At 39.4% G+C, this 134,972-nt stretch overlaps 2 protein-coding genes across 3 annotated transcripts; one reads left to right on the top strand and one right to left on the bottom strand.

Annotated features, from left to right (window-relative positions):
* The first annotated feature begins 3,580 nt into the window (after positions 1-3,580).
* Positions 3,581-12,713, top strand: LOC135481955 (coiled-coil domain-containing protein 83-like). The gene is made up of 12 exons (XM_064761747.1): positions 3,581-3,710; positions 4,512-4,639; positions 4,866-4,950; positions 5,540-5,708; positions 6,484-6,651; positions 7,148-7,239; positions 7,403-7,471; positions 8,278-8,399; positions 8,994-9,118; positions 9,937-10,041; positions 10,656-10,741; positions 11,288-12,713. Exons 2-12 carry the CDS (start codon positions 4,554-4,556, stop codon positions 11,450-11,452), a joined length of 1,272 nt encoding a protein of 423 aa, XP_064617817.1. The 5' UTR covers positions 3,581-3,710; positions 4,512-4,553; the 3' UTR covers positions 11,453-12,713.
* Positions 12,714-22,375: 9,662 nt separating this feature from the next.
* Positions 22,376-81,378, bottom strand: LOC135477566 (beta-1,4-N-acetylgalactosaminyltransferase bre-4-like). 2 transcript variants are annotated; one of them, XM_064757721.1, is made up of 6 exons: positions 79,968-81,378; positions 43,710-43,951; positions 32,516-32,703; positions 28,403-28,525; positions 26,823-26,924; positions 22,376-26,318 (listed from the first exon to the last, which is right to left on the bottom strand). In XM_064757721.1, the coding sequence occupies exons 1-6, from the start codon at positions 80,599-80,601 to the stop codon at positions 26,177-26,179; spliced, it is 1,431 nt and encodes a 476-aa protein (XP_064613791.1). In that variant the 5' UTR covers positions 80,602-81,378; the 3' UTR covers positions 22,376-26,176. The 2 variants fall into 2 exon arrangements, with proteins under 2 accessions (XP_064613791.1, XP_064613784.1); XM_064757714.1 differs by lacking the exon at positions 79,968-81,378 and adding an exon at positions 49,447-50,211.
* Between the last annotated feature and the right edge of the window lie 53,594 nt (positions 81,379-134,972).

Below are 134,972 nucleotides of genomic sequence, written 5' to 3'. Positions count from 1 at the left end.
ACAGATTAATTTCTCAAATGTTTAACACAATAGAGGGGAAATGTTATAACAGTGGAAAATAAAAGAACAAAAAAAGTCATATCTACGGATTCTTTTCAAAATCTTGTATAGCTGAGTCAAAGAGTACATGGCTTAAGCTTGCTTTTTGCTTTAATATAGGGACGAAACAATATCCTCGTCCGTAATGACATGCTTGTTGGTACGACGCACTGCACACAGACGAGTTTGAGTGCATTCTATACCGTTGATTTGTTTATTAGCTGAAAACATAATTGTCCCGAGAACAACCCGTTATTTGACAGGTGTCTTAGTTATTGAAGCTATGTAGCTTGACGGTTAAGTAAGTCCCTGGCTAGGGAAAAGGAACTTGGAGAAAATGGAGGAAATTACCATGGTGATTTGAAAGCTCGAGCCGAGTTTCCTCTTGAGTGGGTAAACATTATGTCGAGCCTGATCAAGCCGACAATTCACAAAGTGCTTTTCTCAAAATGTCCCGGTTTTCTTTCATTGCAGCTCCTTGCCTCTATAGGGCTCTTTATGGCTGGCTGCACTAATGCAAGCACTGCCCTCGCGACAACATGCCTTTATGCGGCAGCTGACATCAGTCTGAGGTGCTCCTCGCGTTCCCACACTACTGACGGTCGCAGAACATTAACTAGAAAGTCCCCCCTCCTCCTCCAACATCCACGAAACCCATCGTCTTATCTTGACGTTTGTCCTTTATCTGAGATTTTTAGCGAAAACTTTTCAATTATGCCGGCGTTCTTCTTTCTTATTTGTTTTCTCTCTCTTTGTTATATTATTATCCATCGACTATCCTTCCCTTGACAGAAGTTCACTGGAACATCATAGCACGCCACGAAGCTTGTAAATCAGTTGCCAACCATTTTTGATCCACTCACAATGGGTTCATATACACATCTTCATTGATTGTCGCTCTATACAGTTTTCTATATATACAAAGCCTTAAGTTGCGTACACAAAGATTCGATTATTTTTCTAATGCCTAGGCCTAAGTATCATGTAGCTATTCAAGGACGTTCAAAAACGGAAAAAGACATTGTAAATCGTTCGAGTGTATTTAAATCCTAAAATATATTGTATTTGTAAATCATATTTGTCAGAATAACCTGACTATAAAATTACTCTTTGTAAGCATTTTTGTATTGTGATGCCTTCGTATTCAAATTTAGCAATCCTTTGCCGCCTGCGTGCAAATAATGACACATAACGATTATCTAATTCAATAGTTGGCATTCTACTGCATGTACTGTATACTTATTCGGATAAATATTTCTGACAGTGATGTATTTTAGATGAACGCTTTATTTAGTGGCTTCATAAAATCATTTTGTAATTGCAATTTGTATTCAAAATAAATATCATTATAGGCCTATAAGAGTCAAAGTTAAGAGTTCTTACAGGCTTACTTTCAAGTAGTTAAACTGTTTTTCCGGTTCATGTGCATGCATGGCACACACCCCCGCGGCCTGTGAAAAAAATGTGTAAAATATGTGTAATACATCGTTGATGTACATCTTTTTTTTCCTCTCAGTTTATTTATGGCGGTTTGTCGCCTAGTTTATTACAAATCGGATGAAATGGATTTGCCGTTTTGACACTGATGGGCTTGTTTTGACGTATTACTCCGCGATCTGACAGCTTTCGGCCTCGCCGGCAGCTTACACGGGAATCCAGAAAGCTTTCACCTATACCAAGGTACGGCCACTCCATTCGGACCTCGGGCCCTTTTATCTTGTTTCACTGACGGAATCAACATCTCGCCAATGCATTGTCAGAGACATTTCATTTTTTCACTGACGTTGTTAAAAGGAGCCACTGACGAAAATTAGCTGAGTATTTGCGTCACATTGAAGCTGCCAAAGACATGTCGAACAATGGCTGTTACGATATGACAAGGACGATGTTCGACGTAGCCTATATAGGTGTCTAAGGGATTGTCACATTACAACAGGTCTATTGACATGATTTAACTGACGAGAAAACTAAAACCATTAACGTCAAAGGAGATAATTACATGTATTTATTATTTTATTTTATTTTTTTTTACATTATTGTGGGGGTGTAGTTATTTTATTTGAATGGAGGTGTGTGTAAACATCATCCGGGCCGTAACTGATGAATGAATGCAAGTAAATTAATTCACCTGCTAAAACTTTTGAACACAAATTGAGTGAAATTCATTGATTTTCTTCACAAAATTCATTACATATACAGCATTATATGGACTGGATGTATATATGACACATTCACTGAAGCATGAATGCATGACTTACGTGTAATTAATAATTGAATAGTGATATAACTGGGCGATTTCCCCCATTGGTGCATGAATGGATGGATGAAGAACTGTAATCAATGTTTATATTACTGTCTGATTCAGAACGAGCTGACGAAAGGTTAAATGTATATTTTCATTGAACCACGGACTGAGTACATGGTAAGATGGTGGGTTATGTCACTGGCTGACTTAATTGAAGGAGATAGTGAAATTGCATGAAATTTTGTGGATCATTGAAGAATCAACTCATTAAATTTTGTTTGTTAAATGGATCTGGATCCGTATCCAGGAGTTTTTTAAACGATCCTTCACTATTGTGAGATGTCAGTCAGCATGCAACTTAGTGAGTGAAAACATGTTATGCATACCGATTTAGATGAAACTTCCTTAAAATGTTGGTGGCGATACGGATCCAGGGATTTTCGTAAATGATTTTTCATCATTGCCAAATGTCGTGAAGAAGTTATATGCAGGTGATTTTGATGGAACTCTGTGCACTGCGCGCTCCTTGGTTGGAACACCTGCCTATTTTAATTCGTCAGCCTTTTTGCATGTGTGCAAGGCGTTTATTCAAGCGTATTCTGCAGCCATTATTATTTACTGACAGACTGATAAAATTACAGCTTTTGTAAAGCCCTGAAACTGACCAATCCAAACAATGTAGTTTTGTCTCCAAAATCAACATAAAAAATGTGCATAAATTGCACTGAAAGTTGCTCTTTCATATGCAAAAAGGTTGTGGAATTAGGGTATAGTAGGCCTATACATTTTGGTAATTATCCGGATGTAATCTAGGATATTTTTAAACGATTCTCCATTGCCATAAAATGACAAATGTCCGTCAGCAGGGGCTACACAAAACTTCAAAAGTCATATTTCTCATAACTTTTACGTTGTCTTTCTTATAGTGCAATAAGGCAACGTCATTTACGAGAAAAGTTACGAAAAATTGATTTACGAAGTTTTCTAAAGTATCAGAGCTTTGGATCAATTTTTTGGCCCGAGGCCAAGGACCAATGCATTAAAGTTTTGCCGTGGTCCTAATCCGGAAATTCATTGGGTTTAATTGATCACAATTCATACTGGCAGATAATTTTATTTTTGGTTGTCACAACAAGGTAGGACTATTTCTTCAAGGTTCAGAAACCCGCGTGAATGTCATAATTCACATATTAGACCTTCAGTAATTAGCCGACACAAACAAATCTCAAAGTCCGTTCTCGTTTATTCTTTGGTTCTCCAGTTAGGTCCTATATTTTAAAACACCCGTGTTGCTAACAGAAACAAAAATGGAGGAGCGCATATGACAGGTGGTGTTCCGATCATAATGTAAAATTAATAACTATACGTGCGATAATAAGGAGACATTTGGCTATCTGCTGTAACGTGGCGAATCTATGGACTACTGGTAAGCGGACCATAATGCCGATTACTCGACATTGTTGTTGCATACAATTAGTTATGAAGTAATGGACTCAGTCCATGACACTATGTGTACTGCTACACTACTATATGACTGTTTTAGACTGCTTTTACTCATTTTACTCAGTGAACAACAACTGAACAAGATGTTATGACTGCTATCCAGTCAAGACTGCATTTCACTTGCACAAAGTTAAATCTATTGACAACTGATATACAAGCTGAAGCCCTAGCAGTTAAAGTTAAAGCTTATTTTCATAGTTGTACTACTATATAAGTATTTCAACATATTCTCCCAAAAAGAAAAAAAATTGTTGAATATATATTCACTGCTGACGCCAAGCAACAGTGCAATAACCCAGAAACTTTATTTCATCTACCGCAATTTATTTTTCCTGTATTATATTAGCCCACATTCAGTGATATATCCATTGTTTTCCCATGAGGCCCAGTTTTTTTTTGGGCTTTATGAAAAGTTTGATTTTATCATTCAACACAGAATAATGCCTTCTGTGAATATACTTGAATATGCTTGAATAAACACCTTGCAAACACACAAAAAGGTTAAAGAATTACATTATAATGTAACAATATCCTAGTTAAAACATGTATAATCTTTTCACAGAGCATTTAAATCATTCCAAAAAAGTGTAATAATTCTACAACTAACACTTTAGCTACCAGCGTATGCTCAGACTTAGATTACTTTTGCCGTGCAGGTACTTTTTTGACAAATGCAATGTGTGATAATGACGTGATGTATGTTAATTTTTCTTTCACTTCCCAGATTTAAGAATAGTAACTCAGGATCTTTAGACCAAAACTAGAAATGGGTAAAAAAGGAAAAAAGGGAGGAAAAGGTGGGAAGAAGAAAGAACCAGAGCTGACATTCCAAGAAGCAATTTTAGCATACAAGTAAGATTTTAATTGAAGTAAGTCATGGTGAAAATGTTTTTGTCTTGTGTGGGGCATTTAATCGAGTTTTCAAATTTTTTAAAAATAAATTTATCAATTATTGTGTGTTTGTATTTGAAGCAACCACAAGGATCATACCTTTTTAAATTTTTGGAATGTTCTTATACCTGTAAGAAATATGTAGTATATACATGTACATGTACATGTAATATGTATATTTCAACAGAGTAAACATTTTAGAGAAAAAGCTTGAGGACCTGAACTATGAAGTGAGAGGATGGGAAGAGAAAAACAAGAGAGCTATTGAGCGGGTAAGACATTAAGCTTAGGTTAATTTTCTTTTCTACATTATGCCTTATTTCATATCAGTTATACATTTATTCATCACGACTGGCCCTGATAGCACAGTTGGTAGAGTGTCTGCTTCAGGAACGGTAGATCCAGGGTCAGTCCTGGGTCGAGTCACACCTAAGACCTTAAAACAGGAAGTTGTAACTTCCTCGATTGGTGTTCAGCATGAAGGGGATAGTGCAATGACTGGTTGGTCCATATCAGTATAATTGCTCAGGCGGGGCAGCTTAATTGCTTTCCGGAAGGTGTCTCAGTGAATGAGCACTAGATAAAAGAGTGGTGACTCCATTGCTGAGATGCTGTGTGCAAAAATTCACAATGATTAGGCAAATATCTTGGTAAATGTCAAACATTGTTTTGGGGGCAACTTACTTTTGATGCACCGTTTAGATCAAGCATTACTTCATAGGCCTTTACTAGACACATGTGGCATCACAGTATGTGATGCAGTGACTACATACTGCATGCATGCAGTAAAACGTATGTACTTATACATACCTGATTATTAAAAACTTTGAACAGTATTCTTATTTTTGCTTTCTTTTTCAGAATGACAGGCTTAAATCAGAACAGGAACTTCTTGTTGAGAACCTACTGAGAACTGCCAAAGACTTTGACAAGCTGGTTGAAGGGGAAGAGATGACGAACAAGAGTGATGTGATTGTAACAATGAAAGGCTTGTGGCAGAGGCGAGGGGAGTTGGAGAAAGAAGTGGCAGGTAAGCCAGCGTAGGATCTATTTCTTCTGAGTCTGTATCTGTTTACTAGTTGTACTTTGATCTCTTTGGCGTTAAGATATATGTAATTATTTCATCTTCCTGTTAACACATATTTTGGTATATGTCTGTTATGCTATAATGTTTTTTTTTTCAATCATCACATTTCATTATGCTACTTTTTTGGACACAGAAGTTGTCTGGTAGTATCTGAAGTTAATCTTTATGTGAGCTTCTGGTTTAAAGGGAGATTACACTAGTCAGCTTGCAGGCTGACTGGAGAACATGACAAAACACAACCGTGGTAGTAAAGCAAAGTAGCTAGAACTTGAAATATACAAGCAGTTTATTTAGAGAGTTGGGAAGGGTTTGGCTTTGTTTCAAAGTTAACTGGTCAATTCTCATGATCATGTCATATTCAATGCAAATAAATTTTGTTCATTCATTTTTTTTCTTCAAAATCAATAACTATCAAATTCTGTGTCTGTTTTGACACAAGTGGGGTCATAGGAAACTAATCGTGTCTTTATTTCAAATTATGTTGCCGCATTTGCTGACTCAGATTTAGGCAACCAATTTTATTTTGAGTTTTATGGGTGTGCCAACACGAAAACGTACAAAAATAAAAATTGAAAATCCACCTTTTTATTTTTCTTATTTTAATGTTTTAGATAATTTTGCTGTTTTTCAGCCGACATTGAAAAAAGATCAATTCTGCCTGTAATGCAAAAATTTAAATTGATGTGTCCCTAGCAAATAGAACGGTTTGTATTTGTAGAGATAGAGGCTGAAATCCAGCTGAAGGAGAAGGAGATAGATGCTGTGGAGAAGCAGGTAGAATATTGGTCAGACTACAGGGACAGAGGTCAGAATGACCAACAGAAGCACATCACACTGTTACAACAGGAGCTGGCCGACCTACAGTCCAGCTTTGAACTCATGGCATGTAAGTTGTTGTGATGAAATAGGTACAGATTGTGTCAGGTGTGAGCGATGTACAGGTTGACAGATATGAAAAATTCGTACACAAAAAAATTGCTTTTGTCGAAAATTTGGTGAAGCGTCAAATATCCTGTAATAAGGTACAATGTAGTCATTGTACCTTATTAAGGTCATCATAAGCTGATAGACTATTGTAAAATTTAATTACCAGAAAACACTCTGTACCATAGTTTCATGTTTTTTGTCGCTGATCAAGTGCGTGAAATGTCTGTGCTGGAAAGTGGATAAATATAGTGAGCCGAGGCCTATCACAAAACTGTTTCATCTATTAGACCATCTGGAGAAGATTACAGAAGTTCATAACTTTCTGTGCTGTAAAAAGAGGAGTGTGGCCAGATCAAATGAATTTAATTCTTCAGAGGGTTTTGTCCCTTTAGTCCTGATTGTTAAAGAGTTATCTTCCCTGTTTGTAATGAAATATGTGTTACTCATTTTTCCAGCACACTTAGAGTTATCACTGGACACCACAAAATCAGACATAAAGAAAAAAACAGATAATGCCTTGGACCAGCAAAAATATTTGGCAGCTGAGGTGAGAATCTGGACAGATTATGGACTAGTTTTTTGTAAAGCAAAGTTGCTTGGTAATTGTAGTAGCTAAGAGTTATTATTGAGAAAACTCAACTATTTATTTCAAGTAAAATGTTGTTAAATCATTTACATTGATATTAAATTTGTGCAATTGTTGTTTGCAGAAAGCTATGGCAAAGTTGGACAAACAAAGCCGGCAAGAGGTGCTGGACAATGATTGGTTAAAAAGAGAGGTCAGTTTTATCCTATATTTGGTTGAAAGAATTTTCGAGGACAATTTTACGAGGATCAGTTTAAGTGGTTATTATTTTATAAATGCCTTATGGTAATATCACATCTGGTATTGTAAGTCTTTTCACATGTTTGCAAAATGTTTGTTTAAGCATATTCAGAGAACATTATTCTGTGTAGAATAATAACGTTGCACTTTTTGTGAAGCCCTGTAATTGGCCAACCCAATCAGTGTAGTTTTGTCTCCACAATCCCCCAGAAAGGTGCATGTGCATAAATGGGTGCTGAAGGTTGCTCTTTCATATGCGAAAAGGTTGAGGAAATATTACTTACATGTTTTACTATTATTCTCTGTTTATTTTAAACTTGCTGTAAATAAACTGAGGTGAGGTATTGTAATGATGCGAGAATGGTGGTTTGGGCAAGGTTTTTTTGTGTGGGTGTCTTGTCATGTTAGACTTTATGTGTCTTGTACCTTATGTGTTACTGCTGTAATCTGTGATCAGCTGCAGGCTTCTCATAATGTTCAGTTTGTAGTGCTGGAACATGTTAAGGACGGAAACATGGATATGACAGTCAGTACTGGAGTTACTGCCCCTTCCTTTATGTGCTTTGAATGAATATATGTATGTTAATGTCTCACCCACTGCTGAATCTATTTGTCAGCATTACAGTCATTGCTTGAGTAAAATATGTCATAAACAGAATTTAAAATGAAGTGTGTAATTTTATGTTGTAGAATAAACGAAACTAAAGGGTACTGGTGTATGACTGTAAACTGTTCTGTTTTGTTGTGATGATTTTACAGGTGGAAATCCACAAAAGGGAATGTGATGAGCTGTATCAGTCTGTTTCTAGTCTAGAACAGGAAAACCTGAAGATTATGAGTGAGCTGTTTGACTGTCGGGTAGAAGATCTGAAAATATCAAGGTAAACAAAATATAAGATGTTCTTTGATATCATTGTGAATTTTTACATACTTGCAATTTTGAAATTCCATCAGATGTTACATTTGAAATGCTAAGATTGTCCAACATTCCCTCTGTTACATTGAATTCAAAAGCATCATTACACAAACTCTTACTTCTTCTACATGAATGCATGTTCATAAATTCTTTATACTGTTCAGTCACATTTGTAGATGTATTTTGAAGTACATGATTGAAATGAAAAGAAACTTTTGTTTAATGAAGCCTGCTTCATCAAAGGGAAATTCTTTCTCCTCCATAATAATTTGGGAATGCATGAAATTCAGCATTATGTGCATTTTCATTATGAAAATGTAAAGACGTCAGTAATACATCATTATAATGTGGTACAATGATTAGCTATTGCCAGCAAAGCGCAAATTCAAAGACCTCGCCAGCAAAGCAGAAACTCAAAGACCTCAAGGTCAAAACTGCTATTGAAATATATTATCTTGTAGAAAGGAGAGAAGGCATTTCATTTCAGATATATTACATTCTTCAGGGTGATAATGACTCTGCGCGAAACCATGCATATATCTCCATGTTTTCTCTTCAGGAACTTGTTTCTGACTCAGTTTGAAGAAGGAGAGAATCTAGAAGAGACGGGCATCCTTGAGATGGACCTGACAGGACTCTCATTGGAGGGCAGACTGACCTCTCCTGAGCTACAGAAGAGGGCAGGTGTGTGAAAAATCTTGTTTATTCACCTACACAAACTAGGCCACACAAATTATATATTGTGTTCTAGGAGTGAACCTACACTAAAAATTGAAAGAAAATGGCTTTCAGATCAGTTAAATATGCGTTCAACAAGAAAAATGACTATAATAATCTTTATTTTCTACAACTGCAAGTTTAATTATATTTTTATACCCTCCAACATTGAAAAAAAAATTAGCCTGTCCATAAAACAAGTTAAATTGGTTTCAATTTTAAAAGGAAAAGATGGAGTAAAAAAGTCATCCTCATCAGTTACAACTGCAAAAATGTTTTCTTGTACAGAAGTTAATGCATTCATTTATTTGATTTCTAAAGTGAGATAGAAGTGTTATATAGCCGCGAATACAAACTGCATGGTGCACGCAATGATTAAAGATATAAAGCAGAGAGAGTAAAACCAGAGCAGGAACAACAAATGATATCTGGCCACACATAACTGGTGAAGGACAGCTTTTTTTTCAATTTACCTCAGTTTTTTCTAACTATCCATGTAAACAATTAAATAGTAGCAAATTTACCTAACTCATACTGAAGGTCAAAAGAAATCCTTATGACAATGCCCAACAATATAAAAGTGGTACATAAATCCCAAATGTTAAGAGACATTAAATTCTATGTTTGTATTAAATAAAGTTTTTTAAACACACCTAAGGATATTTTCAGATACACACTATATTGTAGACAGAAATTAAGATTGATTTTTCATTGATGGATTAAACTTAAATTGAGTGGTTAATTTATGTTTAATATTAGTAATTATTGTGCCTTTTTTCTTGCAGAATCTAAGGACAATGCTGTAGCTGTGCGACCAAAGAGTGCCACATTAAAAGCAATAGAGGATAAGATCTTACCTCTGCTGATAAAGGAACAGGAAGAACAAGATGGTAGGATTTGTGTTTACATTGTATTTTATTTATTTATTTGATTGGTGTTTTATGCCAAAACTCAAGAATATTCACTTGTACAACGGCAGCCAATATTATGTTGGGAGTAAACTGAGCGAAGTTTGAAGTAAACCTACGTTCATCTGCAGGTTGCTGGCAGACCTTCCCACATACAGCCGAAGAGGAAGCCAGCGGGTATGAACTGGACTATGTAGAATATTGTGTTGTATATTCACTTTGTAGGCATTTTACAAATACTTGTGAGTGGTAATGATTATTACTTGTGATTGTCGTCGTGTACAGGAAGTATATTGCGTACTAGTTTTGCGCACCAGCTGCATGGCCACTTCCTAGTATTGGGTCCAGGCTCTGACGCCACAACATTGTGTTCAACTTCAAATTTCCCCTCAACCATAGTTTGACATTTGATTTTTGGAAAGTTAGGCAATGGATATGATTCTGTATGTTGTATTTGTATGGGTGATCTGCAATTTCTGGAAAAATTAAATTATTTTTTCTCTCTCACGTATTTCCTGCCTTCTTGTGTAAACAAGGGGAGAAACTTTTCTGTGACTTTTCCTGATCTTTTCTGGCCGCTTATCTCCCTTGACTAGAAGAAGAAGAGACCGATGATGAGGATGAGACAGACTCTGTAGACATGGATGTTCTTAGCGACGATTTCTTTGTGGAAGACATAAACGTGAGTTCACTTTTCTTTTGTTGTTTTCTCGCTCATAAGCATGTATTAGTTTGCTGTGTGCAGTGTGGACACATATTTGATGCATTTCTCTTTATTTTGGTGTGGTGGGTTCTTTTATTTATCATTTATTTCATGAGGTGTGTTAAACTTACTACATTTTACCAGTCCTTCCAGTTCCATTCTTTATTCCGGCCTGACCTGTTTGTTTCACATCTTAAACTGACACATGTTTTGTGGATAACTTTCATTATTGTATATACCAGCCCCATCAATCTGTCGGTAAAGCAGCAGACATCCCACAGGTGGATGTCATCAAGATGCCATAACATCACAACTCAAAACTCCCGTATTGTCATGTCCTGTTGAAGACACATTTGCATGATCAGAAAGCCTTCAAAAACAGGAAAAAAAAACTATCAAGATCGGACGAAGTAAAAACGTGGATATTTGTTCCATTTTTTTTTTTGTGTTGACTTCCCCAGTAAAACACAAAACAAAATTTGGCGTCGCCTTAGTGATTTCATTTTATGTTCATTTTATTTGCAGGACTATCTCAAACTGGGACCATTGGAGTTAAAGTTGTTGAACATAGAAGGGAAAGCCATGAAGCTGCATGAGCCAACCCCTTTGAGTGAGGCAGAAATTCAGGCTAAGGACTGCCAGCCAGATGTCTGGCCTGTCACAAAACCTATGTTAAAAGAGCTTCTCTGACAGATGACGTGCAAGTGCACACAACTGTTCCATACCAAATTTGACGAGAAAATGCAAAACTCTTCCTCCCATCCATCCGGATGTTGGTTTTCAGCCAAATTTGTTGACCTTCGTAGTCACACTGTTTCAGTTTGGTTGGATTTAGCTGCAGATATTGTTTAGATGCAGTCATACTATATCTCATCTTCTGTATTCCAGACCAGGTCATTGGTGTAGTAGTGTTTGGTGTTAAGTGGACTGATGACTGTGTCGCTGCAGCTTTAAACAGTAGTATATAGGTGTACAGAAGTGAAACTCAAGACATTGTTCCCCTCATAAAAACTCGAAGTAACTTTTGATCAAATGCTACGAACAACCTCATTGGCATTGTATATAAACCATATATTAGTTTATGCTGATCACAAATGTGAATACATACCTCTCACCCCTTGAAAAAAAAGGGAAAAATAAAAATAAAAAGCATGCGCCTGCACAAGATTGAACTTTTGCACCATTAATGTATTTATTTATTTCGTTGTTATGTAATACGATATTCAAAAAGTTTTCACTTATGCGGTGGTGGCCAGTGTTATGCATGAGATGTTCATGGTTAAAAAAACATTGATCTCTGACCTGTTCTGATCACTTGTTTTCTGGAATTACTGTTACTGTACAGATTTTGTATACAACTGTAATTCTTCAACCTTTTCACATGTTTGCAAGCTGTTTATTCAAGCATATTCTGGAGGCATTATTCTGTTCAGACTAATAATATTATACTTTATATGAAGCCCTGAAATTAGGCAGTCCAACCAACATCTCCAAAATCTAATTATCAATGTCCATAAATTGAACTTAAAGTTGTTCTTTCGTATACGAAATTGTTGAGGAACCAGGGTAGGTTAGATTCATATATGATGTGATAAACCATTTCAGAGTGCCAGAGTATGAAATTTACAGAGGTTGAGCCAAAAATATAGTAGTCTTAATTCAGTCTTATATCCTAATACAGTTTTATCTTCATACAATAGGATTTAAGTCAGAAGTATCCGCACCAAACAACCAGTTTAATTTAATGCTGACAAAATTTCCATGAAATTGAAAGAACACAGCGGTTCCTGTCTGCAGCTTTTGCTAACTATGAAGTTTGAAGATGTAGAGTTATTTACATACAAGCATTCTTATGCATTTCTGTGATCTAAATATTTTGCTCTATGTGTTTGTCACTGTGCTGATGGCCCATGGATTCCAAACCAAACTCCTGAGTTGGTGAATAAAATGTTGAGACATCATATATATATCATACAAAATTTTTTCATTTTATTGCAGTGTAACTAAAAGCAGTTGGGATACAGAAGCCAGTAGCGTGTGCTCGTCATCTTGACTGTATCGCGTTCATGCATGCTTGTGAACCACAGGCCTGAGGTCCATAGGCCTGTAAAATGGCTCGAGTGTGCCAGCATGGGATTCTGATATGATAAAGATGGCGAGTTGGCTTCCTTATAAGGGAATATGCATCCTTACACTAGGCTCATATCTGGGCCCAGAAAGCGGCATGCAACATTTTTTTTTTTTTTATCATACATTTGTCGCATGATGTTGTGTGCATCACTATTACAGTACCATTGTGTTATATGTGCTATTATCGTACATGTACGAATCTCTGTGAAACTGGGTTCTGGACTGGAGACATTCTAATTCGGAGAGGGTTTCAGGTGCAGCTTGGTACAGTTAACAAAGCAGTCCAAGACATTTATATATGACATATTTTGCACAGTTTTGTCTTGATTTGCATGGGGGTGTCTGATTTTTGGCAAGCAAAACTTCTGAAATCTGTAGGGGTCATGCAAGACTCTAATGACATAACAGTCAATACTTCTAATGCCATATAGGTGTAAATCAAAACAAATTTATCTCAAAGAATTGTTTCTATGTATTTCAATCTAAATGTAAAAATGATCCATTTTGTGTGATTTTTTTTTATATCCTTTCCATTTTGTATAGATGAGCCAAAAACCTCCTCCTAAAAATTTCCTAAAATGAAATAATGGAAATAATGAAAGGGTGTGTCCAAAATGACCGTTTTGTTGTTAAAAATGGCACCATCGGTTAACAGCCTTTCTATCAGGGTAAAAACGTTTCCCCTTTGGGGTGGAAATGTTTGCTCATTACATTTTATCAGAGCGGGTTCCCGTTAACTGCTTAGGAAACACTTCGTGCATGTGGTACAAAGGTTTCTCCGTGAGGATGGAAGTGTTTCTCCAGCAGGGCTAAAATGTTTCTCCATCAATTGTAGAGGTTTCTCCGACAAGATTTCTAGATCCATCAGGGTGTAAAGGATTCTAGCTCCATCAGAATGCAAAGGTTTCAGGCTTCATCAGGGTGTAAAGGTTTCTAGCTCCATCAGGGTGTAAAGGTTTCTAGCTCCATCAGGGTGTAAAGGTTTCTAGCTCTATCAGGGTGTAAAGGTTTCTAGCAGGGTGTACGTATTTCTAGCTCCAGGGTGTAAAGGTTTCTATCTCCATCAGGGTGTAAATATTTCAAGCTCCATCAGGGTGTAAAGTTTTTTCAGCCCCATCAGGGTGTAAATATCTCTATTTTCATCAGGGTGTAAAGGTTCCAGCTCCATCAGGGTGTAAATATTTCTAGCTCCATCAGGGTGTAAAGGTTCCAGCTCTATCAGGTTGTTAAGGTTTCTAGCTCCATCAGGATTAAAGATTTTAGCTCCATCAAGGTGTAAAGGTTTTTAGCACTATCAAGGTGTAAAGCTTTCTAGTTTCATCAGTGTAAAGGTTTCTAGCTTCCTCAGGGTGTAAACGTTTCTTTCCCAGGGTGTAAATTAAGGTTCCTCTACAGGGGTGTAAAGATTCTTCCACCATAATGTAAAGATTGCATCATTTTGCATGGAGCTGTACAGATTTGCATTGGCACACAAACACTGCATGCGAGATCACGTAACCTCTGTTGACTTTTTTTGACTATTGTATTTTTATGTTTTTCCAAGTGTTTTTTTTTTTTGTGCTCGCTTATGGAAAGCGCTACCACATACAAAAAGTGTTTCCTAAGTAGTTAATGGGAAACTGCTCTGATAAAATGTAGTTTTGTGCAATGTCAACACCATTTCTTCAAGGATTTTCAGGAAGGTGAAAGGTTTCACCCTTTAATAACAGATTTCCCATGAACTATAGCGGTAAGTGGCGCGTGTTAATAGCAGGTGTGCAGTAAAATCAACAGAAAATGTGCAACATGGGGAGCACGGCCTTAACGATCCACCGATCATATCATGACTGGTCACGTATTGACCCGTGAGTAATTGCTGAAAGTTATGCAACATTCATACAATTGAGGTAAAAATTAGACGGATAATTTCCAACAGCGAGACTTAGGTGTCCATAGACCTATTATTATAAACCCCAAATCAATAAATCAATGAATATATTCGCCATCCATTGCACTGAAAAACTTACAAATTTACCAGTTTTGAGATCGCGCAAACGGTGTCATCAATTTTGCGTCCCTTTTGATCAATGTATCGAAGATGATTCCTTCTCTGATCATGCACATAAGAAACGTATCAAGTGTGACAAAGAGACCTGTCTTAACCGAAAATATTTCAATTAACGTGACCACGAACTGACCCTACTGTGTTGGTCACAGAGACCTGTCCATGTCTTGCGTAACCTGATATACGCCTCACAGGATATTTGGACTTTCTATTGAATACCGAAGAATAATTATTTATAGGTCTAAAAGTAGGATTTTTCTGATGTGGAGAAATGATAGAAGTAAAAAAATTACAAATGAGCCTTTTCAACATTCTACATCTTTGTGTTCCGACTGCAGTTTCGAAGGTCTTGTCCTTATCAAGGAATGGTATGTGCAGGGGTCAACAAAACTATAGATACAACATTATAGCGTTAGTACTATACCCGTCCCAGTAAGTCATCCAAGTCTTCCAAATGTTTATTACAACTGGCATTGTGGTGTGTGTGGCATATAGCCGATGAACCGGAACTCTGTAACGGTCAACGCAAGTAAATCGAATGATTTCAGTCTCATTAACGCAAACCAGGAAATAACCGACTCAAGATATCGTGCGTAGGATCAAAACTTCAGCCAATATTACTGACAAATAAGGCGGAATATCGGGACCTATTACTTAGGAAAAATGCCTGTGTCTTTATTATGCTGATGGTATTTTTTAAAGACAAATGTCGTACAAAAAATTGTTTTCGAACAGTACATCAGAGAAATTCTTTAGTTGTCTGTTCCTTTATGGGCAAAAATCTCCAGGTGTGCTCCAATAGCCAATCAAACGATCAAGCCTAATTGGTAACGACCAAGATCAATAATATAATTGAAGACGTACATCACAGAACCACAACAGCCATGATTGTGTGATAGCTGGCAAATGGCCACACGTAAACGGTGAAATACGGTGTCAATTTACCTCAGTCACGGTTTTATTCTGACTGTTAATGTAAATACATAAATAGAAGCAATTTACTGGCCCCTTAACACCATGCTTAGTCCACCAGCAGTCTCTCTGGATAGAAATCTGGGGTTCCAACAACAGCCGCACTCTCTCGCGCGGGTATCAGCATACAAACCCTTACAGACGTATAAATTTGTCTCCATAGCTCTGTTTTGCGGCAAAGGTTTATATTAATTCTATTTTAAACGGTTTCATGTCAAAAACGGCTGGGCTGATGGGAAATGAAAGGTTAGGAATATGATGGACAACGGCTAACCATGGCCAGCCACGGACCGTTCCCTCACGTCATTTATTACTGCTTGTGAGTATATATGAATGTGCCTTAGCTCACGTCGTCTATTTACCAGCACGTGCAAATATGGGACATGCATATGAGGTCACCACAAGAGAAAAGCTTGTCAGCCATATTGGAGACAGATACTATCATGATCGTATATTATCACGAAAATAAATATTGTGTGGCAATAACTCTTTCTGTAGTGCCAGCTGGTCATTTTTGACATACAGGTGCATGGTCGGCATCAAAACAATGGAAATTTAGTGAGTGCTTGGGGTTTAACATCGTACTTAACAATTTTTCAGTCATGACGACAAAGGAATCCTTAGAGTCCATGTAATGTGCCTCCTTGTTGCGGGGCGGATTTCCACCGCACTTTTATCTAGTGCTGCTAGACTGAGACGCCTTAGCTAAGGCAAGGAAGGCGCCCAGCCAGAGCCATTATTCTGATACGGGTCAACCAGTCGTTGCACTATCCCCTTCATGCTGAACGCCAAAGAAGAACCTTACAACTTCCTGTTTTAAGGCCTTCGTTGTGACCCGACCCAGGATTGACCGTGAATCTACCCGTCTCGAAGCGAACGCTCTTTCATCTATGCTATCGGGACAGGTCAGTTTTACTGATGAAAGTGTAATTGATGAAAGTTTGAAGTCTTGGCAAAACGGTATAAGATGTCTGGAGCTGATGGGGCTCAGAGTGACATTCCCACTACACCAGCTACCACAAATTGTGAGGGTCAGGTTGTTTTATGCATTTTATGGCCTCGATCTCAAAGTTTGGACATGGTATTGCTGCTCATCGTCGACAGACACTGTCTACAACACGGTATTGTCTAAGAAACAAATATCATCCACAAAATGTCAACGACACATGGCAGGTGGGTTGAACGACCAACCTTTAGCGGCCATACTAGAGTAGACTTTACTCAAGTGCTGTACTAACCCATGTTGACAGGACTCCAGTATCGCAGATTGGCTATTGTTCTCTATTAATCTCAGAATGGTTAAGTCACAGGCAACGTCCAATAGTCTAAGAGAACATAGCGCTCAAAGAATGTTTATAGCACAGCATAATAGTATAGACCTTATATAGTCTTAGAGACAATATCGTGCACAGACGATCCACAGCACAATATAACCCTAGAGAATATCGTGCACAGACGATCCACAGCACAATATAACCCTAGAGACAATATCGTGCACAGACGATCCACAGCACAATATAACCCTAGAGACAATATCGTGCACAGGCTATCCATAGCACAATCCAGTCTTAGACACAATATCGTGCACAGGCCATCCACATCACAATATAGTCTTAGAGACAATATCGTGCACAGATGATTCACTGCACAATATAGTCTTAGAGACAATATCGTGCACAGACGATCCACAGCACAATATAACCCTAGAGACAATATCGTGCACAGACGATCCACAGCACAATATAACCCTAGAGACAATATCGCGCACAGGCTATCCACAGAACAATATAGTCTTAGAGACAATATCGTGCGCAGACGATCCACAGTATTTTTCTACACCATAGTATTTCCTTAGAGACGATACTGTCCACCGACTACTTGGGTCCACATATCTCTTCGACAGATTGTCCAGCACTGTTAACCATCACTGATCATGGGAAATGCACTTGAAATATCATGTGTTCTTTCTGACATGTATCTTCATGACACAAAGGATTTCAGGAAGTTTGATTGCCGTTACGGCGGCCAGCATTATGGTGGGAGGAAACCGGGTACAACCCGGAAGAAGCCTACAACCATCCACAGGTTGCCGATAGACCTTCACACTTAGGACCGGACAGCCAGCAGAAAACTAACTTGTTGCATAGAAATTCACGATGAAAGCCTGCACTGGACCTATGTTAACCCATGGAACTGACTGACACCACTGAAAACCGTGTATGGGGTCTAAGTGCCTTTACTTATTAGTAAAACAAAATCTTCAACAGTATGCATCATTATATGTTATTAGTGCTTATACCATTAGTGGGGAACTCCGTGGCCTAGCAGTTAGCGTGCTAACTCAACGCAATGACCCAGAATCCTCTCATTAATGCGGCCGCTATGAGCTCAATTACAGCTCATGCTCGCTACCTCTCCAGTACGTGGAAAGATCTGACAGCAGCCTGCGGATAGTTGTGGGTTCCCCTCAGGCGCTGCCCGGTTTCCTCCCACCACAATGCTTGCAACTGTTGTATAGGGCCGCCGAAAAAACCCCAATCAAATAAATCAATACATATCCAACGTATTGAACTTTACAGGAATTTTGTTACATATTAAATGCCCCTGTGACGTCATTTATTCTGCTTGATCGGGGTATACGGATGTAGGGATTAGAAAATTTAACACAAGATTTACAACCATTGGCCGATGAAGTAATAGACAAAACTTGAGTTTAATATTATTCCAAGGCGCGGAATTTTCAAGATTTCCCTCGTTCTTCAACAGTCATGGTACCTTGGTGGCGATGAGGAAGCGGCGGTGCTCGTTCGTGTAGGCTTACATGAATATTTATCTTCCACCCACCTATATTTCACACACGCTTAAAAGATCTTCAGCATGACTGTTAAACGGCCGGTGGTGTACCAAGGACATTTCACTTTTCTTCATCTAAAATATTTAAGCTGCCATTGTACAGTTGCAAAAATCCTTTAGTAAACAACAATAACACTCCCCTTCCCCACCACCGAAAAAAAAAAACAACACACACACCAGCCGAATCATTGATATACTCCCCCTCCCCTCAATTAAAAAACATGTATTAAAGCAATATAAAGAGTTTAAACAATTCACCCGAATGTTTCGTCAACGCAACTATTTGCATATGCAAAATACACATGCAATCTGACAGTAACGTTATAAATAGGTGATTAATGGCTTGTTAATGAACTTACTTTAAACTGGAATAGAATCGTTTACCGCTGTGTTTATATATATGTAACAAAATGTGCATCAGAATGATCAGAAACTGAAACAACAAGGTGTTTTTTTGCTTTTTATTGAGCGTGATCCATTGATTTGTCGCGGCTGTCATGGAGTTTCGTGCATAAATTGTGGTGGAGACAGCCATGCCCAACATGTTGTGGTCTGTGGACGTCAGGTGTGCTTCGATGTTATGGTCTTTGGACGTGTCGTCTTTGGACGTCAGGTATGCTTCGATGTTATGGTTTTTGGATGTGTGACCTGTGGCCTTTATGGCCAGTGGACGTCAGGTGTTTTTCGACGTTGTGGTCTTTGGACGTGTAGTCTTTAAACGTCAGGTGTGCTTCGATGTATTGGTTTTTGGACGTGTAACCTGTGGACGTTATGGTCTGTGGACGTCAGGCCTGTTTGGACGTTGTGGTCTTTAGACATATAGTCTTTGAACGTCGGGTGTGTTTAGATGTTATGGCTTTTGAACGTGTGACCTGTGGACGTTATGGTCTGCGGACGTCAGGTCTGTTTCGACGCTATGGTCTTTGGACGTGTAGTCTGTGGACGTTATGGTCTGAGGATATCACGGTCTGTGGACGTCAGGCCTGTTTGAACGTTGTGGTCTTTGGACGTGTAGTCTTTGGACGTTAGGTGTGTTTCGATGTTATGGCTTTTGGATGTGTGACCTGTGGACGTTATGGCCTGTGGACGTCAGGCCTGTTTGAACGTTGTGGTCTTTGGACGTGTAGTCTTTGGACGTTAGGTGTGTTTCGATGTTATGGCTTTTGGATGTGTGACCTGTGGACGTTATGGTCTATGGACGTCAGACCTGTTTGAACGTTGTGGACTTTGGACGTGTAGTCAGTGTACGAAATGATCTGTGTACGACATGGCCTGTTGACATAAAGTAAAATTCTACCGGTGGACTATTCGTCCCCGAGGCTCAGTCCCTTTATATTGTTTTCATGTCAATATTCAATAGAAGTGATGACAGCACAGCATTTTGATGTCTTCTAGACATGTGGTGCCAAATAAATTGCTACCAAATTGCTCCTTCTTAAGCATTTATATACAAAATGTATACCCTGATTGACGTAAACTGACAGATCATATTTCACCGGTTACGTGTGACCATTTGCCAACTATCACACTGTCGTCTCTGCTCTCTTTTTACTCTCCAGTCTGATGTCTTTTGTATTGTCTATGTCATGATGTGAGGACGTTATGGTCTGTGGACGTCATGGTCGATGGACGTGTAGTCTGTTTTTAAATGCATGTCGCCGGTTTATTCAGTAATTGTCATATTGTCGTAATGTATATTTAATAGACAGTACATCTTCGCAGACATTTTCTTAACTGGATGCATTGCTCAACGTGAAACGGATGCATGTATGGTATGCTAAGGGTGTGGCCGTGATCGATGTCATGAGGCACCCAGTGAAGTCTTCATCAGTAATACTATCGTGGCATCCTGCGCCAATTGTCTGAATACATTCTAACTTAGTTTCATGATGGTAGGCATCCCGGGTGGTGTGTAGCCAAGATCAAAGGCGCGAAACAAGACACCGTTCGAGAAGCTCCCTTGGCGATACAAAGGCGTCTGAAGTCATGCGAAGTGTGCTATACATGAACAATAAAAACATTTGAGGGAGATTCTTGTGCGGAAAACAATCGGAGAGACATAGACATAGAGACAACACGGCAATAATCAATACGACATTCCAACCACATCACCAGTTTGATATCTTCCACGCGCGCGCGTATCGCTAATGACAACGAACAGTTGCTTAGCAACAGAAGCATTTTCAAAGACACGAAAGCCTTGACCCTACTTATAGGTCGCACTTAACGACATTGTTTACTTACTTCACTTTGATGGCCTGTGGTTCGTAGATAAATCTCACATGCATTCGCAATTAATGGAGAGGGCGGCGAAAGCTCAGGCCTTTGTCGGTTAACTAGCGAGGCCATCTTGCTCGGTCATTAAACCTTCTGTACCCGTACAAAGCTTTGTGCTGACTGTCGCATATGTAGGTCTTTTCTAATATCAGATTGATCTAGTCCGCCATTTGGCTTCTTGTGTTTCTCTTTTCATGATTTCGCCCTTGTTACTTGGTATGCTTTTTACAGTTCTTCGGTGGTTTGTGTTAAACCTCCTTTTGGGAACTGGCCATTCGATTATCGAGCCGGTAGGACCGTTTTGGTTGACGGCTTGTGTACGAATGTTTCGACGCATAGATTTTTGCTGAACACGTCAACGGCTTTGCGACTGCAAACGCGTGGAATGTGTGGCCCAGGAACCGAGATGATGTGTATGATGGGCGGTCATTTTTGTGAAAGGGAACAAGCCATGACTATGCGAGCGCCAGTCCAACATAAAAACGCAAACCCAATCATACTGGGCCGGTAAAGATTCCCCCTGCTGTCGTTTTTTCCGTAGGGCGCTCGGGAGACCATTTGCACAGTTCTCCTTGGTTTAATCCGGGCATTCATATTTCCTCATTTTACAGCAAGTGAAACATTCCTGATCATGGCGTTCAACAACAATCATACAAATAAATAAACAACAGATATGACCTATTTAATGCAAACCTTCCCAGAAGTATCATTCGACTATAAACACTAGCTTACAAATGATTACAGTATAATTTTGAAATCAGGAACAGAAGTTTAAACACTTTATCTCCTCATGGAAAGAACCAATGAGAAACTTCTGGCTGGAGTTTAACAGCAAGTTGCTTGTGGCTCGATTATAATCGTAACCATGCTTTGAGTTGGTATGAGACTACGATCTCTGATGCCATGCCATTGGTGTATATCGAACATACGAATAATTGGTAAATTCAAATTTAAAAAATGCTAATTTAAAAAAAAAACAAAAAAAACCCTTGCTTCTTGACCGTACTAGGGCCATATATCCTAGCTAATTTACTATGTTTTAGTGGGTGACTTTAACTCTTTAAGATTTATGAGAGTTTTAAAATGACATGGTTATGTGTCAGAGGAATGAGCGATATGGCGACTCCGGCGAATGAATTTGATTTCACTGGTGATATGTTCATGAGAAGGTTCTATGTGATAACAAAACCATATTGTATATTAACACCAAGAAAAAGCTCATCCAGGCATAGCAGAAGTAAACCACCAAACAGAGGTTTAGCTGATGATTAATACTCAAGTACGTGTTATACAATTTTACATATTCAATGGAGGCAAATGACAACAAAACACCGGTGTAAATATCATCGGTCATTTCTTTATTAATTTACCAATAATTATCGTGATAATAAACATGATTTTATTATTCCATAATTATTAACCCATAACAATCCTTCCCAGACACAACAAAAACGTTCACGATAAGAATGATTACATATCCTGTTATTCGGATTATCATTTTCTCTGTCACTTAGCAAGCAATGCAGGCAACAGCGTCCATCTTCGGACTTCCAGCCAGGGACTTCGCAGGGAACTATGAGATCGGGCCGTTAACACTGTTTGTAGTCAGCTTGCTGAAGAACTATTAATACCTCTCCAAATATTATAAGGCGTCTTTTTACAAATGTCAAATTCTAACAATCTGCTGACCAAAACATTTCGCTTCTAAGAATGACAGTCTATTATGCTAGCAGAGCACGCGACACGAAAGTTTGACTTAACACAGGCCGGAAGCTCGGGGGGAAAAGGACAACAGATACATGCGCACTATCCATATCACATTTACCCAACACATCTACGCATGCGAGTCTCCTGTGAGTTTATTAATACGATGGTTTACATCTTTCATGGAATTGTCCTGGTATGAAATCGATAATGGTCATTATGACTCCACTCTGTGCTCACTTTTTGTAGGAATCCATGGCTATGTAACAAGAAACCTTTAACAGACTAGATTTGAAATTGTGTACAAATGAAAGAAATAAAATCTACGCTCGCCAATTCCAACGGAAAATCAAATGGAGACAAAATGAGGGCATCCCATGCAGCTCAATGACGCCGGCGACTGGGGTTCCAAGGTGTAGTGTACTCATGGTGCATGGCACAGCCATACAAGCGTACTACTTAAGCGTTTGACCCCCCACTTCGTCATCAAAGACATCAATAACACAGGAATAAACGACACAATACACTGATACAAACCAAATTTGTTTTAAGCAGAGGATTTCCCATTAATCCAATTCCATTAAGTCCGCACAGAATCGTTCAAAACAGATAAGCCTCATTTGACTTTAGCAAAAATGTGGAATACAATTTAACCGCATGAGACCGTATGAGCTAAAAGTAGGAAGTTCTTTGTTAAGATAAATGTATCAGAATTTGAACTCTTGTGGCCAAGAAATGCGTATCGTATCCAAGTTTTAAGTTTTGATTCAAGTAAAAAATCGCGTTGTGGATTCGGCCCCGGTTTTAAGTCGTTAAATGTATACCAGTGAGGTTCATAATTTCAGATCTGATCCTTTGTTTATTTAAAATATTGCTGTGACAAAGCCAAGTTGGCATTGCACATTGACGGATAACAGACATTGCACATCGATGGAGAATTTCCATTAATGAGGAGATTCATTAATGAATAACTCGTTTCCGGTACAAATTTATAGGTATTCATCGTCACAAGAGGTAACTTAGCCGTTGCATCAGAACACTTTACATGTCGTGGCGTGTGCATGCACTAAGTATGATCATGAAGGTATTCTGTCACGTATTGTCTGTCTTGACTAGATTTGATCCACACGTTGAAACGACCCTTCTCTTGAGCCTATACACAGCCAATAACATAACCGTACGTACTTTCAAGATCTATTTCTCAAAATACAAAAAAAAAAAAATGGAATAACTAAATGAAAGCAAATATATAATCTATGCACTTGCGGAGTTGAAAAAACCTCACATATAACCTTTTTTTTATCCATGATTTAAACAATATGAACAATAACGTAACCATGACAGAGAAGCCAAGCGCATCCAAATACAGCCTCTACTGACTGATCTTTAAAGTAGACGAACCAATTAGAAATACAGACCGAGCATAAACAGTCAGAACAGGCAAATCGGACTGAAATAATATTGATAGAAAAATCAATCTTGAATAACGAATTTTGAAGGAAGCCTGAAACCTCAGAAAACTATTGTCTCTAATCACTTCCGTTTGTTGGATATTTCCTGGTCAAGGCTATATGTGACCTCTAAATAATCAGTTCTATTGATGTAGGCTGGTATACTTTCAAAGTAATGAAATGTCTTTGTCATCTGCCTGTGTTCCATCCCCACATCTTGAATGCAGATTCAAAATCCATCATCTCCATTTAATACTTGATCAAAATGTCTCGGTATTCTCAAAAATGTAATATGTTTGCTCATGCATGAGTACCATGCATAGGGCTTACAACCGAACACTTTTTTAACATTTGTCAATGATCCAGCCTTCTTATTCTACTGTTTCAATATTACAGAACGCCATTTACAACAGAGACCATTTTACCAGTGGACACATCTCTCGGCATCAGCATGGGCTCGCTGGGCAGTAGCTAAAAGCGACAGCAGGTGAGGTGTAACGAGATTGTCCATATACAATCTTCAGTTGCGGTCATCGGGTATTAGGTCCATGTAAATAAAGGTGTATTATGTATACATCAAGTACAGACTGAAAGCTTCCTGCGATAATTCCCGATGTCATAACAATAAAACGCCAAAACAGCACATGTAATAAATAAGCGAATCACAATATAGCAACATCAGCGTTGTTTCATAGACCAGCTAAATGGACATTTATATAGCCAATGATGCATTCGTGTGGCTACAGAAACGGTAAATGATACCTCTGCGATTCTGCGCCTTCCAGTAAATGGACACAGTAAAACATCCAAAGCACCAATATTCTGTGATGGGGAACAAAATATATAAAGATCATTTAAACAGAGAATGATTTCATAAAACATTTCATGGTCCAAAACTCATTTCTAAACCTGAGTTGCGGACCACGACTCGGACTAAGATACTTTTAAGGTGGGGGGCAATTTCGCATAACAGTTTTAGCATAAGGTCTAAAACTCATGCCTCATAGGCTTAAACGTCTTGCTTAATGGCACCGCGAATAAATAAATCCTTCAGTAGATAAACGGTACAATATTAGTGGTCCTATTTCATACGGTTCGGACAAACGGATACGTCTGAACACTTTAAACGAGAATGAAACCCATCCGTGAAAAAAGACTAGAGTGTAATAAAGGGCAAGTACTAAAGTTTTTTTTGAGCCTCCTTGATTGCTACCCGTTCAACAGATTGAATCTAGGTTGTAAATGCCGTTGACAAAGTACCCTTTTCCTTGGGTGACATGAATAAACACATAAAAAAAGAAAAAAGAATACCTAAAAACTAAAATGACTTAATGAACATGTTTCTTTCGAAGCAGAAAGGATAAGGTTGAATACTAATTCACCTTTGGACAACCATGCTACTTGTATACGTGATGCTTAAAACCGTAGCCCAGGGCAGTCACATGTTGAAAATAATATATTTAAAAAAGTGAACAGTCAACAGTTCGGTAAGTCACATTGTACAGAGACAAACAAAACACAAATCCACATGTTTTATCACCCTGATTGAAACAGCCAGGTTATATGGTCCACGCATTATAGCTGACGAGATTTTCAACGATCAGCCCGAATACGTTTACGTCCTTCCACGTAACCTCCCTGGATAATTCAATTCTGCAAATCACTGTCCGACATGAGGTCGATTCCAGTCAATGACAAAATCTGTTCATAAATAAACAACGAAGATTCCTGGAACGCCACGTACGAATGCCGTATAAGTCGTGTTATAGACACCCATCGGAGAAAACATAGCAGTAGTTTTGAAGGCACATTCCCTGTGTTAACTCCCTTGACTCAGTTGCGTTCGTCGTCTCATCCAGGTGGCTCGTGACGTCACCATCACGTGTGTCGCCATCCACGGTCAAAAAGTCCAGCCAAGATGGCCTGCAGCGCCTAGCAGTATTCTTCAAACTCCAAATACCACACTCACACAGACACATGTCGTTATGATAATGACGGGGGCTTTCCTATATCAACTAGTATATGTGTAAATAAAGGTGTCTTTTTAATTGATATCAAATTATAGTTCACACTGTTTAAACCATCAAAGTTGAACCGCCTCACTCCAGTTCTTAATAACCGGCTCCTGCGAAAAACAAAAGCAAAAAACATAATTATTGTTGTCATACTGGATGAATAATATTTTTTCGATAGTGATTGAGAAAACATAAATTTATTTATTTATTTATTTGATTGTGACCTCCAGTGAGTTCACGTGAAACCAGCAAGACTACGTTATCCACCATAAACAGGGATCATAAAACCAAGGCCGTAAGGAGCCAGCCTGTGCATTATACCTTAGTCCTATACACACACTCGCACCTCCTCACCCACAAATGTTAGTCACAGCACTAAAAATATATTTCCACTCTTCAATATGAAATGCTCCCAGCTACGAGAATACTTCTTCGAGAAGTTAAATTCAAAGCAAGGTTGTCATTTTTTCACCGTGCCTAAAGGCAATATTATGTTTAATCTTAGACAAACCTGAAAATGTCAACAAACTTCCTGTAATTATGAAAACGATTTTTCTCAACATTTTCAGATTAAAATATGTTTGGCAATACTTTAACGGGTTTTTATTTTTCACCTTTTCCTCCAATCTGTTGGCGTTCTCTTTTCGTGTTTTATCATCTTGTATCTGGCAACTTTTGATGGCGGACGGGTAATCTTCAGTCCAACGTGAAGAATTCTGAAAACAAAAAGAATAGTCAACAATGATATCATAGTTACCATAGACAAATTTACATATTCACATATTTTAAAAAAACATGGTCACTGGGATAGATATATAGAAAATCTAATATGAAATACAAAATTTAAAATACTTAAAATTTGGAATATTGACTCAGGTCACTAACTACTGATACAATGAACTACTGTTATTTTCATCTCATTCGTCTCACTTTTAACATTTCTACTGGCCGTCGACTTCGTGCGTCAGATAGGCCTGTACGATTAGCTCTGGTAACGGACATAATAACAGATCGACATAATTTGACAGGACAAACGCTGTTATAAAGCAAAGCGTCCTTAACATACCCACTCGGCCAGAAACTGATATCTCTCAAAGTAATAAAAACAATGTCCTATATACAAGACATCACTGATGTGATGTACGACACTTCACAGTCAAAGTAATGGTCTCTATGCTTAATAACCCACTGTGGACAATTAGCTTTTTCATATGTTTTTTAGGTCGCACAATGCATAATGTTATCTGAATAGGTCACTGTGGTGTAGAAAGAAATCAACAACACAAGATACCAAAATATATGACTACAAGTGAGCCCATTGTACTAAAGTTTTCTTCCGAACTTCTATAATGGTTTAACTATGTGGTATTTATTTATTCATCTATATGACTGGTGTTTTACACCGTACTCAAGAATATTTCACTTATACGACAGCATTATGGTGGGAGGAAACCCAGTAGACCCCGGGGGAAAGCTTGTTTCTTCCTGGAATTACCGTTTACCTGTAGATATATCATCACCTTACAGATATACTGTGTAATCTGTTACACAGTCCATTTCACACGGTTTACACTGGTAAACTGACTGTACTTAATACGTTTTAGGCTGGACTCACAATATTCAGACAATATACTTCTGACATATATATTTCTTTCTCTGATTAGTGTTTATTTATTTATTTATTTATTTATTTATATGTCGGTGTTTTACGCCGTGCTCTAAAATATTTCACCTATACGACGGCGGCTAGTATTGCGGTGGGAAGAAACCGGGCAGAGCCCAGGGAGAAACCAACGACTATCCGCACGTTTTCATTGGTGGTTAACACCGTACTTATGAACCGTCCCTTTAGACGACGTCAGCCAGATGTATGTGTGGAGGAAAATATTGTAAGGTAGAATGAAAATGTACACAGACATTTGGAAGTGATACTGGTATACCATACATACTGAAACACTTTGAAATATAAAATAGATAACAAAGTATAGTACAATGGTGTTTATTGTGACAGTAAAACAACACTTTACTCACAAACCTTATCTTTGTCAATATGATTTTTGGCCTGGATTGAATACAAATTTCACTATCTTCCATGTTTTGTGTTTTCAAAGTGTGTTGGTATATATATAAATGTCTAATTATAGCTTGACACTACTTTGGCAGCAGTGGAAATAAAGCTCTGGATGAGTCTTACCTAAAAGCCAAGTCGTCATCCTCTGCTCCCCAACCCCAGTATAGGTTGGAATATCCATTCACCATCTGGAAGTGCTCCGTACGCATGCTCAGCACGCCACCCACGAGGTAATCGTACGGTACTCTGTAAGGAGAGACAAACGTAAAACGTATGTAATTAGCGGGGTTTATGACTTCAGAATGCTTTACCACATGACAGGGAGGACCTTATGGTGACAGGGAGGACCTTAAGGTGACATGGTTTAAACAGGAGTTCTTTCAACAGATACCGATTTCAATTTAGCAACCAACAGTACTCAGTGCCAATAATATCGAGCATCCTCAACAGATTCACTCCATTCAAAATAATGGAACGGTTCTGTTTTCAACAGGGTTTCGAATTACCTAAAAAACTGTGATTACAAAAAGCGCTTAATTTGCTGACTATAAACAACTGTTTTAAGACCTCTCTGTGAAAGAAAAACAGGCAAGAACTATTGCCGAAAAGGCAGCACGGTAAGGCATGAATATTCGACAATCTTAATTATCTGCTTTATTTGGGCTCGCGTTCCAAAAAAGCGAACTAATGAAATAAGTTCAATTTAAAACAAGTGCTTTTTGTTCTTTTGACACATCTGTCTAAAAAAAAAAAAAAAAGAGAAGCAGGGAATGTGTAAAACTTTGGACCAAAAGACAAGCCCACAGGAATTTCTTTGACTACAAGGTTGTTTCAATGCTGATTAATCGGGCTTTTAGTTTGTTTTCGAGGTGTTTTATAGATGATAAAGACTCGGCACTGAATCAGGGTCTTTTGTCTACTTGTAAGGAAGAACAGTTTGATACATTTTTAAGTGTGAATTGTGAAAAAAAAAAACCCGCTGAAACGACCAAAACAGAAAATGGCTCCAGCTGGGGCAGGTAGTCTTAAAACACACAAATTCCCGCGGTACACTCTAAAATGGGAAGCCGTCAATTTAACGCAATATTATGTGACTAAAACAGATAATGTTAAACTTTTCCGCTGAATAACAGAAAAAGTCATATATGTGTATGTATCCTTGAGGTTAAACGTCGTACCAAGGCATATATATATATATATATATATATATATATATATATATATATATATATATATATATATATATATATATATATATATATATATAGATCAACATAATAGTTTGTAGCTATATAACAAGCTATCCTGCCATCTCTTACAAAACATAGTACTCTGTCAATTAAACAGATTTGTTTCCACAGTCAGTTTGTCATAAGTGGTATGTGGGAATCCACTAATATGTACACTATATACATATATTAGTTTATATATACGTGAGTTTGAGAGTCAAGGTCAAAACCTACACGGCTTAAAATCTCTGGCCACAAGGCAATCAGCCCGATAATGTATGAGTCAAACAACATAGTTCAATCACTCAGCCCCCACATTTCCTCAACAACAGGCTGGTGTGAGGAAATCGAAAACGTGTTGGCAACAAAACCAAAAACCCTGTCGAATTTCCGAAATGTCTGAGTAAGGAGAGACAAGGCTTGTGGGAAAAGTCGAGGCAAAAACCATGGCCATACGATACCACTCCACGGCTCTGTGTATCCTGATACGTGACAGGTGGACTGTTGTTATTCTGCCAGTTTGTCTTCAGCGACTTTCAACACAATGTCGATATTTACGTTTCACGCAGGGTGAAGGTGTATGATTCAGGAAAAGTCAGCTTGGGTCAAGCATAAGTCATGCACCGAGATGCCTGTATATATATGATATACATGCACGCAATGAGCGTAAAAAATAATGTAGTTAAAAAAATGGGACTTTTTATATGACAAACAGAAGCCGGTAATTTGTAAAATTTCAAAGATGTGGCGAGCGGTCATACAGGACATAAAATAGAAGAGGTTTGTTTTCTTTCCATTTCAATGGCAATGTCAGCAATTAAGGACATCTTGGTTTCGCAACCAGTTCCCTATACGGTGGCGATTTATTAATTCAACCACTGAATGTGAAAATATCGACAATATGATCTTAGCTCCGTTTTGGTGTTTGCTTTCAGGAATACATGTGAGCCAAATCAGTGATTAAATTTGATTTTAAGCACGAAGGATGAACATCACGTTGCTATTCTCGAGTCTAAAATGCAATGAGCACGATCATGGTTAAACGTAACATCATCTGTTGTACGCGTATGGACGAAAAATTGTTATTACCAAGTGTCCATTCACTTTACTGGATGCATGCAACATATAAATTTCTGGTCCGCGATTGCTCTGACGTTATGTAATAAAGTTCACGAAACACACTATAGGGACAAAGAAAATATCACTGAAAAATACAACCAAAACTTTGGCAGAAAGCCGCAAACACACCCCTGTATAGTGTTAAAGGTCAGATGTGAATATCTGAGAATGAAAGTGTCCTATGGATTAAATTCAATCAAAATGTGGCGTTTACAATAATAGACATGTGTCATAAACACAGTAGGAATTTACGCGACCATTATAGTCAGACTCAGACGTATTATGTTAAGTATTCAGCCGTCTAATTTTCACATCATCATTAGCAGGCAGCTATTTTTATACCAGGAAGGTCAAACACGAACAATGCGAAGGAGATATGAGGAATTCATATCAAATGTTACATAAATTATGTTTGTGTCGTACGGTTGTTTGGTTGTACAAACTCCAATACAATTTTCTAATCACACAACGCAAAACGTATCCATATATATATTTATACTAGATACAGGTATTACAAATAATATTACTGGATATTGAGACACAAGTTGGTCTGAATAAACGAACACGGGCGTATATACTGAGACAATACGATATCTTGCTTAAACGACTACATATACTTATATATATATATATATATATATAAGCATAAAATATCCTATCGCATATGGGTAAGTCAAAATTGTTCATTTCAATTTGTTACGGAATGCCTAACATAGCTCCAAAAACATTTTCCACAACATATATTGATTTGGGTTGATAGTTGGTTCCGACGCAACTACTGTTGATGATAGAGAAGACAAATGGTAGATTGCCAAGAAAGAAACACAAAGAACAAAATCAGAACAAATACCAGGTAAACAATCAATAAAAGTTAGAAAAAAAAATAAGCAAAAGTAATACAACTAATGAAACAAATTCGTCAACAGAAAGGTAAATGATGAACGTTTTAACTTAACCGCATACCACTTTACAATTCATTACGTGTGCCAGGGTTTCTAACCGTTGTTTCTGTGGCTTCCATTCAGTTCCTATTCACTCACAAATACACACAATCCTGGATAACAGAGGATAATAAAACTTTTTCCTAAAGAGAACAGCCACAAAAGCGAGGTATACTGCAGCTTGAGGAAACACTAAAAGGTGGTGTTAATCGATTTTAACATATATTAAAGTACTGAAATTATGTTTCATTGTGTGATCAATTTCGTCTTAATGATGGCTAAAATGAAGTGTTACTGTAGTCAAATGATGGCACAAAGCAGAAGAACGTGTAAAGGCTAATCCGTACCTTGCCTCTAGTGATTCACACTGCGCTGTTTTACTGGTGTCACCTTGACACAAATCGTGAGTGCTCTGGCTTAGCTAGTAGTGCCCTATATTATGTTTATGCGTTTGTGGGGTACTCACTAACCGCCCGTTAGCTCTATAGGTTTACTCTTGGTGCCCTGTAGCAAACTGTGGATACTTGTTCTATTTGTAGCATCCAGCACCAAGTCATCAGCTCTGATTTTACTCCTGGTTCCCTGTAGCAAACTGTTAACCGTGGTTTTACTTGTGGTACTACGTGTCAAACAGCTGGCTTTAATATTACTCATTGTACTCGGTGTCAAGTCCAGATACACTGTATGTCATGGAAAATGCGCCAGACACAGTTTGCTTTGTAGAATGAGCCCCTTATTTAGCTTCTTACACTCTGTACAGAACATATTACAGCTCTGTTTAATTCCTGGAAGCGATGTAGTGCCACATTTAGAGCTCTAATTTAGCTTGTGGCAACCAGCGCAAAATCGTTATAGTTCTCTGGCACTGGTGGTACCTCTGATTCAGCTTGTTGTACCCAATAACAAAACCGTAAGAAAAATTTTGGAGACACTGAGAAAACTCTTACCTGTACCCCATCTCGTCGATAGCTACTGACATGTGACGTGGTTGGACAGGGCAAGAATACATATTGCGGTCGTCTTCTGGAATGAGATCTACGTCGTGAAAGACAAAACACTGAAAGTCATACATCTTGATGGCTTCTTTAAAAGCGGCGTTCATGATCCGAGCCTTGTTGAACGTATCGTTTCCCGTCTGAAAACAATCAGAGAAATGGGATTCGTATAAATTCGTTTTTTAAAGAGGAACAACATAAACGTGGAAAGAATGCGAACTAGTAAATGGTATTTCCAAAACGAAAGGACGTAAAAAACAAAACATGTGTCCAATCGAAATTCATGATTCTTGCAGAGCACTGACTATTGATACCGACTTTTACTAAAATTATGCAACACCACCTTATCTTTTCATTTTATTACGCAAGTTCTTATTCAAAACATTTATTACCAGTACAGAAGATAGTAATTAAGTACACACAAAAAACGGTTGTGTTGAAATCTAACACAACAACTGGTGTTGTTTTCATTCAACCCCAGCACAAACAGTCGTTAAATAAGTGTGAAGTACACATGTTCGTGTTATAAAATAGTTCAAGACAAACTTGTGCTGAACCACAATGAGGTAATTTATGTAATACAACAAAAGCTTGTGTATTCCGCAACAGGTATTGTGTACGGTGTTGTGTACATCCAACGAATCTTGTGTTCAACTGTTTCAACACGACCTCGTGTTGATTCAACACAAGATAGAGCTGTTCAACTATGACAAGACTTTTGTTGAAAAGAACGCAAGTTTGTGTTCATACAACACAGGTGTTTACAACACACATTATCATATGCATAATGTATTGATTGCTTTTATTTGCTTGTTCGATGAGTGCTTTTATGTGAAACAACAATGTTTCACTCATACCTGACCTATGTAATTTTGGGAGAAATCCTAGCGGAAAGCCATATGGAGTGTCAAACACGGAAACATGGGACTGGAAAACGTTATTCAGGGGCAGGTGCGACTGGAACACGTTATTACACCGCACATGGGACTAGAACACGTCATTCAAGGGCAGATGTGACTGGAACACGTTATTACACCGCAGATGGAACTAGAACGCGTCATTCAGGGGAAGATGGGACTAGAACACGTCATTCAGCGGCAGATGCGACTGCAACACGTTATTTCACCGCAGGTGCGACTGCAACACGTTATTTCACCGCAGGTGCGACTGGAGCACATTATCACACCGCAGATGGCACTAGAACACGTTATATTCAGCGGCAAATACGACTGGAACACGTTATTATACCGCAGATAGGGCTAGAACACGTTATTCAGGGGCAGATGCGACTGTAACATGCTATTATGGCGAAAAATGCGAACACAAATAGCTTTTCAGTATTGTACATAAAAGTATTTGAATCATAAACTCTGAAGCCTTGAAGAAACTATCCAACCGACTGCATGAAGACCTAATTACTGCGCAAATTCTACAAATGAAAAAGCACTACAAGTCCGTTATTTAGTCAGTAATAAGAATCGGACCCATAGTTCGGAGTATGACTGTTGTTCTACGAGGACAAAGTGTTAGTCAAGATTTCCTCTTAACACACAGGATGTGAACACATCAGGGAAACAATCAAAGCTGTTTTTCGTCCAGAAACGCAAGGGCGTTGTCCTTTTGTCAATGTGTGCATATACCTTGACGGTGTAGCTCGCTGTTCTTCCAGAGAGCAATTCCGGACGTCAACGAGTGACTACTCCACCCAGTTAACAACACGGTATACTTGTTTCACACAACCAATAATGACAAAATGTTGCACGCGTGAGAAAGCTTATTCTACAAATGATCTATATATAGTTCCGATTTCAAGAGAAATAATTACAAGACGAGCTAATAAGTCTCATCCGAATTTCTTTTGTCGGTATTTTTATCTTTTTTTTTTTGTTGTTGTTCTCATACAATTCTCATATTTATACAGAAGGACTCCCTTACATACAACCTACATCGATAAACTGATAGGGATAGGGCCCATGGACCTTGTTGCACGTTTCTGTAAACACGCTGTCGTCAGCATACAGCAACAATAACATTTTAAAGCCGTAGTTCACCTATGCCTACTAATTTTTTATATGGAAAATCTTTATGTTACATTAGACCTTCTGTTAAATGAGCAAAAACATGCAATAAGTCTTGCGACGACAGCTGTACATTTGGAGATAGTATTCTATCAAGAACATTCCATCTAATGACCGTAACTGACAGGTCTTTAACTACTTTTTACACGCTTTACATATTTTCTCAAATCTTCCATTGTGAAGTCCACCGCTGAAAATTCATCGAAATATATGTCTGGCGACACATTTCTGTCGACGTTTAAGATTTCACAGGATGAGAGCCTCACAAATCCGCGGCTCTTTGTTTACAGGCTTGCATTCCTTAACGTGAATTGAGCACTAATTTGGATATCAAAATATTCTCGATGACAAACAAAACGTCAACTCCCTAAATAGCGGCCGATAGCGTTGGTAATTGAGGCGGGATCACAGTGAGTGAGGGTCGGGGGGTCTCGTGAGTGCAGGGGTTATCGCTCCAGTCACCCTGCCTATTCTGAAAGATTCACTGGGTCAACCACAATAAATGCCAGTGCTGTATGTCTGGCATGTGGCAGACATGTGCTCCCCGGGTTTTCATACTAAACTCAATCTAACAATAACAGAAATAAATGTCAGAATGTCTACCGAAAAAATGTCCGTATCAGAGCCTCACTCAAATAAGAAGCAACGTCTGACTGCATACTATGTAACCGTGCTCATTTATTTAATTATTTAATTGAAGAGCTTACAGCTGTACTCAATAACACACATATAGCTATCGCAAACATAACACTAATGCACAGGAGCAGACAACATACTGCTGTCTAAAAACATATCTGATCACAAAGAGAAACCACTCAGAGGATAATATGTGTTTCAACGGAGCGAACAATTTTCCGAGAAACTTAACCTTTTTTAGCCATTACCATATTAAAGGCCTACGCAATACGGAGGTTCTCAAGTGATGGCTAAACAAATATGGACTAGAATGATATAACGCTAAGGAAAGCAGCAGCCGTTTCTACGGCTGGAAGGACAACACCTGGATTATGGCGAGGAGACTATAGGAGAGAGTGTAGAGAGATCATGGGACAATAATATGACAAACAATACCCTTGAGCAAAATAATCTCCTTCAATTAACGTAGCCATATCTCATGGAATTGGGTGACGATTTCGAATGAAAATTGCATTTGCTTCAGATAAAGCAAATCATTTATAGTCATTTATACTATATTATTCCTTCTTTACCTGAAATGGTGTTCTTGAGCGTTTTTCTGGCAGATGTTTTCTTAAGATAGACTGTGTTGTCTTCACTCAAGTAACTGAACTCCATGTCCCATGGCAAATAATTTCTCAGAATGTATAACCGACTCAAATGTGTCAATGGAAACATAGCAGGCACCGGTAAAATGGCGAGAATGGGTATAGTATATTTAAGCATTGACAGCAATATTTTTTAGGTTTAATGGGGAATAAACGAAAAACCCGCTGTTTTGTTATTGTTTACAACACTTCACGCTGAGTAATTTTAGACTAGTGAATTGCATAAATTGCAATTAACATAACCATATTTCACCGGTTACGTCTGACCATTTGCCAGCTATATCACACTGTATTCGCGGCTCTGGCTTTACTCTCTACTTTGTAGTCCATACTTTTATATAGTATAGGACTGGGTTTATATCTGGATTGGCAGGATTAGGAAATCCGACCAACTGACCACACACCAATACGGGCAACCAAGCCACACATCGCCTTTGTTAGTATTCCTCATTAAACCAACGTCAACTCTGGTAAAACGCCGGCGCGGACGGATATAACACGGGTAATCACGTTGAGAAAGCGGGTACAAATTACAGCCGGCAACGTCCGCGTTGAGAGTAAGATAACAGGGTTTCATCAGACGGTGGTTCGGGAGTGAACAGACGATCTTTATTGTGGTATCAGACTGTTTATTTAAGCACCAGTATAGACATCCGAGACAGGTTGGATACGATCTTACAGCGGCTACAAGAACAGAGCTTGGCTTGTTAGAGATAATGGATATTTGTCATTACTAATTCCAAGTAAGATCGACAAGGTCGTCCGGATCAAGGTCACACTCTGGCTGATGCGACCTTTTAGTAAGAAACATAATCGTCTCCCGCACTGAAGACGTCTTCACGTTTTAAGGAACAGACTTCGAATTCTTTCCAAAATGTACCATATTCAGCGGCCACAGGTAGAATATCTCCGATTTATCCAAAAACTTGCCATTAAGAACTGGCTTTAGGCTTCTTCACGTTGGCCGGTGCTGAAGCAAATCGCATTCCAATGCCAAAATGGCGTCCCCCCCCCACCCACCACACGTACACAATACGATTACAGACATAAAGCAAGACCTATAGCCCTGTGTAAAATTACAAAACGAAAACATGTCTTTGGCAAGAGATAAGAAGCATCATGGACTGTATACATTACCAAAAATTTAGATCGTCGACACAGATGTATTTTTTTGGGAGCCAGCTGTAATTTCATCTATACAATACGAATGTTTTGTATATAGCCTTATCAGAAGCATAGATTTGCTTTGTGTTCAGACAGTGGTAACGATACCCACCGAAGATGCGTTATCCTAAATCTTTTTGGTTCGGACGGATATATCTCCCTGGACACATGAACTCACAGCGCCCAATAACCAACTCTCACGTAGAAAATTTTTGTCAGCATTGATTAAAGGGTGGAGAATGAATGAGGTAAGTGGGGTTGATGTTGCACAAACAAAGTCTGGAGCGATCAAATACAGTTATTCCCAATTACGTCACAGAGCTGTGCAAACTTTACTTATCAATAAAAGTCCCTCCCAAGGGCCGTCGATTCTAAATAACTATTCCTAGCGCCGTCGCACATTCCGTCTTATCTGTCCCGTCAGCTGATGAAAATGCTCTCGGACATAATAACAATGGAATGTGAGACCTTGGGCGCTTTTATTACGTTAGCGAAAGAAAAGCGTGATGCCAGACTAACCTTCTCGCGTCACAACCTATTGCCATCTATAAGGTTAACCGATGGTAAAAGTCGCTCTATGCCAGCCGTTTCACGTTCGTTTTGGCTTTTGCAAAGGCCTGGAACACAACGTGGCGGGATTATACTTGCATCGAAGGATCAATGGTGCGATTCGTCTTCCATAAAATGGCCGGGCAACCAGTCTGGGTTCTCGTGGTTGTGACGGTAATCGAGGTTCGAGAAAACACCTCTGGGCAATTACGAAATAGCCAGCCAGCCTGGGATAATTCGCCACTGGGAGAAGGGCTGGTTGACAAAATAGAGTCTGGATGTCCACGATTGGTTGGTATCTCGGACGAGACTCTTAATTCAAAAGCTTTCATGAAGAGATAGGCGCTCTTCAAGCTGCCCCACGGTCTGAAATAACCGGTTCTCCAGTCCCCGCAAAACCGCTTGAAAATACGGCTTGTGGAAACTGATGATGCATTTCCTCGATTGCCTTTTTCCTAGGAGCGGCTGTTGTAATCGAATGGTTCAAAGTTATCAGAGAACTGGGCGTCGAACTTCCCATACCAATAACCATTAGGCGGTCCTCTTTCGCCTCATTTCCAGACGGAATGTCGTGCTGGCGATTAAACCTTGGCTTGAAGGAGACGAAACTCGCACGCAAAAACTTGTATATTTAGATAATGGCATCCATCAAGGACATGTTTTTCCTTTGATAGTTCAAGAAAGCACGACGAAAAACAAGAAATAAAGTGCTATGGCTATCGATTTCCAGCCACTGACAGTCGACTTAAAGATTCGTTAGTTATCTGAGTTATAACCAGTGATTGCAGCCTCTCAAACTGCTGGTAGCCATATACAGCCTTTCGTATAAGCATTTCAGGGTCACAGGTAATCCATTCGTATAATCAATTTTACAGCTTTACTTCACCTCAATACAGCCAAATTGCATGCAGCTTTCCAATATATTATCATTATTCCCTCGTTTAATCGATGCTGTTAAGATATTAATTTCAAGAATTTACGCAAATGTGTCGTGAGAACATTTGGGATCAGTGAACATAGCTTTTAAGCCATTTTTACCGGGGGCAAAAAATTTCAATCTGATAATTCATTGGTCAATGGATGATGCAGTTCTGGTCAAAGCCATTAGTTTGCACAATCAGCAAGAGGTCATTCGCTGCCTATCTGTAATAGATCACAATGTCATAAGGCTTTTGTTTCATAAAGTTCTGGAAACTTTTGCCAAGTGATGTGTGAACAGGAATACCGAAAATGAAATTCACGTGAGTTTCATAACTGTTATCTAAGGACGCTGAACTACAATCTACAGAACACAAAGTCACCCGCTTTGAAATAAAACTATATGACGTCTCGTTGAAATTCGTAACTAATTTCATAAAACAAGCAAATATTAACATCATCAGGATGTATGCTTGGGATTTAACGTCGTACTTAACAATTTTTCAGTGATATGACGACGAGGAGTCATTACGTGTGTGTACATATATATTGTGTCTTCTTGTAGTACGGCGAGTCCATTCCGACAAAGTGCCGCCGCCGCTGACTTATCATGACACCCTACCCAAGCACGTTATACTGATACCTGGTCAACCAGTCCTGCTTTCTTGCTTCTTCTCAGTTCTGAGCGCCAAGCAAGCAGCAACAAGTACCATTTTTAAAGTCTTTGGTATGACCTGACCTGACCTGGGCATGATCTTCAACATCAGGAAGTATGTAACTGCTTATTTCTCTTCTTGATCCTTATCTTGAGGTTCACAACATCTGGATCCTTCAGAACTCTAATTCCAAATGCACGGTTATCGCTTACCTGGCATGCGGAAACATAACATATATGTGCAGATAAATCATAATTTTGTAGTGTTCCGTATTTATAATTACGCCTATGCAAGTTTCAGTAGTGTGTAAATGTACCTTGGACGGTTATTTTTTGCTGCCGAAAGCAAAACATAATCTCCAAACGGGAATCTCTGCGTAAAAATAACTGTATCTGCTGCGAAAAATCACCACATCAGGCGCATTAATTAAAAATACAAGGCGACTTGTGCTAAATATAATTATTTCTAGACCCGGCATCTGAACACTTCACACGTCGGGTGAGGGGGGGCGGGGGAGGGGAGCTTACATAAGCTGACCGATGCAAACAGGAAGTACTCCATTACAAGGAAATGACTTATCAGCGGCATGACCTCATTGTGTGCCCCCGGCGACTCTGATTGCCATGTTTACAAAACTAACTGCCGCAACCCCGGAATGGTATGATAATCACATGGCTGCGAGATCACAAGCCTTGTTGCGAGATCTGACGTGAAGAGTACTATAGGCGCTGACATGATAATTACTTACTTCGGATATCTTACCACTACAATGCTGGCCGTATAAGTAAAACATTCTCGTAGCGTAAAGCCCCCAACCAAAACAAGAAAAACTTCGGTGATAAAAACATGGTGTATGCTGTATACATTATATTAAACCATCGCAGAAATGACAATGTACAACTGAAATCGTGAGGTCTGCATGGGTCCTCTGTGTGTGACGCATAAAAAGTACTACAAACAAAACAAGTGAATGCTCGGTGGTTCCTAATGCTACATTTATGACCAGCTCACGTGAAACACCCATAGAAATATAACATGAAACGATCATGTGGTGGCCTCATTACAACGGAATAACTAACAATATATATATATATATATATATATATATATATATATATATATATATATATATGTGTGTGTGTGTGTGTGTGTGTGTGTGTGTGTGTGGCAAAAATATTACTTACATAAAAGTATGCATGGTGTTGTGTTCGAAAACGTCTACATGTGATACGTTTATTGCCATAATAGCTTCGTTTTCCATTAGGACAGGTTGTAATAGGCCTTTACATATATAAGATATACCCAAGCCGTAAGTAATGTCTCTTGGAAGTAATATGAATACTCGTGTTGCATGGAGGGAAGCACGATAAAATGTGCTCTCGCGACCTCTTAACAAAATCATTTTACCCAACATTGAACCTTTGATTAATTTCATATCCTATCAATAAGCACACAACCCGCGTTTTCAACTTCCTGTAAATACATGCAACCAACAAAACACAGACTATATTAGGGTGTATGTCAGTGTAAAACTGTAGCGTAAATAGTATGATAGAAGCTTTTCTGAGAGAGAGAATGTTTAAATATGGTTGGACAGTATCCTATTATACAGGCGTTCGGTCGACAGTTTAAGATCGAATAATAGGGGTTGAGTCAACATTTCGCGAGCGAATAATAGGCGTTAGCTCGACATTTTGAGATCGAATAATAGGCGTTAGGTCTACATATTGGGATCGAATAATAGGTGTTAGGTTTAGATTTTGAGATCGAATAATAGGCGTTAGTTCGACATTTAGCGAGCGAATAATAGGCGTTAGTTCGACATTTAGCGAGCGAATAATAGACGTTAAGTCGACATTTTGAGATTGATTTATGGGCGTAAGGTCAACATTTCGTCAGTGACTAATAGGTGTTCAGTCGAAAGTTTGCGAGAGAATATTAGTCGTGAGGTCGACAGTTCGTGTGAGAATAACAGGCTGAAATCTTGATTCAGCGGAATGTCGACAGCCAAGCGTGTGAATTTTATCAAACTAAGATCGATTTATCAGGACTTTTAATAAACGGTATGGCACGATTGGGGACTGATTCTACAGAAAACAACAACCCCTTCGACGATATCAACTGATTGTTAATCCTCAACTACAGTGTTCGAATAAAAAAAACGCTGTTGTGAGCCAGGTCTGTAGATGCGTCCAACAGTACCCATCAGTGCACCTCCACCCTGGGACTGCTGCACGCTGGGACTGCTCCACGTTGGGACTGGTTATCGCCAATATCAAACCAAAATACACTAAACGTTGCCTTTATGCATTACATTTTGTGTAAACAAATAAACAATCGTTTATAAGTCATTAATTATTTATTAAATTTTGGAGTTGCTTTTGTGATGTATGCAATATATACCGATAGAAAACAAATCTCTGAAACTTTACTGGGTCAAGTCTCTACAAATAGTTACAAGTTCGGATTGGTCATTCTTAAAGACTATATACACCGCTGAGATATCTCTCTACAATGGGGCTGGTCGTTCTTTAAGCCTATATAGATGCTACAGAATCACCTCCACGTTGGGAATAATTATTCTACTTTCTTACGTAAGTACTACTGAATCGCCCACGCTGGGGCTGGTCGTTTTTATTGGCTATATAGACAGTACAGAACCACCTTCGCATGAGGACTGGTCATTCTGCTCTCTCATGTAAATACTACAGCATCGTCTCCACACTGGGGCTGGTCATTCTTCTAGCCCATTCACATACTACAGAACCACCTCCACGCCCGAACTGGTCATTCAAATATTTTATGTAAATAACACAGAATAACCTCTGTGCTGGGGCTGGTCATACTTATGGCACATATACACATTACAGGGCCACACCCACGTGGGGACTGGACATTGTCATTTCCCCTGTAAATACCACAGAATCACCTCCATCTGAGGACTGGTCATCCTAATGTCGTATGAAAATACTACAGAATCACCGCCACGTGAGGACTGGTCATTTTAAGTTCTCGTGAAAATACTACGTGATAATATTCCTCTTGCGGAAGAGCTGAAATAATTACTTTATCACCTCCACCAGGGGGCTGGTTATTTTTATAACCTATACTGCAGAACCACCTCCACGTCACGACTAGTCATTCTAATTTCTTATGCAAATAATACCTGGTCATATTTATAGCCCATATAGATACTGTAGAATCACCTTCACGTAGAGAACGTCATTCTCATTTCTCATGTAAATACCACAGAATCACCTCCACGCTGGGGCTGGTCATTTTTATACCCTATATCATATAGGTACTGTAGAATCCCCTCCATGTTAGGACTGGTCACTTAATAGACCTCTGACCCTATATTAGGAAGGAATCTTTGGGATGGTCACTAAAGAACCACCATATGACTGTCTCAAAAACAGAAAGGGAGAAACTAAACAAAATATCAACGAACCTCATGCATGTGTGACAAACTGCATAAATGATTTGTTTGCCACTTTGTTGTCAAACAGGTATTGTCCAGTCTCCTGTCAAACTGTGAATAGGTTAATATACCGTAATTGTGTAAAATTTTGAAACAAAATATAAGGCTCCATGACAGCGTATATTGGTGTTTTATCTTTAAAGTTCTGAGCAATGGTACCCTGGTGGGTGATTAAGGCTGCTGTTTTAGGCAACATATGTATACACTGTATACTAGTACATGGTCTACACTGTACAGGTCTTCACAAACAGTTGTGTACAGTTTATAGAAAAATGTTAACAGGAGACATCCTCCTAACCAGTGGGAACTACAAAAACACTACAACCTTGATTGACAACTAGCTATACATTTTGTCAAATTAAAGATATTTATTTAACTTGAATTTGGTTTCCATTTTTAGTTGAGAAGAATTATAAGAAAATTGAGAATCAAAACGTAAAATAAAAACATGTCCAAATTTTTCCCCTCAGAGGATCGGGCATTCTTAAGGGCACAGAAAATTGTACAGAGCCCTTTATGGAAACCACCGTGAGATTTCCGAGGTGAAGCCAAGGTCAAACAATCCGGAGTGGGAGCAAAGGATAAAGAGCGTCCGATGGAAGCTATTGCCAGCATGTGTACAAATTTCGCGCGTCAAGCCTACACCACTCGTACACAGTTAGGAGAGATGGGTTAGCTTCAGTGCAGAAGACTTGTACCTAGTTAAGGCATCGACTTCCGCGATCAGTCGACCCTTAGTATGCATAAAAAATGAAACAAGCTTTATATACACCAGACATTGCATAGCACACTTCACAATATAAACACTTATTATAAAAAAAAAATAGTAAAAGCGCGATTCAAGGGTATTTTGGTTTGATGTTGGCGACAACCAGTCCCAGCGTGGAGGTACACTGATGGACCATACTCTTTGGTTTTCACTGAACGTCATGGTACTCGCCAAAGGATGAATCATTTCGAAACAGTAATTATTAGAAGACGCAAAAGCCTATTAAATCCACGAACATACAAACTCACCTGCTCTGTGACGAATACGTGAAAATTGAGCTCTTGTCTTTTGAGAATTGGCAGTAAATGTGAGAGGAGAGTGACGAGATGCTGTTCACGGTCTCTGTAGGGTATGATGATAGCCACGCGGTGCCTGGCCACGCAGTTCGGGGGTTGCCACATGCCGCCAAACTCTAAGTCCGGATGCTGCTTGATCACGTCTTTTCTCGTCATATTATGAGTATGATTGAAGTTTACGAACACACGACCCACTGTAACGAGAACAAACAAATGTCTTGATGAGTACAACGGGAAAAATAAAGGGGGTAGGAGCTTATGGTCATTGTAGCGAGAGAATAAAAAATCATTTTGGTCATTGCAGAGAGTGGAGAATTCTATTAGTTAGCAATGAAAAACGTTTTACTCAATGGAAGGATCAATGTGAGAAATTAAAGAGTCATTTTGGTCATTGCAGCGACAGTGAAGAATCCTATTAGCTGGCAATGAAAACATCTTACTCGATGGGAGGATGAACGCAAGCAGTTTGATTCACAGGATACGAATGTACATGTACATCACCACAGTTCCCTTCCACATACACAAAGGTCTTGTATTCATTTCATTGCATTTATAAAAGCTATTTGTAAATCAGTCCCATTAGAACTGAAGGAAGTCCTATTCAATTGTCTACATTTAACGGTATGCATAAAAGCCTTGTGTAAGCAAATAAATTACCGGACTATTTATAAAAATAACAGTTATCTAAAGAGAAAGACAGAGAAGGATACAGTCTCATTTATATATAAACATTGAATAATTTACAGAAAAAAATACACTGGTTTGTCGTGGGGTTAACTGTAGATAACTCTGGATAATTAAGAATATATATATATATATATATATATATATATATATATATATATATACCCCTGCATTATTAACTGTTCCCTTTCATCCAAATTGAAATGTCAGCCACCTACCCTACATGTGGTAATTTACTAGTACATATTTCATGCATGATATTGAAGCTAGTCTATACAACACTAAGGAAAGAAAGTTATCTTGTTTCAGAATGAATAACAGTTTAAGGTTCGTCACCCGTGCAAAATTGAAGCATCGCACGCACATAGAGAATTTTGCCGTGATGTACCTGGAGATTTGACCTCGGTAGCATGTTTCTCTATATGCAATAGTATAATATTTTTCAGTGCATAGTAGGTTGATTTTCAAGATCAGCATTAAATCTCATTTGTGCTTGAAAATATATTACATACATTATGCGTGCTAACAATCTTCATTTATATGCGTGGGCTGTCAGGATTTGTACTGGGGAACTAAGTCGTATAATATATATATATATATATATATATATATATATATATATATATATATATATATATATATATATATATAATCTGACCCTAATGGATACGAAATAGAAGGCATGTAGGATAGGTGGCTGACATTTTAATGTGGATGAAAGCGAACAGTTAATAATGCGCGTGTGCGTGCGTGTGTGTTTGTGTGTGTGTTCACGCAGGCATGGACCATCAGAACTATTATCACGAAACTCTCATTTGCACACGGTCACATTCGAAACGTGGTATGGATAATTTCCGACAAATACATGTCTAACAGGCCACTTAAAACTACATGTAACAACTATACATGTATGTGCATAGACTGCTGGCTCTAGCATAATCCCATAGACAGGGCAGTTACAGAAAAAAACCCCACCAGGTTAAAAACAGAACAAAACAAAAACACTGACTCGCCAACGCAGCTCACGTATTAAAGGGTTGGAACAGCAACCTTACAGACATGAGGTCTACACCTCAGTATGCGGTATAGAGGAGGTGTATATGGGGTGTACGCTTCATATACACCTTAGTGTGAGGTATAGATTAGATGTACACCAAATATATGTTATCTGAGGTGTATTGCACCTCAAGTACACCCCAGCCAAATACCTGTACTCCAGAAGTACCTCAAGAACTTAGAAAAAATCAACACTTAGAAGATCTACCTCAAGTACGCCTTAGAAACTTTGAAAGTTAAAAAAAGTAAATGATGAACCTCAGATACACCTTAGAAGCTTTGATAGTTTTTGAGCGTATTTTGAACAGAAGATAATGTACATCACTGTTGTTGTTGTAAGTCAGCAGGGATTTAAAGATACTGTAAACAATGTACAGCATGCACATACAAACTTACTTAAATTTATCTATAATTTACACAGCCAATATTTCAGTGATTTGAGATTGTTTTCTATCAAATAAAAGTGAAAACAGCATACATCCACCTGGCCTATAAGCACGTTCCTCAGCTATACCTCAGTTGAACCTCAGATACACCTCAGACATCATATGTTTACCTACTATCTACAGGTTACACTTTCACTGAGGTGTACTCTAGGTGTACTTGAGCTACAAATTTGCATAATTGGCAGTACCTCAGATACACCTCACTTACACCTCAAGTATACCTTAGGCACACCTCAGTCAGATATGCTACACCCCAATGGTACATCTCTGATGTGCCTCAAGTATACCTCTAGTACACCTTATAAGGGTAAGGGTCTATAAGCAGATTTCTCCGCACTCTTTACAAGATGACGGTTTTTGTGGTTTTTTTGATTTGCCGCACTTAATCTTGTCCTGTCGTCTGCAAGTCAGCAAAGGCAGACATATAAGCATGCTAAACCCGTGCACTTAAAGGACATATATGATTGTCAGTCAGACGTTAGTGTGGTGCTATATATAACCCACTATGTTACCCCCCGTTTAGAAGAAATCTCGTGTACTTCTTAACGACTTCGTGTCAAGTCCGCAATTTCAGACAACGCGCATTCTCAAGCAGCACGTGCCTACTTAGAACTTTTGATGTTGGCCATTTTAAATGCAAAACAAATCATCGAGCCTACATTACAGTCATATAATCACTACTTAAAAGGAAGATTAGATTATAATGTGGTTTTAAAGAGTATCTCAGACTTTAAACCCATGGCCTTGAAACTGATTACGTACAAAAGACGGAACTGAGTCATATGGTGGTTTGTATCTTTGGAAGAATTATACCCCAGCCATGTGAACTGATGAAAATCACACAAACCGATCGTGTCAGGATGACTGTTCTACATTTTACAATTTACACCAAAACAAAAATGTTTTTCACCTAGATATCTCAGGCGGTGTATTCATTACTGCTCGGCCAACTGTGATAATTCGTCTTCAAGGTCTTCGTCTGTTTATATAACCAGTTAATACAAAAGCTTCATTTCACCCATTTCGGCACGGAGGGAAAAAACCCAACAACACCAACTTCAATCTGGTCAATCTTACGCCAAATGATATTTTAAAACTTACTGTTTTTTGTTAATTATTTTTATAATATCCAGAGATTTAGGGAAAGACGTCATAAAAACACTGATGTTGAAAACGAACACCTCAGACATTTTCGCAAATCATGAGGACCATACGAATTGTCACGAAGTTTGTCGGAGCACTCTGTCACCCGAACTTAGAAAACAAACGGCCAGGGAATTAATATTCCAAACATGTCGAACAGAAGTAGTTCCAGTAAAAACGTCAGAATTAATTACGAGCTTACGAACAGATACCTTCATACATTACTACAGATAAAGCCTATAGGTGTTTCGAAGAAAATTCATACAGTCGGCTTGTTTTGTAGTTCACCATGAATGAGAAGTAAAATGAAAGATGAAAACGGAAAAAATGCATATGCATGAAAATCACATTCTGGACAAGCATTTGCATAAATACAATATATCTACAGAAATTAGCGTGCAATTTGGCTTCAATCCACACAAAGGGAATGAATTACTGGCGGTATATTTAAACGGTGATATAAATGGGATAGCTTGTATATACTTTAGCCCATGAGGTATTTTTAACTGTGATAAAATTAGCTCTGCGGTCGACTCGGCTTGTCCACGTGGATTTTGTATACATAAAGCTCTTAACACAATCCCCGGGTAGATATTTATGCATTAATGCGTGAATTAAAAAAGCTTATAAAATATATATATCATCAGCATAACGCCAAAATGAAAGCAAACCTGATATTTACAGGTTTCGGCTGTTTGTTTGTTGTTTTTTTTTTTTTGTTTGTTTTTTTGTTTGTTCTCTTTATTCTCGAAGAAAAGTTTTTAAGTTTAAAGGAGTTCAATACATCACTCGTGACACGGGAGCATCTCACTGTCCACTATACAATGTACAAACATACAGCCTATAATTGTATAGTTAAGCAATGCACGAGGATATTCCCATTGAGGAATGAGTTAACCGAGCACTATATGAAGATATATATTATAGAGACTTTGAACATACACTATACCCATTGTGATGGTTGGTTGAGTGCATCCTTGTAAAAAGGGGGGAACATTCCCATGTAGGTGTCCTCTGCATGACGTTTCAGTGAAGCAGCATTATAGCTATTTCGGTGCAATACAGCGACGCTCACGCCTAAGCAAGCAAACAACAACCACACACCATCACTGTTGATAAGTCTTTCTCCTATCAACGAGGCTATATTCCACCTGGTGCCAAAATATGAACATGATTATTTTTAAACACAAATTGATGGACGTACACCGCATTTCGCGTGTATGAGAACCGATGTTATGACTATACAGTATACACATGTATAGCGATAACCATGCGCTGAATACAAACAACTGTCTTAAACAGTCACTGCTGAATTCGCTGTATTCCAATTGTGGACAATGCTACAAGAACGAACACCATGCGGGATGCAAGAAAAGATAAGCATGTGAGTTCCATGTCAAAGCTGGGAACAGATACAAAATTATGAGTTCATGCAATTCTCCTTACAGGTGACATGGTATTACGCTATTATGATAACTTCACGCTGTTCACAAAGCGAGTGAAATCATGTCACGGTTATAAAGTCTATTATGTAAATGCCGAACACTATATAAATACTGAATCAGACACGCATACCCTGTGTGTTAATTACAATATTTGCATATATATGTACGAGTGTGTGTGTGAGAGAGAGGGTCCTTATGTATTTTACGGGAATCTTCTGAGATAATAACAGCTTTAGCCTCGGACTGTACACAAGACGTATTAGTTCACATAGAGTACAGCAGATACGACAAAATAACAAACTAAAACAAATACTGCACATTGCTTGTTCACAAATTAAGCAGCCATTGGCAAACAAATATATAAGCTGCAGAGAGGGCAGTTTGGTACCATGGGAAAATACCCAATGAAACAAACGAGTACCAATTCACGGACCGTTCATTTACTGCAAGTGAAACCTGCACTATGAGAAACAATCTGGAAAAATGAGTAACAACTCCATAGTTTCCCAAACTGAACGAAAAATCGGGCCTGTCGGAAAATTTCTAATTTGAGAAACCTATATTCCAGAGACTCCCTTACGAAGAGAAAGGGCACCATCTTGAAAGACTACAGGCATTTCGAACAAATGATAACTTTAGGAAGCTATTCGAGAGACTATATAAGTATTTCGAAAATCTTACATTTCCGATCTATGGCGAAGAATTATTTGTGATAACACCAAAGGGCCATTCGCTTCAAATTTTCTCCAGAGCCTTGTCTTCGTAAACATATGTTGTCTATGCTGTATCTTCATAAGGTGAAGATATTTACATAGAGGAAAATTTCCTTGCATAAGAGTTTTTGTGAAATTGGCCCCTGAAGTATAAATACACAGGGTATGATTTGCACGGTTTTAAAGCCTCGATGTGACTTACGTAGGACTGGCGGAGTCGATTCACACAGAGTGTAGTTAATTCTCCTGGTGTCTGTTAGATTCCTATTGACTGGAACTGTGGTCATCTGTTCGGTTATCTGTGCGTTGGACACAAACTTAACAGGTTTGCTTTCATCCGTCAAAGACGTTGAAACATTGGCAGATGAGGCTTCGAGAATTATTTTGGCTATTCTCGAACCATAGATTTCATTGGTGAAATTTTTGGTGAAGTTCTCTATCGAAGGAATATTTTGTTTTTTCAACTCCTCCACAATCTTGTCCAACACTGAGAGTTCATTGGAAGTCTTTTTCTGTTTCTCTAACATCATTTTACGAAAGCTTCGTCGATGTTTTCGTTTAAGGGCCAGAATCGACCTTCCCACATCGCTGAACTGACGACTGGTCATTCCAGGATCGGTGTCCTGAGACATTCTCTTCACCTGCCTCATCAAGTTTAGCTTCTCTTTGTTCAGCCGTGATATGATGGCTTGGTATTTTTCAAGTTCAGCAGCCTCACCGACCACTGCGTGTAGCTCACCTGTCCACTGCTGTTGATAGCGAATCGTCATCATCAGGTGCCATATTCCGAACACAGCCAACAACGGGAGGTAACGCGTCAACACCGCACGGACACTGAATAACCGGGGGATGTACCCACTGGTCGCTTTAGCACAACAGCTGAACTGCCGTTGTTTGTCTCCTCCAACCTTCTTACGTGCATTGCTGAGGCTCCGACTTAAACAAACTTCCATTTCTGGGTGGTATCGCTGGTTGCTCCCGAGCCAACGCCCGAAACTCGCGCTCCCTCAAATATCAATCCCAGATTTGTCTTCTCCTGTTCACCCCACAAAGTAAAGCGTCAAATGATTTGTGCGTATGATCACCATAGCTCCGTTAGCAAGGCCTTCTCTACTCGCTTTATGGCCGCAGACAAGGTTGCCACTTGCATCCCATCTTTTATAACCAATTGTGGTTAAAAACTCTGATGTCGCACAGTACAGGGGGCTGTAACATTAGGTGATTATCCCGGCTTGCTCACCCTTGTTCACATGTATTATCAAGACAATCTGAACTGGCTGAATGACAGCGCACTGACTGACTACGCCTGTCATCCCTATATAGGAAGTCCCCAGTACTATAATTGGCCCATGACTTCGTGGCTGCCAAGCGCAGCGGCCAATCAAACGAGCATTTATCCCCTCACTCCATTGGACGCTTTTGTCATATCCCTGTGCCAGCAGTAGCTAAATCGACGATCAGAGTAAATCGATGAGATGCATGTTTGTCTGTGCAGCACATAACAGGCTTACGCAGACAGAGCTGAATTAACGGGACACTTTCAATAAACCTGTCAACAACAGTCACCATGCATGGTCGCCAAAATTCATCTCATCCCCCAGACATGCCAAGTTCGAAATATCAAAGGCTGCAGCATTCCATTCTACAAGGGACACCTTCAAGCAGCAATATAATTTCAGTGCCTCCTTCGAGATTTATTCCGTAACAATGCAGAGAGGATATTCACGTGAAAACAAATCTCCTGTACTGCTGAGAAGGAGGTTTCATGTGGTGGTCAGAAGAGGGTTTCCCGTACTGCTGAGAAAAAGGTTTCAAGTACTGCTGAGAAAAAGGTTTCCTGTACTCTGGACAATGACGAGAAAACAACAGTTTCTCGCATAATCAAGAAAAATTGGTGAGCTTTACACATCTGAAGTCTGTCCATACTTTTAACCGAAATATATTACGATAAAAGAATAATTACTGGCCAATGCATCCACAAACATCTGTAAACAGACTTGTCATTGAGTATCAACGTATACTACATTATACTACATTATACCAAATGTAGCAGATCCATATAAAACATATGCTGTTCATCTCGGGACATCTGCTACAAGGTATAGTCAATATGGGAAGATCATTAGAACATGAGTGCATGTAGCTCTGCCATCAGCTATGAATAACTGAATAAGATTTACTAATATACATATACTTATTCATTTCCCGCCAATGAGAGGAACGTAAAATAATACTAAAACTGTAAATATATGATACGTTAGGTTTCACGTTATTTGCTTGGTGCAATACTTTTTTTTATCTGTTATTTATTTATCTGTGATCTTTATTTATCTCATGGGTGCTCGAAGCCATGCGGGTAACATGGGGATATGGATGCGGGTAACATGGAGATATGGATAACGTTTGCAAACGAGGCAACACTACTCAACTTGCATTTGTGAACCAGATGTCACCACCGAGACAAATATCAGCTTCGCGGGAGGGTGATAAAGTTTTATTCGACTTTGTTTTATAGACGTAGCGCAGGAACAGGTGCGACCAATATAGTTGCTACTGGATGTATGTATACAAACACAAACACAAACATGTGTATACGCCTACATACTGTATAACATAGTTTCGACAGCAGATCTGCCATGTGCCCATAAAAAACCCCAGATGTTTCCAAAGTCTTATATTACGTCAAATGTCATCATTCATCCTGATTAACCTTAAGTTTTGTAGTTTCACTATCTGAACACAGTTAATTCAGTGTTTTCATCTTTCTCATACAAAAAGACCCCAACACACACTGTAGGCAAAAATAATAGACTAGTACGAGATATCAAACGGTCACTTCGGCATGAGCAAAATAGCAACATTTAGGCAAAAAAAAAACGGAAACGAATTTCAAATATTGAAGCATACATGTTTGTAAACATCTCATTTCATTATAGCAAACCATATAAACAAACAAATGAGTACGAATACATAATCTCGTTGCTCTTTTGATCTAAACAACATTACCACATAATTTACCCATGATCCATCTGGACAGTTGACGCTTCTAAGTGGCACGAAAGACTACTGCGCAAGTTCCTCCCAAGTACTGTTCATACGCGTGTATTTGAGACGTGTGTATTTGAAACGTGTGTATTCACAGCGAGGTTTTAATTTACCACCAAACAAATTTTCTTAAAACAAATTTTAAAAGCAGACATTCTACATTTTTACATGTACTATCTAGTTTAACTGCTTTTAAACACAACAATTTTCTATTTCTTGCTTTAAGTCGCTTTCAACGGTTATTTCGGCCACCTTGCTAGGCGAGGCCTGTCCCACAATCACGCAGATGACACCAAACATGACACTCCACCTTGGGGCATGCATGTACCTAGCCTATCCTCTTATCGCGAATTAAGTATCAGCCTTGACTTCGATCGGGAATGAACCTGGGAAGTCCAGCTTACGACGAGCTTAATTAGACGAACAAATTAATAACCTTTATCACGCATAGAGGTAACACAGCAAAACTCTTGACCGCATAGAAGTTGACAAGGTCTCTATTAATCTCTACAGCCCTGGAATGAATAATAAACAACTTAACGTCCCTTCGGCATTACTGCATCCCTATAGTGGCGACAAACCAAACCACAACAAATTAAGTAAAAAGAAACACAAAATACCAACAAGTAATTTACTCAAATATAAAAGTAAACGATCATGCGCAATTAATCGGACCGTGATTGCACAGGTGCATATCCCTATACAGCTGATGTGAATAAAGCTTACTTTAGGAGATTAAGATTACTATGTGCAGAGGGATAGGTTACACGAGACACGATATTCTCACATGACAATGCTTTTTTTAAATATATTTTTGGCCCTGTTATATACATATGTTTTTTTCCACTCTTTAATAAGTATTCTGACGGTATACCTTTATGATACCTTTATACCTTTAGCGTGACTTGTGACGATAGTCGTATCTGAAAAAAAAACATATCCACGCTAAATTTTCCATTTTAATTCCTCTCTCATCTTTAGAGATGGATACACATACACCGTCTGTGAATATTAATTCAACCAGTGAAAAAATTTAATCAAAGACGTGAACTTAATTCATAAAAGAGTGTGGTGTTTTTTGTGCCCCCATATGCACGTATACTTCAGGGCACAGGAATGTAGATAGGCCGTAAAAAAAAGCGCTAGATTATGCATTGATTATGTTTTAAGTGATAACGGTTGCATGCTAACACCGCTTGAGATTGTAAAAGAGAGTAGTTTGCAAACAGTTAATACCAGGCATATCTGTACATGAGTTTTGGAAATCGTCCGAGCGCTGGGGTCGTCACTGACATAAACGTTACATTCTAGAAATTATTTGGTACTGCATTTTCTAGGCTAATTATTTGGTACTGCATTTTCTAGGATATAACACACATCGTCTATCTGGAATTCGTCCGGGTGCAGGAGTCGTCAGAGACACAAACGTTATACTGCGTTGTTCAGGACAGGATATAATACAGACCGTCTTACTGAACGTCGTCCGAGTGCTGGAGCCGTCACTGATATAAAAGTTACATTCTAGGAATTATTTGGTACTCCATTTTCTAGGATATAATACACATCGCTTAACTGGAAGTCGTCCGAGTGCAGGAGTCGTCAGAGACACAAACGTTATATTTTAGGAGTTATTTGGTACTGCATTGTTCAGGACAGGATATAATACACATCGTCTAATTGGAAGTCGTCCGAGTGCAGGAGTCGTCACTGACATAAACCTTACATTCTATGAGTTATTTGGTACTACATTGTTTAGGATATAATACACACTGTGTAACTGGAAGTCGACCGACTACAGGAGTCGTCGGCAAAATAAACGTTACACACTACTATAGTCTATTCCTTTTAGAGAGTCGCCTATATTCAGCGATCTGTAATGTCAGCCATACTGGATACCAAAATTGCCTTTAGTCGGTGACACGTAACAACATAAACTCCACACACGGTGTAACTGGAAGTCGTCCGAGTGCAGGAGTCGCCAGCAACACAAGCGTTATATTCCAGGAGTTTTTTGGTATAAGAAATACACTAAGAAATGCGCTAAAGGAGTTATTTGATACTGCATTTTTCCAGATATATTACAGACCGTCTTATTGGAAGTTGCCCAAGTTCAGGAGTCTTCAGCGACATAAACATTACACTCCCGGCGTTACTTAGTACTGCATATTCAGGATATAATGTGATTATTGGCACTAAAACCACTATCTAAATCAAAAAATGTCACTATACAAAAACAATTAACGATAGGCTTTACGGCACACGATCTAAATCTAGTGAATCAAATGTATGAATCAAATGATAAGAAAATAAGAAAAAAAAAACTCAATACGTGAAACTGTTCTATAGTTATTATATGCACAAAAGACTATTAATACAGCTCAGGCTATATATATATATATATATATATATATATATATATATCCATACAGACGCTCGTTCATGCTGGACAGCACCGCACTGTCAGTGTTAATGGGTTCGCGGGCTATATTAGGACTAGAGTACCCCGGTATGACGTGCTACCGGACTACTCTTTAACAACAAACGAGACTTTCTTACCATTATAGTTGATCCATCTGACATACATTAATAAATTAATTCATGAAAAATATTACCCTATATGCATTAAGACTTTTGTCATTTCTAAAAGAAAAAAACACACACAAGAGTATACTCTTCACGGACTTCACCCATCACATTTATCAGATATGTGTCAGGTCTCAGTCACTGGTATGAGGTGATGATTATAAGACTGGCGCAATGCGACTATCGTGCATGTTTCACATACTACGTAATTAAGCTTTTTACAGTTAAGTCCACTGAAAATAAATCTCCTGTCACATACGGCTGAAATAGTACGGTCAGAAATATCAGTGCACAATGGGATACCCTTTCCAAAGCAATGGCGACTCGGTTTCATGCTGATTTGACCACTGTTCTCTTGCAATGAATGGGTACTACGTCATCAGTTTGCCAAAGCCATCGGTTTGTCTACGTCATCAGTTTGCCTACGTCATCATAATGGTAGGAATGAACAACAGAACACACAGCCTGAAAGGTTTTCTTATGGTGCATGGTGAAATATGGCTAGCACACTTTGCTTCCATCCCGATTTACATTCTCGTTCCAAATGGTCGGTTTCTTCATTCGAGTAATGTTAACAAGTTGTTCAACACCAAATACTTCAGCTCACTGCATGGCCAATTTAGTTTGTCTTCGTTAACAGTCTGAATTTGGCCCTCTTTATGCCTGAAAGAATTACTGACAAAACCTACATAGATGACCATTCAGAATGAAAGCATAGAAAACGGTTTTTTCTTTTACAAGCGTTATCCCAGTTTGAATTTCGTGAATGCATGTACACGTATCGTGATCTAGGAAACTTTTCCATGAACAGCACCTACATTCAGTCAATATGGTGTGCATATCTGTACGTCACATACATGTGGAAAAATTTTCAGTAAATCGACACTGTTCCGTCGTTTACGCCCAGCACTCCGGTTTCGTCCTCCCATAAAACCGACCGTCATTAAATAAGAAGAAAATGTTTGAATACCGCGTTAAACAATCAACTAAAGAAAGAAAGAAAGAAATTAACAACACATAATTAGTGTCAAATCCCAAAACCCCATTTGATCAGTTTACTTTAGGTTCAACACGCAGACTGTTCAAATGACTTTACGAAATAGTTTAAATATTTTTACAGCATACTGTGACTAGTTTTTTCCAGTTTAAACAGAATGATGGCTTGGTGCAGCTGAATTTAACCAGTGTTCGAGCTTTTAACGAGTTCGATCAAAACAATTACCTAAAAGCTTATTTTGGCGCAAACTTCACATGTTGGCATATTTACAGTTCAACAGCTGGGAGGAGTTAATCGAACATAATGGGGCATTAGTGTAACAGAGGCAAAACCTTTATGTTTGTTCGTACATCAACGAAAACAACTATTGGGAGTCGCTTACCTCTTTTTTCTTTTGTTTGAACACATAAACGGGGGCAAAACGATAAAGACGTACTAGTTATGTGCATATATACGGGAGAATGAATTGCTAGCTAAAGCCAGTGAAGTGTACAATGGACGAAAATTTGGATGACTAATTACTTCATTTCTTTCCTTATATATATAGCTGCCTCTTGGTTTTCCATCATGAAAATATCGTATACAATCATACTCTCAAGAAGCAAATGTGTCTACCGTTTTGTACACAGGTGTCTGTGTAGGTGGCGATGTAAACAAGATGTACATCACAGGTACACATTTAAAATATAAGTACATAAAAACCGCGAATGCAAAACACATATTATTGTATTCGTCTTTTTCCGTATGGATGGTTTAATCAAGCTTGAAAACTCAAGAGGAATTGTGATATGACATAAGCAAACACAGCGGGCTCTGATATGCTATGGATTTATTCAAAACATAATGCTCAATGCATAAGCTGCAGCTTGATGAATGCAATGGTGATCAATACTGAGAATTCTGAACAAACAACATTTCTCTAAGAAGGGTCACAGGACATCCTCATAGCGACTTATTATTCTACCCCCGGGAAATGACTGGCACAGGCAGAATGGGGACTGACGCAGGCAAGAGTAGTTATGATTACCTCTTTATTATAGTGTGTTAGCCCACGCACCAGAACGATGCACATCATTTATTTATTTACTTGATTGGTGCTTAAAACATAGGTTTGAAATTGGTGATACGGGTTCAGGAAAACGAAGTACCCAAAGTAAGACATTGCTCTTCACCCGATGCTGGAGTTACCTTTGGACATAAACCACAGCCGAATAAAATATACGGCGAAAGCTGGATTCGAGCCCATGACCCCAGGCATTGCTCACGGGGCCAATCAGCTTTTTTAAAGACAAGTGAATATTTGCTAGGCACGGCACTAAGGTAAAGTTAATCTATCGGCAGCTCTAAGCCAGTGAAGTCTGATAAATTGCATCACATTTTTTACCTGATTCTGCTTAAGCCATGGTGACAGGGGGATCTGTAATTTGATACTTAAGAAATCACACGGACAGTTAGAATAAAACTTTAACTAAAGTAAACTGACAAGAGGCTGTACTTCAAAGGTTACATATTTTGCGAGTTATCACAATGTCGTCATTTGAGTTCAAGCATAACATTTTGCTTTGCATTTGCCTATGGGCTAAGAGCATATTATTCAAGTATGATTCTGGTGAAGCAAATCCCTGTAATTCAGTATGGGACATGAACTCACTCTTATTTGTGCAATGCACATTTATTTAGAAAAAAGAATGGTCTCTTGAAAATGAGCGTCAATGTGTCTTTCTAGCGTCTTTTGTTACGGCTCCTTAGCCACTTGAAAGCTCATGGAGCTGTTTACTGGGATTCAACATGTACTTCTCATCGTCAGCTGTAGCCTAGTATTTTTGAATCACAGAGATCCTCAATAAAATCAAAAAATCACAAATTGCACACCGGTACAAATGGAAAAATTTGCGACATTCGACAAAATGGTATTTGTAGGACGAATGACTAGTATAACTTATGCGATGGATTTGATAGACACTTCGCGTGACTTGTGTTAATATCCAGTCACAGCGAGCTTTTATTATAATCAGAACGCTACTGTTTATAAATTGCCCACCTGTACAATTACCGAAAATGTTCGCTATCATTTAAAGTCTCTAATTGTAAATCCTTTCTGGTTGTAGCGACGGTTACTATTTGCCTTTTTATATATAATGCCCACACTTGTTTATATTGACGAGAATCAAGCTTTCAACACTACTAACACCGACTCCTACTTAATCCTACAGCTTATATGCGCATATTCTGAGGGGAAGTTCATGCTGGCTTCCTCTCTGTCGTACGTGGTCTTCTAGCAAACAGCGGATGGTCGTGGGTTTCTCCCCAGACACCTAAGAGATCTCAGGAATAAAAACTGTAAAGATCAACCTGCAATACATTCACTCTAAATGGATAGTTATATTATACTCTCTTTTTTAAAAATCAACAAAATTTAATATAACCTGTCCAAAGTCAGGATTGAACCCACACCTTATTTGTGCTGGCGACTGAAAGACGACAATTAAGAGATAATTTCCGTCAAAAATAACGTTCATTTGCCGACAAATCATAGCCTCATCTATCACAGAATCTAATAATACATCAACATATCTGTCGTATAATGGAGAAGGGGAGGTAAGTCGCGGCGTAAGCTCATTGACAAATTTATGTGATGATACGACAAACGAGGTAATCATACACTATGTGATTTTGTTACATACGTCAGTCAGACGAAAGGCTCAAACACCTGTGTTTCGAGTAAATCAACATATACACAAATCATTCTAAGATGTACTTCATTTATGCATTTACTGTTCTATGTCGTTTTCAACATTTTCCCATGTGACACATCCACCAAACTAAAGAACAAGCTCCAGGCAAGGTAAGCAGAGTGCCAAGTGAGCAGGACACCAAGCACAAGTAGTACACTAAGAAAGCAGTAGGCAAAGTCAGCAGAAGGCTAATTAAGCAGTATGCCAAGTGAAGGGATCGTAAGGAACCTGATGATGACCCTGTGTTTCCTGCATGGCTCTGCCCGGTTCACTCCCGCCGTAATACTGGCCGCCCCGTCGCATAAGTGAAATATTTTTCAGTACAGCGAAAAAAGGTAATCAAATAAATAGCTGAATATTTCCAGACACTCTGACCAGCAAAATTCAGCAAAAAATATCAATGAATGCATTCAGAGTTATCACATGCATCTGACAAATGTAGCCTCATACTCACCAAAATATTAAAACAACACCCACGCACGCCACTGTCACGGCGTTTTTATAGTTGACTTCTCAGTTTAGTGTATTTTTAATATATGGCATGGGCCTTATGTATAGATGCACTCTATACCTTGAAGGTTACTATCTCTCGATGGCAATCCCGTTACCTGGCGACGATCCCCAGCGAGCTGGACTGATTGATCGCTTTTATAACGGCAGCATGCAGCTTTCCAGCAAATACGACCGTACTCAGATCTAGCCTGTGATCGGGCAAAAGGGCCCCTGAATACAAATGGTCGAGACCGTTATGAATGCACGCATGACCGAACTCTAAGAGATATACCATATATGATCAACCGAGTATCAAAGTGACATGTATGTACAGGAGGCCGGCTTTTTCCGTGTGCTTATCTAAAGGAATGCAGGAACTGACTATCAGGGTCGCGTTGAGCCCCCAATTCCATCAGGACTTGTTTCACAAACAGACTGTACGGTAATGGCCTTGGGTAAGGAATACATGAATGTCTGGGTCTGGCAGAACTTGTTGACGCAATGTTAAGACTGTTTTGGGAAAGTGGCGTTCTGGGTTCGGCTATATACATTAGTGGTAGTTAGGTTTTGTGAATAAAAGGAAGACCACAGCCTACAAAAGCATAATAAAACCGCCATACTATAAACATATGTGCAAACATGCAAAAAGCGGATATATACATACAGCGGATACAGTTATAAGTCCTTCATGTGCAGCCGTGCATGTGGTGAACTGTGTAAAGGATTCAAGAAAAAGGGAACTGGGAACTGGGCTTTGACAATGGTCCCCGTTTCAAGAAGTGATAACGATTTTGACAATGGTCTTCGTATACTGGTTTCTGTTTCAAGAACAGATAATGGTCTTAAGTGTTAACTTCGGATTTGGTCTTACCAGTTAACAAATTAAGGTGACCAAGTTTGGAAACATGGAGTCAACCCCACACAATCCAGTCACAACAACGAAGTGCTATCATAGCCTATCCAGTCAGTCGTGGCCGAAGATGGGTAAACAAAAAACCGGTGATAGCGTTACCCAGCGCTTCTAACAAAGCCACTAAGACGTAAAGCGATCGATAAGATACGGTTAAGGCATTTACAAGCACGCACTGATTTTCGTTCACACCAACCTCTCCCATGTATGGCTCGGTGGTGCGTATACATCCTTAAACATTACTCGGTGGTACGTATACATCCTTAAACAATACTCGGTGGTATGTATACATACTTAAACAATACTCGGTGGTATGTATAAATACTTAAACAATACTCGGTGGTATGTGTACATCCTTAAATAATTCTCGGTGGGATGTATACATCTTTGAACAATACTTAATATAGGTGCATTCTGAACAATATATATGCAAAAGTCGGCTGAATATACACTTAAATGTTTGCTGCATCTCTTACTTGGCGTAGCTAGATATTATTCCTGAATATGAACAAGACCAAGCGAATTACCTCAACGTCAAATCCAGATGTTTTCACAATGTAAAAACAATTTTAGGCGTCGTATTATCAAACATTCGAAAACCAGTCATCAACAATAATATACGTTCCAGGTAAATAATCGCAAAATCAATATCCAAAACAACGTTTAACTCAAACCATCAAAGAACTAAGAAATTAATAAAAAATCAGGACATATAATGTCACGTAAAGCTGAATAGGTACCGATTTCGTCCACGACCATCACCTACCATAGGGAGCAAACCTTTGGCTACGCTTCTGTAGGAATGCTCAGCTTACGTAACTACATAGACGGAATATGACCACTCCAAAAATGTGGGAACCGTTTTTTTTTATGCCGTAGCCATCTTAATTATCATAAACGTACTCCAATATTGATTTACGTTGATATTTACCTGTCTGATTAAGAAATCGTGCAGATATATCAACATGATCTCACGAGGTCACACACAATACTGGTTTGCATAAGTTTCGAATACATTCAGGTGTTCTATACTTCAGTACTGTCGATCTTTCGAGGAACGCCGTACCGTAACAGTACACAGCTATCGACTTTTATTGTACGCAGCGCTTGTGTCGTCTTTTTCTGATAAACTGGTATGCAACACCTCGTTAATGTAACAGCCGTTAGCGCATGACCTACACACGTATGATACGCGTGACTTGCAGGGTAAAGGTAGGTAAATCCAAAGTACAATCAACTACCCACAGATTCTTTTGAAGTCGTTAGTTTGAGGTCCGTCATAGAAGTAGATTACTGAACTTACAGTAGTGGAATAAAATCCTGACCAAGGCCAAATAACATAGTGGGAAAAGACAGAAAAAAAAACGTACGTGAGTAGTTTTCCACCGCACTGATCAATATGAACAATATGTTGCCCTCATAACGATGTCAACATTAGTATGTACCTGCATGGCGATGTTACGCTGAGTACCACATTCAACACCAATCAAATAAATACATAAATAAAAATGACACATTTACAGCAACTCACAGAAGCTTAAAACGTGAAAATCTGGACGGGTAAAAGGGTTTTATCAAACATTTCTTTTTTATCAAATTTTTTAATCACGTACATCAAACAATCGGTTGCTACAATGCACTCGTCATAACACGTAATACGGTTAATTGCATATTCCAGTTATTCTGCTTATTGCATACAAGTTATTACATATTCTTACTGCCACCATTAGACAAGCTTAATCTTCGGAGCCTGTGCAATGCACGTAAGGTTATTTAGGCTTAGCCTCACCATTTATGTCCTCACGCGGAACTATTTAATCAGCATCCATCAATAAAATCGGTTAACAGAGAATGCGTCTGTATCCTTTACCCCAAAGGCCTAGGCGTTAACTGTTCAAGATTTCTGTCCAAGATCTCGGTACAAAATTTATTAGTGGTGGCAGTGATGTTAGCCGAACGTAGAAAGCAGCGCATGCGCTCTAACAAGTATGGGTTTTAAGATGTTCGTATTCTACAGCTTTACATATATTTGTCCTGGTGCAAGGTACTTTCACAGAAATGATCCGTAAATCTAGGAGTTATTACATTCTTTACTTGAACTACTGAAAACCGAATCACTCGTATGAATTATACAAATCAAAGGTCATCGAAGCTTTACAGTGGATATATTAAATCTAATGAACTTTTTTTAAAAAAATCTTTAACTTTCTGCGGAGCAACGAAAGCATTTGACAACACTAGTTCCTGTATTTTATACAAACTGTATTCAAATTCTAATTCTGCTTACGCATGACCTTGGCAATCAAGGACGCTGCTACTCTCTCGCCTGGTTCATGCACATCACACGCTGTCTCAGCATAAATGCAGGAAACAGGAAACTGACAACACAACAGCTTTTGTTGGAATGCGGGTGAAACGCAATGAAATGTATCCCACAAACAGAGACGGATCGCTTGGAAAACAGACGGCCTTGGAAAAACTACATTCATAACTAGAGAGTCCGAAAAAAATGATTTGCGACGACACAACCTCCTGCATTTCGCTCAACCTGAAATATTAGCATGCAGGGATATAAAATTGTTTGGATGAACACTTTTGTAACTTTTGAATATTTCTGTTTAATGGTTTAATGGTACTGTGAAAATTGCACTGAAAGAGATTTTTTCTTTCCTTCTTTTTTTTATAATAAATAAAAATTCGTTATGAGCACGGGGGTTATTTCGACAGACTGGCGCCCTGTTTATGGTCGTTAATAAATTTCGCGTCGGTGAACAAAACAGTGAGTTCTCCAGGGTAATCATGTGGGGACAACCTGGAACTTTGCCACAACAGACCCTATAAAGAAAATGTCACTATGCACGAGCGTAAAGGGATCACCTTTACCTTCGGACACTCAAACGTTTCCACACGGTATGCTCCTCTTAAGGCTCACATATAAACATGGCCAATATAAAAGACTACAGCGGAGTGAAACGAGAGTAAGGCCAGAGCAGCGATATCAGTGTGATAGTTGCCATATGGTCACACCTAACCCATCTTCTGTCAATTTACCTCATTTCCCTTACAGATTTTGTTTTATTTGTCCATGTCCGTACGTAGGAAGGTCTGCAGCAGCCTGTGGATGGTCGTGGGTTTCCTACGGGCTCTGCCCTGTTTCTTCCCACCATAATGCTGGCCGCCGTCGTATAAGTGAAATATTCTTGAGTACGGCGTAAAACACCAATCAAATAAATAAAGAAAATAAATCTGTCCCTGTTAATGCTTCAAAAGTAGCAACTTATACTTCCACTAGAACCATGGTTTAAGCAGAATCAGGGTTAAAAACAGGGATGTTAATTACAATTTATTAAACGTCATTAGTCTCGACTTACTCAGTGCTGTGTTGTCATCTCAATATAACTCAAAGATCCTACACGGTCAGCATGTCATACCGATTAAAGCTAAATACACACATTTCCACGAGGCTACAATCAGATCTAGTTATAAAATAAACGTTGTTTAAGACTCGTCGATAATTTAGCATTTCCTGGGAATGGCAGTGCAGTCGACCCAACGGCAACGTGATCCAACAATAACCCAAGCTCATCTTACACAAACGCAATCAAGCCATCTTTAACAAAGACGGATGGGGCAATTAAAGACCCCGATCACATCGCCAATGAGCCTCTGGTTTGAGCACGACTGCGTTCGGTAATGGACGGCCATCGAGGCCAGCAACCTCCTTGTTGGCAAGGAGACAACAGCGCCGTCTACAGTCGTTGTGAGTGATGCAATGCCTCCTCAGTGCAGAGCGAACTCAAAACCGCAGCTTGCCCATCCAAGACTTACAGCTTCGTACCCCAGATAACCTTTGTAGAATACACGAATTGGCCAGGACTTCAGAAGCTAACCTATCTGGTTAAATGTTGGTCTCACGTGCCTCTACATAGGTTCATCTCTTGGCGGGATGACAACAGCTCTTGGAATTTGCCAGTGTTGAGGGCAAACATAAACATCTTGGCCATATACGTGAGAGCTACATTTCTAGCGTGTTGAATTAAAACGTACAGGAATAGGAACGAAGACAGTCGATAACGTGTGACCAAGAAAGGAGAGGATTAAATGTGTGTACAGAACTCCAGACCTAACTTCGTATGATATGAAGGCCTGTCTAGCCCTAGAACTGATTTAGGGAATCACTGCATCCATGCTGCAACCCCTGAATACACAAGTTTTTTCTTTTGCCAATTTACACTGCTTCAAAAGGGAGGGGGGTGAGCACAGTATATTCCAACCAACAGCTGAAAGTTCGTTCAAGACAGGCAAAAGTACATTTTGGCCATACATGATATCCTGGCTTAACAGTAAGATAACCCACCTTCAGCCTTTTGTCTGACTACCAAGTTAACTTGATGCCTGCGAAACATCATGCGTTCCCTAAAAATAAGATTTATCTCAGATTACCCTAATCCACATGGTAACGACTCCGCAAAATGGCTACTCTCCTACGTGCTATGATGGTTTTTCCCGCAGGAAACTTTTGAACTTTTAACCAAGTATCAGAGTGAATGCATTACAGCCAAGTTATATATACGCCTACAGACCAAGCAGTCACCGAAGGGGATAGGTAACTTGATAGCCTTAGAATTAGCGTGTGCATAGGTCAATAATGAGTCTTAATCGACTTCGAAGTCACCGTATCGAACAATCCTGTTCTATTTTCGTCCTCTTTTCCCCAAAACACAAAGTGCTTTCTTCAAGTCTGAGGCAAAGTGTGTAGACGGTAGAAGGATACCGTCTTGCTCTGCTCGTCTGACATTTCCTATCACCATATACTGATACTCTTAAACACTTACTAATCGGTTTTCGTCTCAAACCACTACGTCATAAACAGCCATTATTGGTTGTATACGCACTTCCCTCAACCGTGACCTTCTACAACGTGAGGGATAAACCTGCGACAAGGGTGGTATGGGGGTTGATTGATGATAGGGTCAGGTATGTCTAGTCGCTTTACCGTAGGGAAGGGTTTGATATTTTGGAAAACTTGTGCCATGGTACAGACATGACGCCCCAGCTAGTTAAGGCATACCTCTGGGTAAAGGGTATAGAATTCTGACTTCCCCTTTTTGTAGGCCTATCATCCCAAAGGTTATCTTCAGTCATATAAAAACGTTTTTATCAGATATACAGAAGCGTATTTACAATCATAAATCCTTGTCAAAATCTGCATGTGCAAATACTGGCTATATTATAACATCTGGTTAGCCACAACTAGAACAAACACAAACTATGTTTATAATAAAGGCCCTTGGACAATTGTTACAATTTATTCAGTCACATGAGATTGAATTATTCTCAACTCTAACGCCTCTTTGAATCAAGGCAAGGAAGAGAAAATTTTTGGTTTGAAAATTATGTTTTAAGCGTGCCCCTAAACTAAGGACTACTTTTATTGTAACTCAGGATTTCTCAACATAACTTAATGATTTAAACTGACACTGGCAAATAAAGAGGACTATGTACCGTGTGTGGTACACAAGGATAGAGAGTATGTTTGGTCGCAGTGATACTTGGAGACGAGTAACCCTATATTCTGAAATGCCCTTTCATTAGCTTACAAAAAAACAACAACAACAACCTTTTAGGGGTAAACCCTTAACCGGTATGAATTCACAGAAGTAACTATAAACCAACATATACTTGAGTGAGCGAGTGAGTGATTGGGGTTTAACGTCGTACTCAACAATTTTTCAGTCATATGACGACGAAGGAATCCTTAGGGTGCATGTACGTGAAATGTGCCTCCTTGTTGCAGGACGGATTTCCACCGCTCTTTTATTTAGTGCTGCATCACTGAGACGACTTACCGAAGGCAAGTAAGCCGCCCCGCCCGAGCCATTATACTGATACGGGTCAACCAGTCGTTGCACTATCCCCTTCATGCCGAACACCAAGTGAGGAAGTTACAACTTCCTCTTTTAAAGTCTTAGGTGTGACTCGATCAAGGATTGATCCTGGATCTACCGGTCCCGAAGCGGACGCTCTTCCAACTGTGCTATCCGGGGCGGCAACATATACTTGAAACCACACAAATAATGATTTGTATGTATATGTATGCTGGGGGTTTAACGTCCTACTTAACAATTTTTCAGTCATATGACAACGAAGAGTCAATAGATGTGTGTATCTTTATTCTGTCTTCCTGTGGCATGGCGAGTCCCTGCCGCCAAAGTGTCGCCGCCACAGAAGCATCATGCCGAAGACATAAGACAAGACACCAGACATGACACCCCATCCAGTCACACCGGGCCAGTCATGTTTCCGTGCTCAAACCTCTCAAAGCTAAGCGCCAAGCGAGGCAGCAGCAAGTGCCATTTTTTAATGGGTCTTTGGAATGCACCGACTCGGGAACCCTCTCGCGGTCTACTGACTAGAATATGATTTGTCATTATAAAATCCATGAAAAGTATAAAAGGATATTGTGCCGTTAGTCATTAATTGCATGTTATAATGAATATTACAACATTCAGTGTGTGATTAACGTGGTCTGAGACTAATGTTGTATCGTACTAGAGGGTATGGAAGGTTTACATAAAGGCTGCTTCCTTACACCACAGTCTCCGCCATATCGATAATAAGTAACCCTTACGCCAACAAACTACGTACTATACACCAATGCCCAGCGTACCGTGCCTTTTATCATATTCTGGCTATTCGATGACATCGATGCCAATAATCAATGTTTTTTATTATGTCCACAGACTTCATATGCTCACGCTGATTTATACAACAAGTTAGTCAGTTCGCGACGATATCGGAATTTCCCAGCAGAGTATACAGCTCCATTTTCCTGGTCGCTCATTTGGATGCTTATACCGCCATTATTCCAGAATTATTCGCTGCATTAGTGGAAAAATTTCAATCCATACCCGATAATGCCTCTGACCCGCGGTTGACGTTTCGCGTCAATATCACGTTCATACATTCACACAATACGCAGCTGTGTCACATTGCACAATGTGGCATAATGTGACATAATTTACATGCGTGGCATCAAATTTAGTGCAATTTTCCGGGCTATTCACCCAAGTGTATTTATACAGTTTGGATTCGTCGTATATTTAATTCTAATGAAGTGGGCACTAACAATTTTATATTTGTCTGTCTATCTCTCTGTTGCTGGTGTATACAGAATGATATTAGACTTTTATGCATTGTAAGCATTCAGTGTCTTCAAAATCGACATATTCAATGTGATTTAATTTTTGCATTCCTTCAACTTCAAGGCGACTCCTGTCAACAATACCATCATTTTGTTATAAAGTAGTTCATGACGTAACCGACAGCTTTATTGAATGTTAAATGTGTTAAAGCTAACGTCATAGTATGTTACAAATGTTAATGCTAATGTTATTGTATATTAATTGTGATATCTCAGCACTGTGAGTAATTCAAGACCAGTGACATCTAATAATTTGTAATTAACGTCACCGGACTATATCCATATGCTACTACTTAATCATTTACAAGAACAGCTAGAAAAAAAAAACCCTGAGATAAATTGACCGTAAATTGGCCGTATTTCACCGGTTACGTGTGACCATCTGTCATTTATCACACTGTGGTTGCTCCTTTAGTTTTACTCTCTATATGCAGTAAGGCTTTTATTATATTAAGCACCGGTTTAAATTTGTCTTTTTTTCTCTCAACTCTTTCGTGTGCATTAAACACTGTGATGTATAAAATTAACATGGCAAATAATCACTCAACTCACCTCTGTAACACTCGGAGCCTCTACAATATGCAAATATTCATTGGATCCCAAGTATTCATTGGACCTCAATTATCAGCCACAAACAATTATGCAAAAAACATTGCATGTCTTCCAGGTCTATACCCATTCTGGATAAACTCATAGTTCCCGGCGCTGAATTCGCCGCAGTTATTTTGTTGGCTGGTTTTTTTCCCCTCCATGTCTGTTATATGGGCTGTCGAGGACGGCTTAATATTCCAACACAGTGATCGCTCAAGCTTTATCTCTTCGGAGAATCCCACATAATGACGAACCAGCCCCAATGTTTCCATTAAAGATGAACGTCGTCGAAAAAGCCATTAGTGACAAGCGAAATAAGCTGAGTATCGATCAGGCAATCGTAACTCCTCGATAAATCGGTAGACTGATTTTTACACCACTTGCATAATTGAGCGATGGACTGATTAAGACTGCGCGTCGTATTAATTTGCCGGCGCATGTCAAAGGACTTTCACCGCCATCGCCAGGACACTGCTTGGATAGCATACAGAATGAAACCAAAGACAGACCTTATATTCAGGACTACAGCAGCTCAATCTATCTGGGCAACGACTTTAAACAATCGCAGGCTCTACAGTACCCAGTGGAATGGTCCATTTTTGTACTATCACAGAGAACATTCTACTAGCAGACTCCCTCAAACGCTGCACTTGTACATCCACTTACGTACAATACGAGAAAGTCGATCACAACATAGAGACATCAAAAAGAGTACATGCAGACAGGAGAAAGAAGAATCAGTCAGGTCTGTTTGATGCAGATCAAATATCGCACTTTTAACCTTTACACTATTATAAAAACAAAACTTGAACATAAAGTCTGTTGTGTGAGTAATGCTAGAATGTATTACGTTATTATAAGTTACTAATGTTTCGTATTAATTATAATGTCATCTTAGTCTAACACAATATTTATGTTGAATTACTAGAATATCTGTGCTATATTTAATAGAATAATCCGCTGCGATGGCCGAATATAATCTGTTGGGATGGCCGAATATATAATCTGCTGCGATGACCAAATATGTATAATCCGTTGCGATGAACGAACATATAATCAGTTGCGATGGCCGAATATAATCTGTTGCGATGACCGAATATAATCTGTTGCGATGGCCGAATATATAATCTGCTGCGATGGCCGAAAATGTATAATCCGTTGCGATGACCGAACATATAATCTGTTGCGATGACCGAACATATAATCTGTTGCGATGGCCGAATATATAATCTTTTGCGATGACCGAATATATAATGTGTTGCGATGACCGAATATATAATGTGTTGCGATGACCGAATATATAATCTGCTGAAATATCACAATTCACATTCTAGCACTCAGGCAACATACTTTCGGTTAAATTCAAGTGATAATTTTGAGAGTACAAACGGCGAGAGTAAAATATAGTTCTGTATGGATGCTGGTTCGATATAGCACTATTAATCTACAGAAGAAGCGAGCAGTTCTTTTTGGTGCAGATTAAATTTTGCATTTCTACTCACTATACAAAAAGCAAGACTCTGATAGTTCTTCATGTATGCACAAAGGTGAATAAATCACACTATTAATCATTTTAAAGTAGTTCATTATACACAGGTTACAGATCGCATATTTGATACACTTTCTTGCGTATAGATGGTCAACATCAGCGCGGACGTTCGCTAAGGTGACACAGCCAACCTCGTTTCTAGTCTTGTGGTTGGGAACAATCATCTGCTCCAAGCAATCCACGTAACGTCGGACTGTCCAGCGGGTTGGCGGACTCGTACATCGATACTTAGTCGGCGTGATTACCCGCGCCGCTGAAAGCTGTCCTTTCAGGAAGACCACTGAAAACCGCAGCCTAATGTCCTTTACTCGAGTAAATTGGCCCTTGATCCTAGAGCTCTAATATTGAGAAAGCATCTGACAGAAGACGTCTTCATACAAATTAACTGAATGCTGTCACATCTCGACGCAGGTCCACCCTTAGATACCCACGCATCGCCGTCTGTATATAGAGAAAACCGAGACAATCAAGCACAACTCTTCATTTTTGTTCCAAGTCCCTGGTGCTTTTGTGCTTTCCGTGCATCCACAGGCTTTTCTGTACTATATTCCATATATATATATATATATATATATATATATATATATATATATATATATATATATATATATGACAATACAAGCTGGTGGCGAGAGCAGACGTGTCGGTTTGAGCTCCGCTACTCTCACTGAGATGGGTTAGTCGTTCTGTTAGGTGTTCTGTTGCAAGGCTGTGACTTTGTGGGGATTTTGAAAAGATGACTAAGATAAAAAAAAACTATCAAGCAGATACTACCGTTGTTTGTTGAAATCCATTCGAGTTTTCAGACAAGACATGCAGGTCGAGCCCTAATCTTCAGGGCGTTGTGGGAAGTATACTTTAAAAATGGCGTCCACGAGAACTGACATGGACAACTCGGACAAACATTCCGGGACTAACAAGAGAAAGGCAAGCAAGCTTTTACAAAATCCCATCTTGAAGAAAGTAAACTCACTTTGACACACCATCAATTAGCAGTGAGTCTATCTATCAATCAAACCCTATGCATGCAGGCCTTGTAAATTTAGAAGGTCTTATTGAAAACCGGATTCAAAAGCATCTTGATATCTGTATTCAACAAGCTGTAAAGTCAGCAATGAATCAAGACATGGAAGTGATGAAAGAAAGTGACTCAAAAATGTCCTCTCTCGATGTTGATTTAAAGACTACCGTTGAGAAATACTGTCAAAGGGATAAGCTTATAGAAAAATACCACGACCAAATAGAGAAGTTATCTGCGGAAGTGTCCTGTTTGAAAACTGCTCTTGATAAAACCACATCGGAACTAATTGTACTCAAAGAAGAAAATGCTTTATATTTTGACCGTGCTGAACAGTACAGCAGAAGAGAATGTTTGAGAATAAATAGTCTTACGCTACTGGAAAATGAAACTACAGATGATGCCATTTGTAGACTGGCCAGAGCCGTAAATATAGCCATCTCCAAAAGTGACATTTTAAGGCCACACTTTATTAGAGAACAGAAAACGCAAATCATTTACATCATATCGCAAACGAACAGTTATTACAACCACGAAAATCTCCCCATATGACGCCTTCCAGATCAAACGTGTATGTAAATGAGGATCTAACGAAGTTTAGCTTTTCTTTATTTAAATCTTTGCTAAGCCTGAAAAAGGCAAGATTCACAGCGCTTGGACCCATGATGGCAATGTATTCTTTCCTGCGACAGAAAGCGCAGACAAGCAACCCGCCCGCACTGAACGGGATACAAAAGACTTTGTCAGCTTGTAAGACAACATTATGGTTGATGCCAGCACGCTTGTATGGAGCTACCTGGTGCAGTATTGCCCGCACACTTGCATTGTACGAACCCTGTCCTACTCAACAAGTTTCAAATCCGCAAGAGTTTCTTGGTTTACACAGAGCCTTTAGTCTTTGACTCGTGTGGTAATCTATATATATATGTATATACATTGGGTGTTTCACGTACATTCCAGATAGCTTCGGAAACCGTCCAATCCAAGGCTTAGATTAAATACAGCACTGACCATGTCAATTGACTTTAAACATGTAATCCTGAACACCTCACGGAAAAATCCGAAACGTGACCATGTAAATTGGACTATCATTATTGCAAAATGGATCCCGTATTTGATTACAAACTAAACGCCACCGCATGCTCGCTCTTAAATATTGGTTATATATTGTCTACAGTATAAGCGGACATTTTAAGTAAACACTTTCTATGTTGTTCTACCTCCCGCTTGCTACTTCCTCCTGCGTGCCGCAATCTGTAGTTTACGTAGTAAAAAAACATCTATTTTCATCTTCGCGTTAAATATCTTCTGAAATTTGTAACTCACCAATACCTTACATATACTGCTAACGTCCTGCTTTTAGACTAGACCCAATAAAGCAAGACAATCAAAGTTCCACAGCCAAAACATAGTTCGCAGACCCATTTCGCAAAAAAAAAAAAAATACCAGCAAGCTTTGCCCATGTAAAAACACAGGATATAAACGTGAAATAAAAGAGTTAATCTGCCATCAAAGAACATCAAATTGTATACGCTGTTTCTAAAATATGCATGATTCATTCACCATACATAATGCATCAAGAAATATATCCTGTTAGCTACGCCTGAATAATTTAACTCACATAATAAGTAAGAAACCCATCGTCAGTTACGCTCTAGTTTCACAGCTCGCTAACTCTTGGTGATGAAAGCTATGGACACTGCCTCTGATCCTGCTAGGTCTAGAGATGAGTGCGAACTTCAGTGTTCAAAAGAACCGTTACTTAACGGAATTCATACGGTACTTTTTAGACTTATGAACTGTTTGGTGTACGTACACATCAGGAAAAAAGGCAACAAGTCGCAGCACTCAATTCCATAGCTTGGACGGACTTTGAAGTAAGCCTGTGCAAATAATGGGTCAATATCAGCTCAATTCGGAAATCAATAACTACAATCATAAATCTGTAGTTTAACATATATAGTCCCAAGTGGATGTAGTGTAACTGACTGCATTAGGTGTCTTTAACAATAAATATAACCAATGTGCGAGTTGGCAGCCGATATTATAGTGCCGCATGTGGCTCGTACATTTATTCCTCCCATTACATGCAAACAAAACGTTATCTCGCTACAGAAAGTGAATTAAACTGCTAAAGCTTGTTGAGCAATGCAAACAAAAACCCACGTATATATTTCGGAATGACGCATAGGGTCAATCCTTCACGGATATGACATTTCGACATCCATGATAAAAATACGAGGAAGTATACTGATAAAAACGCACCTTTACTCAATGAAACGGATATAGTCAAGAAGCCAGTCCTGTAGTTAGAACAAACTTACGAGTAATTAATGTCTCTCGCATACATATGATTAAAACATAGGGCTAAAAGTTGTACAAACATATAAGAACAGAATTTCTAAATACACACGAGCATTATTTGGTTCAATTACTACTTGACATGTATGGCAAAGAAAATAATTATTTACTTATTTGATTGGTTTTTTACGCCTTATGTTCAACAACATTTCACTTATACCGCGGCCAGCATTATAGTGAGAGGAGACCGGGAAGCGCACGGGGAAACCCACGACCATCAACAGGTTGTTGAAAGATCTTCGAACGTGCGACCAGAGAGAAAGCCAGCATGAAGGGAGGTGTAACATATATTACTTCCACCAAACGAATTATCGAATTCTTTCTTATTGTCCCCTATATAGCAACAACGATAACAAAATATCTCGAATTTACTTTCTTTTCTGAAATATACATCAGGAAGAAATTCCATTCATTTTACTGATCCATTATTTAAATCGATAAAATAATCTACGAAATAAAGCCGTTGTGGACATTAGTGCTCGTCACTTATCCAAGTCGTCGCCTTACTGGTTTGGTGTTGGACATAAATATATACATATTTCACTTTTGGGATCCTAAGATTATAATGTACGACAGGGTTTGACAATGCATGTTTCATATACTTTTATCGCAAGGTGTATGGTGTAATAAACTTCATTTCACAACTTCCCACGCAAAATCAGGCAGACTATATTTATGTAACAAGCGTATGTTATGTTTAGCGTAAATATCTCAACATATTATACGCATAAAACCATCTCGGAATGAGTGAGTGAGTGAGTGCTTGGTTTTAACGTCGTACTTAACAATTTTTCAGTCATATGACAATGAAGGAATCCTTAGAGTGCATGTAATGTGCCTACTTGTTGCAGGAGGGATTTCCACCGCTTTTTTTATCTAGTGCTGCTTTACTGAGACGCCTTACTGAAGGCAAGTAAGACGCCCCGCCCGAGCCATTATACTGATACGGGTCAACCCAGTCGTTACACTATCCCCTTCCTGCTAAACGCCAAGCGAGGAAGTTACAACTTCCTTTTTTAAGCTAACTCGACACAGAATTGACCCTGGATCCACCGCGCCCGAAGCGGACGCTCGACCAACTGTGCTATAAAGGCCGGTAAACCATCTCGGGCGACGCAATTTATATACATTATCATCAAATGCAACGGTGGCTGCTTAGCATTAGACTCTCGCGAGACAGTGTTCATATACAGTATGTCGTAGGTGTAGAAATATAACAACTGGATGCTACAACTTAAAAGGCTACAAATAAAAATAACAAAACCTGAGGCAAAACACATGTACATCGTCAAACAGCACTGCTATTTAAGATGAAAAGCCTCTCGCAATCAATCTTTGTTGTAAATTTTATAAAAAAACATGTTTCCCATCTATGAAATAACATGTTCTCCAAGCCTTTTCTAGAACCTATTACCGTATGTTTTCCAGTATTTCCTAGCACTTTCCAGGGCCTAATATTATATGTTTTCTACAACTTTCAAGCACTTTCCAGGACCTAATATCATATAATTTCCAGTAGTTTCAGGTACTTTACAAGACATAATACCGTATATTTTCCAGTAATTTCAAGCACTTCACTGGACCTAATCCCGTATGTTTTCCTGTATTTCCAAGTACTTTCCAGAACCCAATATCACATGTTTTCCACGTCCGCCTTGAAGTCGGGAGACTTGGGATCAAGCCCGGGTCGGGCCATATGAAAGGATTGTTGCTGTCTCGCTCAGCAATGAGAGGTCAGAGCTAGGAAACAGGACTGGTTGGCACGCTATTGGTATAATATGACTGGGTGGGATGTCAAGTCTGGTGTCTTCGACATGATAATTCAGTGGCGGCAGCACTTTGGCGGCATGGATTCGCCCTGCCACAAGAAGACGTTCCTCGTCGCCACATGACTGAAAAACTTTTTTTTTTGATTGGTGTTTTACGCCGTACTCAAGAATATTTCACTTATACGACGGCGGCCAGCATTATGGTGGGTGGAAACCGGGCAGAGCCCGGGGGAAACCTACGACCATCCACAGGCTGCTGACAGACCTTCCCACGTACGGCCGGAGAGGAAGCCAGCATGAGCTGGGACTTGAACTCACAGCGACCGCATTTGTGAGAAACTCCTGGGTCATTACGCTGTGCTAGCGCGCTAACCAACTGAGCTGACTGAAAAACTGTTAAGTACGACTTAAAACCCAGCGCATACATACATACGTTTTCCAGTACTTCCAAGAACAATTCAGTATGGGTACCAACCAGAAGAGAAGATTAATGAACAATTATTACCCATCTTACTTATAGGGCATAACACAACATAACTGACCATTCCCAGAAATCATACAGTCTTATCTCAAAATAAACTCTTCTTCAAGACGTCTGAAAGTCCAGTGGGAAGCCTGCATGGATGTTACGCCAATAGTCCTGACAGATCAGTGGTGCTGACATCAGATATGGGTATAATGCCTACTAAAAGCTTTTAGTAGGCATTATCTGGACACTGCTCATTAGCTCGGTAAACATCGTTTTACAAAGGATAAGATGTTACCATCACTGACCAGAAGCAAGTATTGACCAAGGCTATCTGATGGGTTAATACTGTCCTTCTATCAGCAATGGCGTATTCATCTTGCTCAAAAAAGTTCTACCGACAGGGTCAATCCTAGGTCGGGTCACACCTAAAACCTTAAAAGAGGAAATTGTTACTCGCTCGCTTGGCGTCCAGCATGAAGAGAATAGTGCAACGACTGGTATAATGGCTCGGGCGGGGCCGCTTACTTGTCTTCGGTAAGTCGTCTCAGTCAAGCAGCACTTGATAAATGACCTGCAACAAGGAGGCCACATTGCATGCACTCTAAGGACTCCTTCGTCGTCATATGACTGAAAAATTGTTAAGTAGGACGTTAAATCCCAAGCACTCACTCGCTTATTCAAAAAAGGCCATTACTATGTCTTAAGTAATGTTCGGGCGCTTAAAATATAATTGCTTCAGTGCATTGCACGGGTTTCATGGCTTTCATTGCCCCTTCTGATCCATTCTGGTTACATAGTATATTACCACAGTAAAACCCAACGGTACACTCTGACGCCATTCCCGTCGACCTGAACGTGTCCTATCCCAAATTCCCAATATCCAGAGCGCTTCTAGCACGCAGTATCTAGATTACCGATCTCAAGATATTAATGACTCCGACTCGTGCCGGAATCCCGATCTTAAGGTCTTTGCTACGACACGACTCGTGCATGAACCCAGTCTTGAGATCTTTGCCATGACCCGACTTTTGCATTAACTCTGATCTTTAAATCCTTGGAATGACCCGACTCATGCATGAACCCCTATCACAAGAGCTTTGCTATCACCCTACTTATCCAAGATCCCCGGTCTTGAGATCTTGAGAATGATCCAACTCGTGCATGAGTCCCGATCATGAGATCTTTGGAATGACCCTACTCGTACATGAACCCCTATCATAAGAGCTTTGCGATGACCCAACTCGTGTATGAGCCCCGGTCATGAGAGCTTTGCTATGACCTTACTCGTGCATGAGCCCCACGTCTTCTGGTCACGGACCGTCGCAATATTATCTGAATGCTTTAAGTAAAGCAATCATTATTAAAGTTCCAGTTCAAGGCGCGTTTCGTAATGTACCATTTCAGTCTGAACAGCGAAAGTAACGTGTTTTGTAGCGGGAGCGTTTAGCAGAGGTCATTGTTTATTATACGAATCGCGGGAATATGGCCGAAGGGAGGTACGGTTACAGGGCAAATAGGCGTTCCGGTTGTAACGTATCCCCCCTGTTTTTCACTACACACTTCGACTATCAGGTCACAATAGGCCTGTGATTAACAGTTTGCGGCCGACATGGCAATACATGCACAAAAATACATGTTCACGAGGCTTACCTATTAAGAGGTAACCTTCGGTAACCCACGACCGATCACAGGTTGTCCCGATAGTATGAGTTTATATATTTGTTTTATGGTTGTTTAAGGCCATACTATAGAATTTTCCCCTTTTTACATAGCGGTTAGATTAATATGAGTTGAGAAAACCCGGAGTGCCAGGAACAAATCACCTACCTTTGGTAAGTTACTGACGGATTTTCCCACATGTGACACACATATGTGCACACCACAAACTTATGTCCTCGCCTGGTTATTATCACCAAAACCCAAAAGCTGTGGTTGAGGCGGGGGAACAGTAGTATAAGTTAAAGTACCACTGGGTGCTTAATGAATACCGAACGGTGGTATATTGCGTGATGTGGTCCGAAAGTTTTCCTTATCCCATAGGCAACTATGAAACAGGCCTAATCCTCACCACAGGAAAATACATGTGCATTCTCACTGTCAACAACTTAACCCCAATCAATTACACCTTTTCAAAGGAAATGTTCCGCATAGCGTTGACTAAACACTTATTTGTAGGGTTTCTAATCACAATTATTCATTGTGATAAATACATACATTCATTCGGCTCTTCTGAGCCGTGCTTACCCAGAAACTTCCAATATCACAACGGAACTTTCCATATCACAACGGAACAATTCATTCATGAATTTCAGGCTGTAGAAATACTAGTCTCTCTCGAAACCAGGCACTATTCAAAATGGCTGTGACATAAAGGTAGTATATATATATGTCTGCTCAGTCAAATATATTCGCCGTCAAAAACAGCAACCTCATTATCAAAAAGTAGGTTGAGAACTGAGGTCAGCTGAAAATCTTACGCGGTCAGTAAATAGAAACAACGGACAGGTTCCTGTTTGTTTTTTCTTCATTACTGCGTTGTCTGTAGGTGGCCACCAAGAAAATTAATTGGCTAGCAAAAAAAGAGAGAAAACAGAGAGGGGGGGGGGGAGAAAACATTTAATAATTCGCATAACCATATACGCCCTAAATTCCCTTCAACGTACCTTACTTACACAACGTACACTCTGTAGCGATATATTTAAAACAGGATACAGATTAACACACAGTGAAACAATAAATCACCATTGCTCATCATGACATGACATGCGTATGTCACATGAAAGTATTGTCATATATAATTATACGAGAATGAAGGTATTCACTCATCTAGGTAAAAACACATATTCCACAACAAGGCTCTATCTTTTGAGCTGTATTTTATCTATTTATTTGATTTAGGCGGTACTCAAGAATATTTTACTTATATTACGCCGGTCAGCGTTATGGTGGGAGGAAACCGGGTCGTGCTTTTCAGCTATAGATTTGTATATTAGAATGAACCAATGTTACGGTATAAACCAAATGCCTTCGTCAAAGTCGAACTTGTCACATATACTGTCTTATCAGGTCCAGAGGCGTTATACACTCCAAGAATTAATCTGTAAAGTTTAACAGAAAGTCTGTTGTTTGAGTGATGTTAAAATGTATTCTGTCATCATAACACAATATTGTGTGATATTTAACATAATATCCCGTTAGTCTAATGGAATCTTTGAATTAACAGAATATGTATGTTATATTTAACAGCATACATGTAACATGATGCAATAACAGAATACAATCTCTCAGACAACAGACTTTCTGTTAACATCAACAGATTAATTTTTTCAGTATACACACCCCCGCGTGCTCCGTCTTGATTTCTACTTAGGGGTGTGCAAATACACATCACATTCGCATCGATATACATTGCCTCCCCCTGGATTTTCTATACACCCCCAGCCCAGTGTGTAAATGTCTCTGACCGTCACATAAATTTTTACTCGACACAGTACAAAAGACTCCGACTTGTCAGAGGTAACAAAATTCAGTGCGCGTCAACCCAATCATTTAAGTAAACACAAGATAAATACATGGAGTTGTACGCCATTAAGACAAAGTCCTTGGCCCATTTTCGTAAATCAATTTTTCGTCGGTTTTTCCGTACATAACGTAGCCTTATGGTACTATAACCTAGACAACGTCATTTACGAAAAAAGTTACGAGAAATATGACCTACGAAGTTTTGTGAAAGTGGCCCCTTGTTAGTAGAAATTCCTGAATTCCTGATATCTTACATGCACTCTATGTTCCTTCTTGCACTAAACAGCAATTTCCGCCGGTATGCTCTTTAACAATGTTTTCTTTCTTTTTTTTTACAATAAATATCATATCGTATAAGGACGACATTGATTAAAAACTCTATAAAAATATCCTTAAGAGTTAACGGTTTTGGCACTATATTCAAAACCTTCTCTCGCAAGGTGTTTAATATATATACGTCCTGCACTGGTTGATACACCATAGAAGGCGTTCAATTCCTTAACGATTATTCGAGCCATGTTTATTACAGAGGACGCTGGATATTTTGATACTTAAATTTCCCGGTCCTAACGGTATGATGGTTGCAATGTTGACGACCCGTTCGTCAATCATTCGTTCAACATGTATTTAACATACTGCATGAGAGACACAAGTCTCAGGCGATTTATGTTCAGTTATAGAGGGAACACACATATAGGTGTTAACAGTCCAGATGTTGTTATCTCCACGTTCTCCGCTGACGTATGGACACAGCTGTTGGAGACGGATGTCTATGGGTGGGTGCATGTGTGTGGTGGAGGGGGTGGGGGAGTGACGAAACAGGTTAGCGACAAGAGATAGTGAAAAAATGCGCATACCCACATTCTAAATCGTCGCGTATTATTTTCGAGACGAATTACACTCAACGAAACGGGATGTAATTGAACAATGCATAGGCCTAACCTCATACCATTGAACGGAAAACTGGTTTACCCGCAAAACGATCGAGCACGTGGGGCTAACATACAACTGTAAAATTTGATCGTACAGTATGTTTCCCCGTGCTGTTAAACAATTTGTAAATGTACTAGTTTTAGGGCACAGTGTTTATATGAACACAAAATTCGATGTATCTGACATGCAGTAGTAGCAATAACAATGTCTAAAACATTAAACACAAGGGTTCAATACGAAACCTTAACTTAATGGCTCAGTGAGAAGGCCGGGCCAAAAATTATATGCTTTCTATAACCAATATAATCACTTCTATTGATCCCCTCACACATCGTTTATTCTATTATCCATTGTCTATTGCACCACCGTTATGTGTAGTGTTGAAGGACGTCCAAGGACAGGAATTGTGTATATTGGTGGGGGGGGGGGGATGGTGTCTTGTATACTTCAGCTATAAGCATATAATATTCCATGTTGACAAAAAAAAAAAACCCCAAAAAAACCCCAAAAACCCCAAAAAACACATAATCACGCTGATACTTACGGAGTACTTTTGGCACCGGATCACACATATCCAGGTTAGAATATTGCCCATTAATACTAGATTGTTCTCCCTCAAGGTGGGGATTCCGCCACGTATCCCTGGCGCCTGGCAGTGACGTATTATCGAGGGATCCCCCGGTCAAGTTCTGACTGCGGCTTGGGACCATAGTCGAATTCTTTCTATCCACTCGGTAATTGAGATTGTTCAAAAAATCGAGCGATTCTTTATTTTTGATTAACTCAGGAGTTCTGTTTGGATCGGTCATCGCCTTCCTAGGCCGAATTTCCGCCCTGGCTCCATTTTCACCGCCAGAATCGCCCTGGTTGCCTTGGTTACGGCTACCGTTGCTACTGGCTTCCCTGATTATGGAGACAATACGATTAGCGTATATATCGTTTTGTAATAATTTTCTAAAGACGTCGATAGGGGGCACTTGTGACCGGCGCAGCGCTTCGATACTCCGGTCTAAGGCGATCAACTCTTTTTTGCTCAACTGCACATTCCTCGTCGTCGTCTTAATATTCTTACCATAGCGACCGCTGTGGTGGACCATGAGAATCTGAGACAGGGTGATCATGGTTAAGACGAAAAGAAACAAAAAGAGGAGAACTTGTGCCGCGTCTCTTTGCTTCATACTACCCCCCTTCCTCTTCCTCCAGTCCTCACGCCTCGAAATTTTTCGGCTGCGGCCCTCCGTCGTGCTGAATTTAACCAGTAATCACACAGCACAACACATGTATATGTACGCAGATTCACACGAAGAAACAACACACAGGTTCATCACATACTATATAGGTAAAACTCTGAAGTCTTGCCTCCTACGGTCGAATCATCTCGCCACGGTAAAATCCCGTCTGTTCACTGATGAGTAAGAAGAACTAACCCCTCCTCCTAGTCGACTACCGGTACCGTAACTTCTCGGAGCCTGCCTGTGTCTTTGAGAGGCTGAACGCCTGCACGATTTTCCTGGTCGGTTCAAACCAAAGGCATCAAAACCCATCGATCCAATATCGAGGTAGCTCACAATAAATCGCTCCATATTTCCACCAAAGCGTACACGGCAGCCATATCCAGTGAGAAGAGAACTGATTTCTACACGTACTGAGTAGATCTAACCGGTCAGGTTAGACACAAAGATCCAGGAAATCCGTCGATTTTTCAGAGAGTGTCGCTCCGTCTACGCATCCTGCCATTACACTACACACACTCTACCAAGCTCTGCCATACTGTGTAACACACCAAGAGCCTACACATCTCGAATTTCCTATGACGTCGAGCGGGCATCAGCCTCGCTTTGGCGAAGGACGACTAACATCTGGTGGGAACCTCTGTACGCGTATACCCCCAGTGTACTGGCTTCAGTCCTTACACACTATACGGCTGCCGTCGATATACGAGCTATGCGGCTATATCATCTTTTAGAGGCGGAGACAGCAGTTAATTCTCAGCTGCTGTGATGTTGAAGCGTGGCCTCAGGGGTGATCTACGAACGTACACACCCGTGCCCCTATGAAGATATCAGAATAGTGTACACACACATCACCACGTGACTGCGCGTTACCCCGCTCCTGCTGTAGCGTGCATACTCTGGGGCAACTCATTCACTTAAACTGATGCACACAAAGGCCTTTTCACTCAGACTCGCTACTGTCATAGGATTAGTAGTGTCTGGCTGAATAACAATTAAATTCCCGTGCTCAGCGATACCCCCAGCGTTATCATCTCTCCCACCAGTCTCATGATTAAACGATATAGGTATTTCATACACACATGGCCTTCACCTTTTGTCCTGAATCGTGCAATATGTATGCGTAATACACCACAGACCGCCAGACCGAACCAGACCTTCCACCTCTAAAACAAATACATGTACACATCTACAACAGTACATTTATCTCACAAGATGTCAGTTCGTGAGGACGACCTATAAATCTACCCTATCTACCGCACGGTGTATGAAAAAGAGTCTGCAGTGACAGCAGTGTTCTGACAGAACATTACTATTCTATAGGCGAGCCTGTCTTCATAGATCATTGCCTATCAAAACATAAAGACAGCAGGCCTGTGTAACAGTCAAGTAGCATCAGAGTTGGATTACACACCTCTATTTTCTAGAAATGATAACAAATATACCGTGTATAGTGTGTACATCTACACAGCGTGTAAAACAGCGGAACCTCGCTTTGACATAGTCATCATTTTACATGTGTCAGCAGGTCTGAAGTTGTCCGCTTCAACAGCAAGCGTGTAAAACATAATTCACCTTTTATAGTATTGGTCTAAAATTCAGTTGGTCACGCAATAAAACAAGGCTGGCATATAGGCGAGTTTGAAGATGAGAATCCACCCATCTTCTGATATACAGCTTTTTGTACAACTTTTGCTGCCGCATTATATCAATGTTTCTCCTTTTCCATCTCGATATAAATTTGTTTATTTCTTCGGCAATCACTTGTGTATGGCGCCAGGGGGCGTGTATGTCGCTTATATTTAAGCATTTACATGAACAGTTAGAACAAAACCCTAACTCAAGTAAATTTCACTTGCTATACTTGTGATCGTTTGCCAACTATCACACTGTCGTCGCTGATCTGGTTTTGCTCACTATGCTGCAGTCTTATGATATCCTATATTTCAATCTGACGTCACAATCTGACGTCACAACTCAGTGTACCAATGCAGGTAAAGCTTATGTGTATCTATCCATATTTCATCAATCATATACCTACACAATATGTACACCTAAATACACATTTACCTTAATTAGCCAACTAAAGTAATTTCATATACACATGTTCTACGTCTAACCAACTGGAAGAGACAGCCGGAAGGGGCATCCTCTAGCACAGTCCAAGCCTGCATGGGGACCAACGGGGACTACCCTATCATTATAAAGTGAGACTTGACTATTTAACTAAAGACCTGTAGGTTTAGCTTAAGAAGTAAAGAAATACCAGTGAAGTTAATACAGGGCTTACTCTCACATCCAGTCAGCGGCAGCGAAGCGGATATATTTTTTAATGGAAATCAGTCTACCATGAAAACAAAATTATAACTGTAAGTTAATGGTCAGGTATGACACAGCTGCGTCAGCAGTTCCACAGTAACAACGGGTATGGAGCAAGAGCTCCGCTTTATTATTATCTATTTACTTATTTGACTGGTGTTTCACCCGGGAATAACCCACAACCATCTGCACGATGATGAAAGACCTTCCCACCTGTGATGCGAAAAGAAGTCAGCATGAGCTGACGATCGCGAGAGGCTCATGAGTCATTGTGCCTCGCTGGCACGCTACCCACTCGGCCACTGGTCCCATCCCTTTTTTCCTTGTGTTACCTAAATATGTATGTGTACACCGCAATACTGTGAGAGTACTTAATTTGTCATTGCGCTCCCTATAGCTAAAACCAGACAAAATGAAAAAAACAGACTATACAAATATAGGTAAATATTTCTGTATCACTCTTCAAAAAAAGACAAATTTAGCCGAACTACAGTCTTGAACCGTCAAAAATACCACGAGACTTACAGAAAAACAACCAGTCACAACGTTAACTTCATCGCTTGTCTTCAGCGAGCATTGCAAACATTTTTAACACATTTCATACACATTTTAGTATCGTTATGCCACGAGAAGTTTAGTTGGTGTAAGTTAAAACGATGTTAATGAGGACGACAATGCGGGAAAGTGACATACATAAGAGGAAGTACTTTTGGGTAGAGACTTTTCAGTTGATTTGCTAATAGGATATCCCTGGTGTATATGAAAGGCGGCGGTTTCGCCTGAGAAACTCAAGGCACAATTATTGTGATGATTCGCATTAAGCGTTAATAAATGATGCCCCATATCTTTATTTTAAATAGTACACTTGTTTCTTTAACGAGGGAACAAAAAAGAAAAAGGATCTTTGCAACTAAGCAGAACGACTTGGTCAGAAACTGCGAATAATTTGTCTTACGCACTGAGTATATGTGCAGACTTCCTGCAGCATATCTAAGCATGCACGTTACAGGGTTGTGTGTTCGAAACAAGGCCATAGTGAAAATCAGACCGAAGGGTGTATGAAAAAGAGACTGCAGTGACATGTTATGTACATGTACATAAAACACAGACCGAAGTGAATGTGCATGAAAACCGGCCGTAGTATATACGAAAACATATCGAAGTGGATGTACATAAACACCGGTCCTAATGTATATGACAAACAGACCCAAGTGAATGTGTACGACAACCAGCCGTAGTGTATATGACAAACAGACAGAAGTGAATGTGCATGAAAACCGGCCGTAGTGTATAAGAAAACATAACGAAGTGGATGGGTATAAACCCCGGTCCTAATGTATATGACAAACAGACCCAAGAGAGTGTGTATGACAACCGGCCGTAGTGTATATGACAAACAGACCAGAGCGAGTGTGTATGAAATCCGGCCGTAGTATATACGAAAACATATCGAAGTGGATGTACATAAACACCGGTCCTAATGTATATGACAAACAGACCCAAGTGAATGTGTACGACAACCAGCCGTAGTGTATATGACAAACAGACAGAAGTGAATGTGCATGAAAACCGGCCGTAGTGTATACGAAAACATAACGAAGTGGATGTGTATACACACCAGTCCTAATGTATATGACAAACAGACCCAAGAGAGTCTGTATGACAACCGGCCGTAGTGTATATGACAAACAGACAGAAGTGAATGTGCATGAAAACCGGCCGTATTGTATATGACAAACAGACAGAACTGAATGTGCATGAAAACCGGCCGTAGTGTATACGAAAACATAACGAAGTGGATGTGTATAAACCCCGGTCCTAATGTATATGACAAACAGATCCAAGAGAGTGTGTATGACAACCGGCCGTAGTGTATATGACAAACAGACCGAAGTGAATGCGCATGAAAACCGGCCGTAGTGTATGACAAACAGACAGAAGTGAATGTGCATGAAAACCGACCGTAGTGTACACGAAACATAACGAAGTGGATGTGTATAAACACTGGTCCTAATGTATATGACAAACAGATCCAAGTGAGTGCGTATGAAAACCAGCCGTAGTGTACATGAAAAATATACCGAAGTGAGTGTACATGAAAACGAGTTGAATATTATACATGAAAACATACCGAAGTGGATGTGCATGGAAACCGGTCCTATTGTATATCGAAACCATTCCGAAGTAGATGTGCATGAAAACTGGTCCTTATGTATATGAAAACAGACCGAAGTGGATGTGCATGAAAACCGGTCCTACTGTATATGAAAACCATTCCGAAGTACATGTGCATGAAAACCTGTCCTTATGTATATGAAAAACAGACCGAAGTGGATGTGCATGAAAACCGGTCCTACTGTATATGAAAACCAGACCAAAGTAGATGTGCATGAAAACCGGAAATAACGTATATGGAAAACAGACTGAAGTGGATGTGCATGAAAACTGGTAGGGTGTATAAAAACATCACGCAGTTTGTATGACAACATACAGCCCTGTTTGTGAAAATCGCCACGCAGTGTGTAGGACAAACGTGACAGTATGTATCAAAAGAGACGGTAATGTTTGTCAAACACAAACCTCAGTGTGTATGATAAACATGACAGTATGTACCAAAAGAGTCTTAATGTCTGTCAAAAATAGACCGCAGCTAGTGTGATGAAAAACACGACGCAATACATATAAAAACAGATCGTAATGTGTATGAAAAACATACAATTATTTGTATGAAAAGCATTCCACTCTTTCCTGTACAGTACCATACCAAAACGCACTGCAGTCTAAAAAAATAAAAGCAAAAAATTTAAATAAAAAAACCCTCAGTCAATTCAGCCAAACGATAAATATACAAAATGGGTTAAATTATCCATCAGGCAAGCGGAGAAGAATACTCCCTACAGGCAAGTGCCGCTCTATACGCTCGCTTCACATCTGTCACCATTAGACATGCTTGGCCTTTTGGAGCCTGTGCTTAGCCTCCCTACTCATATCCCTGCGCGGAATTATAATCAGAATTCATGAATAAAACTGTTTCTGGTGTTAGTTAGAATCATGTTGTGCGTACATTAGATATAGAGAATGCATCCACATCAAGTATTATCAGAAACAAATACAGAAACAGATCGTTTGTTTTGCTCGAAAGGACTTCCTACCTCTTCATCGTCACCCCTGTGACCTCGGGGTTGTTCAAGATTTTTATACAAAATTTGCTTGTGGTCTCGCGCGCTCTAAGGAGTATAGTGAAGTTAGTGTCTAGAACACAGCAGCGTCTCTATGTCCAGATAAAGCCTCGGTTCCCTAACGTAATGTCCCATATACGAATTAATTTATAACCAAAGGCACCACCAAAAAAATGAATACACATACATCAAGTGGGGAAAGGTATAGAAGGATGTGTATTTGTCCCAGTGGAGCAGCCACCCATGTTTATATCTGAAAATACATTCTGTATCTCCCAGAGACGCCAGCAAGCTACGTCTTAATCACTTTTACATTTCTGCTTGCAGCATAAAATATTGAGGTGCTGATAATAACTTTAACGCAATACAGCGTCTATTTTATTAAAAGCTCTGTTAACCCAGGCGGTTGGCTGTGGCGTTCTCAAATATGTCTGTTCAACGAGCACAAATGCATATTAATGCTTAAAGCCCGACTGATGTCCACTGCCATAAGGGTCATTCTCCTAGGTCAAAGGTTAACCATGCAGATCCTAATCAGGAAATGAGGAAACAATATCATGTAATGTTTATGACGTTATACTCCCTCTATAAGCCCGATGTGTGACAAGTGCTTCATTAACAAGTTCGGTAATGAGCAGTATTAAAATGTCATATGTCCCGTACATTTTTCTGTTTATTTACTTGAAAAGTCACTCAGAATTGGAAATAGAATAAAGCTCCCCAGAATCTAATTTTACAACGCTCCTTATCATTCCCAGATGACCTATGAGTAACGCGCTATTTGTCTACTGACTCGATCGGATGCATATTGCCAAAGAGTCATATAAACATGGCACAGAAGTGAAATATAAACAGAATCAAAACGCACATTCATGCATGGTTATAGCTTAATGTAAAACCTTGTCAAGCTTCTACTAGTCGTGCCAACTGACGCCAAATATCTATGCACTTCAGCGAAATTTGTCAATATTATAATATATAGGAGCCTAACCGCTGTACAAGATAGGAGCAATCATTATACAGCCTACTATTACAGAGAATATCTCAAATTCTGCAAGTGCTATTTTTGGTCTTAATTCTAACAAAGGCCCCCGCGACCCCCCGCCCCCCGAACCCAACCTTAAGCGACAATAACTACGCGCCGCTAAGCGGCAAAAATTACGCAAAGCGCTCATAACTATATATGCAAAGAGGCAATAACTACTCAAAGTGGCAACAACGAATAAATAGGGCCTACACATAACACGTTTAGATACTGTGCGCGATATAGGAGTTACCTGCTTTGCCAGCTAACATAAAGCTAACGCAAGATTACGCTACGTGCCACCTGCTATCCTGTTTCCGGTGAACCCAGACGGCTTCCGTCACTACAATTCCCGTGCGTTCACGCACCGACGCGAATGCGGAGAGGCTTGAGCATAAAAAGTGCCATGCAGGGTGTACAGGGTGATCCGAAAAGATTGATCTTATATACTGTATTGATTTCCATGGTATACCCTTTCAGACAGTCCCGCGTACATAGTCAATAAATATGACTGTAATGATGAAGGATTCATTCATCACTCACAGGTGTCCTCGTCGACTTTAACAAAAAGCCTCCTTTTTTACGACGCCAATGCACTCCGATGAGGTAGTTAGAGAGACAAGGCGGGCAGCAGAGCTCCATTCACGTGTACATGTACCGATGACATGTACTTCTGTAAATTATAAAATCATGAGCTGTCCAAGAGCCGCTGGAAGTAATAGCTTAAAAGATCTCGTCCCGGGATCACGAAGCGATCTTAAACTTAAGTCAAAATTTCAAATCACTTTAATATTGAGAAGTATTACGTAACAAACTCAAAATATTGCTCGACAGCGTAAAGTCTAAGTAAGTTATTGTAAAAAGCATTTCAGATAAAAAGGAAAGAAACATATCAAGTTTAATGACTGAAATTCTGACTTTAGTCTAAGATCACTTCGTGACCCCGGAGGCTTCGGTAAATAAACAGCCCTGGAGAGGAAGTATACCACACTTCCGCGAGTAATGGGCAATTTACAGTAAAGTCGAAGTCTAAAGACGCCTCTCAAACGGTCACTGGTAAAGCGTCACAAGGTCAGAGTGCGAACAAACTCGGGTTCCCAGGGATACCAATGACATTAAAGCCAAATCGAATTTGTAGACAGACGTTTAGCAAATAATTATATTGCGAGAAAGTAGGTTTCTGGTGTAACTAGCTCAAAAAGTCACATGGGAAATTAGAATCACGTTGACAAATAAAAACGGGACCGTGCCGTGGAGAAACAGAAATCAGATCATCTCCAAAGGAGTTCCGTAAATCATAATTTCAGGAAAGCAACATAAATGCAATATGGAAGGAAATATGCATGCCAGTCAACAGTAAAACAATCTAACTAAACGAAATAAGGCAAGATTATGAATATGACACCGAAATCTTGGGGAATTGTCTCCGCGAAAGGAACTATTTGTGAAATTCTATGAATGATGTGCACCAGTCAAACTCTGGATGACAATAACAACCAACCCTGTACGACAACGACAAACAATCCAGTATGACAATGACCAACAACCTTGACCAACAACCAAATTCTATGAATGATGTGCACCAGTCAAACTCTGGATGACAATAACAACCAACCCTGTACGACAACGACAAACAATCCAGTATGACAATGACCAACAACCTTGACCAACAACCAAATTCTATGAATGATGTGTACCAGTCAAACTCTGGATGACAATAACAAACAACCCTGTATGACAACGACAAACAATCCAGTATGACAATGACCAACAACCTTGACCAACAACCAAATTCTATGAATGATGTGTACCAGTCAAACTCTGGATGACAATAACAAACAACCCTGTATGACAACGACAAACAATCCAGTATGACAATGACCAACAACCTTGACCAACAACCAAATTCTATGAATGATGTGCACCAATCAAACTCTGGATGACAATAACAAACAACCCTGTATGACAACGACAAACAACCCTATACGACAATGACCAACGACCCGGTATGACAATATACCAACAGCCCTATACGACAATGACCAACAACCCGGTATGACAATATACCAACAGCCCTGTATGACAACGACCAACAAGCCTGTATGACAATGATTAACAACCCGGTATGACAATGACCAACACCCCTGTATGGCAATGACCAACAACCCTATGTGACAATAACCTACAACCCTGTATGACAATGACCAACAACCCTATGTGACAATAACCAACAACCCTGTATGGCAATGACCAACAACCCTATGTGACAATAACCAACAACCCTGTATGGCAATGACCAACAACCCTATGTGACAATGACCAACAATCCGGTATTACAATGACCAACAACCCTGTATGACAATGACCAACAACCCGGTATGACAATGACCAACAAGCATGTATGACAATGACCAACAAGCATGTATGACAATGACCAACAGCCCTGTATGACAATGGCCATCAACCCTGTGTGACAATGGCCAACAACCCTGTGTGACAATGACCAACAACCCTGTATGACAATGACCAACAACCCTGTATGACAATGACCAACAAGCATGTACGACAATGAGGAACAACCCGGTATGAAATAAGTGCTTATTGTGTCACTAATCCACTACTACCGTCTCTGGTAATGGGCAACTTCGTGTATTTGGCAAAAGCCATTGCCATGGGGTAATCAAAACCGCTGTTAGGAATTGCCCAATTCTGTATTGCATAGACAAAGCACTCCAGCTTGAGATGTGTCAGGAGAAAAGAACCCCTTATAGATGGTTTCATAAATTAATAACTAACACTGCCACATCCACAAAGTACAAGCAAAAAAAAAAAAAGAAAAAGAAAAAAACCTGCATCTGAAAAAGTAAAAGGCATTCACCTGTACCTGCTGTTCATATACCTAATTTGAGCCCAAAGTAATTATCTACACATTACACGGTTCCTAGCCACCTATCTTCCACATACAAAAACATTTCTCCCCCTCCCCCGACCAGTCAACAACTGATTTCTACGCACACTGCGTCTATCAAAGGCTATATACACATCCTGCGGTTCTGAATTACACAATCAAAGTCAAGTTGTAAAGTTTTTTAAAGCTACATAAACCTGTTATAATACCGTAGTTGACGAAATTATCTCTGTTGGCGTTCAATAATAAACCCAGAAGAACCAAGAGTCCGATTTGTATTTTCTCTACGTTTAATGTAATATAATCTCATGCAGTCATTACGTCAGTAAATCAGACAATAGTATGTTGACGCTACCAGTTTATGTGTGACATTGGCGCGCTTGGCTTTCACTTTACAATGTGAAACGTTGAGGTTACGGTTTAAAGCCGTACTTATGTTTGTTCTCAAAATAAGTCAATGGTTTTCCGTTTCCCCTCAAACTTATTTGAATGCTGTATTCTTTGTAACTTTTATTTGCATTGCTGGCTTTTTGAGTCGTTGGAGATTTTTCCAATACGTACTGTATTAGATACATGTAACAACGCCGTATATAGAGGATCGTGTGTCTCTCTAAACCACAATCATTCTTTCATTTCCTGCTTTCAAATTACCTTTCATCCGGCAATTCTACACGAAGATCTCCTTTACCCCTATGTGGCCCCTCACAACCTAACACTATTCTAGGACCAATCCGTCAGCATGGTGGAAAGAGCCTTCTTGTTGAAGCGCTTGCATCGCCCCGTTTAAATATATATTAGGATTTGTCTATCATAAATTTGTACCACAGAGGTATACATGGACATATACCTCCATGTCTGTACTAACCATTTCATGGGCTCAGTTGGTTAGCGTGCTAGAGCAGCGTAATGACTCAGGAGCCTCTCACCAATGCGGTCGCTGTGAGTTCAAGTCCAGCTCATGCTAGCTTCCTCTCCGGCCGTACGTGGGAAGGTCCGCCAGCAGCCTGTGGATGCTCGTGGGTTTCCTCCGGGCTGTGCCCGGTTTCCACCCACCATAATGCTGGCCGCCGTCGTATAAGTGAAATATTCTTAAGTAAGGCGTAAAACATCAAATAAATAAATAAATAACCATTTCATGATCGTTTACTCCTCGTGCAAAACCGCAATTCGCAATTAAACATTGCACTAGCTTTGGTTCGAATTATTCCTCCGCCGTTTTCGGCCTCCTGTTCAAATTATACCCAAGACACGATTTTTTCACATAAGCTGTCAGGTAATCTGTACTTCAGATAAGGACATTTGTTCTGTAAGGACATTTGTTCTGTAAGGACATTTGTTCTGTAAGGACATACTTTGAGCAGAATACCCAACATGGTGGAGAAAAATCGAAATTAAACTAGCAATGTTTTGCGACCAAATACGACAGTGCACGATATGTCTTTTTTACAAGGCATAAATGTAAGAAATCTCAAAAACTCATTTTCATTGGAGCTGTTCAAGTGATTAAAAGGGAACTGGCTTTCCGCCACACTGAAGGATAAGCAGACATTGGGTTGGCTCAAGTATTGTGTTAGTTTCTAATATATACCAATACGTGTACGCGCATGTTTTTAAGTTCTTACAAAATATTCCTTTTTTCTTTTCATGTTACAGTTATGTAAAACACCAATCAAATACATAAATAAATAAAGGGAATATAATGATTGTACCAGTCAAGTTAACTAGAGTCTAGACACACAGACATGCGCGGAAAGACTTGGAAATTTGACAATGATTGGGTCAGTAGATTCAAAAAAATCAACTTTCACAAGAATTTTAACAAGAATGACAATGAATGTGCCCGTGGATTGGCATAACAATTGAACTTCATAATGGAAGGGTTAACTGGATTAACGTCGAATGGGCGTAAAACTTTGACAATGGTCAGGTAATTAGGTGGGCAAAGAATGGTCCTTAGGAAAAGGGTCAACCGAGTACACGAGCAAGGTACCATAACCCAGCAAACAAACTACACTGGACAGGGGGCAAACAAAGGCAATGGCAGATGTGACATGACTCTAGGTAATAGGATACCATGGCATCAGCCAATTTGTCGGGGCTCATCCCCGTTAGATAGGTACTAGCTCATAATGAAGTAAAATCAAATTAATTCGATGCACACACTGAAGATAGGAAACGCCAGAACTTTCCAGTGGAAGTGCAAAACATCGGAAGTTTGAATAACTGCACTTCCGGTTGATGAACTGAGCCGGTTACGTGTGACTATTTGCCAGCTTTCACAATGCCGTCGTTGCAAATGGTTTTTCTCTATATGCTGTAGTCTTTTATATTGAATGTATGATTTAGACACTTCAATGTACGATTCAGACACTTGAATGAGCGATTTATCCTCCTTCGTTAGGAACAAAGTGTGTTCATGTCACGGCTACACTCATAAAAAAAACTGGGATCAATCACAAAAGTGGCTATGTCAACAGATAGAGGCGGTTTTGCAGGTTCAGCGTCGGACCACTCATTCCCAGAATACCAATATTTTCCATTCGATTCTCGGCAAAAGTGAAGTGTAGAGCCCGAGGCACAACGGCCAACCTCAGGTTGCTGACAGACCGACGGAGATGAAACACAGGCAAGGAATTAGAATAGGTACAGAAAAAGAGTAGGTACATAAAGATGATGTATACAAGGTTACACATTAAAGCATCCGTGCAAATTTGTTACAAACAATGTGAGTATGTGGAACTCATCTTGTGTATTTTCTGTATACAGCTCCTTATAGAATGAGGAGATTAGTATTTATGCTTCAAAATCAGGCATAAATAATGAACAGATTCTTGCATTCGCTTCATCCCTTTGTTGCTCCCGGTATAATGCTCATGGCAAGGAATTGCCCAATTCTGTATTGCATAGACAAAGCACTCCAGCTTGAGATGTGTCAGGAGAAAAGAACCCCTTATAGATGGTTTCATAAATTAATAACTAACACTGCCACATCCACAAAGTACAAGCAAAAAAAAAAAAAAAGAAAAAGAAAAAAACCTGCATCTGAAAAAGTAAAAGGCATTCACCTGTACCTGCTGTTCATATACCTAATTTGAGCCCAAAGTAATTATCTACACATTACACGGTTCCTAGCCACCTATCTTCCACATACAAAAACATTTCTCCCCTCCCCCGACCAGTCAACAACTGATTTCTACGCACACTGCGTCTATCAAAGGCTATATACACATCCTGCGGTTCTGAATTACACAATCAAAGTCAAGTTGTAAAGTTTTTTAAAGCTACATAAACCTGTTATAATACCGTAGTTGACGAAATTATCTCTGTTGGCGTTCAATAATAAACCCAGAAGAACCAAGAGTCCGATTTGTATTTTCTCTACGTTTAATAGTAATATAATCTCATGCAGTCATTACGTCAGTAAATCAGACAATAGTATGTTGACGCTACCAGTTTATGTGTGACATTGGCGCGCTTGGCTTTCACTTTACAATGTGAAACGTTGAGGTTACGGTTTAAAGCCGTACTTATGTTTGTTCTCAAAATAAGTCAATGGTTTTCCGTTTCCCCTCAAACTTATTTGAATGCTGTATTCTTTGTAACTTTTATTTGCATTGCTGCTTTTTGAGTCGTTGGAGATTTTTCCAATACGTACTGTATTAGATACATGTAACAACGCCGTATATAGAGGATCGTGTGTCTCTCTAAACCACAATCATTCTTTCATTTCCTGCTTTCAAATTACCTTTCATCCGGCAATTCTACACGAAGATCTCCTTTACCCCTATGTGGCCCCTCACAACCTAACACTATTCTAGGACCAATCCGTCAGCATGGTGGAAAGAGCCTTCTTGTTGAAGCGCTTGCATCGCCCCGTTTAAATATATATTAGGATTTGTCTATCATAAATTTGTACCACAGAGGTATACATGGACATATACCTCCATGTCTGTACTAACCATTTCATGGGCTCAGTTGGTTAGCGTGCTAGAGCAGCGTAATGACTCAGGAGCCTCTCACCAATGCGGTCGCTGTGAGTTCAAGTCCAGCTCATGCTAGCTTCCTCTCCGGCCGTACGTGGGAAGGTCCGCCAGCAGCCTGTGGATGCTCGTGGGTTTCCTCCGGGCTGTGCCCGGTTTCCACCCACCATAATGCTGGCCGCCGTCGTATAAGTGAAATATTCTTAAGTAAGGCGTAAAACATCAAATAAATAAATAAATAACCATTTCATGATCGTTTACTCCTCGTGCAAAACCGCAATTCGCAATTAAACATTGCACTAGCTTTGGTTCGAATTATTCCTCCGCCGTTTTCGGCCTCCTGTTCAAATTATACCCAAGACACGATTTTTTCACATAAGCTGTCAGGTAATCTGTACTTCAGATAAGGACATTTGTTCTGTAAGGACATTTGTTCTGTAAGGACATTTGTTCTGTAAGGACATACTTTGAGCAGAATACCCAACATGGTGGAGAAAAATCGAAATTAAACTAGCAATGTTTTGCGACCAAATACGACAGTGCACGATATGTCTTTTTTACAAGGCATAAATGTAAGAAATCTCAAAAACTCATTTTCATTGGAGCTGTTCAAGTGATTAAAAGGGAACTGGCTTTCCGCCACACTGAAGGATAAGCAGACATTGGGTTGGCTCAAGTATTGTGTTAGTTTCTAATATATACCAATACGTGTACGCGCATGTTTTTAAGTTCTTACAAAATATTCCTTTTTTCTTTTCATGTTACAGTTATGTAAAACACCAATCAAATACATAAATAAATAAAGGGAATATAATGATTGTACCAGTCAAGTTAACTAGAGTCTAGACACACAGACATGCGCGGAAAGACTTGGAAATTTGACAATGATTGGGTCAGTAGATTCAAAAAAATCAACTTTCACAAGAATTTTAACAAGAATGACAATGAATGTGCCCGTGGATTGGCATAACAATTGAACTTCATAATGGAAGGGTTAACTGGATTAACGTCGAATGGGCGTAAAACTTTGACAATGATCAGGTAATTAGGTGGGCAAAGAATGGTCCCTTAGGAAAAGGGTCAACCGAGTACACGAGCAAGGTACCATAACCCAGCAAACAAACTACACTGGACAGGGGGCAAACAAAGGCAATGGCAGATGTGACATGACTCTAGGTAATAGGATACCATGGCATCAGCCAATTTGTCGGGGCTCATCCCCGTTAGATAGGTACTAGCTCATAATGAAGTAAAATCAAATTAATTCGATGCACACACTGAAGATAGGAAACGCCAGAACTTTCCAGTGGAAGTGCAAAACATCGGAAGTTTGAATAACTGCACTTCCGGTTGATGAACTGAGCCGGTTACGTGTGACTATTTGCCAGCTTTCACAATGCCGTCGTTGCAAATGGTTTTTCTCTATATGCTGTAGTCTTTTATATTGAATGTATGATTTAGACACTTCAATGTACGATTCAGACACTTGAATGAGCGATTTATCCTCCTTCGTTAGGAACAAAGTGTGTTCATGTCACGGCTACACTCATAAAAAAAACTGGGATCAATCACAAAAGTGGCTATGTCAACAGATAGAGGCGGTTTTGCAGGTTCAGCGTCGGACCACTCATTCCCAGAATACCAATATTTTCCATTCGATTCTCGGCAAAAGTGGTTGTAAAGCCACAATGTCACAGAAAATCTTAACATGTATGTGGCTAAAAGGTGTGACTTTCCCACAGTGCATTAGATTGCTAATGAATGGTCAAATGGATGTTTTTGATGGACAGGCCGGAAGGGCGCATCGACTGAATCTACACCACGCAGCCTGGGACGGTTTCAGCTCTGACAAGCCACATCTTACCACTCCATTCTCGACACATACATGTATGTAAGTATATATATATATATATATATATATATATATATATATATATATATATATATATATATAGGTGCGTGTCGTCTCGCATTTGTAGCAATTCAGCAGTTACAAAATTGGGTAGCCCACGGGATGAAGTTAACCTTTAGCATATAGTTTCATGCCAATACATAACTATCGCTGATATCATTCTAGTAGTCGATACGGAACAGCCTGGGGACTTTGACAGGGCAAGTAGTGCCGTCACGCACACTGTATCCTGCCACAGCAAAGCTTTAGGTTGTACAAATCAACAGATCGAAGCATAAACCGCCATCTACTGTATAAGCCCTAAATAAATGTATTTTATACGCAAATCAAGGTCACTTTTGGTGCTGAAATGTAGGACTATTCCAGCAGGATATTGTTTTACATTCACTTGCGAAACCTTTTTCTACTCTCAAAAAGCACATGAGCACAGTCTCGTACACATGTGTTCATTATTCATTTACTTACTTAATTGATTGTGCCTAACGCCGTACTCGAGTATATTTCACTTATACGACGGCGGCCAGCATTATTGTGGAAGGAAACCGTGTAGAGCCCGAGGCACAACGGCCAACCTCAGGTTGCTGACAGACCGACGGAGATGAAACACAGGCAAGGAATTAGAATAGGTACAGAAAAAGAGTAGGTACATAAAGATGATGTATACAAGGTTACACATTAAAGCATCCGTGCAAATTTGTTACAAACAATGTGAGTATGTGGAACTCATCTTGTGTATTTTCTGTATACAGCTCCTTATAGAATGAGGAGATTAGTATTTATGCTTCAAAATCAGGCATAAATAATGAACAGATTCTTGCATTCGCTTCATCCCTTTGTTGCTCCCGGTATAATGCTCATGGCAAGGAATTGCCCAATTCTGTATTGCATAGACAAAGCACTCCAGCTTGAGATGTGTCAGGAGAAAAGAACCCCTTATAGATGGTTTCATAAATTAATAACTAACACTGCCACATCCACAAAGTACAAGCAAAAAAAAAAAAAAGAAAAAGAAAAAAACCTGCATCTGAAAAAGTAAAAGGCATTCACCTGTACCTGCTGTTCATATACCTAATTTGAGCCCAAAGTAATTATCTACACATTACACGGTTCCTAGCCACCTATCTTCCACATACAAAAACATTTCTCCCCCTCCCCCGACCAGTCAACAACTGATTTCTACGCACACTGCGTCTATCAAAGGCTATATACACATCCTGCGGTTCTGAATTACACAATCAAAGTCAAGTTGTAAAGTTTTTTAAAGCTACATAAACCTGTTATAATACCGTAGTTGACGAAATTATCTCTGTTGGCGTTCAATAATAAACCCAGAAGAACCAAGAGTCCGATTTGTATTTTCTCTACGTTTAATAGTAATATAATCTCATGCAGTCATTACGTCAGTAAATCAGACAATAGTATGTTGACGCTACCAGTTTATGTGTGACATTGGCGCGCTTGGCTTTCACTTTACAATGTGAAACGTTGAGGTTACGGTTTAAAGCCGTACTTATGTTTGTTCTCAAAATAAGTCAATGGTTTTCCGTTTCCCCTCAAACTTATTTGAATGCTGTATTCTTTGTAACTTTTATTTGCATTGCTGCTTTTTGAGTCGTTGGAGATTTTTCCAATACGTACTGTATTAGATACATGTAACAACGCCGTATATAGAGGATCGTGTGTCTCTCTAAACCACAATCATTCTTTCATTTCCTGCTTTCAAATTACCTTTCATCCGGCAATTCTACACGAAGATCTCCTTTACCCCTATGTGGCCCCTCACAACCTAACACTATTCTAGGACCAATCCGTCAGCATGGTGGAAAGAGCCTTCTTGTTGAAGCGCTTGCATCGCCCCGTTTAAATATATATTAGGATTTGTCTATCATAAATTTGTACCACAGAGGTATACATGGACATATACCTCCATGTCTGTACTAACCATTTCATGGGCTCAGTTGGTTAGCGTGCTAGAGCAGCGTAATGACTCAGGAGCCTCTCACCAATGCGGTCGCTGTGAGTTCAAGTCCAGCTCATGCTAGCTTCCTCTCCGGCCGTACGTGGGAAGGTCCGCCAGCAGCCTGTGGATGCTCGTGGGTTTCCTCCGGGCTGTGCCCGGTTTCCACCCACCATAATGCTGGCCGCCGTCGTATAAGTGAAATATTCTTAAGTAAGGCGTAAAACATCAAATAAATAAATAAATAACCATTTCATGATCGTTTACTCCTCGTGCAAAACCGCAATTCGCAATTAAACATTGCACTAGCTTTGGTTCGAATTATTCCTCCGCCGTTTTCGGCCTCCTGTTCAAATTATACCCAAGACACGATTTTTTCACATAAGCTGTCAGGTAATCTGTACTTCAGATAAGGACATTTGTTCTGTAAGGACATTTGTTCTGTAAGGACATACTTTGAGCAGAATACCCAACATGGTGGAGAAAAATCGAAATTAAACTAGCAATGTTTTGCGACCAAATACGACAGTGCACGATATGTCTTTTTTACAAGGCATAAATGTAAGAAATCTCAAAAACTCATTTTCATTGGAGCTGTTCAAGTGATTAAAAGGGAACTGGCTTTCCGCCACACTGAAGGATAAGCAGACATTGGGTTGGCTCAAGCATTGTGTTAGTTTCTAATATATACCAATACGTGTACGCGCATGTTTTTAAGTTCTTACAAAATATTCCTTTTTTCTTTTCATGTTACAGTTATGTAAAACACCAATCAAATACATAAATAAATAAAGGGAATATAATGATTGTACCAGTCAAGTTAACTAGAGTCTAGACACACAGACATGCTTGGAAAGACTTGGAAATTTGACAATGATTGGGTTAGTAGATTCAAAAAAATCAACTTTCACAAGAATTTTAACAAGAATGACAATGAATGTGCCCGTGGATTGGCATAACAATTGAACTTCATAATGGAAGGGTTAACTGGATTAACGTCGAATGGGCGTAAAACTTTGACAATGATCAGGTAATTAGGTGGGCAAAGAATGGTCCTTAGGAAAAGGGTTAACCGAGTACACGAGCAAGGTACCATAACCCAGCAAACAAACTACACTGGACAGGGGGCAAACAAAGGCAATGGCAGATGTGACATGACTCTAGGTAATAGGATACCATGGCATCAGCCAATTTGTCGGGGCTCATCCCCGTTAGATAGGTACTAGCTCATAATGAAGTAAAATCAAATTAATTCGATGCACACACTGAAGATAGGAAACGCCAGAACTTTCCAGTGGAAGTGCAAAACATCGGAAGTTTGAATAACTGCACTTCCGGTTGATGAACTGAGCCGGTTACGTGTGACTATTTGCCAGCTTTCACAATGCCGTCGTTGCAAATGGTTTTTCTCTGTATGCTGTAGTCTTTTATATTGAATGTATGATTTAGACACTTCAATGTACGATTCAGACACTTGAATGAGCGATTTATCCTCCTTCGTTAGGAACAAAGTGTGTTCATGTCACGGCTACACTCATAAAAAAAACTGGGATCGATCACAAAAGTGGCTAATGTCAACAGATAGAGGCGGTTTTGCAGGTTCAGCGTCGGACCACTCATTCCCAGAATACCAATATTTTCCATTCGATTCTCGGCAAAAGTGGTTGTAAAGCCACAATGTCACAGAAAATCTTAACATGTATGTGGCTAAAAGGTGTGACTTCCCCACAGTGCATTAGATTGCTAATGAATGGTCAAATGGATGTTTTTGATGGACAGGCCGGAAGGGCGCATCGACTGAATCTACACCACGCAGCCTGGGACGGTTTCAGCTCTGACAAGCCACATCTTACCACTCCATTCTCGACACATACATGTATGTAAGTATATATATATATATATATATATATATATATATATATATATATATATATATATATATATATATAGGTGCGTGTCGTCTCGCATTTGTAGCAATTCAGCAGTTACAAAATTGGGTAGCCCACGGGATGAAGTTAACCTTTAGCATATAGTTTCATGCCAATACATAACTATCGCTGATATCATTCTAGTAGTCGATACGGAACAGCCTGGGGACTTTGACAGGGCAAGTAGTGCCGTCACGCACACTGTATCCTGCCACAGCAAAGCTTTAGGTTGTACAAATCAACAGATCGAAGCATAAACCGCCATCTACTGTATAAGCCCTAAATAAATGTATTTTATACGCAAATCAAGGTCACTTTTGGTGCTGAAATGTAGGACTATTCCAGCAGGATATTGTTTTACATTCACTTGCGAAACCTTTTTCTACTCTCAAAAAACACATGAGCACAGTCTCGTACACATGTGTTCATTATTCATTTACTTACTTAATTTATTGTGCCTAACGCCGTACTCGAGTATATTTCACTTATACGACGGCGGCCAGCATTATTGTGGAAGGAAACCGTGTAGAGCCCGAGGCACAACGGCCAACCTCAGGTTGCTGACAGACCGACGGAGATGAAACACAGGCAAGGAATTGGAATAGGTACAGAAAAAAGAGTAGGTACATAAAGATGATGTATACAAGGTTACACATTAAAGCATCCGTGCAAATTTGTTACAAACAATGTGAGTGTGTGGAACTCATCTTGTGTATTTTCTGTATACAGCTCCTTATAGAATGAGGAGATTAGTAGATTCCTCAAAATCAGGCATAAATAATGAACAGATTCTTGCATTCGCTTCATCCCTTTGTTGCTCCCGGTATAATGCTCATGGCACAAAACACATACTTTCAGATACATCCAACCCTCACCACCCCACCAATTCCATGCTCATGAAGCCAGTTTAATCACGTGTTTCAAAGAAAAAAAGCAAATATAACATTCCGACAATTAAATATAGGAGAGGCCAAAGTCAACACTGTATACTCGTACATGCATACCATTTCTGAATTCGGAAATTTTTTATGAAAGGTGATGACAAGCACATCGTGTGAATCGTCCAGCTTTGTGAACACATACGAGGACACTGTATGTTTTACCGAATGTTTTACAAATACTTGGGCGTTATAGTGCGGCAAAGGTGATGGTGGGAATGAAAGGCAGACTTGTATTACTGTATCACCATTCAGCTGCTACAGATTAGCAAACATGCTGCGGTCGCACAAGTTATCTCCTTACTAAACTAATTATGTAAACCGCACAAAGATCTGTATGTACAGAAGTTGATGTCTTTCGAAAAGCTGGCACTCAGTAAATGACTTCAAAGCCAAAATCGAATCCAGTCCATTTTAGATGGCATTGGTGCGAGTTTATTGAGGCACGCGCTGTGCAAGTGGAGGCATAGAGATTACTTGCGGTCATCAAACTCTCTTAAATCATGGGATTTCCTTGGCACCAATCGAGGAGACAGCTCGCAAATAAATCGCGCTAGCCATATTACCATGGAGATTAACCCCTCAGGCAAATCGTCGGCGTTGAAGATTTTCTGGTTTCCCGCCAAAGTCCAGGCAAGCTTTCCCGGGCTGGGACTGTGGGTCGTCTGGGGACTTGCGGACAGCTCGCTCACATGATTGGAACGACTGTCACGGTTCTAAGAGGACTTCAGCACTTGTGATAAGATATGACAGAAACGTTGATAAGAAACGCTTGATTTGACACCACTGAGAGGGGAATTAACATGCAGGAGAATAGAGCCAGTTTTGTAGACAACTTTGGTGTCTCGCTGGCAAAAACGGTCGGCCCAGAATTTAGATTCTTCGACCATCCCGGTCACGTTCACTTCTAGATCCCATAAACCATGTTTTCCACCGGACAATTCGTGTCTAGAAGATTCGCCCAACATAGGGGACGACAGAAATGTTGAATAATGTACTGTGTGCTGACCAGACAAAACAATAGGACAGAATTCATCTGGGAGTAATTTGTCGACGACCAAAAAACAGATGCAACAATCCATGCCACATGATTGGCTAGGAGCCCTTTGGCCAAGCTTCACGTGACAGCCCCTCGTAATCGATGGACTAGTCGAGACTATACGATGGATGTATACCATACGTGCTGAAATCAGAGAACTTTCATTCACTTACACAAAACTGTCTGCCTCATAGATCAATGGCTTCCCCTGCAACACACAGCCAACCTGTACTATCAATTGGCGGAAGGAAAGGCTGATGCGAAATATCGCCATTTATTATTGATATCAATGCGAAATATCTATATTTCATTCCAGCCTTTAAGTGCTTTTTGACAATTATTGAATACCTTTGCTTATCAGACGACTGGGAATAGTGGACATTATGAATGTGTCAATTCATACTATGCAGACGAAATTGTCAATGTAAAAAATAAAAACAATATCGCACACAGAGATCAAGTGCAACAGAAATATTGTTTTCATTCAACGGGGAGTGAAAAAAATGCCTTCCGGTCTCGTTATTACTCCTGAAATTCTGATTCTAACAAAGTTAAGAAATTAAACTTCATTGTGCCATGTACTAGATTTCTATCCATCTACAGAGAGAAGGAAAAATATAACACGTACACTCTATCAAGTCACTGGTTTTAAAGAAAAACATTAAGCGCAGTGTCCACATTTTCCACTGTGACCGTATCCACAATTACACATGTGGCTTGGTGTACAATTACCATGGTAACGCATGACGTTACGATCTGTCACCATGCGCAACTATGAACCACAATTACTAGGCACGTTCTAACCACAAATAAAGCTTCGCTCTGCTGCAACATGTGGTGACGTCTCAGAGTCCACTTTTCTTGAAAAGAAGGAGACGTCCTCACACGGCCTTTGGAACTCACAAGGTAACAGTGTCGTTTGACATCCTGAGAGAAATTGGTCTTGCGATTATTGGCCAAGAACGTCCATTTTGGTTGACCGCTGGTATACGATTGTCTGTTCCGGAGCCTAGCTTCAAGCATCTGACAAACTAAAGGGACGAAATAATTTATCTTCCATAACTGTTGTCTCCCAGTGTACTTGTTATGCCTCAATATCATTGTGCTGCCTCGATATCAGAGTTTTGGAAATGGTTATAACTGATTTTAATTATTTCCATAAAGATATATACCACGATATATACAGGTTTTCGACCTTTTCTGTGAAATAATCACCGGAAGAAATATCTATACCAGTGTCCATTTTATGGATGAATGATTAAATCGTAACTCCACGTCTGCAACATCTCAGCCATATCATGTTGATATATATTAAACTCATAGTATATATACCAGAAAACGAAAGGAAGCAAAACGCATGCATGGAAGACAAATGTTTTATCTCTACATGGCCTACCCTCCAACGCTGGGAATTAAGGAATAAACGACTGCTCTAACCATAACACCGTGCCACACATCTGAAGAGGGAGACACAATATATCACGGCAATGACTGATGTCACCTCAATGCGCGATTTATACAGACATTTAATATTCCACTTGTACGTAATTATTATCAAAGGCTCCTCCTGAGTACACAAACCTTTGTCCACACGCTGAGGTCCCCAACAGCAAATAATAAATAATGGGCAATTGCTTTTCTATTTGAGTGTACGAGTGAGTGAGTGAGTGCTTGGGGTTTAACGTCGTACTCAACAATTTTTCAGTCATATCACCAAGAAGGAATCCTTAGGGTGCATGTAAGTGTAATGTGACTCCTTGTTGCAGGACGGATTTCCACCGCTCTTTTATTCAGTGCTGCTTCACTGAGACGACCTACCGAAGGCAAGTAAGCCGCCCCGCCCCGCCCGAGCCATTATACTGATACGGGTCAACCAGTCGTTGCACTATCCCCTTCATGCTGAACGCCAAGTGAGGAAGTTACAACTTCCTCTTTTAAAGTCTTAGCTGTGACTCGATCAAGGATTGATCCTGGATCTACCGGTCCAGGGCGGACGCTCTACCATTGAGTGTACGAAAGCCCACTTGAATGCGATGGGGACTTTTACACACCCACACACATATACATACACAAATCAGTAGTTCACCTCATTTGTCAAGTGGAAGTAGATCTGTAAATCAAACCTTGCCGTGGATTCAGCAGTTGTCAGACTTCGCATGTAGAGACCCTCACCCCACTTGATCACAGCCCTTGTGAAAATGTCAATTATCTGTGTTTACCAACCACATTAAATCAGGCGACCAGTGCAGTGACGGAAGTGCTCTGTTTCTCGATTTCATGACGCCCGAGATATAGTAGGTACGCAATATCACCAAGGCTTCTCCTATAAAAATGCCCAATCCCATTTTGTCACCGGTTGGAACCAACTCTTTATTACCAAAGGCCCTCGTACATCCTTCCTAATCCTGAGTTAATTGATGTCTGTATAAAGATCCGCTTGGCCTTTTAATATGTTGAATGGTTTCCAGTAAAGCAAGACTGGAGACATTACCCGCTTTATTCGCCCAATCAACAGCCTTTCATCTTGGTAGCCTCAACCAAGGTGATATGATATAAATCATTAAATTTAATGCTTGCTGACTGGTTCAAAGATTTTTTATTAACACGTTAATCTGAGTGTCACTCGAAGCAAAAGGCGATTTCTTTAGTAGGTCTATGTGGTTGCAGTAATGACGTATCGTTTACATCAACAGTTAGAATAAAACTCTAACAGGTAAACTGACAAGAGGCCGTCTTTTACCGATTGCGTGTGACTACTTTCCAACTACCACACTATCGCAGCTGTTCTCATTTTACACTAAATGCATTTTACACCGCATTCCTATGTAACCTCTGCGAAGTCAATGTGCCGATTGCCCCCTACCTGAACAACATACTTTAGTCGTCAAAATGTTAAGAATTAGGCCTATTATTCAAACTGCATCTATACCTATACCTTCAAATTGTTGAGAGTTTACGGTAACTGCTTTGATCAGTGCGCAGTATCTCAGTAAAACAGCAGCACATGTATTCTACGACAAGAAGACGAGCGAAATATAGCAAAGACATCAGGAAATGCTGCTAAACCATTTCAACAGCGGTCTTCAACGTTCGGAGTTCTTTGATTCCTTTCAACAAGGTATAGTCTTGACTTCCACTGATGCTTTGCCGATGACCACGCATGCTAAATATCACATCAATGTCTTCCGAACGCTCGAATCACAAAGATGGTGCTGTTTGACCTCACTACTTGCAGAGTCACGGACACAGCGTCAGGCACAAACGTGAAAACCTGCATGGATGAAAGGTCTAATGCATGGGGTCAAGATTCTTTGTCTTGTATAGTGGGAGGCTTGTGGCAATATTATGTGGGGTTTAATGTCTGTGCTTTCAATAGTCTTCGCTTGTTTGGTCTTGAACAAACATGTCTTTTGTAAGAAGCGGGTTCCTCCAATGGCTTGAGACAACAGACTTCGCATCTTTTAGAAATACCATTTTCTCGAACAGCGTGGAGAGTTTTATCTTTTCCTAAAATCTGGCACCGGTTTGTGTAGTTTCTCCAATATCTATTGTAGACAAAGTCAACCCTCTGTTCAAATCAAACTTCCTGGTGAGAAACCATTCAGAATTGTTGCTTCAATACACTCAATAGTCTACTTTGCTCCATTTCCAAAAAATCCTATTGGACCAACATCGGACAAACTGAAAGACTGTGCTTTTCCTGATCTTGTGAGCAAAAAGTCAGGGGTAAACATTAAAACGGAACATAGTGCATTGATTACTATCATGTATGCCCATAAACGGGTTGTCCAGCCCATCTGGTGAAAATCTGAAAACAGGGTGCTTCCACTAAACTATTTAAAGGTTCTGGAAGGCATGTATGCCACTTGTTCCTTATTACCACGCTTATAGAAGACTGCCAGGCAAACAGCTACCATTCTAACAGCCCACTACAAGTAAACAACTACCAAACCAATGGGATATTACTAGGCATGTTAACAATATTTTGCCTAACTTGTAGCCCTACAGCAATTATGTGCCTCACCATGGTTGCATGGTTGCCATACAAGATACACATGTACGAAAGTTCTATCTTTATTTGACTGATAATTTTACATCAGCCATACAAAATTTGTTGCCGCCATGATGAAGATCATCAGGAAACCATTGCACTGTGAGAGGAAAACTTCCTGTTAGCTACAGTCAGTTCTGCATAAGCTGGACAATAGCATGCAGAAACTTTTCAGAAGAGCTAAAATGAAACTATTCTTCCTTGTTCAAGGATCAGTATCACTCTAAATAAGAGACATTTAGGTGTAGACTGCGATAATTCTTGCAAAATATATCAAGACAGTTCACTGGCAGTGCAATGAAAAGAGTTTACCTGTGCAGCCATTTTTGTAAATCTGGGTTTGCTCATGAACCCAAAAAGTCTTTTTTCCAATTAAACCCCTGCAGTAAATGTGGAGATTTAAGGGAGACACAACATCAAATGTTCACATAAAATACAACAAGTTCTTGGTACTCACAAACAGGGGGAACATCTGGGCACAAAGGTAGACTTTTCCTCGCAGCATCACTTCTAGACTTCTCTAAGTCCGCAAATTTGAACCAGGACAAATTGCGATTCTGGCTGAACTCCCTCTCCAGAATTGAACGAATTCGCCTGGCAGCTATGTCATTCTTCAGAAGCACATGTCCATGATCAATGAGAGGCTCTTCAGGCTTAACAAATGGCCTGCTCCAGGATGTTCTCACAAACAAATTCTTGTTTATAACCCAATAAGTTAAAAAACTGAGAAAAAATATAATTAAAATTATCCCCCTTTTTTGCAAAAGTCGAATTCTAGGCATTTTTGTCAGCTGTCTTGTAAATCAAGCAAAGTTATGTCGCTGTATATATGTATAAGCTAAAGAAACATTAAATTTAATATCTATATGTACCCTACTTATCTATGCATGTCACAAAATCCTGTGCATGTCCCTCTGTGTAGAAGGAATGGAGTTATTAAAATCTACATGTAGTAAAAATTGAGAATTTGTCTTAAAGCATCTAATTCTCTGTGTTAAGCCAGTGGTCTTCCCTCTTCATTCCACAGGACCTGAAACACAGAACATAAACAAATTCCTCAGTTACATCAGCTTTTGTCCTTTCTTTCAACTGTTTGCAAGAGGGACCTTAAAGCAATTGTTCGCTCTGAAGGTCAGACCTTTGACCAGTAAGTTTGCGTAGTTTTACTGCAGTGAGTGGGACATTATTGCCTTATCAGGTACCTGACCAAGCTGGGTAGTTTACTCAGGGTGCTGCAGTTTCCTCCACCCATAAACCATAAACCACCATCACATCAGTTAAAAAGTTCTTGAGTGCAGTCTTCAACATCAATCAGGACTATGATTTGGGGTTTCTTTGAAACTGCCTTAATATGGGGAATACTTTTTAAAAAATACTTGTAGCTCATCAAGCAAATGGCTCACACAATTAATATACATATGAATACAAATTTACATCAAAATGTAAGACAAAGGGAGATAATCACAATACAGTAGTAATCCGTTTCAAAATGTTCCGGTCACACGGGTTGTGTCCCTTGATATCCATTATGCCAAACGACTCTAGACGGTTGCAGCTACAAGTATTGCTTCATGAGAATCTAAGCAAATAAATCTTGTTAACTAACTGGAAAGAAACCTTTTATGTGGTCAATAACAAAGTCTGCTCAATGCCATTTTAGATCGCAAAATTAACACGTACATCAGGCAGGATCACAATAGCACAAAAAAAAATCTACCATAAGACAATTTTATCTCTTAAACATATTATTGATGGGATTATCTTTGAATGTCCTTCCATTTGTGCTTTTATCTGTTCATTTTTAAACCAATACATTTTCAGCGATACGCAGCCCATACCACATGAGACAAAAATCTCAAACTTGATAAAATATATATATATATATATATATATATATATATATATATATATATATATATATATATAAATAAGTAAATAAAAAAAATATGATTAATAAGAGGTCAAGTGCACTGCTCCTTATTCTACATGGAGTGATAAAAACAACTGTCTTGGTTTCCATGAGAACACTAACATTATGTGCTGGATTTAGCATATTTACTGCAGCTTAGCTGTGCAGGTGAAGTTTTGGTATTTTACCCACTTCAAATGGAACTATGACAGTCTAGCACTGATCTGAGATCAGATAGTAGGCCTATTCCTTAATCCCAGCACTGATACAATACATCACTCGTCATTAAAGTTACATGTCTTTCTAAATCATGTGCAAGGCTTTGCAATCTAAGGTGGGCTGACGACAGACTACATGTTTAAAATCCTGGACTACTAAAGCGCTTACGACGTCATTTAAATGTTTCTTGACCCTACGGTCGTTTAGCCATAAATTAGTATAACTGCAAAATTTCGTTTCCGTATTAATTTACTTTGAAAGACAAGTTATGCCTGCTACGATAGGCCTACTGGCGACATGACTGACTCACGCACACAAACTCGTAGTACATGCAGGTTGTGACGCTGTGACTCGGTATTATTTACATACATGTATCTTGGTGTATCTGACTCCTACCTGCCAGCCATCGCGGTAGGCCTACTCGTCGTCCATCTAGATGGACTGAGTGTGCAATTTTAAAATAGCACAGTGAATCCATCCCGATGGACTAGCTTAATCGGTGCTACTGACACACACCGCAAGCTCAGGAGCTTGCTTGCCGATTTCCTTGTGAGCTTATTCCCTTGTAAAACAGGCTAACGGGTGGTCCACTCTCACAGGACACATACACCGCTATTCTAGTTACAACCTTACCTCATATCGTAGCGAATTTCCCCGCTGAACAGCTGAAAGACCAAGTCTGTCTTACTTTCTTTTATTTATTGCTTTTTTTTTTTTTCGATAGCTTCTCGTCACGACACAGTGTGTGCACATGCAAATACCGGATCGACGGGTATTACGAACGCGGACTTATGCCGTACCTCAAAATTTTAAATGTTATAGCAGAAGCCACCCATTGATGTATATGACCGTGTTAATGCATATAAGTGCCAGTTTTGTTTTCATTCTGGAATGTTGATTTTAAATCGTCACAAGGACCTGGAAATTCCAGTGGAACAAGCAGCGAGTGAAGGTCTATACAGTAATATATGATTGTATTTAGTAAATATAGTCTTATTAAATAAATATGGTACGGGGTATCAAAATCCTCTTGTTACCTTCATATATTTCATAAAATAGCCCATTTCTCACAGTTTCATATGATTCATAAGTCGTGACGGCCAAATAATAGACTGCAAACAAACTGCATGTAGGCTACAAGTATAGGCTGGTGAATCAGAAGACGGGGGAAGTACCAAGTCACTACATAGCCCAGTTAAATAACCGTGATTGGCGGTACAGCTCTCTAGCTATAAAATAAATCTAGCCTTATAGACATGAGGTCTGTACACTAGTTATATAATAACCCGAAATAATCTGTTCATAACTCAGTAGTTAATCCATTCTGGCTCTCAGTCAATGCCAATTACTCTACCGGTACTTATGTAAATTCAGATGGCTTATCCAATCCAATCTAATGTGGCTTTGAATAAATCCCAATTAATATTTTCACAGCCCTGTGGTCACCTCAAACAATGAATTTCAATTAACCCCATAACACACAAAAAACACTTGTACTGTGTTGTGTGAACACAAACCTGTGTTCTTTCCAATAAGGATTGTGTCATATTTGAACAACCTTATCTTGTGTTCTTTCCACTAAGGATTGTGTCACATTTGAACAATCTTATCTTGTGTTCTTTCCAGTAAGGATTGTGTCATATTTGAACAATCTTATCTTGTGTTCTTTCCAATAAGGCTTGTGTCATATTTGAACAACCTTATCTTGTGTTGAATTAGCACAAAGTCTTGTATTGAAAGAATTAAACAAAAGATGTGTTGGATGCTATACACAATAAGTGTTGCAAAATATACAAGTCTTTGTTGCATTGCATAAATGAACTCATTTTGGTTCAACACAGGCTTGTGTTCTATTATTTTATAACATGTGTAGCCGTCACATTATTTGACACGTTTGTGTTGGGGTAACACAATTCTGTGTTGAATGAAAACAACACAAGATGTTGTGTTAGATGTCAACACATCTCAACACAAGTTTTTTTTTGTGACGCTGTGACAAGAATACTTGAAAGTAATCAGTTGATAATTTAGTAGCTATACAGAAAGCCCAGTCTCAAAGCGGCTTTGTTCAATGAGTGTCAATAAATATAACCACAAATAAATAAATAAATTCGAAATCATGCCTGGAAATTTAACACGTCAATTTTGAACATCAACAACACACGAACAACGCGGGAAGCTTTGTGGTTTGTATAGAACTGCGCTCAACGATCTGTTGTGTCTAGGTGGGATGTCTAGGTATAGCGGTATGTCTAACGAGTCATAAGTGGGACACAATATAATACCGCACAGATCCTGACAATTGACGCACGATACTGTATTTGTCCTAAAAATTCATCTCCCAAAATACAGATTTACAGGCAAAAAAAGGCCATAAAATATTACTTTCGTGGCTGAAGTTTACATTTTCCCCGGGTAGATATCATTTTACTTCCTGTATATAAACAAAACCTTAAAGCACGAAATGTAACTCCCACAACTCGGCAAAAGTTAGACAAAGGCAAAATTTTAGCTTATGTACAGTAATTGTTCAGTGGCTCTGTATATAGCACAGGTACATAAATGTATGGGCCAACCACAATTTGGATAAAGGATTAAAATCCGGTGCTGCTTGGTTTTAAAGCCTGCTGTTCCACTTAGCCGTTTTAACACTACAAGATAGAATTACGAAGATCACAAACCATATATACTTGGTGTAGGCTATCTCATCACTTTAAGATTATTCCAGGGAAAATTGACCACCTGGACTTAGTAGCCTACTGTTAGTAGGTTTGCTTTCAGTAGAAGTATGTATATAAGTCTACATATACAGGTAAAAATAAGTATATGTATTCACATTGTGGAAAAGGGCGAGACGTGGTTAAGGATATGGCTCACTGCGCATGACAGGCCTTTAACCAATGAAGTCGCGTATCTGAATCCAGCTCTCGCTTCTTCGGCTGTGGCTTTAAGCAAGAAGCATTATTAGGTACCTGCAAAAGGGACAAGTTGACATTGGGTACCCTGGTTTTCACCAATCAAAAAAAAAAAAAGATTCGGGAAGAAATAAGGAGAGGATGGGGAGAAATGGACTATATATGATATCAAAATAAAAAGCGTGGATCCCCTGACTCCCTGACCTGAGCAGTTTCAAGTTCCTAGAAAATTGATGAAGTATTTTTACACTTTGATAGAAATTGAAATCAAATTGACGGAAGTTGTAAATTTTTGCCTGTAGAATTCGAAAAAAGAAAACAGCATCGTAAGCATTTCAGCTGCCTTTTTTTCGACGATGTATATTATGCAGTTCATTTTTCTTTCACATTTTTGTATGTTTAATTCTTTGTTAAATTCCAAGGGCACAGATTATATAATTATACACCGACTGCACTGTAAAGAGTAAATTATATGTAATAATAATTTATTTAAAGTTAATTATTTAATTATGTATTATAATTATATATATAGCTACAGTTAAGATCCAGCTGCGCATACACTCATAATATCAGTGGCCTATCTCGTCACTCTTTACTCGATCACCCACTCATAAACACAGACCCATTCTCCGTTAAAACAGCTTCGTGACCTAGTTATCAAAGAGCCAATCAAATGGACGGGATGCTTGGGAGACATGGTAAATCCATAGACAAAATATTATTGGACGGTTTACGTCATGTGATCCAATTGAAAGTTGACAGATTCCACGTGAGTGCCGGACAACTTAATGAATTATCCAGGTTATTGATAAAAGAAATATCAACATTGAAATACTGATCTGAAATGGAAGTTCTTCAGATTGCTGGTCAGACAAATATGACGAGTTTGAAAAAGATAGGCTTGAATGTTCGCCACCTGGCAACATTCTGTAAGACGGATCGGAAATTAGAGACCACGTGATCTCCTTAGTAACAAACGGTAACATACTGCCAGTGGGTTTCCTGCGGTAAGTGTGATGGGTAATTTAGTCAAGGTCAGTCAGGGTTTAATCTGGGTAAACATTCTTCGTAGGACAGCTAATGTGTGGCGCGTTTCATTGGTTGACGCAACTTTTAAAGCTTCATGTCCCGGGAAATTCCTTAAGTCACGATTAACGGAGTTTATCAGTGGGTGATCAAGTAAAGCCTGACGAGATAGTCCTCTGACATTATGAGTGTACCCTCCACACCTCAGTCTCAGTTCAGAATTGTATCAGATTATTAACGTTTTCTGCTGCATAGCCTTAATATTTCGACTCTCTTGCTGCATATACTCATAAATTATTATGATATACGAATATATAGCGGAAACCCGGTGCAGCGGTTGTTCCTAGTAGAGGGTGAGTGACATCACGGGAGCCCTTTACAGCTGTCAGTGCCTCCTAAAATCACCTTGAGCCTGTCCTTATTAACTGAATAGTGAATGAGTGCTTGAGGTTTAACGTCGTACTTAATTTTTCAGTCATATGACGACGAAGGAATCCTTAGAGTGCATGTAATGTGCCTCCTTGTTGCAGGGCGGATTTCCACCCCTTTTTTATCTAGTGCTGCTTCACTGAGACGACTTACCGCAGGCAAGTAAGCCGCCCCGCCCGAGCCATTATACTGATATGGGTGAGCCAGTTGTTGCACTATCCCTTTTATGCTGAACGCCAAGCAAGGAAGTTACAACTTCCTCTTTTAAAGTCTTAGGTGTGACTCGACCCAGGATTGACCCTGGATCTACCCCTTCCGAAGCGGACGCTCTACCAACTGTGTTATCGGGGCCGGTATTAACTTAATAAGCCTGTGTCAACATGAGACCGGAATGTGACCCCGTGACCCCGTGACCCCGAGGAATTTCCAGGATAAAGGCTTTTTCGGGATTTAACCTTATACTTCCAGTTTAAGCACTGCTTACATGATCAATGGGTTGTGGGTTTGCCCCGAGCTTTGCCCGGTTTCCTCCCACCATAATGATGCCCGTCGTCGTATAAGTGAAATATTCTAAGGTATGGTGTAAAACACCAATCAAGTAAATAAAAAAATATGATCAACATCTGGCAAATACACGATCTGCATGAATCAGGATAAAAAGTCAGTATGAATATGTATATCAGTTTTAACACTAACATTTACATTCATTGTACCCTATACAGAAAACCTGTTACACGCTATGTCCCTCGAGCTAATGTTTACATACCCAGTTGTAAACATATGTCTATCAGTTCCACATATACATGTATATATTTGTATACGATGCGGTCCTATTAGTTTAACAAATGAAAATCTGTGTAGCTTAGGTGAGCGCAACAAATGAATTAAAGTGCTTTCGCTGAACTCCACGGTCTCGTGACCATGTATGCTCTTTCAAAATCAATGCTATATATACACGATGTATATCGAATCCACAAGAACAGACGATCACTCTATTCAATTCCCATTTATTAATAGACACGCCTTGTATTGGATATTAGACAACTTCCATTAAAAATCATATAGGTTAAACAGCATTCAAACAGCAACAAATTTGTATTTATTTATTTGATTGGTGTTTTACGCCGTACTCAAGAATATTTCACTTTTACGACGGCAGCCAGCATTATGATGGGAGGAAACCTGGCAAACCTGGGGGAAACCCACGACAATCCACAAGTTGCTGGCAACGGTGGTGAAATTTTCACGAAAGGCGTATCCTTAAATAATGTGTATCCATTAAAAAATGTGTATCCATTAAATAATGTGTCATCACATACACACTTAAACATCTTGAATAATTGCAATATTTAAGAGTATTTAACTTGTTTTCCCTCAGACTTTCCCACGTGATTCATGTATGCTTAATCCGCACTTAAATTAAATACATGATGCCTCGATCGAGTAAATAGGTTCTAAGCTGCATCACATGTTTGTCAGAGTGCTGGTGTCATTCTCTTCAAGTTACATGTATGTATACGCAGGTATGTGAACTCCATTTTTCTTTATTTTCATTGGCGTTTACGCCATTTTCAAAGATAACTCATTTATACGACAGCGGCCAGCATTATAGTAAAAGGAAGGTGGGCATGGCTGGGGGGATAACCCATGTACGACTACAGAGAGTGAGTGAGGAAGCAAGGAAGTTACAACCTCTTCTTTTAAGACCTTAGGTGTGACTCAACCCAGGATTGACCCTCGATCTACCGCTTACGCTCTACCAACTGTACTATCGGGGCTGGTCGACTAGAGAGAAAGCCAATATAAATAGGACTTGAAGCTCAAAGCAATCGGATAAGTGACAACACGTAGGTATGGAATTATCTTTACATATGCGCACACCTGCTCTTAAAAATCTTTTCGGGCCACCATACATACATACAAGACATTACAATCTATGTAAGCTACCTGACAAGTTAAAGGCTGAGTTCAGTGGTATATGAACCCCAGTGACTACATGTAAGTTGCGCGATTCCTATTATCATGGACCGAAAATAAGTATATTTTCCTGCTCTCACAGTCTGTGGTTTGGTCTTGCCTCGTGTCGCCATTCGTGCAGTCTTATTTTCGTATTGTCTTCCATCAATATATGGAATGCGGAAGTCGAACATCAGAACAGCGCAGCGAGCAGCGATGACATGGTCGCCTGCCTGACTTAGTTTAGATATATAGGGCACAGGTAAACCCAATACGCCTCGTCTTAGTTCTGATTGTTAGGGTGAAAACGCATCTGCCAAGGGAAAGTCTCAAATGTTAAAGCGGCACAACAATTAAGTTACACAGTTTAAAAAAAACTTGTACTCACTGAGACTGTTGATTAATATTGACTTCTTTGGACGACCAGATGAGCAAACTGGCAGAGTAAAATCAGCCACCTGGCAACTATCAGAGATTGTTGTTGCCAAGTAATGCGGGCGAAAATGATATCATGATCGCGCATGGAACACATTGCCTATCTAGCAATAGAATTAGCTTATAGAAAGAGTCAAGAACTTACATATATTCATTATACGTAGAGTAATTTCCACTTCACTGAACCATAAATTTCGTTCTCAACTTAATAATGTTTAAACCACATGTGCGAGATGCACATCAATGTCATACTAAAAACAGGCACGTATCAGATAATGCAGATCAATACAACATTCAAAGTAATGTAATACCTACGAGATTCACATGATAACCACAATCAAACAATGTGAGACTGCAAAATTCCCATGGTAACCAAAATCAAACAATGTCATACTGCAAGATTCACGTGGTAACCAAAATCAAACAATGTAATACCTACAAGATTCACATGAAAACCACAATCAAACAATGTCATACCTACGAGATTCACATGGTAACCAGAATCAAACAATGTCACACCTGAAAGATTCACATGGTATCCAAAATCAAACAATGTCATACCTACGAGATTTACATTGTAACCAAAATCAAACAATGTCATACCTACGAGATACACATGGTAACCACAGTCAAACAATGTCATACCTACAAGATTCACATGGTAACCAGAATCAAACAATGTCACACCTGAAAGATTCACATGGTATCCAAAATCAAACAATGTCATACCTACGAGATTCACATTGTAACCAAAATCAAACAATGTCATACCTACGAGATACACATGGTAACCACAGTCAAACAATGTCATACCTACGAGATTCACATGGTAACCACAATCAAACAATGTCATACCTACGAGATTCACATGGTAACCACAGTCAAACAATGTCACACCTACGAGATTCACACGGTAACCATAATCAAACAATGTCATACCTACGAGATTCACATGGTAACTACAATCAAACAATGTCATACCTACGAGATTCACACGGTAACCACAATCAAACAATGTCATACCTACGAGATACACATGGTAACCACAGTCAAACAATGTCATACCTACGAGATTCACATGGTAACCACAGTCAAACAATGTCATACCTACGAGATTCACATGGTAAACACAGTCAAACAATGTCACACCTACGAGATTTACACGGTAACCACAATCAAACAATGTCAACCTATGAGATACACATGGTAACTACAATCAAACAATCTCATAAAAGTCACAAAAAGTCTGAATAATCTGCATGGTTAACCACCAAAACTTTCCATATTGCCACGGTCTTTGTTGTTTGGAGTTTAACAAGTTTGATATATACGTTATTTTATTGCACTTTCCGATCTTGCTACGTCATTCTTAAAAGTCCTACTGAAGAAGATATGATATAATTCACATGTCCACCCTTACACTGCGCTTAGGTTTGGGAATTTTCATTCAAGATGCCACATCATCTGGTTTGGATTCAGTGTAAGACTTTTTTGTTTTCCTATTCCTCCGTACTGCATGTTATTCACAGCTTTGAGCTATACACAGAACACAATCTCCACATCGCTTTTCAAATCTAGACTTACATAACATCTTGAACACTTTAATTAATAGACGTAATTTTACTTGCTCGTGCAGGAGAAATAAAAAGCACAATATAAAGAGAAAAAGAATAAAGTAAAATACACACCTTTACTTGTTTCACGAGTGTCTATAGAGAATCTTAAATGGTTTTTTTATGATTCCTGATTGTGTTACATTGTTTTATTGCCATGTATGTTACGATGCGTTATAATCTTATCACCAGCATACAAATATTTTCTATATACTCTGTTAGAATTGTATTTTCTATGGGACAGAACAATTTCTTATGAGCTTTATTCCCGCCAATAAGGTTCCAAATATATATATTAATGTAAATATTTCAAGATTTGTGCTGAAAAAATGAAATGAATGAATCGCTTAATACAGCCAGACACTTGCCTTGCTGCATTCATATTTTCATGTTATCCTCTCCCTAGCGAAGTCTTTACTATGACATATGTTACAGTTTATAACGGAAATTTCCAATTTCATCTTCACACAGATCTCAGTACATAAACCAGATTTTATACAGACAAACATCAAACGAAAGCAGATGTCGGTATGCAGTAGATGATCAGATCTGGCGGAGTTGCCCTGAGGAACTTATTCAGTGAACCTCTTTAGCTCGGAGCTGAGTCTATATAAAGCAAGCAATTAAATGTCCTGGTATATTATAGGGTCTACATGTTCCCAATGCCTTCCAACAACCCCAGCCTAGATGGATCTTCACTGCTACCCTCTTCTTCTTGGAATCGCCTTTATGTTGTGTCAGGGTTATGGCATTGTCAACTTGGACGGCGTCCAAACAAAACTGGTCATAGGAGAAATACAGACACAAAACAATAACCCATCTGTCTTCGGCATCAGAATTACACACCACTGATCAGACATCTTAGGCGAGACGGTATCCATGCAGACAGTTCAATTCATTAATACAATTCTGCCCTCCAAAAAAAAGCATCGCGGTTTTCAGTAAATTTGGCAAAGCAGCCAAGTAGTTGCCCAGTAGGGACTTGGGTTTTGTATGGTAAGCCGGGACTCACGAAACACTCGTCAATGCTGTAGTGCCCGAAGCGTGGCGGAGGGGGGTCACCGCACGCGAAGGATGAGCGAGGGATTAACCCCACCCAGCCCCTCTTCTTTGTGGCCGATGACGGACTATATATACGTTGATACCGCGCTTGTACACATATTTGTCCAATCTGCGCTATTTGTAAGGTTCGCTATAAAACACAGCATTAAATCCCAGAAAAAAACACTTAAAATGTTTTTTTCACGAGACACGGATAAGATCTATAGCAGAGTATATTGCATAAGGACCCGTAGTACACACCCAAGTTAATGTAACGGGGCTCATCTTGAAAGCTATATACTAGTACAAAAAGAACCAACTGCAAAGACATAATAGACGTGTATTTTATAGCTGCACGCAGAGATCGACAGGAAACCGAAAGGAAATTAACTTGTGGGAGAAACAGCGCTCGAAGCTAGCCCGTGGGAAGGTTCCTATGCCAGCAACTTCGACACTCGGACGCTGCGAACAATTAGTTCTCACTGGTTATATAGCCAACGATTGTTTTTATCTACAGGATTTTGCTTCCCTGGACACGCCACAAGGGAATATGGTACAAAGGCCAATAACGAGTGGATGTGTTTCAATAACCTTGGTTTGTCAATGCCATTTTTGTAGTGCTTTCATATTCTGGAACCTGCTTTGCAATGCATTCTATTCCCACAAAGCCTCGTGTGGTCTCGCACTTCATGGCGCCCAGTACAGATATAGTCCTTTACAGCTTTAAAGTTTAAAATGAAATAGTATTTGATAGTATTAAAATACATTGCGATGGCATGAGTGACGTCCGATTGGCTAAATGTGGTCCTTGAACACAAACGCATACAAGACTAAAAACCCATTTACTCTCATTCTTTTAAAAATGTATCTGTCTTTTTGTGGACGTTTCAAACATGTTGAACTTGAACTCCTATATGTGCGCATTACGAGTGCATGTATCGTGACCAAGTGGCACAAATACTTGTATTTTAATCGCTGGAACACTCGAGGTTTTGGTACAATCCCAGCTTTGGACAGAGAACCCTGGGGATTCCTCCGCCTCCATGCTGTTCGTTGGACCTTGGTGGACATACGTGGCCTGGTCTAACACAACGTTAAATGGATGTAACTTCTTACACTTGTTGCTTTGGTATGTGGGTGAAAAGCTGTTTGAAATTTTGTCAATTTCTTGCCAAAGGTCGGTGGTGTGACCGTGAACTGACCATCGCACGTTGCTCTTGTCGTTACTCTTTGTTTTACTCTCTATGCTGCCCGCCTTTTGTTATGTATTGTGTGAAGTCCCGTTCCTCCAACCACAAAACTAAAATATTCTCGTGTGCGGCGTTAAATGAATAATTAAGCCGACATGCAATGGCCTGACCACCAAGCATCTTCCATGACCTTCAATTAAAACAGTCGAGCTGACCGTCCATAATTTTTAATGTCAAACTGTAAATATTATCAGGTCATAGCCGGAAAAAGGATGTTGTGAAGCCTAGGCTGCTGTCTCATGGTGTCAGTGGAGGGATACTTCACATTCCTTTCAGGCATACTGTACACAGCAAATAGCTCCCCTAGTAGCCGTGTCAATTGCTATACATTCTTCTACGTTAATTTAACTGGAGATTTCTCTTAGCCCTGTTCCACAAAGCGATTTCATTTTAATAATTGTATTTGTCTAAATGCCAATAGCGACGGTTCTCAGCTGACACCAATGAGGAAGTGGCTATCAGCGGTCCAGAAGAGCCTCACTTCAGACAACTGGTCCTCCACCAATGAGGTGACGTGTTTGAGTCCCACTCAATGCGGTCTGACTGCAGCTTTTTACAGTCAACAGGTTTGTCATGTGCCTTTCAAGGCGCGGTGGTTTCTCTCCGCCTCTGTTCGACTTCCCCCACCCATTAACCTGTAAAAACATCAATTAAACCTCGTTTTCTTTAGCTCAATCAAATGGCTCCACCAATCAAGACCTCCCTAGTTCGAATGTTACTTTAAGTCAGCAGATTTGTCCGGCACCTGATGAAGTGCGGTGGTTTTCTCCAGGCTCTCTCTCCTTTTATTCTTTTTCTGTTCATATACCTGATCACACTCAAACAAGTGAAATATTTGTTGAATAGATAAGAGTGCGTTTAATATTTTGGAAGCTCTTCATTTTTCTTTTCACTAGGGCTATTTACTCGCTGTGATCTCAAGTTTTTCTTCTTCCTGACCCACATTTGATTTATTGGTTTCTGGGAAATCCAAACTGAAAAGAAACAAACTGGGGAACATAGGGCATCTGTATCCAGTAATTACAGATGAACAAAATAAATCCTTATCAGCATGCTGAAGAGGCACCTCAAATTATCGAAAACTAGTATTACGAATTCAGGATAAAAACTGTGACAGTGTTTTGTGGGGGGTTCTACTGTCGCAACGTATGACATGTTCTTCTTAAGCCATGACGCTAGAGGTAATTTGCTACAATTAAACCATTTACATGAACACTTAAAGCAGAAGAAAACTTAAAAACATGACACTATAGGCTGAAAAGAACACATTGTTTTTAATATCTGGTGGTGCCTGCTGCATGATTTTGCGATTTTTTCCTTGCCATACACGTAAAGCCTGAAAACGGCAAAGCTGGCATAAATCGCCCAGTCCATCGTGTCTTCCATCTTGAACACCCTGTAATTTATGATGGGGTTGTGTTGTCTCAGCCAATGACAGTCGTTAAAACTGCCGCCTTGTTTGTGTAAACTCGGAACGTACGTCCAACATTCCGGTTTCCCGATCGTCAAACGGAAAACGAACTGTACTGTTCGCTACTTTCCGGGAAGAAGAGTTCTACCGGAAATGTACGGACTGCACTTCGGCGGTTTCCGACGGCAATTCTCCTCCTAACACAGAAGACTTCAGGACTAGTTCTTAGGCAAAATGGAGTCGCCCACAGCGGATTTTGGCACTGACTTTATTTACAATTTATCAACTTGAGGTACATATTAGAATTTTTATGCCGTGCACCTGCGAGGAACTGCATACTCTTTTCAATGGTATTTGACTGATATTTAAATTTTCTTCTTTAAAATAAAACGCTAGGTAAACGGACAAGAGAACGTATTTCATTTAGTTACAAGCGACCATTTGTCACTATCGCACTGTTTTGGCAGCTCTGGTTTTACTCACTACGCTATTAAGTCTTTTATTATATTCTATGAATTTCTTGAATTCCACACGGCCATGAAGTAATGACCTGTGTTGCACAGGTTGTCCTGTAAGGAAACCTGGCTAAAGAGGGAGAGCATATAGTCTAATGATACACAACAACACGCACCTGCTGCCCCTGACGTCCATATATAACTTGCATAAGCATGCTGTTTCGTGATGATCTAAATATAAAATCAAATTCCCCCAGCTTGGCTCAGCTGGGATGTATTACACATGGCCATACGTACAAATGTGTTAAGACGAGAAAACAACAATGACATCAGATTAAGAAAACAAAGAGAAGACATTTAAGTTTGTTATAAAACAACCCTGTTGTCCCCGCCATCGTCCTGGAGCTCATGCACCTCTAAGATTAAAGCGTGGAGCGTTTCGCACCAATATTGTCTTTCGCCATACATATTTGATCTGTGTTTCATGGATAAGGAAGCATACAGACAAAAATACGCCTATCCACTGCCAGATTATAACAACTGAATGTCTGCGAGGCAGTTTGAATAATTAACGCGGTCGCCAGCTATCATAAAAAACATATGGCTCGGGAAGAGTGTGGAATAAGAGCCAAAAATCAAGCTGCGTGTGCTGTAACGAAACCCCCCTTGGCTGTGTACCTCATGACAATGGTGAATACGGTCGCTCAACCACAAAGATTGAATGTTCTATTGCCCAGCATGCAATTTTGAAATTGACATGATCTACGGAGCAAAGTGTGACCTTTTGACCTGATAAAAAAGGTCAAATGTCATATCCGCTGACCACAATCTGATCACGAAAAGTCATGTATGATGTATCATCAGTGCACTTGGTTCGATATTTTATAAGATATAGCGGTAAGAAAAGCAAATATGTATGTGACCTCAATTAATTACGATGCGAGGGAGATCAGCAATGAATCCATATACGAAATTCCATTCACTTTGGTTAACCCAAAAGGCATGTCAAAGATCTATTGGATTTGGCTCAGCTGTTTTAAAGATATTTATTTATTTATTTGATTGGTGTTTTACACCGTCTTCACGAATATTTAATTCATATACGACAGCTGCCAGCGTTATATGGGAGTAAGATAGCGGACAGAACCCGGGGCAAACCCACGATCACCCGCAGATTACTGGCAGACCTATATTGTGTCCTAAAGGTATTTGGTAATGAACGAACGGGCGAAGTTAAAATGCCATGAATCGCTTAACGGCCATGTTTGCTACATATCCATGCCCATTTTTGCTAATCACCCTCAGTCTACACTCAGTTAACTATTAATAAGTTGGACTTAATGGCAGCAGCATTCTTTGATCCCCATCGCCACGATGTGCCGTTAAACACTTTTAATTCATTCTTTGATCCTCAGTGTATGGTCCTCGATTGGTTAGTGAGCATTATTCTCGCTACATGCAGAACGATCGGCCTTTGGCCAATGAAATACCAGGTTTCAATTCATACACCTTACAGCGCATGTGTCACTCTCTGCGATCTCTTTATATCCTTTTCTTCTGTATAAAAAGCCCAAAGTTTAACAGTTCTCTTTTATTGATATGCAACGTTTCGATGTACATTTTAACATCGTTGTCAAGCCAGTCAACCCAATAAATGAGATTGTTTTTATACATGTACAAACTCTGATATTACTCTATCAAATTCTAAATGCCTCAAAGAATCTGGAGGTATACATTAACCAACAAAGCATGGTGGAACCATTGTCATGAAACAGCCCATCGCTATCATCTAACAAAAGAAAATTGCAATCCATTCAAATTAACAATAGGAAAAAATATTTACTTAATGACATCAGAAAGCTCGAATTCGATAACAACACGATATTGTCATTTGGATACTATATTGATAACATGCAGACTCTACGTGTATATGATATAGTTCAATATGAAAGTTGTACAGCATGCTATTTCCCACGACGTACGACAAAACAAACGTATAGATGCATGTGAAATGTGTCTATCCTGGTGTAGTGTGCAAGTCAGGATATGATATTTGAACAGAGAAAAGTTGGACGAATATACACAAAAGGCATGGCTCAGAGTGAACACAGATAAGCCCGCATCCCATAAAAGATATCAGTTACCATGTCCTTCATATATATATATATATATGATATGTGTGTCTGTGTATGTGTGTGTGTGAATATATATATATATATATATATATATATATATATATATATATATATATATATACTATGGGACGAAGAATAGATTGGCTTGAAACGCATTATATAAGATGACGCGCAAAACTCATATTTGCACATCAAAGCTGAAGTATTATCAGAGATCCTATGTAATAGTAGAACCGGTGTTTATGGGTTTTACTCGCTATACTGAAGTTTTCCGTATTCATCCAAACACGGTATGAGGTATACAGTTATATACAGCTCTACGTAAACAATCTTTATAACATGACACAGAGCATGTTGATGAGTTTTACTCGCTATACTGGGGGGAATGTCCGGGGGGGTATGTTCAGGAGGGGAAAATGTCTGTGTGTGTGTGGGGGGGGGGGGGGGGGTATGTCCGGGGGGGGGGATTCAGTACCCCGTGGTACACATTTCTATACAACTCTACGTTAGCAATCTTTATAACATGACACAGTGCATGTTTATCGATCTAGTACATAATCATGATAATACCCAGGCTAGCGGGATCATACATCTGCTGTTTCTTGAAGTCTCACTATAAAATTTTATAGCAAATTTTATTCTCTTCATAGATTATTCGATCGCTCTATAACGCCATACTCAAGCAATTTGCATTTACACGAAAATGGTCAGTTACACTGGTGGAGGAGACCAAAGTACCCGGCGTAAGGTACAATGGACATGGCATTTCCGGTTTCGTTAACATGACGTGATAATTCCACACTAAAAGTTGATTTATAGAGTTTACAAAGCAGAAAAGAAATGACTGGCGGTTTAGGTCAGTTTCGAGCCCTCTATCCAAATAAGTAAAGTTGTATAGTATATACTCGATCACTTTTGTAGCAAACCTTAATCTGTTACACTGTACTGTATCAGAGTGTGTAAACTTGTATATACCGTTGATCAACAGATCCCAGAATGACAGATACAACATGCAGTTTTCTGTATGAATAACTTCAGCTGACACATCACTGAAATTGATATCCATAAACGTTTGTCACAGAAAACGGCCGATCAAATTCCGGACTTTGTTTATATTTCAGCTGCTTCCAATAGACGGAAGTTATACCCAATGACTTATGTGTAGAAATCGCGGATTATTTAGATTAATCATACATCTGCTTATTTGTTTGTCTATTTGTTTGTCTATTTATTTATTTTGATTGGTTTTTAATACTGAACTTGATACGTTTTCACTTTTACCACGGGGGTCATGTTCACGGGAGAATAAATAGCCGAATAAATAGCGCAATAAATAGCCGAATAATCCATGGTGAGAGAGCCTCAAATCGTACGTAATCTGTGATCTAGTGTTACACATTAAATCCCCACAAAAATCCGACAGAAATTATTTCTGAGCCCACCGAATCGAATTATGCTTCAAGAGATCATTTTAATACCCAATTAAACTACTTACCTCCACAATTCGCTGCTTGTGGTAAATCACTATTCATCCACCATATATTTGGATGAAAAGTTAAGCACACAGTACGGTTCACATTAAGTGTACATATTATCTCACTCGTTTACTCCGCAAATGAGATAAGGAAAAATGCCATCTGGCTCACATCGTGAATGTATATGCGCGCTATAGCTGTTTGAGAGCTGCCATCTATAAGTAAAATATAATTGCGCACACACAAGACGTCGTGTTAAACACGTATCCAATTTAACCTAAAAAAGTTACAGTACATATAGTATACGCCTGACGGGACGACATATGCAGCCAAAGGCGTGAAGCCTTTATAAAATATCAATGATGATTGTTTATGATTATATATGCCTCCAGTGTTTACTCATACCACCGACTGCAGACAATACAGTAACTCATCTGTCTGTTGTCGAAGGGAATTTCAATGCTTCGCGCCTACAAGACTAAAGTGACACGAATAACACAGAGAAACGCGTTGGAGCATGAAGATATAAGCATACGTCACGTGCATTGTTTGGGCTAAAATGCATGACTGGTATAATGAAGAGACAAGAGCTAAGGCGACATATGACCATCGCGATAAAATGAAAGTTACACAGCATTTGTTAGATCCTGTGTATTATGTGGAGATTTCCACCAGCGTTACAAAACTTGAAAAACTGGTATGTGAAGGTTACTCCACCAAAAGTTTTAAATTTTACAACTGGCATAATTCTCTTGTAAGTAAATATGGACAGAAGGTCCAGAATCCCCGGCGCTCTGCTTCCGCCAAGATTGTGTCTAATTCCGCTTAACCCGGGCCTATGGGCTGTATATTATTTCATCGTGTTGAATTAGATCGCCTCGTTGGATATACTGTATGAACAGTTGCAATCAAAGCGCAGCTGAGATACATATTTTGTTATCGACTGCTTTTAGTTTAGCATCGTACACAATTTGAATACATAAATCGATCCACACAGTCTGAACAGGCGATATATTTACCTACCGCCACCTCCGATGTGCTGATGTTGGGATATATTGCTATATGAGGAGACATGTATTGGTTGTTAAGCACTGTCCACTTATCACACACGAGGCGCATTCACGTCTGAGATACATAGACTACACTGGACGCCAGACGGATACTTCACCAATGTAGATTTTAAAGGACTTACGCAATACCGACGTAACCTTATACATGTAAATAATTTCGAAATGCGACCAAACACACCTGCAAAGCATCCGGGAAATGAGGTCTGCGTATGTACAAAGGCGCAATTCACATATATACCCACTGAAATATCCAGCTGGAGAAAGACGTCTTATTCCATCAGGCAAATAATCCCTTGACGCTTGGAGTCGTATTATCCTCTTAAGCGCTAAATCATCTTGACACTCAGCCTGTATTGTCACTCTTCAATACAAGATTTTACTCAATTCTAATATATATTTTGCCACATGTTGTTCCCATCGAGTCAATTTCATAAAGATGTTAAGTTTATTTATCTATTTATTTATTTGATTGTTGTTTAACGCTATACTCAAGCATTATTGACTTTTACGTTTGGCAGATAGTATTACAGACGGAGGAACCCGCAGTGATTGGGATAAACCCCTGACATTTGGCACGTTACTGACAAACTTTCCTATGTGCATGTGACGTATATACAGATATACACACCATATTGATTAAATACCCGTTGCGTAATAGCCATCACACTCACTGTCGCATGGTTACCGTCACCATGACCCACAGCCAAACAGTAAAAACGGATAAATCCCACGTATGTTGAATGCCAATTTTCGTCTCTTTCTGTAGATATACTTCCATACCATTGGTTAAAGAAATGCTCGCACACACACACACACACACACACACACACACACACACACACTATATATATATATATATATATATATATATATATATATATATATATATATATATATATATATATATATATATATATATGTATTGAGGATGTATAGAAAAAAGTTGAAGATATACGCGGGTGTTGCTATAGTACAACACAATGTACCAGCCGTCCACCTGCCAGATCTATCACTGCCCCGAAATATTACTGTTGAACACCTGGAAACTTAAAATTTGCTCAAAGCGTACCAAGGAGTCTCCCTCAATAATAACCGATGATCCAAAACCACAAGATTATACGTGACACTTCGCGTGCTCCAGCACGCATTGAAGTATATAGGCTACACGTTTGCTACTTAGTGGGAAAAGAGGGTAAAATTTAACCTGTTCCATGCACAAAACACGCGGACCTAAACTGATCCATACACGCTTACACAGCTCAAATGACAAAGGCGAGGCCATATAGTACATTGTCGTTACAAGTAATACTATAATGACAGAGACTAAACGTTGTCAATGACCAAGTTTGTTGAGGGGTGTGTGTGTGGGGGGGGGGGGGGGGGGGCAGTTTAACATTTATTCGAAAATTATCAACATGAGTAAATAAATTATCAATATCAACAGATATTTATCGATATCGTAATTTATTTATCATAGCAGGGTCAGCCATCCAGGAATACAGAATTAGGGTCATTTCACACTGCTCGGTGATTTCATCCAGCAGACTACGCAGTGCTAAAGACGTTCAATGATAATATCTGAATACATCTATAGCACAGCACTCTTATAATATATGCAATGCGTTCCGTTTTAATGCACAATGACGATTGAATGAAGCCTAATTAACCATTGTTCTGTTGTAAAGCAAGTACTGCCTAACCGGTTTTCCCACAGATCGTCATCGAAAAGGCAGGAATGAACAGTAGATCAATCTGCTTAATCCCAAATTATCTCAGGTGGGAAAGTTCTAACAGTTTCTAAATGCCAGTAAATGATAAAAGAATAAATGAATGCATTTATTTTAACGTCGTACTTAACAATTTTTCAGTCATGTGATGACGAGTAGTCATTACGTGGGTGTACATGCGGTGTCTTCTTGTGGAATAAATGATGATATTTTACACAAGTAGTTACCCCGATGAATAACCGGCTGGATGCATGCATTTATATATTCATATACATACGATCCTATTTTATCTCTCTATAATGACAACGGAGAGCTTGTCTATGCCTTATAAGTAAAATGCACTGCACTGGAAAGAGCAGTCACACTAGTTGAATACAGACACAGAGAATACGCGGGCACATGGATTATTTACATAAAGTAGGCCTATACAATCAGTGAATCCATGCATGATGAAATACTGTTTATTTGTTTGGCCTCCTTTGCTAAAGATAACGCGTCCTATGGTATAGTACTCATTATGGTACGTGTTATTAAATACACATATAGCTATGGAAGTACACGACTGCATGATATAGTATGGTGATAACAGTTATCGTTTAATTAACACAATTTACTTACTTGTCTGATTGTTGTTTAAGGCCATGCTTAAGCATTTTCCATTTACACCATGGGGGTCAATTTAATTTATAGGTTGAGAAGTGCCTGGACTGACCCACCGACCTTCGGCAAGTTAGTGGCAAACTTTCCAACGTGTGATTTACAGATTTGCACGTCGTATTGGTAAAAGACAAGTTGTCAATGAACGTAGTCTGCGCAAACGGACCTAGCAGGCAAAACTATACAAATTCTTCCACCAAGGTCGATATTGAACTCGTGTTTCCTATGCACAGTGGTTAACAGTCCCACTCACGTTTCTACAGTTACAAGTCATCATGCTTACAAAGCGTAGGCGCTGTTTGATTAATATTACGCCTGTTTTCTATACGATCACCATCACTCACAATAACACAGACACATTTACGTCCATCAATATAACACTTACCTGGATACACCAGCAATGAAGTTATATATATATATATACATATATACAAATGATGATTGACAGCTGATTTTCTAGTAGGCTTTGTCATTGGCGTGATCCGTCGGACAAACACCTCTGCACACATAAGAGGCCGTATAGGTCCTTCTCGTCCACACGGAGCTCTAGCATGTCATATAGGCTCTACCTTCGTCAGAAGGGTTCCTGACACAACGGTGTATCACACACAACAACTTACAGTTTGCCTGAAGCAAAATGGGCCTACTACAGAGTATATATGCCTCTGTCCCGCTGTAATTTGCCCTAAGCAGAGCGGATTTTAACTAGGCCACTTTCTGTGTGGGCTTATATCATATAGCCTGTGCACGGTCCCCAAGGCGGCCCCAAGCTTAAAGCCTTTCTCCGGCCTCCAACTCTCTCCGGTCACGGCTATACAGGCTTCAGACAATTGTTAGTCGATTCTTACACGGATACAACGGACAACAACAACAACAGCTGTTATTGTGTCCACACTGTGGCGAAATATACACACACTAGTTCCCTATACACAATGTTCCGTACGTAGCGGACTGTACGCAGTATCCACGGAGGGGGTACGCTGAGGCTAAAATCACCCAGCGACGACTCTCGGCTAAAGCTTATCCTTGTCTCACATGAACAGTTGCGCTTCTTACCAGTGGCATGTGACAACTGTACCGATGAACCAGCCCTTAGCTCAGCGCATGCGCGCTAGCGTAAGTGATGTTGGACCGTTAAGTTATACTTGAGATTAGAGAGTGGATGCGTTATATGCATAATTAACTATACTGCTCAATCGATACATGTATTGAGACCTGCGTGCTTATATTGAAACGTCCTACAAGTATACATGGCTTACGGGTGTAACTATATACCGCTGAAAAATGAGTTACGCATTAATCCATAAAGGGATTTATGTCTGCGTACTATTCAACGCGCGAAAGAAGATAATCCCTCAGTATTTGGTCAAATCTATTTTAGTTCTGCCTTATGCGACACTGCTAACGCTGGATGAGCTGTAACTTATTCCCAGTCTTTCCAATGGCTATAACCTGTGCCTGTATTTCAGTTTAATGGGAGGCTAAGATTGGGCGAGTGAGTGCTTGGGATTCAACGTTGTGCTTAACAATTTTTCAGTCATATGACGACGAAGGAGTCCGTAGAGTGCATGTAATGTGCCTCCTTGTTGCAGGAGCGGAATTATAAGGCTGGAGGTTACATTTGTTATATATTTTTTACTGATTGGTGCATAGCTCAAGAACTTTTCAGAGAGTTACCCTTGCGGTACATTGATTATCCTCACTCTGTAGTCTCTAATGCCAAAAAAATATATGTCAGGATAGCAGGATAATATGTTTTTTTTTATAAGTCGCATGCTTGTCATATAACAGAAAAAGAAGAGTAAAACAGATCTAAAAGAAGTGGCCTTACGACTGTGTCAACAGCTGTCACTCACGGTTATAATTAGTTTGCCTTCTTGAGGTGGACAATTTCTGGCACTGCGGCCTATTCCCCGCCTTACAATGCTTGGTCCTTTACAAGGAAGTACTCACTAAAAGTGTTTCGTTTTCAAACATATTTCTGTTACAATTTGGAAATGTGTTCTGGTGGTTATTCGTAAAAAGGTATGTTTAGTAAATAAGGACGTGTTTATTGTTGCAAACATATCAGGTGTTTACACTGTAATATGGTGGGTATTTTCAATAAACTCAAACAGTCCAATAAACATGACTGTGTTTATATCAAGTGTAAAAAGCCGATAAACATGTAAAAAGGTTGATTTATAGTAAACATTTGACAGTTTTACATATAATAAAGTCATATGTTTTCTGTAAACATGTCACTTGTTTATTGTACTAAACGCGTTTACGTATATTTAGCAGCTTTTTAACACTTGACAAACGGGATACAGATCAGACATCAGATTTTCATCATCACGACAGTTCGTGGGAGGGGGATACAAACAAACACTCAGTATATGGTAAATAAATAGTCGCAAATTCTCTACACAGCGCATGCGTCGCTCTCTACCTCTCGCTTTACATCACTGCCAAGAATAGACAAGCTTGACCTTTGGAGCTTTGTTTACGCTTAGCCTCATCACCTGTGTCCTCCCACGGAACTATTTAACCAGCATTCATTAATGAAATTGTTTTAGGTTTTGGTCAGAAAACATTGGGAACAATTATGACAGAAAGTCAAATCAGTGTCTTTCAGTACCACAGTATACTGGTCCTCGGTCCATTTTTATAAAATTCAGAGTGTATATACTGTCATGAAAAACAGAAATTATTTTCACGAAATACAGGATCCATTGCCAAGAAAAGTAGAACTTATTCCGAAATTTTCATGAAATAATGTGTAACGACCATTTTTCATAAAATAATGTGTAACGATCAGTTTTCATAAAATAATGTGTAACGATCAATTTTCATAAAACACTAAATTAACTTTATGACAGATGAATCCCATTTAAATGAAACTCACAGTTCACCTTCCTAAATTTGAGATTCCATTTAGTGAACTGCCCATTTAACTTTAAGTTCTTCGTCATCAAACGATCGTGTCATTTCTTCGTAACTTTTCTTATGTATTATTATGTTTCGCCTATAATGGAATTCCTACACTGCTAATATTATTTTTAAAAAATACACCAAAATAAAATTGTGTGAACGATGTATTCTTATTAAGATAACTTATACAAAGTGTGTAAAGGTTACTAGTTTCTTTACATTGATTACTTCAAATCGTCTTATATTTTGCCCTGTAGATCTATCATTTATATGACCACATGTATATACACATAGCAAAAGATGTTTTTGTACCTTTCTATGTACGTCAACAATAAAAGTCTGGACAAAGCTGATTCAGTTATAAACCGCCACTTAGTTGTCAGGGAGAGGTATTTTACAATTGCAAATAGAGCATATATTACAAGTGTAACTGTACAAATACGATTGAAAGAGTGTTATAGAAAGCTGCGGACATATGATATATAAGCATTTTAACATGTTGCTCTTCATCAGTCCTTCAATCAAGTTAACAAGCTTTGGTCATCAGTGAGACGTCACATAAATGTTAAAGACATGTATAACACGTAACCATTGTCGTTTTCAGATTGAATTTTCACAAGCTCTATCCATAAATGAAGTATCACACACAGATATATGCCTAAATTGGTAAATACATGTAACACATAGTATGGATTTCCAGTTGTGTAAAAACACACCATTCTCTGCTGTAACTCTAGTCTGCTTTTGAGTTCGCTATAATTACGTGCATAGCCAAACAGACCTACAGGAACAGTGACCTACTGTACGGAAGAACGAAATAGCAAACCGCTTGGGCCGACATCTTTCAGGTGGGATATGTTTCCCATAGTATGTTTTTAAAACTACTTACATGCAGCCTCAACAGCGAAACATTTTTGGCGAAGCCCTTGTCAAACAACAACCACTGACCACGGATTCTTTGGCTTGTTTTTCATCTTGAAATTTTCAATAACTTTTACAAAATCTTTAACTCTTTCGGAGAGTTCGTAATTCTGGCGTCGACAGTCTGCCAGTCGAAGATTCAAAATGCTCCGGTAGGTTCCGAAGTTACTAGTATCTGATTCCATTCGGTTCATGTTCCGCAGTTGACGGATAGAAAGGCTCGATACTCGATGTCTGCTGCTCCGCGCCTCTTGTCCCTCGTCCAAAGACTGACGCGGATGCATATCTCTCAAGACGCGTTTGCCATTGCAGGTTTTAGGTCGATTCAGATACACAGATCTTACATCCGATGATCTAGAATGCCTCCCCGCCACTGGACTGCAAGAGGGATGGTACGGCGAAAGATGTCCTGTAGCATCTTTAACTTTTGGAACGCTCTCATCTTCCGTGTCGGAGACTTTAGTAACAAATATATTTGGTGCACCGAAGCCATTACGAACCCTTTTTGAACCGTTACGGGACAGATTCTTTTGGTTCGATCGACTTACATCACCGCTCATCTCCTTTCTCCGAGAAGGTGAGATTTGTCTGGCTGTAGCTCTGCTGCTTGTTCGTGGAAATTCATATTTTTTTGGCAGGAAGGCGAAGCTGGCACGGAATGATTTTCGTTCATTCACCATTGGTCTTGTTCTTGTCCAGCGAATCTCATACCCTGAACATTAGGCTAACCGAAACTGGGATAGCCATTGATGACTTTCACGAGGACGTGTCAAGTACAATGGGGGAAAATTATACATACAAAAATGTTCATTATGATGTTACTGATTAGAATTTACATCCTCTCTGTGACTTACAAACTCAACTATTTGCAGGTGGCTTCCTTTGCCAATAAACCAATTATTCTCCAAATAACACTTGCTCGTAAGACCTCTCTGCCTCACCTAACTTTCCGCAAATGGAAAGGTTGAGACGCTTACATTGGCGTTCCTCACCTTTATAGACCAATCCACAAATTGTCCACCGAGCCAATTACAGAAGTCAACATTTCGCCCGACAAATGGCCTCGCCGTGTGACACCATCGTAATCCAACTGTTTCTGTCACTTCTTTCGCTCTAACCTTTGGAGTAGTCTGCCTGTCTCCTCTGACTGGGGATGAAACCAGATTTGTAGATCGTGTTGTTCGCATACCAGATGAGTTAAACGCCCTTTTGGCGACCCCCTGTGCGTGCGATTTATCGATGATCGATTAAACCCAGTACAAACTTGCCTTCTGTATGCATCGTGTAAAGTTGATTTACTGACACAGCCGTGTGTGTGAGCATGCCAGAACTGAAATGTCAAAAATACTATTAAGTATCATACATCGAAAACGGTCTACTATTTGCCCAAAGCGAACGTGTTATTACACATAGCATCGGACGATTATACCTTTTTTGTGAAGGATCTCTTATCTGTATTCATGGCTAGACAATAGTCACATTTGTATACAGAGTTGTTATTGACCACTATAATTATAGAATATCCAATACGGTGCCAATAACAAGAGCCACACTCTCGTGTGAAAAACTTTCTTTATGTGTGACTATATCAAATATAGTCCCCTGGCTAGGTTTCCGTTTCACTGTACACTACACAAGTGTTTACCGTAACAAGCACTTCACTGTGAATGCAGTGCGCTGCACATATTGTTTGGGTCCAGGGATTCCTGTGTGGTGTGAGATGGGTTGGTGGGGGCGGAAGTAGGCGTTTGTGCGGCTTTACCAGCTAAAAGGCACATAGCAATACTTTCACAATGTACCATAACAATCAGTATTTTAGGCAATCAGTATTTTAGGCTTTAAGGCAAGTTTTGGTCATACTTTTTAACCTAAGGAAACTCTATATGGAACCTTTTGTGAAAACAGGTCCGTGGAAGATAAATTTGCGCTACTGAATGGCTACAAATGAATCCATAGAGATTGCCATCTTCAGAATGCAGGCAATGGTAAGACATTATGGAAAGACTCAAAATAAAATATTCGTTTACAGGTACGCTTACTCTCACGCCAGACGAAATATGGTTGGTTGTTTTAGACATAACAACTATAAAACTGCTTTTATGTATAAGATAGTTTAGATATATTTGTTAACGCATAATGTCGTGATTCTAAGGCATTACATGTGTCCATTGTGTCCATTGTGTCCATGGTCGTACTAAAGAAAACGGATGAATTCAGCATCAAGAATCTTTATAGCATTGCAGATGTAATATTTACGTGTGACACTGACAAAATAACCAGTCGCTTTAGTTAAGTTCTCGCTCGGTCTGTGACTATATAGTTCTACCGAGCCGTATATATGCAATCCCAAAAGTTCACCTGGTGACACATATCCATCCTGCTGCTTACACAAATCAAACTATATCAAATAATATTTATAGTCGGTCTGGCAAACAAAACAGTAACGCATTAGCCTATTTATGCCCACTGAAATGAGGCATGAGTTGATGGAGTGAGTATTTAATGTGACGAATTATCACTGGTCGGGTTATCAGGAAGATCAGTTCAAACTTGGAACTGGATGGGAAGAAAAGATTTGGATCGACTGATTCAGTAGAATATTCTAAAGTATATATCTTATGAAAGAACAAGAAATCAAGCCCAGATATAAAGTTCAAAATAGGCAAAAGCTTTTCTTTCCCAATAGGCAATGCAACGTCAATAACACAGGCCGGTACATCCATACGTGCATGCTTAGTCCTGGTTTCCAGCAGTTATAACAGAATATATGGATATAGACAATACTACGAAACACATTTTTTTTTCATATTTTCATTTATGCTACATTTTTTAAATATTAAATTACTCATCGTTTTTACTTCCAGTTGGTTACACATTGGCTATCTGTGACTGACGGCGAAGTTATTGTAAAATTGCTTCTAACCATACGCATTACAGGCTTAAATCGTCATCCAAATTTACTAGCTCTTAGTTATGTTGCCATAGGGATTTGATAAGTGAGAACTTTTATTATCTACGAAGTCCTTACCTTTAATAAGTCAGTAATTATATTACTTATACACACATACGATTCGGGTGGCCTTTAAGTCTTATGGTTAGTAACAATTTTACAACACTTTCGCATTATGACATTAAATAATATCCATTCCTTCATGTATTTCCGCAAATCACACCATGGTATTATAAAATTATTTCACGTAAAATCATACCGCTCCAAATATCATGTCTTTATAGTGATACTCTTCAAAACCGTTATATACTCACGTACAAAAAACTATATATCACAAACCCTCCCTAGATCTGAAGATCAGTCCGCTGTGTACAGTCCAAGAGCACCATCTGCCACAAGCGCAATATGAAAAGTGAACTTAAAACTGGCTTTGAACAAAGACCTGCATACGAACGTGCTTGCATGAGCCATGAGTGGATAAGAGGATATCATATATCATGGTGAAGTCATTGCAGGAACGAGAAGCCCGTGTCTTTGCCAGTTAGTAATAACAGGTTACGATTACAGTTCCGTCA

This window comes from Liolophura sinensis, chromosome 1 (assembly GCF_032854445.1).
Source record: "Liolophura sinensis isolate JHLJ2023 chromosome 1, CUHK_Ljap_v2, whole genome shotgun sequence".
Taxonomy (NCBI): domain Eukaryota; kingdom Metazoa; phylum Mollusca; class Polyplacophora; order Chitonida; family Chitonidae; genus Liolophura; species Liolophura sinensis.
Note: the sequence above shows the minus strand (reverse complement) of the source record. Positions and strands in the feature narration are given on the sequence as shown.

Excerpts from the sequence above, each read along its gene's own strand:
- LOC135481955 (XM_064761747.1), top strand. The coding sequence starts at position 4,554 with ATGGGTAAAAAAGGAAAAAAGGGAGGAAAAGGTGGGAAGAAGAAAGAA. Across the intron at positions 7,472-8,277 it reads ATGATTGGTTAAAAAGAGAG|GTGGAAATCCACAAAAGGGA; the intron begins GTCAGTTTTATC and ends ATGATTTTACAG. Across the intron at positions 10,742-11,287 it reads TCTTTGTGGAAGACATAAAC|GACTATCTCAAACTGGGACC; the intron begins GTGAGTTCACTT and ends TTTTATTTGCAG.
- LOC135477566 (XM_064757714.1), bottom strand. The coding sequence starts at position 50,197 with ATGGAAGTTTGTTTAAGTCGGAGCCTCAGCAATGCACGTAAGAAGGTT. Across the intron at positions 28,526-32,515 it reads ATCGACGAGATGGGGTACAG|AGTACCGTACGATTACCTCG; the intron begins GTAAGAGTTTTC and ends CTCTCCTTACAG. Across the intron at positions 26,319-26,822 it reads CCAACAGATTGGAGGAAAAG|GAGCCGGTTATTAAGAACTG; the intron begins GTGAAAAATAAA and ends TGTTTTTCGCAG.